General features: G+C 37.1%; 4 protein-coding genes across 6 annotated transcripts; 2 read left to right on the top strand and 2 right to left on the bottom strand.

Annotated features, from left to right (window-relative positions):
- Nucleotides 1-35748: 35748 nt before the first annotated feature.
- Nucleotides 35749-38941, top strand: LOC145803553 (uncharacterized). Its single transcript, XM_082896851.1, has 3 exons — nucleotides 35749-36161; nucleotides 36861-37086; nucleotides 38387-38941. The coding sequence occupies exons 1-3, from the start codon at nucleotides 35749-35751 to the stop codon at nucleotides 38939-38941; spliced, it is 1194 nt and encodes a 397-aa protein (XP_082752977.1).
- A 5656-nt stretch (nucleotides 38942-44597) lies between these two features.
- LOC114288296 (uncharacterized) lies at nucleotides 44598-84143 on the top strand. 2 transcript variants are annotated; one of them, XM_028231785.2, is made up of 8 exons: nucleotides 44658-44818; nucleotides 51718-51919; nucleotides 53725-53909; nucleotides 66303-66408; nucleotides 81507-81689; nucleotides 82373-82849; nucleotides 83193-83279; nucleotides 83799-84143. In XM_028231785.2, exons 3-8 carry the CDS (start codon nucleotides 53862-53864, stop codon nucleotides 83810-83812), a joined length of 915 nt encoding a protein of 304 aa, XP_028087586.2. In that variant the 5' UTR covers nucleotides 44658-44818; nucleotides 51718-51919; nucleotides 53725-53861; the 3' UTR covers nucleotides 83813-84143. The 2 variants fall into 2 exon arrangements, with proteins under 2 accessions (XP_028087585.2, XP_028087586.2); XM_028231784.2 differs by lacking the exon at nucleotides 51718-51919 and having other exon boundaries at nucleotides 44598-44818.
- A 4669-nt stretch (nucleotides 84144-88812) lies between these two features.
- CBL (cystathionine beta-lyase) lies at nucleotides 88813-98397 on the bottom strand. Its single transcript, XM_082898495.1, has 13 exons — nucleotides 98043-98397; nucleotides 97673-97844; nucleotides 97460-97578; nucleotides 96697-96767; nucleotides 96502-96593; nucleotides 96024-96111; nucleotides 95800-95911; nucleotides 94935-95031; nucleotides 94768-94849; nucleotides 93095-93212; nucleotides 91668-91775; nucleotides 91466-91568; nucleotides 88813-89160 (listed from the first exon to the last, which is right to left on the bottom strand). The coding sequence occupies exons 1-13, from the start codon at nucleotides 98103-98105 to the stop codon at nucleotides 88985-88987; spliced, it is 1401 nt and encodes a 466-aa protein (XP_082754621.1). The 5' UTR covers nucleotides 98106-98397; the 3' UTR covers nucleotides 88813-88984.
- A 26915-nt stretch (nucleotides 98398-125312) lies between these two features.
- On the bottom strand, nucleotides 125313-133811 carry LOC114289309 (pyruvate kinase 2, cytosolic). Of its 2 annotated transcripts, none has more exons than XM_082898493.1 (6): nucleotides 133677-133811; nucleotides 132565-132661; nucleotides 132375-132472; nucleotides 126043-126198; nucleotides 125635-125712; nucleotides 125313-125537 (listed from the first exon to the last, which is right to left on the bottom strand). In XM_082898493.1, exons 1-6 carry the CDS (start codon nucleotides 133743-133745, stop codon nucleotides 125328-125330), a joined length of 708 nt encoding a protein of 235 aa, XP_082754619.1. In that variant the 5' UTR covers nucleotides 133746-133811; the 3' UTR covers nucleotides 125313-125327. The 2 variants fall into 2 exon arrangements, with proteins under 2 accessions (XP_082754619.1, XP_082754620.1); XM_082898494.1 differs by having other exon boundaries at nucleotides 132375-132445; nucleotides 133677-133802.
- Nucleotides 133812-144179: the final 10368 nt, after the last annotated feature.

The following is a 144179-nucleotide window of genomic DNA, read 5'->3' as shown; positions in this document are numbered from 1 at the left end:
ATCAGTAGAACAATGTTGTCCCACTTTTGTTAGGTAGTTAAGAGATAAGAAATATTCAAATTAAGAAAATTTTATTATAACAACTCTTGAAAGAGTTATACCATATGCATTTTTAATTATGTCATTTTCTTCTTTATGACATTATTTTAGTTATGATTCATGAAATATTTAATTATACCTCGTGTGATATTAATTGGTAATAACTTTTATTTTATTTTTTTAAGTTATGATTTAAAAAATATAAAATCATATTATTTTTTTCTTTAATTAATATATATATATATATATATATGACACACACCAGTGGCGGAGCCAAAGTGGTCCAGGGGTCACAACCCCCCCTCCCGCTGCGAGGGTTTTGGAATGATAATTTTTTTTTTTAACAAACACAGAGAAAATATTTTAAATAAAAAAAAATATAAAATATTATTTAGAGTGAAATATCAATGACATTTTTACAATTATGAGAATAATAATAAATTTTTTTTATTGAAAATAAAGATATTACCATAAGTCATATTATTATCTATGAAAATTTCGATACAATAGTGATGTCTATTATTATTGACATACAAAAATAATTAACCTCAATGAAGATATGAAATTTATTGAATTATTAATTATATTTGACATGTGGGGTTCATCCTTTTATGTGTTTATTTGCTATTAGTTGGTGATATCATATGTCAATGATGACGTGGTATTACTATTATATTAAATTTTTATTAAAATTTTGTATAAAAAATTACTTTATCGTTATATAATTTATTTTAAAACTTATATACATGAGTCTTTTTTTTTTATATTGTCCATGATATACTAATTACAAATGATATATACATATTTATCTTTCTTGAAGTCAATCGCCAAAATTTACGTGAAATATTTTTGTAAAATTTTTTAATACTATAATTAGGGGGGAATTTACATACAAGTCTCATTTTGTGAACTTATACTCCATTAAATCCTAAATAAAATCATTTGTTCCTTCAAGTCCCATTAATTTTTAATATCCCGATTTATCCTTTTTTCTTCAAAATGGGACTTGTTGAAGACGGCTTCTTCCCTGAAACCCAAAATCACCGCCATCTCCGTCGGCGACGAGGTCCTCACCACCGTCCCCTCCTCCTCCTCCCCCCTCTTCGTAACCGCCATCAAATGCCTCTACACCGCCCTCGTCGCCGCCAATTTACACACTCAGATCAAAATTTAGGTGCGTGAACAAACCGTTTTCCTTTTCGAACACCTAACCATCTTATGAACTTGGTAGTTGAGACTTGGAGAAACTAACGACTTTGGGGAACTTTCAGAGAGAGAAAGAGAGAGAGTTAATTAAAGTGATTATCATATGATTGTCTCTCTCTATACCTTCTTTTCAATTCTTCAACCCCCAACTATGCCTTTTCTATGTCTCTTTTATGTTCATATGTGTTTCTCATTCATTATTTGTCTTCAATAAACCCAAAGGTGTCATGAGAATTCCAAACATTTTCAAAGCAAATAACATCCTCCACCCAGAATCTTCGAACCCAGGTCGTGAAAATCTCATTCACAAACCCAACTCGAAACAAACCCAGTGATGTCTATGAATGTGACGAAGAGAGAGAAGACGAATGGATATTTGTGCTCCTTGATGAGGTTTTGGACTGAGATAGCCATTGTTAGTCTGTAGAAGCTCCAGATTTTGTTTTTCAATCGGAGAGAGAAAGTGAATAGCTGAGATGAGAGAACCAATTAGGAGATCGAAATAGATTGCAAAGAGAGAGAGAGAGAGAGAGAGTTTTTTAAAATTGAGAACCTTCTCAGTTATAATATTCACAATTTTAATCATGAAAAAATTGAAAAAATTTTCAAAATTGATAATTATAAATTTCTTAAAATATTCGCAGAATTATCTTTCTTTTCAATCCCATACTTTTCTCAGAAGCCAAACATAATTTTTTTAATTTTGATAATAATATACTGAAATCATTCTCTGTTTGAAAATTGAGAATATTCTCAGTTTTGAAATTGAGAACATTCTTAGTTTTTGGATTAAAGGGCAAAATGTCTTTTTACCTATAAATGAGACTTATTGGTTCAAAAACTTTTTGGCAAGACCTAAGCTACCACCAAATATGTAGACAGGACTTTTTGGTAATTAACTCTATAATTAATAAGTGTCCCCTCTAATTTAATTTCTTGACTTCGCCGCTGATACACACCCGTGAAAAGTATATTCAAATTCATGTGTTTTGTGATTTTTCATTATCTAAAAACGTCACATAGATAATGTGACTTGGTACTACAATATTAATTCAATATTGTTTTCAAAATAATCGGGGCTCCCTCAGAGAGGCTTTAATGTCTTGCTAATGCATCTAGGACAGAAAGCATGAGCGAGAAAGAGTACGTAAAAATTGTTAAAGGGTGTTAAAGGTAAATTAAGAGGTTTGTTAGTAGCACTTGTCTAAATTTTTTGAATTTTTTACTTTTTTGAGTTCTCGTCTTAAATCTTAAATTTCAATAACATTTCTTTGACTATTCCATTTAATATCAAATTTATCCCTATTCATATTATTATCATATCCAAGGCACATCCACTTAATTTTGCACACTCTATCTTCTTCTCTTTTTGATAACCGTCCATCTCCTATTGAAAAGAACGTCAACTATCATTGCATCAGCAAACACCATTGCCTTAGTGAAAAGTATTGTATCGACAGTCCATCATTGAAATTCCTGTCAACTCTCAACGAAAGAAATAATCGACTCAACGGTGTCCAAAGAATATCGTCAAAACTTGTCAGAAATCCTTGTCCACCATTGAAGAAAACTCGTCAAAAATTCCTCACAAGTAAATATCAACTCCCCATCTTATCAACAGCATTGTCGTTCTTCTTCCTATCACATTTTTGTTTTTCGGTTTATTTCGGCATAAAAGGGGGTTAGAGGGAAAAACCCTCACGAAAATCACAATTTAGTGTTGAAAATACAAAAATTGAATTGTTCGGCACACCAGTATCGAAACTAAAGGTCATGTTCGGTTCAATAGTACTGACTATTTGCATTACTATTCAGAACCCATAAATTGAACTAAATGTTTGTGTTCAGTACTGTGTTACCAACCATAATCTTAACAGTAAGCAAACCAGTACCAAACAGCTCGAACAAAACAATAACGATTGAAAACGACCGAGAATGTTAATGCAAGATAGTTAAACTTACCAATGGAACGCAAACCTCATCAGAATTATTATCATTGTCCTCCATTCCTCTACAAGGTGAAATAACTGATGAAGAGTAATACGTTGGACTTGAAAAGAGCTTTTTGGTTCAGGAGGATTTATGATAGTGATGAAAAGGATACATTCAGGGTTTAAGATGGTTATGAAGAGTAACAGGTTTAGGGTTTTTGTTGGTTGGTTATGAAGAGTAACATGTTTAGAGTTAGAAAGGTGGAATACGTTGTCACGACCCAAACCCGGCCCTATGGGTTTAGCACCGTAACCGGCCAGTAATCCGAGATTACCGAAGGCCTGCAGAACAGTAATACAGTAAAACAGAGTACAGGGCCTGGCGGAAGCCAATACAGTAAATAAATAGTGTCCATTGAGCTGTGACAGTCTGTATGCAAAAAGGCTTTTCATACATTCATACATAAACAGTACAGGACAGTATGTACAATATTCACATCCATTCAACTAGGGACTCAACCCTACAGAACAGTACAGAAAACATTCCGTCTGTACAAACAGTACGGTCTATACAAAACAGTAAAACGGTACAGAAGGGGGAAAAACAGACAAAACACCCCCAAGCCATAGCATGGCAACTCGGAACCTCGCAGTGAGGCACAAAGGCTGGCTTGACAAAACTGGAGTAACCCTGACGCCTCTAGCTGCGGTCTGGTGCCTGAACACCTACATATATATATGAGCAGTGAGCTAAAGCCCAGTGAATAACATAAAGCGTAAAGGGGTTTAGAATGAATGTCCTTACAGTAATGAAAACAGTTCAATTCAATCAGTATTTCAGTCGTTCAGTACAGTAAACAGTCATATGTGGTACATCCATTAGCATAACAGTAACAGTAGGTCTTGAAAGACCGAACAGTAATGATGGCCATCAGTCAGTAAACAGTAGTGGTTCCACAAGGGAACCGACAGAGAATTCTGTCGCAGTAACAGTAACAGTAAACAGTAGGTACTAAGGATGCCACAGTACAGTTCAGAAATAAAGGACATACATTCATTCAGTAAATAATACCAGTTCAGTAAACAGTTCAGTTCAGTATTCAAAAGATAATCAGTTGAACATATCTTTACACAATTGTTACTCACAGAGTTCTGGGCTACGGTATGCTAGAGCGTGTCCCCCCAGTCGCCAACCCTACACAGTTCACAGGTTGAACACACACTAAGCTACACAGTTGGGAAATAGCATAACTTAATCCCTAATTTGCCTTGGTGTATTCTACAACGATATCCTCATCAAGATGTCTTAAACTAGGCCTAAAAATGCCTAGGATGGGATGAGGATGCAAAAATGCGATCAGAAAACAGTTACAGAATTTTCAGTAAAACAGAGTCCCGCTCGAGCTCAGGTTTCCCCGCTCGAGCGGTCATGCAACAAAGGTACACGCTCGAGCGTAAATTTTCCCGCTCGAGCGTACTGTAAAGTACTGGATGGGTGAAATCCCCGCTCGACGCCCGCTCGAGCTTGAGACATGACTCCGCTCGAGCGCCTAATCGTCCGCTCGAGCGGACTGTAAAACAGTGCAAGATGCTGGAAGCTCGATTTTCCCGCTCGAGCGGCACTTCCCCCGCTCGAGCGGACGACTGAAATCTGGAAATCCCAGATTCGAGCTCCAGGTCCAAAACCAAGCTCAAAAGCATCAAAACCAATCCTCTTGGGCCCATTTTCTGGAAAACATTTATAAACGCATAGAATAACATGAATCAAGGCTCAATTTGAGAAATCAAAGCCCAAGGGTGTTTTATTCAAACCCAATTTCAAACCATTTTTCAAGAACAATCCTCAAACATGACATGCATGATCTTAAATCCTTTTCAAAGCTTCAATGCTGTTTCAAAAGAGCTCAAACCTTCAAAGATAGGATGAACTCATGGAGTATGACCAAAAGATGGACATGCATGTGAGGCATTATGAACTACAACCTCAAAACTTCAATATATGTACATGCATGCAAAGATTGAGCTTCAATTCAACAACAATGAACCAAAACATGACTTAGTTCTACAATGAAGCATGAATCATGCAAGAATCCACTCAAAACATGAATAAGAAGACAATGGAGCTACCTTTAGTCTTGTATTTCAAGAAGGGAGCTCAAATATGCAATCACTTCAACAATTTCTTCAATTACCAAGCAATTTACAAGCACAATCAACAAGAACAATTCTCTCTCTCTCTAACCCTCCTCTCTAGGTCGGCAAAAGCAAGAAATGAGCTGAGCAAAATGTTTGATTCAAGCATACCAAGGCTCTAACATGTTATAATAAGGGCCCACTAACAATGGCAAAACGGTAATTAAGTCCAACTCTTCAATTAGCTTACTTTAATCTAATTAATCATACCTAATCAGTTTTCAGAAAATTATACCATAAAATCACATTAATTATGAGGGTCACGGAACATCAATCGGTTTCTAATTCGGCCGCCGATAAGGCCTTCAATTAGCGGTTTAAACATATAAACATGAACAGATAATCAGACAATCAAACAGATAGAATGCAATTAACTAACATATACTCATTTTATTCAGTTTCCAATTTCAATCAGTCAGTTCAGTACTTTAATCAGTTCAATTATCAGTCAGTTATCAGTCATTATCAGTTCCGTTTAACAGTAATCGGTGATTATCGGTAATCAATCCGTCATTAATCAGTAAACAGTATGGGGGTTGCTACAGTCTCCCCTCCTTATAAAGAGTTTAGTCCTCTAAACTCGAGTTACCTTCATTCTGGAAGAAAACCGGATTCAGTGGAAACAGTTCAGGATATCGTTTGGCCATGTCATCTTCCCTTTCCCAAGTGGCATACACGCCACCATGGTTTTGCCAGTCAACTTTCACTAACGGGATCTCTTTGTTCCTCAGTTTCTTGATCCGTCGGTTTACGATCTGTATAGGCCGTTCCTCGTAAGTGTAGTCATCACTCAACACTACGTGGGTAGGCTCTATTACATGGAACGGATCCCGAAGGTAGTCTCTCAACATAGAGATGTGGAAGACGTTATGCATGTGCTCCATTTCGGGAGGAAGCGCAACTTGATACGCCACCGGATTGATTTTCTCAATGATCTCATATGGTCCGACGTATCTCGGTGCTAACTTGCCTTTGACTCCAAAACGAGTCTGGCCTTTCATTGGTGTCACTTTCACAAAAACGTGATCACCCACTTCATACTCTCTGTCCCGTCTCCTGATATCTGCATAACTTTTCTGTCTACTCTGTGCAGTTTTCAGTCTTTGCTGTATCAGTTTCACTTTCTCAGTTGTTTCATACACAATCTCGGGCCCAAGCAAAGGCCCATCTCCAACTTCTGCCCAACAGATTGGAGATCTACATTTTCTGCCATACAATGCCTCGAAAGGCGCCATGCCAATACTCGAATGGTAGCTGTTGTTATACGCAAATTCAGCTAAGGGCAAATGGCTTTCCCAGTCTCCCTGAAAATCAAGGACACACATTCTCAGTAAATCCTCCAGAGTTTGGATGGTCCTTTCTGATTGGCCATCTGTCTGAGGATGATAGGCACTACTCAGTCTCAGTTCAGTACCCAGTGCAGTTTGTAGGCTTTGCCAAAACCTCGATGTAAACTTCGAATCCCTGTCAGAAACAATAGACACAGGCACTCCATGCAGTCTTACAATTTCAGCAATATAGATAACAGCCAATTTGTCCGCATTATAGATTGTCTTGACAGGTAAGAAGTGAGCAGATTTGGTTAGTCTATCAACAATAACCCAAATTGAATCCATACCTTTTCTGGAGCGAGGTAATCCCACAATGAAATCCATCGTGATATGCTCCCATTTCCACTCTGGTATGGGTAGGGGTTGCAATAGTCCGGCAGGTCGTTGATGTTCAGCTTTGACCTGTTGGCAATGAAGACATTTGGATACAAAATCAGCAATTTCTTTCTTCATTCCCGGCCACCAGAAATTCTGTTTCAGATCTTGGTACATTTTCGTATTTCCCGGGTGAATAGAAAATCTTGAGTTGTGGCCCTCTTGCAGAACTCTTCTTTTCAGTTCAGTATCATTCGGTACACACAGTCTTTCATGAGATTTCAGTACATTGTTCTCAAATTTGAATCCCAGTCTCGGTTTAGATTCCTCTTCTTCGATGATCTTTTTCAAGAAGTCATCCAGTTGCTGTTTCTCTTTAATTTCTTCAATCAGAGCCGGTTGAGCAGAAATAGCAGCTAAGATTCCACCTTGTTCTCTCAAAACAATTTCAATTTCAGATTTTTCAAGGTCGCAAAGCAACTCTTTCTGCCCTGTAAGCAAACAGGCTAAGTTTCCAATCGACTTCCGGCTCAATGCATCGGCAACGGTATTGGCTTTTCCCGGATGGTACAATATCTGTAGGTCATAGTCTTTAATCAGTTCCAGCCATCTCCGCTGTCTCATATTCAGTTCTTTCTGTGTGAAGAAATACTTTAAACTCTTGTGGTCGGTGTATACTTCACATGTCACCCCGTACAGATAGTGACGCCAGATTTTCAGTGCAAATACTACTGCAGCAAGTTCCAGGTCATGGGTCGGGTAGTTCTTTTCATGTGGTCTCAACTGTCGGGAAGCATAAGCAATAACTTTCCCATTCTGCATTAAAACACATCCCAAACCCTTATGAGAAGCATCACTAAATACAGTATAACCATCCGTACCTGAAGGTAAGGTAAGAACCGGTGCAGTCACTAATCGAGTTTTCAACTCCTGAAAAGCAGATTCTCTTTGGTCAGTCCAGTCAAATGATGTCCCCTTCTGAGTTAACTGAGTCAATGGTAGGGCAATTTTGGAGAAATCTTTGACGAATCTTCTGTAATATCCAGCCAATCCTAAAAAGCTTCGGACTTCAGTCACATTTGTCGGTCTAGGCCAGTTCACTACAGCTTCAATTTTCTGCGGATCAACAGAAATCCCATTTTTGCTAACAACATGCCCCAGAAACATAACATGGTCAAGCCAAAATTCACATTTAGACAGTTTAGCATACAGTTTCTGTTCTCTTAAGGTTTGTAGGGCAAGTCTCAGATGATGTTCATGCTGTTCTATACTTTTGGAGTAAATCAATATGTCATCGATAAATACAACAATAAAGTCATCAAGGTATGGTTTAAAAATTCTGTTCATGAGGTCCATAAAAGCAGCAGGGGCATTCGTGACTCCGAAAGGCATAACCAAAAATTCGTAGTCTCCATACCTCGTTCTAAAAGCAGTTTTATCAATGTCATCTGGTTTAACCTTCAGTTGATGATACCCCGATCTAAGATCAATCTTGGAAAACACTTGTGCCCCCTGTAACTGATCAAATAAATCATCAATACGCGGTAATGGGTATTTGTTCTTTACAGTTACCTTATTCAGTTCACGGTAGTCAATGCACAGTCTCAGTGAGCCATCTTTCTTCTTGACAAACAAAACTGGAGCACCCCATGGCGAAGTGCTAGGTCTGATGAACTTTTTGTCTAACAGTTCTTGCAATTGCACTTTCAGTTCTTTCAGTTCAGTTGGATCCATTCGGTAAGGAGCTTTAGAAACTGGTTGTGTTCCGGGAATCACATCAACGGTAAATTCAATCTCCCTGTCAATCAAATCTCCTGGAAGATTATCTGGAAATACATCTGGAAATTCTCTGACTATAGGAATACAATTCACATCAGTTTTAACACTATCATCAGTAGACACAGTCAGGACAGAACACAGATACCCTTTACACCCCTTCCTAATTAATTTAACAGCTTTTACTGACGAAATGAAATACGGAGGAGGTACTACTCCACTCCCATTAAACACAAATTCAGGCAAACCAGGTGAACGGAAAACAACTTGCTTGGTCACACAGTCAATAGTGACATGATATTTTTGTAACCAATCCATCCCCAATATTACGTCAAAATGATCAATGTTCAATGGCAGTAAATCAATAAACAGATGCATATCCCCAACAATAATTTCACATGCGGGGTACATATAAGCACATGTCATGGATCCCCCTACGGGTGATGATACGGCTAGCAGATAGTTCATAGGTTCTAAGGGTCTATTCAATTTCCGTGAAAAAGCATGCGATACATAAGAATGCGTAGACCCCGAATCAATCAATACATATGCATTTTGCATACAGATAGAGAGGATACCTGACACAACGGTCTCGGTATTCTGCACATCTCCCGGTACTAGTGCGAACACTCGGCCTTGCCTCACAGGCTCTTTCCCGGTAGCTTTAGGGTTAGGCTTTGGTGGAGCATTTGATGCTGCTGCGCTTGGTGCAGCTTTACCACTGGCTTGTGGAGCAGAGGGGCAGTCTTTAACCATGTGGCCCACCTTGCCACACCTGTAACAGGCTCCAGATATTCTGTAACAGACTCCCTTGTGCTTCTTGCCACACTCAGGACAGGGTGGTATGAATCCACTCCCTTGGCTGGGGCTAGTTGTCAACCCCGTATTCTGTTTCTTGTTGGCTGGGTTGTGCTTGCCTTTCTTGAATTTGAAACCATGCCTTTTACCATGCCATTCAGTTGTTGGTGTTTCAGATTGTTTCACTGCTGCAATGTTCGACTCGGCCATCAATGCCCGGTCGAGAACACCCACAAAAGTCGGTAGTTTCAAAACATTTATTCGGTCAAGGATTGCAACATTAAGGCCGCCTTCAAATTTTCTGGCCTTCTTATACTTAGTATCCACCATATGCGGTGCATAACGGGCAAGCTCAGTAAATTTGGTTTCATACTCTGCAACGGACATTGTGCCTTGCTTCAACTGTTCAAATTCAGTCACTTTTCTATCCCTGACACACTGAGGGAAATACTTTTCAAAGAAGGACTCCTTGAACTGAGCCCAAGTCATAACAGTGCTTGCATCGCGGATCAACATCCACCACCTTCTAGCTTCTTCTTGTAAGGTGAAGGTAGCTAACAGTACTTTATTCGCTTCTGAACACGGAAACACTTCAAATAGTTTCTCTGTTTCCAGAACCCAAGCTTCAGCTTTTAACGGTTCAAGGCCTCCCTGAAAGGATGGCGGTTTCATTTTACTGAACTTCTGGGTAAGAGCAATAATATCCCCATCATTCACATTCACATTAGGTTCCGGCTGAACCGGAGGAGGGGGAGGAGGAGGTGGGGGCTGTTGGTTCTGTTGTTGTTCCAGTCTAGCAGTTATCAGTTCTATCATTCTTTCCATTCTTTCCATTCTTGCCTCAGTAGATGAGGACTCAGGTTCATTTGCATTGTCCATTTCACTATAAGCAGTTATAACAGTTTTAAACATAAGCAGTCATTTGTTTAACAGTTTAACACATTAGCATGTATTCGGTCATAACATAACCACACACTTATCATGCTCATGAGATGCCCTAATAACTTTTCTAGGACACCCTATAGCTCATTTGGACACGTGTGTGCGGTATAACTCGTGGTTAAGTATCGCTCTGATACCACTCTGTCACGACCCAAACCCGGCCCTATGGGTTTAGCACCGTAACCGGCCAGTAATCCGAGATTACCGAAGGCCTGCAGAACAGTAATACAGTAAAACAGAGTACAGGGCCTGGCGGAAGCCAATACAGTAAATAAATAGTGTCCATTGAGCTGTGACAGTCTGTATGCAAAAAGGCTTTTCATACATTCATACATAAACAGTACAGGACAGTATGTACAATATTCACATCCATTCAACTAGGGACTCAACCCTACAGAACAGTACAGAAAACATTCCGTCTGTACAAACAGTACGGTCTATACAAAACAGTAAAACAGTACAGAAGGGGGAAAAACAGACAAAACACCCCCAAGCCATAGCATGGCAACTCGGAACCTCGCAGTGAGGCACAAAGGCTGGCTTGACAAAACTGGAGTAACCCTGACGCCTCTAGCTGCGGTCTGGTGCCTGAACACCTACATATATATATGAGCAGTGAGCTAAAGCCCAGTGAATAACATAAAGCGTAAAGGGGTTTAGAATGAATGTCCTTACAGTAATGAAAACAGTTCAATTCAATCAGTATTTCAGTCGTTCAGTACAGTAAATAGTCATATGTGGTACATCCATTAGCATAACAGTAACAGTAGGTCTTGAAAGACCGAACAGTAATGATGGCCATCAGTCAGTAAACAGTAGTGGTTCCACAAGGGAACCGACAGAGAATTCTGTCGCAGTAACAGTAACAGTAAACAGTAGGTACTAAGGATGCCACAGTACAGTTCAGAAATAAAGGACATACATTCATTCAGTAAATAATACCAGTTCAATAAACAGTTCAGTTCAGTATTCAAAAGATAATCAGTTGAACATATCTTTACACAATTGTTACTCACAGAGTTCTGGGCTACGGTATGCTAGAGCGTGTCCCCCCAGTCGCCAACCCTACACAGTTCACAGGTTGAACACACACTAAGCTACACAGTTGGGAAATAGCATAACTTAATCCCTAATTTGCCTTGGTGTGTTCTACAACGATATCCTCATCAAGATGTCTTAAACTAGGCCTAAAAATGCCTAGGATGGGATGAGGATGCAAAAATGCGATCAGAAAACAGTTACAGAATTTTCAGTAAAACAGAGTCCCGCTCGAGCTCAGGTTTCCCCGCTCGAGCGGTCATGCAACAAAGGTACACGCTCGAGCGTAAATTTTCCCGCTCGAGCGTACTGTAAAGTACTGGATGGGTGAAATCCCCGCTCGACGCCCGCTCGAGCTTGAGACATGACTCCGCTCGAGCGCCTAATCGTCCGCTCGAGCGGACTGTAAAACAGTGCAAGATGCTGGAAGCTCGATTTTCCCGCTCGAGCGGCACTTCCCCCGCTCGAGCGGACGACTGAAATCTGGAAATCCCAGATTCGAGCTCCAGGTCCAAAACCAAGCTCAAAAGCATCAAAACCAATCCTCTTGGGCCCATTTTCTGGAAAACATTTATAAACGCATAGAATAACATGAATCAAGGCTCAATTTGAGAAATCAAAGCCCAAGGGTGTTTTATTCAAACCCAATTTCAAACCATTTTTCAAGAACAATCCTCAAACATGACATGCATGATCTTAAATCCTTTTCAAAGCTTCAATGCTGTTTCAAAAGAGCTCAAACCTTCAAAGATAGGATGAACTCATGGAGTATGACCAAAAGATGGACATGCATGTGAGGCATTATGAACTACAACCTCAAAACTTCAATATATGTACATGCATGCAAAGATTGAGCTTCAATTCAACAACAATGAACCAAAACATGACTTAGTTCTACAATGAAGCATGAATCATGCAAGAATCCACTCAAAACATGAATAAGAAGACAATGGAGCTACCTTTAGTCTTGTATTTCAAGAAGGGAGCTCAAATATGCAATCACTTCAACAATTTCTTCAATTACCAAGCAATTTACAAGCACAATCAACAAGAACAATTCTCTCTCTCTCTAACCCTCCTCTCTAGGTCGGCAAAAGCAAGAAATGAGCTGAGCAAAATGTTTGATTCAAGCATACCAAGGCTCTAACATGTTATAATAAGGGCCCACTAACAATGGCAAAACGGTAATTAAGTCCAACTCTTCAATTAGCTTACTTTAATCTAATTAATCATACCTAATCAGTTTTCAGAAAATTATACCATAAAATCACATTAATTATGAGGGTCACGGAACATCAATCGGTTTCTAATTCGGCCGCCGATAAGGCCTTCAATTAGCGGTTTAAACATATAAACATGAACAGATAATCAGACAATCAAACAGATAGAATGCAATTAACTAACATATACTCAGTTTATTCAGTTTCCAATTTCAATCAGTCAGTTCAGTACTTTAATCAGTTCAATTATCAGTCAGTTATCAGTCATTATCAGTTCCGTTTAACAGTAATCGGTGATTATCGGTAATCAATCCGTCATTAATCAGTAAACAGTATGGGGGTTGCTACATACGTGTAGCTGGGGGTGGGTGTACAATATTGTATAAAATTAGTTCGTATTTGGTAAGTGGGTGCTCCATTAAATAATGTCTTTTAATATAATTTTACTTCAGGGTATAATTGTAATAAAATAAAAATTAGAAATTGGGAGGTCCAAAGAATTTACACAGGTGCTAATAGCAGTACCTTAAATTAAACTTACTTTTCTTAAAATTTGAAAAAATATATATATAATTAATCCTATATTTTTAATATAATTATATTGAACTCCTTTTGGTCATCAAGTCTCTCTTAAATGGAAGGCCTTGGGTTGTAATTTTAGCAGTGGAATGGGAGGGCAAGATTTTCTTACAAGGTGTATAAATGTGAGTTTTAACTCCTCCAAGTGCTACCTAACAACTAACCACTAACTTTTATGGATCAAATAAAATAAAGCTAAATTGACCAAAACTAATGCACATGTAGATAAATTCTGAATTAAACAAAGATAAATATAAGGAAAAATTATATTACTAGTCCTTGTATTTTACATCTTGTGTCATTTTAGTCCGTTCAATTAACTCAATTTTGATCCTTAATTTTAGATTTTGTGTTGATTTGTTCCAATTGATAACGTTGATTATGATTTTTGAAGAAAAATGATCTCTGAGCTGGTTGAGATTAAGGCTAGGTTTGGGAACTCTCTATAATGGTTAAAAAATTAGTAAAAATGTTTAAAAAGCTAAAGAACTATATAAAAAGTTAAATATTTTCATTCCTCTCTATTTTTTGCACGTTTTTTTTCGTAAAATTGTAAAAAAATATCCAAAATATATTAGTTTTTTTATCTCATATTTTAGTCAAAAAATAAAAAGTTACTAAAATAACATATTCCCAAACCAGTCCTAACTCGCAAAATTAAACAAGTTTACAATTTTGTTTATAAAAGTATGACACATGTTGTTCATGTATAATTATTCCAAAAAATGTTGCTCACGTGCACATTTTTTTTTTTAATTAAAAACACTAATAATTGTAATCGATTTGACATAAATTCATGTTTAAAATCGAGCGAGTTAAATTACATTGACCAAAATGAAATAAGGTTAGAAATATAAGAACTACTAATATAATTTGACTTAAATATAAATTTTAGTTAAAAAAATGAAAACATCATTTTTATTTATTTATTTATAGGACTAATAGATTATTGATTAAAATTATTTAACAGTTATGTAAGTTAAAATTTTAAGAGAGATCAGTATAATTATGTTAAAGTATAGAAGTAATTGTATTTTTTTAAACTTAAAGGGTGAACTTGCAAGTGGATATTTGCAGAAATGGAAGAGAGGAAAAGACCGGAAAAATAGGAGAGAGATGATGATATGCAATATGGAGCAAATTGTGCAATGAATATAACAAGTAACCCATTTGTGTTATATATGAAGAAAAACACAAAAGCGTAAAACAACCTAGCGTTAAACCTACATTTGGGTTGGGAATATGTACTTAACTTTTTGAGTGTTATAGTTGTAGAAAAAACACTATAAATAATTTGAGGATACAATCCTACAAAACAAAACCAATATCCTCATTAAGCCCTTATTTTCTTAAAATACAAAAAGAAGCATTGCCTCTTCCTATCCTTCGAAGCTTAGCTTTGCCATCATCCTATTGATTGTTGCCACGGCAACATTCGTAGCCCATGGCAACATCAACATCGTTAGCAGAGACGTAGTCAAGCTCATAGTAGCAGGTCAGGTGGTTTGCACTATCCCTGGAACTAATTGTCCTAGCTGCCAGGGTGTAAATACCCCATTTTGACTGATCCTAAGATTTTGTGTACTTGTAAGCCCCCTGATGATGAAATGGTAATATCTCCACCCTTAAAACGTTGAAGATTGCTTAAGGTTGTTGTTATGCCTTATTTCGGCCAAAAATTAAGGATGTGTTTCGTTTGTGTTTTGGGATAAATTTTCAAAAAATTTTTTGAAGAGAGAGTTTAGAAATTTTTTTGGTTTGTTTGGTTGTGTATTTTAAAAATAGTTTTGGAGTTTGGGAGTTTGGAATGATTTAATATTTTGTTATAGTTGAGTAGATGTGTGAAAGAAAAAGTAATTGAGAAGGAGAGATGAGAGAGAAAAAGTGATTGATTGATGTGTAGGAGAGAGAAAGTGATTTTGAAAATTTTTTTCAAAAAATTTGAACCAAACAAAATTTTGAAAATTTTTCTTAAAAATTGTTTCTTGAGATACAAACCAAACAATCCCTAACTTTTTACAAAAATGATCAAAATACCCCTAAACCCATTTTTCAGCCAAAAACCAAAATTTCAACCCCGAAAGTAAGGGAAGCCCAATTGCACTTAGATTGATGGTATTTTCCAAAATTATTAACCGATTTTATCAAAAATATCGATCTGAGAACAATTTGAGCTCACTTAGGCCACAAGTAGGCAACAACCATGCAAAGTTGTACCTAGCCATGCAAACTCGCACTTAACGTGCAAAATTGACACCTAGACCCCTGGTTGCATGTGCATGCATCCACTCGTGCATGGTACGACTGCGCCTGGACACTGCGGTTGCACCTTCCCCAACAGACAAGAAAGGAAACTTTAGAAGGATGGCAATGCAGAATTGAAGAGAGGTTCTAGAGAGAAAGCGATGATCAACCCTTGCAGCCTCCTTTGGCTTCCTCCCTAACCTAGGAATGACTATAAAAGCCTTTTGAGATCATTAAAGAGATTGGGAGAAAGAAATCTCTCCACACACTAACTCCGAAATTCCTTCATCCTAACAACAACCTAAAGCAATCAAAGCCTTCTAAGGCTTGGAAACTTGGACTAATATCATAAACCTAAACTTGAGGGGGGCCTACAAGCAAGGAAGCAAAGCTTTCTTTGGCTTGTTCTTCATGTGCTCTTCGGTTTTTAAAAATCAAAAGGTAAAACCCTCTTGTTTTGTTAATTTCAGAACTTGTTTTCCATTTATTTTCAGTAGCCAAGCATGTAAGAATTTGTTCTTAATTAGGCTGTCTTTGACTATATTTTGTTTGGTTTATGAAAAACTGGTTGAACGTGATTCAGATAAATTGACTGGTATGAGCCCAAAATTATTATTGTGATCCATAAAGTTTTGGGCCATGATCCATCTTGGTGTATATATTATTTTATATGTAGATATGTGATATGGAGGTGTAAGACCTGTTTAAGTTACTTGGGTTTCTTAATGGAAGGACCCAGTAATTGTTTTATTTAGACCCAGTCCCCTCTCCTATTCTTATTAGGGTTTGCGTATATCTATATATATATATATATATAGATCAAAGGGTTGTCAGCCCCATTGAAAAGATAACATAAAGATTAGGAGAAGGAGGGGAAGAGCTGGTGCTAAGGTTTTCCAATTGTGAATGCCATATTCTTTCAAGGAAGCAAAACTCAAGACAATAACGGAATCAAACGGTATATATCTAAGTTTATATTTTTGTAGTTGATTATATTCATAGTGTTTTGATTTCTAGTATATAGATCCTATATTCTTACATGTGGTATTAGAGCAAGTTTATACTAGAATCAAAATCATGGTAGATTATTTCAGTAAAATTATTTTATATAATGATAAGGAATAAATTAATATTGCTTTTACTGAATGATGCTTTTGCATCTCAAAATCGTGCTTTAGTAATTTCGAGCAAACTTTTTCAATATGACAAATACATACTGTTTGAGTATTTATAGTTTGCTTCTAATTGTGTTTTATAAAATAAAAAATAGTAATTTGGATCTAGTAGTTTTATGACAATTGTAAAATATGGATGTGTGTATATTGATATATATATATATATATATATATATATATTTCAAATATTACCTAATCAAATATTTGCAAAACATATGAAACATATTCATTTTTATGACTTTTACATAAACATTAAGATTGTTTAAGAGTTCTATATCATGCATATCACTTTGGTGTAATTTTTGTAAATTCATATGCGAATTTTGGTTGGCCGTGAGATATTATTTTTGAGTAACTATTTACTGGTGATTCGTAATATGATATTATATATGCTTTGATGGGCACTTGGATATGCGGAAAATTTAATAAAAGTCATGTCATCTAATTGTTGTGTGTCTCCCACTTTACATGTTAAAATTAATTTGTATAATTTATAAATTATGCGTTTGATTTCTTACCCCAAAATAAATAAATAAATAAATAAAAATAATGTTATTGTTTTTATTTTTATAATTAAATTATAGATTGCATGATGGGTTACAAATTGCATTATTATTAATAAATAAATAAAGTTTTAAAAGTGGACAAATATTTATTTTTTGTAGTCCCAGTTGGAAGATTTTTAAATCAATATGGGTGATACTGCCGAAGTGGTTAACCTATTGAGATTTAAAGTGATTTACCAATAAGGATTCTGGAAAGCTCTTCTAATATTATATCACTCAATGACCTATCCAAAGGGGGTTAATTGAATGTATTAATTTTACAGGTAGTGTGAGCCGCTAGTAAGGAAAATTTTATTGATTTTGAAGATATCTACCCAAAGGAGATAATTTCTTGATAAATCATTCTTGCTAGTTGACTTGTTTATAGGTGTTAGAATGTATCTTATATATTTAGCCCAAAGGTATTTATATGATAATACATTCTAAAACATCTGACAATGTTGTTAAAGTTTATTTGCTGCCCATTGTTGTGAGATTATAATTATTGCTCATATATAATTAATTAAGATTATATTGAAGTTTAAAGATGTTGATTGTATTCTATATATTCAACCCAAAGGTGTTTATATAGTGATACATTCTGGCACATCTAAGAATATTGCTAAAGTTTATTTGCAGCATATTCTTGTGAGATTATACTAATTGCCTATGTATAATTGAAAGTTGGAGTTGTGAAAATGCTTTCTATATATTCAGTTTAAGAGTGATACATTTTAAATATTTGAGAATATTAATTGTGATTATGAGATTATTATGGTCCATATATAATTGAATGATATTATATTGAATTGAAAGCAATGAAGGGAGATATTTTTATGAAAATCAAATTTACTCCATTAAAGTTTTGATTGTAAATCCGTAAATGGATATTGACTTAGTTTTAAATCTAACTAATTTAGATGTTGCAAACTTGAGAATGTACCTTCTTAACCATTTATATTAACACCTCAATATAGTGTGAAAGATTGAAATTATATTCAATGTTAACTATTTAAGAAAGTAGAGTTTTAGAATATCTACTAGATGATTCTTATAAGAAAATCTAAAGTATACTCTACAATGATCTATATAATACCTTCGACTTTTGCAAATCGTTATTTCTCTTCAGTGTTTTATGTTTTCCTTTTCAGAATATTCCGTAAATCTGTTTACATATTATTAACTCCAGTAAGAAAAATTCTTCGGAATTTTTTTGTGAGCTATGACGCTCTTCCCACCTTTGGAATCTCCTTATTTGTTTTTTAAACTGCTTAAAAAAATGCTTGCATTAATCAAAATTTTATTTTCTGGTCAAGTTATTTAAGTTAGAGTCTAGTAGTGATCTTATTTTAAAGAATGCTACTTTAATATCATCCATGAGATAAAATTCAATTTTAATGTCAACAAAATACGCATTGTTATTATTTTTAATTTTGGTAATAAATAAAATAAAAATAAAAATAATTGGAATAGATTTTCATTTATCATAAGGTGTGTGGGAGAAATTATTTTATTGATTGCATAAATGAGTATTGGTGTTATGCATTTGTTTAATCTCATTTATGTTGAAAAACACACTGATAAAGTTTTTAAAATTATTAATTGAAGATGGATATTATGGTGAACATGAAAATTTTGGTTAACGTGCAAAACCTCTTATTAATTTTTTATAAAATTGTGGAATCAATTTAAATATATCATGCTTGTAACTTCGGAAGAAAGTTGAGTACTTGAGCGTCGTAATTGGACTCTAATAAAATGATGAGGTGTAGGTTAACATGTTTAAATTTTACAAGTTTTTGTGATAAAATAATTTTAATTGCTATGTATACTTGTGTATACTTTACATATGGTACTAAGTTAAAAATATTTTTAAAACGCTTTTGAATTGTGAACTAGTAGAAAATTTAGTTACAATAACTTTTGAGTTTGGGATTGTACAAAAGTAAAAAGTTTGTTGTGCTTTTGAAATTAAAATATTACTTTGGTAAGTTATCAATGGTTCTATTACCTTGGTTTTGACATAAAAATCTTTTAAGCTTAAAATGTGAAGTTATTAGATTGGTGAACAGTTTAAATATATAAATCTTCTTGTATACTTGTGCCTATTATAATAAATGGGTCTGTTCATTTTCACATAGAGAAAGTGAGAGTGCAAGTAGAATCTAAAGTGTCTACTCAGTCTATTTATAAAAGTTGAACATGTATAACACGTGCAACCTTCTAGACATTCTCATACAATTAAAAGATCCTTGTGATTATATTATTTTTCTAAATGAGCAAGATCAAGAGATTGAAAAGATGATTGTTACGTATGATGAAGATATTGGCGATTTCTAATATGGTAAATGAATTGATACAAATTATTAATTAGATATGAGATCATGTTATACTTTTTAAAAGTTTGAAATTTAATGAGTATTTCTTTTTAAAGATAAATAAATAAATACAAAGCTATTGCAAGGGGATGTGATTTGAAAAGGGTGTTATTCTTACCAATGTTATAAAGATAGGTTTATAATTATTATAGTGGTATTGTGACATTTTTATCTATTACTTCGCCAAACAAAATAAATTTGATTTGTAAGTTAAACAAATTTATCTATGGTCTCAAACGAATTTCTGAGCAATGATATTTAAAAGTTCACCAAATATTATTGCTTGGCTTTATTGATAATACTGTTAATTTATGCATGTATCTCAAGGTCAGTGGGAGCAATTTATTTTTACTTGATCCTTTATACCGATGGAATTTTACTTACTAGTAATAATTTCGAATTAATACTTGATGTGAAGATATTGTTGTTAATAAATTTTTGATATGAAATATCTTGATAAAGTATTTTTTGTGTTTGGCATTAAGATACTTGAAAATAACTTAGAGGATTATGTAACGCCCACAAAAAAATAACATTAAACCCATCAATATAAACATGCATTTATATATATAAGATCCACATTCTTCAATTCATCAGAGTATTTCTTTACAAAAGTATTACATGTTAACAACAAAAACAAATGCCCTACGGGCTTACAGCTTTCCAAGTTAACACTTGGTTACAAAAAGAAGAGTACTAACTCAATACATATTAAGCCCTTGGCTTGAATTTACATGTAATACATCAAAATAAACAAAAAGAGTCTTCAACTCTCATCATCATCCAAGCTATGTCCTTGGAGGTGGCATACTACCTGTACCTGAAAATAATGTCCCATAAAAGGTGAGCCAACGCCCAGTAGAGATATGCTAAACACAGTATGAGCAATAACTAAGACATTAACAATTGATAAATGTTCAGTTTCTATAAACCAATTCATAACTCAGCCTCATTTCATTTCAGTTTCCATTTCTTATCAATTTCACAATTCACATCAACGGCTCAGAACCTGGCCAATCCTTTATATGAGACAATGACTCAGATTAAACATTTCCCATTTTTCAATAGATGAACATATTAGTTGTATCAACATCCCAACAGATAAGCATACAAGCTGTATCCACATTTCAACAGATATGCATATTAGCTATATTAACACTTCCAATGACAAGCATATGAGCTGTATCAACACTTTCAATGACAAGCATATGAGCTGTATCAGTGGAGTCCATCCCCTATCTCCTCCCAAATAACATCCGGTTTAGAGGTCCATCCCCTATCTTCCCCTAAACCATGGAGTACATCCCCTATCTCCTCCCACACACACAATGCATATATACACAAAGGTCATATACACAATCAATCAATACATAACGTTAATGTATTCTGTCAACCGTCATACTCTATGACATATCCAATTGATTAGTTTTAGTTTGCCTAATCATTATGCATTGTCTACAACAATCAAAACTACCCTCCACCGGTAGCCCGAGCAATTAGTTCTAAACAGATAATAAAAGCTCCAACAGATAAAATATCAATGTTTTCAAAAGTGAGCGATTAACAAATCTAACTCCACTATTCAACCATATAATGACGCAATTCCATTATTTCCAACTCAATTCCATATAACCACAATTTCCTCAAATTAATCATACCAATTAATTTATACAACCAATTAGGGTTTTCTACCCCATTTTTCAATATTGACCCAATGGTCTATATTTCAACAACCAACAACAATAACACCATTTTGAAACCCAAATACATATTATGAACCCAAAATCACAAAACCCTCTTTAACACATTTTGAAACCCTAAGTTCCAAAATTTCCCAAATTCAACACTTTATCAAAACAACTAAAAATCTAGGTCAAAGACCATAAGAGTGAGTAGGAACCCCTACCTCAAAAGATGACACCCAACGAAGAAGATGGTGAAAACGAAATTGCTCCAAACCGCGAGTTCCTCGAATCAAAAGATAGCCCTCGACGATCAACAACCTTTTTGTAAAGACCAAAGGTGAGGAAAACACCCTAGCTAGATCAATATCTATAGAGAAGGCAAGGTTTTAGAGAGAGAGGCTCTCAAATGGCTTTTTCGAAAAAGTAAGAGAGAGAAAGGATGAGAAAAAGTGATTTAAAACTGCCTCATAGCCAACTGATATACGACATTCCCGCTCGAGCGGAAAACACAATGCTCGAGCGTCAAGAACAAAAACTAGGTCCGCTCGAGCGCAAAAAGACCCGCTCGAGCGCCAAGACACAGGAATAAAGTAAACCCGCTCGAGCGCGAAAACCAGTTCGCTCGAGCGTAGATTTCTCCCTCCCAGAACTTACACCCAAAGGTACTACCCGCTCGAGCGCCAAAGTACCCGCTCGAGCGCAAAGAAACCCGCTCAAGCATGAAAAACACACCTGCAGAAGTTTTATAGGGTCACGGAATACTGGGGGTGTGCAATCCCCGCTCGAGCGGACCTCTTAAAAACTGGGTAACAAGGAATTGAAACCAAGCGAGTCCGGAATACAACAGAACAGTAAAGGGACAACCGGGATCACTATAACCTCTCCCCCTTAAAGAATTTCGTCCCCGAAATTAAACACAAGTTTTTCAAAAACAAGATTTTCTCAATTCTCAACAATATTACAACAGACTATTAAACAACCCGACCCATTACCGGTCAATCCCATCTCTTTTCAAGGGGCAAAACACATTATTCATAACAACCCGCATTATCAACATGCATTCTTTTGAAATCTACCAATTTCAACATGTTTCTCACAATTTCTTAACACATGCAACATTAATATTATGCTTGCATTTCCCAATACATTAACATACGCAATGTTAAAACAAACTTCCATTAGCCAAAACATTCACAATGCTTTACAACTTAAGACACATATAATGCTCTTAAAGTTCAACAAAATTATAGAATTTCATTACAAAATTACACATCAATAAACATGTCCGGATACTTCTCACAGACTTCCAACTCACGTTCCCAAGTGGCTTCCTCCACTCCGTGATGTTTCCATAAAACCTTTACTAAGGGAATGGTCTTGCCTCGCAAGACTTGATCCCGCTTATCCAAGACCCGAACCGGTCTCTCCTCATACGAGGCATCCTCATCTACCTCCAAGTCAGTCCAATCTAACACATGGGATGGATCCGGCTCATACTTCCGAAGCATACTCACATGAAACACGTCATGCACTCCGGACAACTGCGGCGGTAAGGCTAAACGATAAGCAACCTCGCCAATCCTCTCAAGGATCTCAAAGGGACCAATAAACCGAGGGGATAACTTCCCACTCTTCCCAAACCTCATCAAACCTCGCCTAGGTGATATTTTCAAGAAGACATGATCACCTACCTCGAACGCCAAAGGCCTCCTTCTACGGTCGGCATAACTCTTTTGGCGACTCTGGGCTGTAACAAGCCTCCTACGGATAAGCTCAACTTTCTCCGTCGTCTCCCTAACCAACTCCGGACCCAACAAAGGTGCATCACCTACCTCGGCCCAACACACTGGAGACCTACACGGTCGGCCATACAAGGCCTCAAACGGTGCCATACCGATGCTAGACTGAAAACTGTTGTTGTAGGCAAACTCCACCAAAGGCAAGTGCCTCTCCCACGTCCCACCAAAGTCAAAGACACAACCTCGAAGCATATCCTCAAGGATCTGGATAGTACGCTCGGACTGCCCGTCAGTCTGAGGGTGATAAGCCGTACTAAAGGTCAACCTAGTGCCCAAGGCACTCTGCAAGCTCTGCCACAACCTAGCAGTAAAACGAGGATCTCTATCTGAGACGATCGTCACTGGGACCCCGTGCAATCTCACTATGTCCCGAATATACAAGTCGGCGAGATGATCTACCGAATCTCTCACGCATATAGGAATGAAGTGCGCCGACTTAGTCAACCGGTCTACAACCACCCAAATAGCGTCACTACCCCGCTGAATCCTCGGAAGACCTACAACGAAGTCCATAGTAACATGCTCCCACTTCCACTCGGCAATAGGCAAGGGTTGCAACAAACCCGCTGGCCTCTGATGCTCGGCCTTCACTTGCTGGCAAGTAAGGCACTTCAATACGAAAATAGCCACGTCTCTCTTCATACCCCGCCACCAAAATTGGCGACCCAAATCCCGATACATCTTAGTGCCTCCCGGATGCACCGCAAGGCGTGAATGGTGGAACTCTCGGAGTACTTTCTCTCGGCAAGACTCCGGCACAAACACACGGTCTCGGTATCTCACACTCAAGTCGGGATACACCGTCAAACCCTTCTCAGCCTTCCCATTTGAGATCTTCTCTCGGAGGGACTCTACCTCAAGGTCACCTCTCTGTGCCTCTAACACTCGAGTCACAAGTGTAGGCTGCGTGACCACAGAAAATAAGGCCGTAGCCTCAACAGATTCGTCCAGATGCAAATCAAACTCGCCAAGTGTACCCAACATCTCCCATTCCCGGATGGCTATACAAGCTACATCACTAAAGGATTTCCTACTAAGGGCATCGGCCACAACATTGGCCTTTCCCGGGTGATAGTGCAACTCAAAATCATAGTCCTCAATGAACTCCATCCATCTTCTTTGCCTCAAATTCAAGTCTCTCTGTGTAAACAGATACTTCAAACTCTTGTGGTCCGAGAACACCTCGAACCTCTCACCATAAAGGTAGTGCCTCCAAATCTTCAAGGCAAATATCACTGCTGCTAACTCTAGGTCGTGTGTAGGGTAATTCTTCTCGTGTATTTTCAACTGACGTGAGCCATAAGCTACCACTTTCCCCTCTTGCATCAACACACAACCCAAACCCTCTCGTGAGGCATCACAATAAACCGCGTAACCCAACCCTCTCTCCGGAATAATCAAGACCGGAGCGGTGGTCAATCTAACCTTCAACTCTTAGAACGACTTTTCACAAGTCTCACTCCATACAAACTTGACCCCATTCCGCGTCAATCTAGTCAACGGCGAAGCTAGCCTGGAGAAATCTTTCACAAACCGACGGTAATATCCAACTAATCCCAGAAAACTGCGGATCTCAATCACACTCTTAGGTTGTACCCAATCTTGCACTGCCTCTACCTTGGATGTATCAACAGGCACCCCTTCCCCGGATACCACATGGCCTAAGAATTTCACCTCTTCTAGCCAGAACTCACACTTCCCAAACTTGGCATATAGCCTATGGGCTCTAAGCAACTCAAGCACCACTCTCAAGTGTTCCTCGTGCTCCTCCTCAGAAGGTGAATAGATAAGAATGTCGTCCACGAAAACGACTACAAAACGGTCTAAGAATTCCTGGAAGATCCGGTTCATCAGGTCCATAAAGACTGCCGGTGCATTGGTGAGCCCGAATGGCATCACCAGAAACTCATAATGGCCATACCGCGTACAGAATGCCGTCTTCGGAATATCCTCCTCCTTGACCCTCAACTGGTGGTAACCCGATCTCAAGTCTATCTTAGAGAAACAACGGGAACCCTTCAACTGGTCAAACAGATCATCTATACGGGGCATAGGGTACTTATTCTTGAGCGTAGCCCGATTTAACTTCCGGTAGTCTATACACAATCTCAAGGCACCATCTTTCTTTTTAGCAAAGAGGGCCGGTGCTCCCCACGGTGAAGCACTAGGGCGAACAAAACCCTTATCTAGCAATTCCTGGAGCTGAATCTTCAACTCACTCAACTCGGCTGGGGCAAAACGATAAGGTGCCATAGAAATCGGCGCTGTGCCGGGCACTAAATCAATAGAGAACTCTATCTCTCAGTGAGGTGGCAAACTAACGAGATCCTCGGGAAAGACATCTGAATACTCACAAACCACCCTCGGCAATACAATCTGGGTCTCATCACACTCACCACTCAAAAAGCTAGCAAGTAGACCACTAAGCTCACTCCGCCCTCGCAGATCATACATCGGTGGCAACACGCTACCAACCCGATCCCCCAAGAAATGGAAACACTCCCCGCTCAAGGTACATACGGTGACCCTCTGGCGGTAGCAATCAATAACAGCCCGGTATGACGATAGCCAGTCCATACCCAAAATAACATCAAAACCCTTCATGGGCATGACAACAAAAGGAAAAGGAAGCCTATGGTCGGCGACCTCTATATCACAACCTCTAACACCTTGCTTTAAGATCAACTCACCACCAATAGGCGATACCACACATATAGGAGATGCTAACTGTGCCAACTCCAACTCTAAAACAGATGCAACACATATATAGCATACAGGGCGCAGGATCTAGTACCAGTTCATAATCTCCATATGAGCAGGAGGAAGAGGTTGTGATATAGGCGTTACCTGCTCCTAGAGGTGAGCAGGTGGATCAGGGGCCTACAGGGCGCGTGTATGCTATATGTGTTGTGAGAGGTACCTTCCTCTCAAACTCATAATCTCCATATGAGCAGCAGCATCCACCAAACGTCTATACTCCCGGATAAATGACCCTCCAACCCTCAGCTTGAGCCCACGCCTCAACTTCCTCTCAAACTCAAAGCAACGGCGTTCCTCGGACGCCACCAGTTCAGGTGCAAACCTGGACAGACTAGTAAAAGTAGCCTCAAACTCGGCCACTAACAAGCCCTGCTGTTTAAGCCGGCAAAACTGTTTCCTCAGCTTCTCCCTCGCAGCTGAAGATAAAAACTTTTCCTGGAAAGCATTCACAAATGCCTCCCATGTACCACCAACACTGCCCTTCTCGTACTTCCACCACTGACCCGCATCTCCATTCAGCTGGAAGGATGCCAAGGTCACCTTCAAGGTCCCGTTCTCGATGCCAAGCATCTCGAACGTCTTCTCCATCTGTTCCAACCACTCGTCAGCCTTAAGTGGCTCTTTCGGGTCCCCAACAAACTCGTCCGGGTTAGACCGGAAGAATTCCCTCTTCAAGAAAGAAGGCCCTGCCTCAGCAACTTGATTCTCAGCTCTGAGAATACCCAAAGCTCCCGCTATCTCTCGGGCCAAGGCACCCATAGCCTGCTGACCCGCTGGCTTGGCCACATTGGCCTGACCAACTCCCTCCTGCACTGTCGAAACGTCATCCGGTAAAGGCACCTCCTGCCTACCATGCCTGCCACGCCTACCACGCCCTCGTCCTGACATCCTAATAAAGGTAACCAAGACTATTAGCACATTCACAAATGTACCGAAGCTATAACACTCGCGTCCTAATGCATGGACAACTGTAATTCACTCCACGTAAGCACATAAACACATAAGCACTTACGAATTTCATTTCCGGATAATGATAGTCCCGAGGCGTTACTAGAGTTCCGGTTAGAAACAGCATTGATCAACTGCCTTTCCAACAAGACTCACAGAAACCCAAGGATCCAATCAACATCCTAGAAACTAAATCCCATACCCACATAGTCACATAAGTATGTTATCAATTAAGCGCATAGCATATGACACTACATCTAAGTCTCTATCAAGCGAGACAAACCCATTGTGATCCTAATCACTTCCCACGTACCCAAAGTATTCGAACCCGGTATGCTCTGATACCAAGTTGTAACGCCCTCAAAAAAATAACATTAAACCCATCAATATAAACATGCATTTATATATATAAGATCCACATTCTTCAATTCATCAGAGTATTTCTTTACAAAAGTATTACATGTTACGGGCTTACAGCTTTCCAAGTTAACACTTGGTTACAAAAAGAAGAGTACTAACTCAATACATATTAAGTCATTGGCTTGAATTTACATGTAATACATCAAAATAAACAAAAAGAGTCTTCAACTCTCATCATCATCCAAGCTATGTCCTTGGAGATGGCATACTACCTGTACCTGAAAATAATGTCCCATAAAGGGTGAGCTAACGCCCAGTAGAGATATGCTAAACACAGTATGAGCAATAACTAAGACATTAGCAATTGATAAATGTTCAGTTTCCATAAACCAATTCATAACTCAGTCTCATTTCATTTCAGTTTCCATTTCTTATCAATTTCACAATTCACATCAACGGCTCAGAACCTGGCCAATCCTTTATATGAGACAATGACTCAGATTAAACATTTCACATTTTTCAATAGATGAACATATTAGTTGTATCAACATCTCAACAAATAAGCATACAAGCTGTATCCACATTTCAACAGATATGCATATTAGCTATATCAACACTTCCAATGACAAGCATATGAGCTGTATCAACACTTCCAATGACAAGCATATGAGCTGTATCAACACATTATTTGACAAGCATATGAGCTGTATCAGTGGAGTCCATCCCCTATCTCCTCCCAAACAACATCCGGTTTAGAGGTCCATCCCCTATCTTCCCCTAAACCGTGGAGTACATCCCCTATCTCCTCCCACACACACAATGCATATATACACAAAGGTCATATACATAATCAATCAATACATAACGTTAATGTATTCTATCAACCGTCATACTCTATGACATATCCAATTGATTAGTTTTAGTTTGCCTAATCATCATGCATTGTCTACAACAATCAAAACTACCCTCCACCGGTAGCCCGAGCAATTATTTCTAAACAGATAATAAAAACTCCAACAGATAAAATATTAATGTTTTCAAAAGTGAGCGATTAACAAATCTAACTCCACTATTCAACCATATAATGACGCAATTCCATTATTTCCAACTCAATTCCATATAACCACAATTTCCTCAAATTAATCATACCAATTAATTTATACAACCAATTAGGGTTTTCTACCTCATTTCTCAATATTGACCCAATGGTCTATATTTCAACAACCAACAACAATAACACCATTTTGAAACCCAAATACATATTATGAGCCCAAAATCACAAAACCCTCTTTAACACATTTTGAAACCCTAAGTTCCAAAATTTCCCAAATTCAACACTTTATCAAAACAACTAAAAATCTAGGTCAAAGACCATAAGAGTGAGTAGGAACCCCTACCTCAAAAGATGACACCCAACGAAGGAGATGGTGAAAACAAAATTGCTCCAAACCGCGAGTTCCTCGAATCAAAAGATAGCCCTCGACGATCAAAAACCTTTTTGTAAAGACCAAAGGTGAGGAAAACACCTTAGCTAGATCAATATCTAGAGAGAAGGCAAGGTTTTAGAGAGAGAGACTCTCAAATGGCTTTTTCAGAAAAGTAAGAGAGAGAAAGGATGAGAAAAAGTGATTTAAAACTGCCTCACAGCCAACTAACATACGACATTCCCGCTCGAGTGGAAAACACAATGCTCGAGCGTCAAGAACAAAAACTAGGTCCGCTCGAGCGCAAAAAGACCCGCTCGAGCGCCAAGACACAGGAATAAAGTAAACCCGCTCGAGCGCGAAAACCAGTCCGCTCGAGCGTAGATTTCTCCCTCCCAGAACTTACACCAAAGGTACTACCCGCTCGAGCGCCAAAGTACCCGCTCGAGCGCAAAGAAACCCGCTCGAGCGTGAAAAACACACCTGCAGAAGTTTTGTAGGGACACGGAATACTGGGGGTGTGCAATCCCCGCTCGAGCGCAAGAAGACCCGCTCGAGCGGACCTCCTAAAAATTGGGTAACAAGGAATTGAAACCAAGGCCTAACCAACCTGTAACAACCCTGCCCAAAACATCCTAAAACTCAATTAAGCGGAATTAAAGGACGACAACAAGATAGATACAACTACCATCATCACAGAACCGAGTCCGGAATACAACAGAACAGTAAAGGGACAACCGGGATCGCTATAGATTATTTGTCTCATCTCAAAGAGCATACCTAGATCATAGTTTTACTGAATTTAATATGCATAATAGAAAGCTTCACGTTGCTCTTCTTAGTGATCGAGACTAATTAAGTAACATTCAGTATTCATAAAATGATTTTGAGAAAGAGTTCATGAGGAATGTCTCATATTCTAGCGTTGTGAGAGTTTAATGAATTATGAAGTTTGAATTAAACTTGGTGCATATGTAATTAGTTTGTTAGACAATTATTATTTTAATTTAAGCCTTGACCATTGGGTTGGAACATATAAAGTGTTATGATATTTATAGAGAATTAAAGATTATATGATTGTCTATAAAAGAATTAATCATGTTAATATTATTGGTTGTACTATGTCGACTTTGGTAGTTGCTCAAATGATATAGTATCTATTATTGGTTATAGTTTTATGTTTGCATGAGGTGTTGTTTCATGAAAGAGTTTCATAAAATCTCTTATAATTTTTTCACTATGCAACATGTTTTAGAGCTCGACTTGAGTTATACAATTAAAGAATTTTATTTCAGAGCTTGGAATTGTTAATTTTATTTCCAAACCTATAAAGATGTATTATGATATATAGTTTTAATTTTCTCTATAAAGAATAACAAAAACTCTGATGGTGTTAAATATATAAATTTAAAGTACTTCAAAATTGGAAAATTGTTAAAAATGATATTCTTTATGAGCACATGTTACAGAATACATACTAATTGATCCTCTGAATAAAGGGCTTAGGCCAAATTTTAATTTGCCAAATATATTAGGCATATGGATGCTTTACAGTTTTTTATGTGCTTGGTTAAAGAAATTTTTTACCTATGAATATTTTCTATGGTGTATTTCAGTTAATAAAGTTTAATATGTTTATTCACATTTTGTTTATAGTTATGTGTGTACACATAAATGGTAACTGTTATGTATGTATTCGTCTTATATGAACTCTTACAGTTATATTTAAATTTTGAGATATAAAGATTGACACTTTAATTCAAAAGTGTATAATGCTTCGGTTTAGAAGTGTATATGGATCCATAAAGTCTGATGCTTGGTTTAAAGCATGAATCACCTCGGTTTAGAGGTATAAAGACTCCTTTTTGAAGTATAAAATGGAATAAAATTCCTTATAGGGTCTTGTCAAGACCATACAGAGGACTGAATGTGGAATTAGTATGTTATATAATTTTTGGATTAATTATGCTGAAATTCCACACTACACTTTACCACATTTAGGAATCCATGTTGGTGAGATATTAGTGTTTGTAATTGTGGAAGGTGTTATGTTGTTCAATAGCATAATTACCACTACAGTTCGATATTAATATTTCTCATTGAACGGGATTCTGTGTTGAGATGTTTCTATTCTGAATCATGTTTATGTGGCCACTAAAGTTGTTTAACCCGAAAGTCATTTTTCTTAAATAAAAAATTTTTAAAAAAATTAGTAGTCAATGTTGCCTAAGTGGGAGAATGTAAAAATTTGTTCTTAATTAGACTGTTATTGACTATGACTATATTTTGTTTGGTTTATGAAAAACGGGTTGAACGTGATTCAGATAAATTGACTGGTATGAGCCCAAAATTATTATTGTGATCCATAAAGTTTTGGGCCATGGTCCATCTTAGTGTATATATTATTTTATATGTAGATATGTGATATGGAGGTGTAGGGCCTATTTAAGTTACTTGGGTTTCTTAATGGGAGGGCCCAATAATTGTTTTATTTAGACCCAGTCCCCTCTCCTATCCTTATTAGGGTTTGCATATATCTATCTATATATATATACATATATATACGTAGATCAAAGGGTTGTCATTAGGAGAATAAGGGGAAGAGCTGGTGTTAAGGTTTTCCAATTGTGAATGCCATATTCTTTCAAGGAAGCAAAACTCAAGACAATAACGGAATCAAACGGTATGTATCTAAATTTATATTTTAGTAGTTGATTATATTCATAGTGTTTTGATTTCTAGTATATAGATCCTATATTCTTACAAAGCATGCTTAGGGTTTAGTACATGTCATGTAAGTTCGCATATTTCTCACTTTTTCTCGCCTCTTTCATCATATTTCTTTTATTATCATTAAAATAGCACGTTTAGGACCATATAATCATATCAAAATCATGTTTTAGGCCCGGTTTGAATCATCATGTAGTTGGTTTGTATTTTTTTATTTTATTTGTTATTTGCTCTTTTATATATAAGCATCATGCTAGTAGCCTCAAAACTAGGTTCATGTTTGCATGATTAGTTGTAACAACCTCGATCCCTGATTAACATTAATCCATGATTAATTATGCCTAATTAGTAATTAAGAAGAAATTCTGAATTAAAATGCATATGTGTGTTGCATTATTGCGTCTATATCTGTTTAACGTAGAAAGATCTGCTCATGTTTTTCTTTCGATTTGCGAATTGAAGGCCTTATCGCCATCCGATTCAGAAATTGACTTGATTTGTATGTTAATTAGGATTTATAGGATTTTATGGTAGTTTTAATCAAAATTTGATTCAGAACGATCAAATTAAATTAATTAAAGTCAAAGTGGTCAATCCAAGTCAATTTTGATTAAGCTACTTTAATTAAGCCTACATAAGGCCACTTAACTCCTTTAGTTGTTGAACACACCTCTTTTTCCTTCATTTGATGCTCAAAACGTGGGAGACGGGGAGAGTAGGAGGATTTAGTCCTAAACTTGAGACTTGACCTCAATTAAAGGGAATTGCTAGAATAGAAGAAGGAACCTTGGTGATTGATCATTTAGCTCAAGAATTTGGCATCTAGGACTCAATAGAGCATCTAAGGTAAGAAGCCAAGTCTCTAGTCTTGAAATTGAATTAATTTATCTATGAATTCAAGGGAATTGAGCTATGAGATGTAAGAATTAAGCTTAAGAAGTAGGAATGAAGATTAATTCATGCATGCATGTTCTTTTCTTCACAAATTGGGCATGATTTCAAAGAATTCTTCATGCATGTGTTCATCTCACCTATGTTTTGAGAATTCATCATGTTTTAAATCCTCTCATTTCATTTGATCATGATTTGGAGGCTTGAAACTCAAATCATTTCATGCATGCCATGTTTTTGGAACATCCATAAAATGATAGTTGAAATTGTGAACAATTGGCATGTTTTTGGGCCTTGATTTCCTTGATTTCATGAAACGATCTTTAAAACATGATGTTTTTATGAGTTTCTAAATATTTTCCAGAATTTTGGCCTAAGAGGATGAGTTTTGGAGTGTAGAATTCATGTTTTGAACTTTGGGAGCAAATTTGAAAACCCAGAATTTTACTTCCACGCTCGAACGAAGGATCCCACACTCGAGCGACCACCTTTATTTTTACACTTCCGCTCGAGCGACAAAAGGGTGGCTCGAGCGTAAATTGCATGCTCTCAGAAATTTGCGTGTTTGGAAGCACACTCGAGCGACAGGACTTGTGCTCGAGCGAGGACTTGTGTCTCACGCTCGAGTGAGCGTCGAGCGACCGTCAAGCGGAGATTGCACGCAACCAGAACTTTTTCACATTTTGCAGACCGCTCGAGCGAAGGAATGTGCACTCGAGCGACCACTCATATTCGGTATTCTCTCTCGAGCGAAGAAAGCTATGTTCAAGCGAGACCCCTGTTTTTAGCAAATTTTGAAAAATGCTTTCTAGTGCAATTTTGCATCCTCATTCCATCCTAGGCATTCCTAGGCCATGATTAAGACACCATAATGGGGTTAAAGGCTAGAAACACACTAAGAACAAATAGAATAAGCTATGTTCAATCCAAATGTGTGTATTCAATGTATGTATCTATCATGTCATGTAGGTCACGTGCCTCAAGATAAGTGATTTACCTACTCCACTCGTCCATTTGGAGCCGCCAGTTATCTGTGAGTAATAACTTTGTAAAGTTATGTTCAATGTTATATATATTTTCTGAACGCTATGACATGAAATGATTAGTTTCTGAAATGCTATGTTTTGAATAAATGAACGATTGTCCAAAATTCTGAAAGTTATTCGTGGCATTCTTAGCATCATATGATATGCGTCCCTTTATGGGTCATCAGGTCCCTTTATAGGTCATCAGAATGCCTTTATGGTCGTCCCTTTATGGGTCATTAGAAACGTCTCTGTGCACATGAGTCATCAAAAAGCCTTCACGGCAATCCCTTGTGGGTCATCAGATTGGTTAATGTTAATAGATGTGATGCGTGCTATGATATGATATATGTACAAGTTTGGATGTAAATGTAACTATGCCTATGAATATGCTCTATTATGATACCTGATTATGTACGAGACTCTGTTTTTGTTTGGTCATCATTCAGTCAAATCTTTACTCTGTTATTATTCACTGGGCTTTCGCTCACTATTTATATTATGTATGTAGATGAGCAGGCACGTGACCAGGCCGGGAGTTGACGGCCTACGTTTCAGTTTTTGTCAACCAACTTTTGTGCCTCTCGAGGAGGTTCTGAATGAAGTCAAGTTTTATGGCTGTTTTTGTAATCATATTAGACTTTGTGTGTTGTCAAGTTTTGGATAAGATTTTCGATGTTATACTTCTGTGAGTAATATGTAAATGTTATATCTTTTGACATCACTTGTAAGTTTATAAAAGTTTTAAATTATGCGTCTCATGTATGTCTTCATAGCTCAATGGACTATGTATATTTTATATATTTGCTTCTGTAGCCCCTAATTTTGTGTTAATCTGTCAAGAGGCCTTTGGTAATCCAAGGATTACTGGCCGGTTACGATGCTAAACCCATAGGGACGGGTTTGGGTCGTGATAGAGTGGTATCAGAGCACGTGTTCTACCGCATATACAGGTCCATACGAGCTTAGGATGTCCTAGTAAGAAATAGGGGCATTCCATCTGCATGTGTGAGTGTGTGGTAACCCAATGGATATGAAAACTGAATGTAAATCTGAGCAAATGAATTGAAAGAAATGAATGAGATTATCCCTATGTTTGTTATCATTTGGTGTCTCTATAGCAACATGGAAAATGCAAGCAGTGATGATGCAGTAGGTTCCTCGGAGGCCCGAATGAACAAAATGAAACAAATACTTACAGCTCTAACTGAGGTGGTAATGCAACAACAGAGGCAACAACCTTTACCTCCTTCACCTCCGCCGGCCCAAGTTGAACCAGACAACAACGATATTATAAATCAGACTTAGAAGTTCATGAAAATGAAACTGCCAACTTTTTTTGGAGGAATTGAACTGTTAAAGGCTGAAACATGGTTGTTGGAGATGGAGAAGCTGTTTGAAGTATTTCCCTATTCCAAGGTTCAAAAAGTCTTATTGGCTGCCTACACTTTGAAGGACGAAGTTCGGAGATGGTGGTTGCTAGTTCGGAATGGCAATGAGAACATGACATGGGCTTAATTCAATACAATTTTCTATGACAAGTACTTTCCCCAGTGCATCCAAGACCGGAAGGTTTCAGAATTTCAGCAACTCAAACAAGGCAGAATGTCCGTAGTTGAGTACGAGGCTAAATTTACTGAGTTAGCCAGGTTTGCTCTTCATATGGTGGACACGGACTATAAGAAGGCCCGTAAATTTGAGGGTGGGCTGGATTTAGAATATACTAGATCGGGTGGGAGTTCTTAACCTACACACATATGTGAATGTATTGGACAGGGCATTAGTGACGGAAGCTATTTTGGCAGCAAAGAAACAAACTCTTGTTCCATGAACTGATTGGATGGGAAAAAGGTCTGGAAATAGTTTCAAAAAGGGTCGTTCATTTATCGGGAATAAGAGACAAAATACAGGATCTTACAGTGGCTCGAGCCAAAGTAGTGGAATGACACCGATTTGCCTAGAATGTGGTACGAAACATAAAGGGTTTTGTTATCGAGCGCCAGGTGCTTGTTTCAGGTGTGGAAAAACCAACCATGTAATGAAACATTGTCCCATCAGGCTTGAGAATGCCAACCGTTCAGCGGCAAGTTCAGCCGGATTTGCTTCTGTATCCAAGATAAATACGAAAGCTAACACCGGGAAAGAAATCTTGAGGCAGGGTCGAGTATTCGCACTTGTGCCTGGTGATGTGTAAAACACTAAGTCTGTGGTGTCAGGTTTAATTTCTATCTGTGCTCAGAATGCATATGTGCTGATTGATTCTGGTTCCACACATTCATTCGTATCGCATGCTTTTTCTCAGAAATTAACAAGACCATTAGAACTTATGAACTGTTTGCTATATGTATCTACACCGTCTGGGGGTTCTATGATATGTGCTTATGTTTATCCGACATGTGATCTTATGATTGGCGAAATGACATTGTATGTTGATTTACTACCGTTGGACATCGATTATTTTGGTTGTATTATGGGTATGGATTGGTTGACTAAGTACTGTGCCACCATTGATTATGTGAATAAGTCTGTTCTATTTCGTCCACCCGGTATGCCTGAGTTTACTTTCACTGGGAATGGGGTAATCCCTCCGCCATACTTGATTTCATTTATGAAAGCTAAAAAGTTGTTAAGAAAGGGGTGTCGAGGCTACTTGTGTAGCGTGTTGACTGTGTTTTCGGATAGTGCCAGTGTAGAAACTATTCCTGTAGTTTGTGATTTTCCTGATGTGTTCCCTACTGATCTACCCGGGGATTTAATTAATAGGGAAATTGAATTTACCATTGATGTAATACCTGGAACACAACCCATCTCCAAGACTCCATATAGGATGTTGACTTCTGAATTGAAAGAATTAAAAGTCCAACTTCAAGAACTCTTAGACAAGAAATTCATTCGCCCGAGCACCTCACCTTGGGGTGCTCCAGTATTATTTGTTAAAAAGAAAGATGGATCTTTGAGGCTATGTATTGATTATCGGGAATTGAACAAAGTGACCATTAAGAACAAATATCCATTGCCCCAAATAGATGATTTGTTTGACCAACTCCAAGGAGCCCAAGTGTTCTCTAAAATTGATCTTAGATCCGGATATCATCAGTTAAAGGTCAAGGCAGAAGATGTAGAGAAAACCACATTCAGGACTAGATATGGACACTATGAATTCTTGGTAATGCCATTTGGGGTAACAAATGCACCAGCAACTTTTATGGACTTAATGAACAGGGTTTTCAAACAATATCTTGATGAATTTATTGTTGTGTTTATTGATGACATTTTGATTTATTCTAAAGACAAGGAAGAACATGAGAATCATCGGAGAACTACCTTGCAAATTCTGAGAGAAAAGAAATTGTATGCAAAATTGTCCAAGTGTGAATTCTGGCTTGATAATGTGGCATTTTTGGGGCATGTGATCAATAAGGATGGTATCTCTGTTGACCCTCAGAAAATTGAAACTATTGTGGACTGGCCTAAGCTAACAAATGTGACAGAAGTTAGAAGTTTTCTGGGACTTGTTGGTTATTACAGAAGATTTGTGAAAGACTTCTCAAAACTTACAATGCCATTGACACAATTAACACAGAAGAATGTACAGTTTGATTGGAATGATCAGCGCGAATTAGCCTTTCAAGAGTTAAAAACCAGGTTAGTGACTGTACCAGTCTCAACTTTACCTAATGGTACTGATGGGTTCCAAATTTACAGTGATGCTTCATATAAAGGGTTGGGCTGTGTACTAATACAAAATGAAAAGGTAATTGCCTATGCTTCTCGACAACTTCGACCACATGAAAGGAATGAATTGGTAGCAATCGTGTTTGCTTTAAAAATCTGGCGATATTATCTATATGGAGCTACATGTGAAGTGTATGCTAATCATAAAAGCCTCAAATATTTCTTTACCCAAAAAGAATTGCACAAGAGACAGAGGAGATGGTTAGAACTGATCAAGGACTATGATTTGCAGATTTTGTATCATCCAGGAAAAGCTAATACTGTGGCAGATGCCTTGAGCCGAAAATCAATGGGAAATCTGTCGTGTTTGCTTACCAGCTAGAGAGAATTGTTATACGACTTGGAAAAGAATGAGATTGAGATCGTGATACGTGAACAGGGCGGAATACTAGCTGTCATTTTCCGCTCGACCTACAATCATTGAGGAAATCAAACAGAAGCAACTTGAAGATGAGTACTTGAAAAAGATTGTGGAGGAATTTGACTCAAAGCCGAGACCAGGGTTTGTGTTTGAGAATAATGTGTTGAAATTTCATAATAGACTTTGTGTACTAGATTCCTCTGATTTGAGAAAGCGTGTTATGTCCGAAGCTCACAGCACCAAATTTTCCATGCATCCGAAGAACACAAAAATGTATCATGATTTGAAACAAAATTTTTGGTGACCTGGAATGAAAAAGTGCATTGTAGATTTTGTGGCTAGATGTTTACATTGCCAACAAGTTAAAGCCGAACATCAACAACCTGCTGGTCTATTACAACCACTTCCAATACCGGAATGAAAATGGGAGCACATTACCATGGACTTCATTGTGGGATTGCCTCGCTCTCCTCGAGGTATGGATTCTATTTGGGTCATTGTGGATCGTTTAACTAAGTTTGCCCATTTTCTACCTGTTAAATCTATTTACAATGCTGACAAATTGGCCAATATTTATATAAATGAGACTGTGAGGTTGCATGGGGTGCCAGTATCTATTGTATCTGACAGGGACTCAAAGTTTGCATCAAGATTTTGGCAGAGTTTGCAACAGCCTTTGGGGACAGAACTGAGGTTAAGTAGCGCCTATCACCCATAGATAGATGGTCAAACTGAACGAACCAATCAGACCTTGGAAGATATGCTCAGAATATGTGTGTTAGATTTCCAAGGAAGTTGGGAAACTTATTTGCCATTAGCTGAGTTTATGTATAACAACGGCTACCATTCGAGCATTGAAATGGCTCCTTATGAAGCTTTGTATGAAAGAAAATGCCGATCTCCGATATGTTGGGCTGAAGTAGGTGATAGACCTTTGTTGAGACCGAAACTTGTGCAGGAAACAACAGAGAAAGTGAAACTGATCCAGCAGCACCTGGAAACTGCACAAAGCTGGCAAAAGAGTTATGCTAATATCCGAAGAAGAGACAGAGAATACAAGGTTGGGGATCACGTGTTCATTAAAGTGACTCCAATGAAAGGGCAAACACGATTTGGTGTTAAGGGCAAATTAGCACCAAGATATGTTGGGTCATATGAAGTTTTGGAGAAGATCAACCTAGTAACGTATCGGGTAGCCTTACCACCGGTTATGGAGCATATGCATAATGTCTTTCATATCTCTATGTTTCTAGATTATTTGAGAGATCCATTACATGTGATAGAGCCAACCCATGTGCTTCTAAAGGATGATTATACCGATGAGGAAAGGCCAATACAAGTTGTGAACCGCCGAATCAAAACATTGAGAAACAAGGAAATTCCATTAGTGAGGGTTGATTGGCAGAATCATGGAGGAACTTATGCAACTTGGGAGACGGAGGAAGATATGATAAAAAGATATCCCGAACTATTTCCTTTGAACTCGGTGTTCTTCCAGAACGAAGGTAACTAGAGTTTGGAGGACCAAACTCTTTAAGGGGGAAAGACTGTAACAACCCTGATCCCTGATTAACGTTAATCCATAATTAATTATGCATAATCAGTAATTAAGGAGAAATTCTAAATTAAATTGCATATGTGTGTTGTATTATTGTGTCTATATATGTTTAACATAGAAAGATCTGTTTATGTTTTTCTTTCGATTTGCGAATTGAAGGCCTTATCGGCATCCGATTCAGAAATTGACTTGATTTGCATGTTAATTAGGATTTATAGGATTTTATGGTAGGTTTAATTAAAATTTGATTCGGAACAATCAAACTAGATTAATTAAAGTCAAAGTGGTATGAAACGATGATATTATATATTATTTCAATCCTTGGGTGATTTTTTATAGATTATCACCAAATTTATAGTTTTTTTTTAGTTATATAGAATTTTGTTATTGTTCTGTATGGTTTGATTGTTGTTTCATTAGAATTTAATATTCAATTACATGCAAATAATTTTTTGGTGGGTTCCAAACAAATTACTCAGTTTTCATGTTGGTTCATGTTTATCTTGGAAGACCCAGAACATCTCATTGTATCTCTAAAATTTGATTACCTTATTTTAATTGTTTTATTTTTAATATTTGATTGTTTTATATATAAAAAAAAGGGACAATAATTACAGTGGTATAATTCCTTTTAAGGTGAAGGAACTAATGGGTAAATTCGTATATAATTATATAATATATATGCATTTGTTGGTATTGTGTTGTTAGTGAATCTGTTTAGAGTCAATCAGTTTTTGTGTTTTTATTTTTATTTTTTTTATATTGTTGATTTTGACTCTGTATTTAATTGAAATGGGTCCGATTGTGATTTTTGTTGGATAATGACATTATTTTATCATTTCAATCAGTTTGTTTAATTAGATTAGAAGAGTTCATCTATTTGAATCAGTGCATTTATTTGTAATAGTAGGCACTGGGTTTATCTTCTTTACAAATTTGGTGATGTCATTTTGACAAAAAGGTTTTCATTTGTGCATGATCAATATTTATTTAAACACTGCATTCAAATATAATTTAATAAGTCAGTTATTTTCTCATATAATTATGATCATGGTTTACAATTTTATCATTACAATCTTTTGAAAGATTATATGGAAAAGTATATTTCATGTGTAAGTGACTTTCGGTTTGGTTATGGTAGTAGTATCTTTTCATTGTTAAAGCGATTGTTGGCACCAAAAAAATTTAAACACGATGGTTTAAATAGTGGTGTCGTTCCATTTAATTGGAAGTAATTTTTAAGTTTTATGACATAGTTTGTGAAGTCATAATTATAAATCTTGTATAATAGAATTTGTTTAACCATGAACTATGATCTTAATGTTGGAGTTTATCTTTTGAATGAGAAGGGATAATTTAATTTTCTTTTGTCACAAATATTTTTGAATAAATAATGTATGAATTTATCAAAAATGAATTATTATTTATGACAGTGACACTTGTTCAAAAATGAATCATGTGATTTGTGTTAATTTATGTATTATCACAAAAGTGGGGGGGAACCAGAATTGTCTACTAATCAGAATTTATGACGAGTTATCCTTAGAAACCAGAACAAGTATTCAAATTAAAGAGTTTAAATCTTAATTTGGAGGTACAAATACTTTTTCTTGAATGCATTCTAAAGATTTAACACAATTAAATGAAGTTTTTGAATTGTTTGATTCTTGGACAAAATCTTTATAAAGATATAATTTTGTTTAAGCATTAATTTTGACTTGTGTAGTCATAATTATTTTAAGTTTTCTATTTCATAAATTTGATTTAGAATTTTATTATTCAAGCACACAATAGTTAATAAGTGATGAATGCTATATACTGATTTATATCAGAATTGTGGAGGTGTATTGATATTTTTGTATGGTAATATCTTAATAAAAAAATTTAATTTTTCTTAGAGTACTTAAAATGTGGGGATGCTTGGAAGATTTTATCAAATTAACGGTTCTAATTGTAGGTTCACAAAAAATCTCAATTCTTTCTATAGGACAAAGTTATAGTAGAAGCAAAAATTGTTTCATTAACTCTTAAGGAACACCTCTATGCTTATTATTTAAATTTGAAAATGGGAGTGACATAGAGGACTTAATACCGTAGGACATTTGCTTTCAGTTGTTAATATTGTCTAAGGATAATATAATGAATCCACGAACTACTCCATGATATATAACTGAGAAAGTCAAACGAAAAATAGCGACCGCTAAACAAAAAGTTTGACCAGAGAGTAAATGAGGAAAAGCTCATTGAGGGGAATGTGATTAGAGCCTATTAATTTCGAGTCGTTATAATGGCAACCCAACCTAATTGGTTGGAGATCCCAATATATAGATTCAAAGGGACAATTGAATTATGGATGACTCATCAGAAATCACTAAAGGGGGTCTATCTCCTATCCATTCTTATGATGAGAGTGATATCTGCAACATGTGTTGTATGTAGAGGACTTAGGGCAAGCTATACTTTTAATGATCACTAATATCTTGAAAAACCTAGAGAGGTATCTTTCAAGAGGAGTATTTAAGAGACTCAAAATAAGGATTACCAATATAAGTGTGAACGGACCGTTTCTATGAGAATTGATAAGACTAAATTCTCTAAAACACTTATGAAACACCAAGATATGCCCAAGGCCAAAACGGGCGCAACCGTGAGAACTAAGTTGTGTCTGGAGATATTCTGTGTGCATTCTATTGTCTTGGCTTATATAAAAGGCTGAACAATTCAAGGCATCACGTCCACTAATTAGCTAGTAAGTTTGATAGTCTTTCACAAAGAAAAGTTCAAAACCAAAAGCTACCTATCCCTATTCAGAATATTTCCAATTGAATTCTCTTTGAGTCTGCATTGAGTCTTGCATACTTTTCTGTCATTTCATTCATGAGGCAGATTGTTGAAAAAATGATTTGAAACCATTAATAGACAAATAAGAAATTGACTCTAAAGTGCACCATTTGAGTATGATTTTAAGAGGAAATTTATTTAATTTAAAATTAAATTTATTTATTATTTATTTGGGTCAAAATTGAACCAGATTCGATTCAAAATTCGAATATGTTTGAAAGAACAATTATACTTGTTCTTTGCACCTATTCCATGGAAGAGCTGTGTCTTTTCATTGAAAAGCCATCATGAACTTTCATAGAGTCGCCAATTCATCTATATAAATAAATCCCCATTGCATTCATTAAATATGGAATTCATCTTGTGTCTCTTTTTGCAACACTCTATCTTTTTTGTAAGAAAATTCTGCATAGTAAGGTTCGCTAGACTTGTTGTGGTAGTACTACTTCTGTAAGGTTCGATCGTTGTATCTTGAGAAACGAACGTCCAATTAAAACTCGTGAGCATCGTAGCTTGTGAACACGAGCCTCGATCAAGTTGTTTTTCGTTTCTGAATTTTTACAATTTGTTGTAAGTTTTCTACTTTTCTGTAAGTATTTTTGGTTTTCATTATATGGTTTGGTTTGGTTTAACCATAACAATTTAGGTTATATCCAACTTATAATTTTTTTTAAATATAATTTGGTAATATATGTGGTGCAATTATTGCATATTATAACTGTACACATAAAAATTATCTTAACAGTTACTTGAGTTTGAATGATTTTGATAATTTTTCTTATTATAAACTTTATCATATATTTAAATGAATTTTAATAATTATATATAGAGGTAACCTTTATCAAAAAAAATGTGAATAACCTTTTGGTCACAAATTTTTAATTTTTTTTTTTAAATATATAAAAAGTCTCGTATTAGAAGTTTGAGTCTCAAAAATGTTAAAGCAAGCCAACTCCCACTTTCTTGAGCAATTATTCAATACTCCAAAAAGGCATGGACGTGGCTGAGATTGATTTGTAACATTAATAACTTTTCCACTTCCACGCGTTATTATTATGGATTATTTTGAGAAGATAGTTAAAAATTATCATTTAATTTTTAATCTATTTTAAGTTATATTATTTCTCGTCTATTTTTAGACACCTATATTTTTTAAAAAAATTAAAAGAATTAACTTTTAACTATCTTTTTCAAATAATCGTACATGACCCTACACGACGCTTCTCTCTCAAAGACTCGTCTCATAACTTTTAAAAGTACTCAAAAACGCCAACAGTTAATTAATTCCAATTGGGACAACAACCCCATAAGAATAAATGCTGTTTGGTAGAGAATTCCAAATGCAATTTTACCCCTTAATTTCAGCATGATATTTGGTTAGAATTTTTAAAAGTTAATTTCACACTTATTTTTTAAAATATATCTATCTGGTCATCCTCTTAGAGTCCCTTCAGACGTCTGCATAGTTGATCGGAACAGTGTTTATGTTTTTTTCAGCACCTGTTATTTTTATATTTTAAATAAAAAATATTTTCAATTTTTTTTACGAGTTTTGAATAGAATTTTAGGTTATGTGTTTGGTTATGAGTTGTAAATTTTTTAATCAAATATCATATGTCACATTACTCAATTAAAACTCTTTTCAAAACTCATAATCAAACAAATTTTCTACATTCAAATCATAATATCAAAACTGATAAACTGAAAATACAACTCTATTATCAAATCATAATTCTAAAACTTTATCTAACACAACCAAATATTTTTTTAGAGTGTCATAATATGATTATTATTCAGCAGCAACACTACGCCCATAGATCATCAAATACAAAATTAAACATAAAAATTGTTCTATTAAACGACCAGAAGATATCATAAAGCGGTCGATAAATTCTGACCAAACAACAGAATAATTTTTATGTTGGAATCTATGTTAGATCTAATGTTTGTCTAGACTTTTTGTATCATTCGATAATCTGAAAATATAATAATATGATTGATAAAAAAATATATAATGTTATTTATTTATATTAAATAATTAAAAAATATGAAATAATATAATAAATCATGAACCCCGCAAGGGAATATATACTCCCCACTGAAAAATTATTCAATATTTTTAGAGTATCATAAGTCTGTACTCTCTAACCAATTATTATTAATATGTTTCTTATATTTTTCAATTACTCAATACAATATTTCACCTATTCACATTCTCTACTAATTATAATACTATAAAATACCACGTATCTATATTTAGAGATTACTGAATAATTAGTGGTGTTTTTTTTGTCATAATAACAAAGTTAGAGCATCTGCATCAGTCTTTTTAAATTTTTAGTCAAATTATAACCCAAAATCGACTTTTGCTATTTTAACTAGTCACATTTTTAATATTCACTGCATCAAACTCTCTATTCTAACTCTATTTTATTAAAATATTAATTTTTTTATTGTATTTGCTATTTTATTTTATTTTTTATTGGTGAGGTGCCATCCAAACAATTCTTAAAAAATGCACAAAAAAAAAAAAAAAATTTCCGTTAACTAGTTGACCGGCCGGTTAGACTAATTTTAGACATTTTTATTCTTCTGCTACAGCACGAAACATCCGGTAAAATATTCGGGTGGACGATTGATTTAAAGATTTTAGCCTAGTTTTACTCCAAAAAATATAATAAAAAATTATATAGCTAATAAATAGTACTTCAACAAAGTTATTGAGCTACTGTAACAAATTTAACAAAAAATTAATTTAGAAAAAATTTGAGAGATGAATAATTTTGTAATTTATTAGCTATATATTTTACCTTTTTGTTATTTTGACTATGCAGATGCGGATGCTGTTGGGAGCGCAATACACAATATAAAAACAAAGAGCACTGCCTCGCCCATCTCTGTGTCAATTCTCCCTCTCTCTCTCTCTCTCTCTCTCTCTGTCTGAAAGTTGCGCAATCCAAGCTCCAAGGGAGTCTCCGAATTTAAAATCAGGTAATCGTCGATTCTAACCATACAGCTTTTGAACAATCTCTTAGTTTTTTTTGTTGTTAATTCTTCAATTTGTCATTCATGTTCTATATGCATGTGATCGAGTGTTTTTGCGTGTCTTGTGTTGATCATGGCTTTTGATTTAATATGATGTTTGTAAAGTTATGGATTCTATTCCGTGTCAGCTCCTTTTTATTTTTTTTCTTTTTTTCTTTTTTTATATCAGTAAAATTTTGAGTTTCAGTCTGTTTCACGAATTGGAGAACCCTTGCTCCTTTGCCCCTTTTTGTGTACTTATTCTGTATGGAGAAGCCCTAGAAATCTCTTCTTCTTTTTTTATTGGTTTTATTGGTATGGTTTGTTTACTTGGAAATTAGTTTGTTTGATGATCATTTCTCATTTACTTTTCTATTTAATGGTCACTATGCTTTAATGAATAGTTCATGGCCTGTTGTTTCCATTGAAATTGGCTTGAGATGGTTTATTGAGGAGACCTCCTTCTCTGTTTGTTTTGATGGGAGATACTTCCCCAAGAAATGTCCTTGAGAAATTTATTATGTTTATTATTCACTCTAGTTTTGTGAAATGAAAAATCTATGCCTTTGAATATCTGAAATTAAGTACTGGTTTTTGTTGTGATTTCTTACAAAACAAATAGACCCCGTAGTTTGCAGCTCTTTTGATTGCTATTGTTGTAAAGCTTGGTTATCACGTGTCTTCAAGTAATACGAGAGAACCATATCTTTCTCTCCATTTATTTAACGAGAAAGTGTGTACACCCACATGGGTGTGCGTCAAATCTACAATTACAATTTACAGATATGTAATTACAATCTAGTGTAATTGAAAACAGTTATAGAAGAAAGGGTACTTACAAAAGGAAACCACTCAGCATAAAGAAAAGCAAAGGCTTCAGGACACCAAGTCCATATGATAGAGTCGAATTAAGTTTGCGATGTTTCCGATTGAAACATGACGAATAACTTAGATTTATCGTATGGTAGAGTTGAATTATACTTGCCATATGATAGAGTTAAACTAAGTTTGCAATGTTTTCGATTGAAACATGACGAATAACTTAGACTTATCATATGGTAGAATTGAATTATACTTGCCATATGATAAGAGTTAAATTAAGTCTGCGATATTTTCGATTGAAACATGGTGGGCGACTTAACACTTATCATATAGTGGAGTTGAATTATACTTGCCATATAATAGAGTTGACCTAAGTTTGATTTAGTTAGATTAATAGAGAAACCGAGGTAGTACACTTTGGCTAATCTTTATTTGAATTAGACCTCGGCCAGAATTGGGGTTTGCATGCTTAATGTGAACATAAGTGATATTTAGGTTCATGTTAAAGGGCAGGGGGCAGGAATGATAATAAAGCTTAAAGAGCTTGGCACTTGTTGAAATTTCAAAAACAATTTACAAATTAGCCGAGGTAACCTGGTGAGGGATATCCGAGATATTTGTTTCCCGAGGTAACCAACCAATTTGTCAAACTTGGAAAGGGGGAAGTCTTGATAAAAGACAGCAAGTACAAGTGGAGGAAGAACACTTGTAAATATGTTTGAATCAAATATTTTTACAGTGTGGCCGAGAAAAACAGCCAAGGTTTGTATCCGAGGTAATACTTGTCCAAGGTATTCCAACCCGAAGTGGTTACATAGAATATACTTGGAAGAAGTAGAAAACTATTCTAAGTATGGAAGCATGCAATGCATAGAAGCAAACAGTAAAGCTTAAAACGAGCATACATTCAACACTTAGGAAAGAAAGAAGAAGGCATGCATTCATTTCAAAGAAAATTTGTTCATTTACAAGGGCACACCGGCCAAAAGAAAATTGAAATTGTTCAGACGACAAACTGTTACACTATTCAACAGTAAAAGGAAAAAGTACAAAGCAAGAAAATTTCCTAAAGTAAACTATCATGCTTCAGCTGTTGAAGATGTTTCAGCCTCGGCAGACAGCTGGGAGGACTTCTCAGCAATCTTCTCAGCCTCAATCTCGGCCTCAATCTCGAGTAAGAGTCTGGTCGGCAGATTGGATCTCAGCCTCTTGGGGAGCCTTCTTTGAAGAAGAATGTTTGGAGACCTCATCATCTTCCTTATCCTGAGTCAAGTCTAGGACTTGCTCATTTAGAGTAGGGGACTTGGCTCCAACGGCAGCATCTAACTCTTCATCGGCAACCTCAGCTTTGGCTTCCTCCTCTTCAGCTTCGTTGTCAGAGTCTTTTGGAGAGGGAGAGAATGACACGCTCAGCTGATTAATGTCTCGAAGAGGAGAGTCCACAGGGATGGACAGTTTGTTTAGGGTTGCAATCCAGCCGAGGTAATAACCCTAGTTGCAGGCTTGGTTGACCTGGGCTTTGTAGGCGTCACGGAAGTCGGCTTGACCTTCGGCGTAGGCCTTTTCATCAGCCGCTTTGATCTTAGCCTCTTTGCTCTCCAAGGCCTCCTTGAGCTTTTCCTCGGCTTGGGCAGCCTTAACTTCGGCGGCTTCTGCCACAGCCTTGGCCGCCTCAGCGGCAGCGATAGCTTCTTTGGTTTTGGCCTCGGCCTCTGTTTGTGCAGCCCTTGCCGCCTTGGCCTTATCCATCAGGTGCCGGTTGTTGGCCTCGGCTTGGTTAAGAGAGGAGAGGAGATTGGCTGCTTCTTGAGTCTTTCTCACCAACTCCTTCCTCGTTATCTCAGTCTTGACCGCATACGAATGCGCATGCTGAATGGCCTGCAAGAAATGAAACAGATTAGTAAAAATTTGGCCAAGTGTTGGAAAACTTTCAAAGGTAAAGTAAGAGACATACCAAGACTAAGTGTTACATCATAAGGCCAAAGTTCTCATATTCATGGATTGGGAGGAGTACGACCGTTAACAAAGCGGTGCCGACCTCTACGTTCTCAATCGTGCTATCACCAGCTGTCAAAGGTCGGTCCTGAACCATTACCTCGGGTGCCCAGGTTTTATCGCAGGGGAAGCTGCTGCTACTTTCTGGGCGATTAGACCTCGGCTTCTTTGGTGGTGGGCATCATCTGTTGCGGCCTTGGCTGGCCTCTTCTCGGCGCTAGAAGTAGTTTTTTCGATCTCGGTCAGCTTGGAGATTGGCACAGTGTCCTCAAAATCAATCTGAGTCACTGTTGCCTTGACCTTAGCCTTCTTCACTCCTTTGGCTTTGGTTTAGGTAGGGATTGTGATGGAGAGGACTGAACGGTAACCACTCCTGGCAAGTTGGCCAGGAGGTTTCCACAACGGCTTTGCTACGGCCTATGTCGACGACGGATGCACTGACGGTAACTTTGGTGCTGAAGTGGATTGATGGAAGGGCGATTGGGGGATTGGCTGGATTGTAAGCCGACGCTTTAGATTCTCGGCGTTTGTGGCTCCGAGTTCTACCGGCAGGTGCATTTGGTAGAGCACGATGTCGGCGTCGGCACTGGGACGGTGGAATCAACTGAGGGGTAGACGCAGATGGCTGCTCTACTAGATCTGAAGAGGAAGCTTGGTCAGCCCTTGGTGAAGAGGTGACTGGAGGGGTTGAGATAGATGGTGGAGTTTGACTTCTCCTAGGGACGTCGGGCAGAGCCGACTTGTATGTGGGTATATAGTTCAGCAGAAGGGGGGCTTTGCGTCTCTGGACGGGGAGATCGAGAAGCTTCTTTAAACCTTGGCTTGGGGCATAAGACTGTCGGAATCCCTTTGCTGGCTAGAAAGAACTGCCGAAAGCAAGAAACAAACATTAGTAAAGATAAATGTGTAGACAAGTCTTTAATAAAAATGGAGTTGTGGTAGGTTGACTAAGTCTTACTCTCATCCTCTCTAAACATTGTTCGGCGTAGAGGAAAGAGATGGAGATCGTCATCAGAAGCGAACTCCCAGTTGCCTGAGACGATCAAGGAGTCATCTCCAGCACCCTTGCTGGAGTCAGGGAGGTCGGCTATGAGTTTGAAAGCGGTGGATCTGGGCTTGAGGTAGTATATGTAGCCTTTTTCAGACTTAAGACCACACATGGTGTAACAAAATTAGATGTCGGCCAGTGTAATCCTAGCATTTTCTTAGCGTGCTAGTTCGATTATGCCATTGATAACCCTACAGAAATTGATGGCTAACTGCATAGGGTTAAGCTTATAGTAGTGGAAGATTTCCCTAAAAAGGATGTCTAAGGGAAGTCAAAGTCCACACTCAATAAAAGTAACTACAAGGAAGGGCATGGAGTTCGTATCTGGCATAATGGAGTCCTCCTTACCAGCCAACTTGATCTGAACGTCAGTAGGAATGGAGTACTCTTGCCTAAAATACTTTAATTTGGCCGGGGTGTCTACCCTCCACCTGAACATACCCATGATCTCAGCTTAAAATGTTTTGCGGTGGATTTTAGAGGAAAGACACTAGTAGGGGTTTCAGAACCTGAGCTAAACCTTAGAGAGCACTAGGATGAGGATTCTTGAAGATCTAAGGAGAATTTGTTTCAGTTTTCCTAAGGATATGGGTTCTATGGCAAACCCCAGACCTAGAACTACAGAAACAAGAAACAGAAGCAAGAATCTAGAAAAACAGGCCAAGGAAACAAAAAGGAACGTGAATCAGAATCAAGAAAGCAACATCCAAGAAACATGGAAAGTACAGATTCATGAACACTAAGTGAGTGTGTGAGAGACAGTGTGCAAAAGTCACGACAAGCAAACATAATTGGCATTCTAGTGATGAACTTCAAAGCATAACACAGATTCAAGAAACGAGAAATGATTCGTAGAGACAGGGTATAGCTACAAATATAGATGCAAAATGGCAACAGACAGAATGTATATAGGTGACGGATTCAAATAAAATAAATAAATCAATCAAAAGAATAATGAAAGACTAAACTTAAAGAGGAAAGAAATTGTTAACTTACCGAGTGAAACGGACACCGGAATGAGGCTTGCCGAAGACAGACGACGTGAGTATTCAGAACCAAATTACTGAAAGCTCGCCGGATGAGGTGATTGAAGCAGTTGCAGAGAGCTCGAAGAAACAACAATGGAGGTTAGGGAATTGTTAGAGAGAGAAAATCTTGAGCACAGAGAGAATGCGAGAATACGAAGTGAGAAGACAAAGAGAGAGAAAGAGAGTTGTGTTAAAAATTGAAAAGGCGGCAAAACATGATGAATTAGCCTTGGACAACGTGCTTGTCAAGCGGCGTGCTCAGAGGTGACGCGACCTGATAGCGCGTGTCAAGTATGAATCGATAAGGAAGGGACACGTGGACGAAACGGTTGGAAAGACTGTGTGTGACAGCTCATGCGCAGTTAGAACTCTTCAAATTCTTGAAATAATGAGGCCATAACCTCGGCTACAAGAGCAATCTTCGGCTGAGATGCTTGAAAAGTTGGATCTTGGCTTATGATCCTTAGGAAAGTGGATAGCTAAGTCCTGATTATATGAAGCCGACGAGAGATGATCTCGAACGAAGAAAAAAATGAATTTTTAGCCGACATGAAGTGTGGACAAGAGTGTAGGTTCCTTCACCTCAGGTTGCCGAGTTAATAGAACCTAGGGGGCAGTTGTAGGGAAGTATTTTGTGAATGACAACACGTGGCTAAGATGACACCAAAGTGTCAGCCGAGGTGCCACGTAACCTGGTCAGTTGCCGAGATAATCTCGGCCAAACCGAGGTTATCTGCAGAGATAGCGGGGTCCGAGGCAAATGTATAAGGGACAGGAGTCCTAGAAGTGGGGAGGATCTCATTCTGGATAAAAATAAGGCTCAAGAAGAGTTTATCTTTATCTAGATGAGGATCCAGGATGAGCATTGAATCTGAGTCCACTGAAACTAGACTTCTAAAGGGATTAGGTCAGTACTGGCTATAAAAGCAGGGCACCCTTGTGGGTCTCAGGTATGTGTGATGTACTATGAACAGTGAATTGTGAGTTAAATACTTGAATTGATATCTTTGAGAGATTACTGACTTGATCGTCGGAGTGTCCCTGGGTGGACACACTGCTGCCGGATTCTCATCTTCTTGTGCAAGTTGTTGGGCTTAATCTATTCTGCTGGTACTTTCCAATTAGTTCGCCTTTTGGTTGTGTGGTCGGAAATCAACACCCACAACTACTTAAAAAAAGATATGTACTTGGTTGACTATTTTCTTTAATATCCCATTTTCTTTGAAAGGAATTGGGGAGAGAAAAAATAAATATATTTTGCCATTGTGGTTAGTCTCTCTCTCTCTCTCTCTTTCTCTTCAAAACTTGCACATACATTCATCTGCCATCATGCCCTCGTAGTCTGTAAATTGGCTTTCGGGTACTCTTTGGTCTTTGCAATATAGTGGATGTGTTGTTTTTTTGAGGGTTTAAAAAAAAAAAATTTCCTTCTAACAGCCTAAGGTTGTAGTTTTTGTTTTCTTCCAATTTTATAATTTTTCTTTACCTTTATAGTTGTTTCGCATGTCTCCAAAATTAAATAAAACATTAGTCTCCCCCCCCCTCCTCCCCTCTCTGAAAGGAACAAAAATTGAGTTTAACAAATGCATATTTTCATGCTATACATGATTAAGCAATGGATAATGTAAATTAACTTTCTATGTGCCTAACAAAAATTGGAGATGTGATCTTATATTGGATGGTAGGTCATGAAATTGAGAAGGCTAAGTAGGCAACTTGGAATTTTGCCCACCTTTATAAAAAGATAAATAAAAATTGATGAGTCAACGATTGCCCACCTTATGAGAGACCCTGTTGAGATGGTGGATGCCTCCCATGCCTTTTGATTTGGAGAATTGAGATAACGTAACATACTATGAAGCATGGACACGTCAGATTTCATGCCATGGCGGTGTTTGACACGAGGACACGCCAGGGATACGTACGGGACACACCGGGTGGCGTGTCCCTTTAATTTAATTATTTTTTTGCAGGGGACACGGCGGAGACACGCGTATCCACCGAATCTGGACACGTGTGTCCAAATCTAGACATAGAGAGCAAAAGAGAAAAGTAAAGGAGAAGGGTAAAGATCAAGAGACAAACTTCGACTTCGATCTAGTCGATTTGCCTGACGATCTCCATGACTTCGACCACCGTAAGCCGTCGACCTCGTCCTCCATCCAGTTGACCAGCGTAAGTCTCTCTCTCTCTCGCCTTCCCTCTCGCTCGCGTCTTTCGCTCTCTCGCTCTCGCGTCGCTCGCTCTCTCTCTATCTCTCTTGCTCTCGCGTCTCTCGCTCTGATTCATATCTGATTCATATGTATAATATATATATATGTATTTATTTTATATTAATAAAAAAGACATATTATGTATTTTTTATATACATATATATATGTATTTATTTAATATTAATAAAAAGACATATCTTATATAGATATTAATCACAAAAAAAAAGTAGATAAAATAAAATAAAAAAATTAATATAAACATATTTATTTAAAAATGTAATAATTAAATAAAATAATTAACTTGTATTAAAATAAAAATATTTATAAAAAAAGAAAAAAAAATTGCCATGTCCCTAGCCGTGTCCGTGTCCGTTTCCGTGCTTCATAGGTAACATACATTAAATAAGTAAGAAGATAAACCGATTGAGTTAAGAAGCATAAACAAGAGGCAAAGGTTCTAGGGATTCAATAAGAGTCAAGGAACTCTCTTTTTTGACTTCCAAAGAAAAGTAAGATATGAGATGATCTGCTTTTGCAATATTTGTGGGCAAAAAATGTCTAATGCTGCCCTAATGAACAAAATGGTGCTATTACTTACCCTAATTAGTAGCTCACATGACCATCACATATTAGTACCCTAACAACAACATAACACTAGCACACGACTCCAAAATGAAGCAAAATAAATCAAGCTTGGCTAATGAGCTGGTTTCATCTTTTAAGCACCGCCAAATGTTCATGCATCACCCTTAGTAATAAGAACTAATGCTTAGTATGGGATGCCCCTTGGGACACCCTTAGAAAGGTGACACTAGTGTTTACTCTTGACAGCATCTTAGTTAAGAATGTAGCATAGGATAACACCCAAGACATCCTGAGCCTCACCATAATCTGTTCTCAACCACTCCCTCACCACTCAACAATGGATAAAAGGGTGCGTTACCGATTCTCCACCTTGCTTGCCTGAGTAGCACTGATTAAACATAACCTGTCTCTTTCAAATCAGATTATTAATTTTAAAATCTTTTCATATGTCACAATTCACACAAACAAGGCCACCTTGGATGGTTCCCCCAACAACCCACCGTCCCTTTTCAAGGGAACACCACATCCTCTTTGTGTTTCTGCTAAATTTCTGTGTCTCTAACAAGCCCCTGCTACCTTCCAACTCATCGAAGGCACATATATGGTTTGAAACCTTAGCTTTTGAATCCCCAAACTTTCTAATACTTCCCTGTCCCACTTCTTCAAATCCTCCTCCAACAATTCAATTTTTTTTGGCCAGCACCAAACTCACGCTACCTATCACTGAGTACCTTCTCTGCCACTCCCTTACCTTCTCTTGAAAATATCCAATTAAAGCCACATATTTTCTAATATGAAAGGAATCCTACCCTGCCTTATTCCCCCACAATCCAAAAAAAATTGCAAAGTGATCTGACACTTGTTTTTAGTTCACATAATATAAACACTAAAACTTTATGGGCACTTAATTTTTAGGGTATACCAATGGAGAATGATGCATTTCTCACTCTTAGTTTGTAAACTTCTGAACATTTTGATGAAGAAACTACAACACTGGGGTGTATTAATTGTTTTGTAATCCTTGTTGGCTCTACTATAACCTAGACAATGTTCAAGCATTGATTAAGAAAGTTCATCATATTATCTTATTTGAGTTTTTGTTACCCTCTTCCCCCTCTCAAGCTTCTAACATGTTAAAGTGGCTAATTTGATGGGTCTATGTTTTGTGATATTTGATATCAGGTGATACATCCTACTTGTGTCAATCTCCATCAGCGAAAGCTGGAGGCAAAATTGGTCTGGAACTTGCTATCGCATGAAAAAGTGAATTGCTTTAAATTTCTTTTGCAAGTATCTCATTGGTTTCAAACCTTGGGGAAATGTCTAGTGGAGAAGGTAGAAAGGTTTCACGTGAAGACATCCAACTGGTAAGCTGTTGAGTTGAATTTTGTTTATAATTGTTTCCTTATTGGTTTCATGGCTTTGACCCATGTTGGTGAGTTAGCTGGCTTATGGTTTCATAAAGGAAAAGACAGAAGAAAATCGTTTAGTGCATTTTTTATTTTTTTATTTTTTTATTTATAGAAAAAATATGGGAAGGAAAGAACACCATAATAAACAATTTGGGAATGAATCACAAATATAACCTCCTTTTGGTCTTAGAGAAATGGTTTGAAACATAACTATTGCTTTATAGTAGCTGGAGTTCCTTCAAGACTGTTGAATTTCTCTCTGTAGATTCAAGCAGCACCTTCAATGAGCCTGTTACTCTTGGGGCTAAAGGTAGTAGAGAATTAGCTGCGTAAGGTCACATTACTTTGGACACCAGTCTTCATAGTTGTTCCCACTTATGTTGTTTTAACAAATATTATTAAAGAAGTTTTAACTAATGGGCTGATGAAATTAAAAAAAAAAAAAAAAAAAAAAATTAACTAAGGGACTAATCAAAAATAATAATGATAATAATATAACTAAGTGAACCTCGTACCAGTTTGATGTCTGACATGTGGAAAATTTTCAACATAATAAAAAAGTATTTGTGATAAACTAGATTGAAATTTGACAAGATTTTGTTAAATGAAATTTTCATTGATAAACTAGAATAAAGACTTTGGATATTGTCATTGGCTGCCATCATGTCGGTTTGAACTTATTTTAAATAATAATGCTCTCTTAAACTCAATGGATCGTGGCTGAGAAATGTTGAGCTTGTGTCAACAATAGATTCTGATCTACTGAGCTAAGAACACTGAAAGTATTCCCTTCCTTCTGGCTTAGTAATCCAATATATAAGGTCCTAGAAGGTTCTATAAATCGCGAAACTTTCATTTGTGCTTTTATGATTGGTTTGGTACATTTGGTGACAATTAGAAGTCATTGATTACCACTGTGAAGAGCAAAATGTACTTTCATGAATTCGTTCTCAATTTTATTTATCATGAAGCATGGGATGTAGTTTGTTCTTAAAAATGGGAAGAAGAAAAAAAAAAAAAAAATCCTTTAAAATAATAATTTGTACTTCTCACCAATATATTTCATTAACCATGCCCTTATTATGACCAAAAGAAATCAGTCATTGGACCTTATGCCATATACACCGATGAAACTGGATTTTTCACCAATTAATCCTTTAAGTTGTGAAATACATGGCTTTTAATTTTAGTTAGCGTTGTGTTGTTGTTTTTTATATGTTCTACAATTGTTTTGTATCTTTAAAATGCAATTGTTATGAGAATGATATCTGGATGTTTAAGTTACGGAATACATGATTTTTTTAATTAGTATTATGTTGCTAATTTATTACTTTTGAATTATATTATTCATATATTTGGCATATAATAAATTTTTAACATGTCCCAGGCTTATCTTATCTTGTATTTTTTGAAAATCGTGATGTTTGCATGTCCGTATTGTGTTGAGTGTTGTGTCGTGTATTCTTCATCTGTTCTACTTAGACCACCAATCTTTTTGTAGTGGAGTCTTTTTATAGGTTGAAAGGTAGATTTTTATTGGAGGAAACCTTGAAAAGTGGGTTATTTGATAGACTTTGATTCTATGCATATTGTAGCCTTGACTCCTTGACTAACTCAGCAGATATAAGGTCTACGCTAAACTCTTAACAGTTTTCTTGATCGTTAATGCTCCTAGTAGTAACATTTAAGCATCATATTAGAAGAAATAGAATCAAAGGGTCATATCACATGGTCCACTTCCATACTTCTGAAGACTGCTGCCAAAACTTTCTTCCTTTCCAAGTAGATGTCCATGCAAAACTGTTTTCCACCAAATAGAAAAGGCTGTAGTTGAATGGGAATATTTTGCAAGTTTTGAGGAGGCAAATCTACTTCATTTTACTAAAACTAAAAGACAATGTTGTTTAGCTCATTAATTGGCTTCAGTACCTATCTATCCATGTAGTGAGAATTCAAAAAGTGATTCTCGGAATTATTTTTCTACATTATGTTTCATCGCAAGAACCTCCCTAATCCTTCATAAATAGAATTAATCCATTTGTGGTTGTGACAATGCCGTCGAACATATGTTTGATAACCGGATAAGAGAGGAGGGGTTAGGATAAAAAGATATGTGGGCTCCACATGTTCCGCCTTCTCCCCCTTGCCCATTGTTTTGTGCAAAATGCTTAATCCTGCTATAAGAAGGCTATCCCTTATATTACTTGGTTAGAAACTTAGAATAATTTTTTATTTAACACAACATATCTATATATATATATAAGGAAAATGGATTTTTTAATGAGAAGCCTTGTAGGAGCTCCAAATTCTCATTCCAATTTTCTTGATTTTAAATAATTACTTTCATTTGATAATCCCACATCGGGAACAGAAGGAAAAAAATGAGTTGTTTTACTGATGTAAAGAGAATCTTATACTCCCATTCCATTTAGTGAGGAGCCTTGTGAGAGTTTCAATATTTCATACTAATTTTCTTGATTTTCTTAATTTTAAACAATTAAAAAAATCTCCATTGGCTAACTTTTATTTGATAATCCCACATCGGAAAAAGAATGAAAAAGTGAATTGTTTAGGTTGGGATAGTTTAGGTTGGAAGCTTTTATTATAGTTTAGGTTGATGGTCCACCAAATTGTACGGTGAAAATATGACTCTCTAATAGAAGGCCAACTTATATAATTTAAAGGCTGTTTTTAATAATTAATGTTATTATTATTATAATAAAAGGGTTTCGAAATTTGGAGGCTGTCACCCATCTCCCCCAATCGGGTCCATCTTGCTTGCATGACTATAATTAATTATATTTTAAAAATAATATTTTGCTCCAAATGCAATGATGCAAGTTAATTCCACAATTATGACCACATGGATGACAATGTAACAAGGCCCATGTCGGAGAGGAGAAGATGTTAGTTGATTGACTTTGATTTATTTTCAGTTTTTACTAGCAAGAATTGCCTAAGAGACCATTTTCGTTATTTAGGGTCAATTATCACAACAGCGGGAGAGATTGATGCGTATGTGGCCCATAGGATTAAGGCGTGATGGTGTAAGTGGAGAAGTGTATCTGGGTACTGTGCGATAAACGAATACCCACTAGACTAAAAGGTAAGTTCTATAGAACGGCTATTAGACCAGCGATGTTGTATGGGACGGAGTGTTGGGCAACCAAGAAACAACATGTAGATAAGATGAGTGTGGCTGAGATGAGAATGTTCAGGTGGATGTGTGGCAAGACTAGACAAGACAGAATTAGGAATGAGTGTATTCGAGAATGGGTAGAAGTAGCACCGATAGAAGATAAGTTAAGAGAGAATCGATTAAGGTGGTTTGGTCATATTCAACGAAGACCAACAGAGGCAGTAGTGAAAAGATGCGATGTTGTAACGGTAGATGAAAGTATTAGAGGACGGGATAGGCCTGGATTAATGTTGACTAACGAAATGACCGTTGATAGGGCCGCATGGAGAAGAAAGATTTATGTAGCCAAACCCATTTAATGGGACTTAAGGCTTGGTTTGGTTTGGTTTGGTGATTAGCAACATTCTCAACAAATTAAAGTTCGATTTATTTTGCGCGAGACTATCATTTATAATCACGTAATTTTATTATATTTAATTTTTAAAAATAAATAATATATATAATTTTATAAATAGATCATATATTTTTATTAAAAATAAATACATTGAAATCACATGAACATGATTTTAGAATAAATTTGATTTTTATTTTTATTTTTAACATGCATATGAGTTTACAAAATGATTGAGTATTATAAATTCACCAACCTAAACTATGTCTTTCTAATTTCCGTTGGCTAGCTTCCATTTACCTTTTCTTTTACAATCCCACATCGGAAAAAGAAAGAAAAAGTGAATTGTTTTACTTACATAAATTGAATCTTATGCTCCCATTTATATAAGTAAAATGAGATTTTTAGTGAGAAGCCCTATGATCAATATCTCAATACTCATTTTTTTATTTTCTTAATTTTAAACAATTAAGAAAATCCCCATTAGCTAGCTTCCATTTAACTTTTATTCTACAATCCTACATAGTTTTGGTTTTAAAAATAATTTTGTATGAGATTTTGAAACTCTCATAATATTTAACCTCAATAAAATTACAATCCCACATCGAGAAAAGAAAGAAAAAAATGAGTTGTTCCACTTTTACAATCCCACATCGGGAAAATATAGAAAAAGTGAGTTGTTTCACTTATATAAAATGAATCTTATAAAGGGAGTTTTAAGGGAGAAGCCTTCTAGAAAGTCTTAAACCCTCATTTTAAAATTATTGAATTTTCTTAATTTTAAACAATTAAAAAAATTCTGATTGACTAGCTTCTATTTACTTTTTATTTTACAATCCCAAATCTGGAAAAAAAAAAGAAAAAGAAAAAAGTAAATTGTTTCATTTACATAAAGTGAATCTTATGCTCCAATTTATATAAATTATTGAAATTTCTTAATTTTAAACAATTAAGAAAATCCTTATTGGTTAGCTTCCATTTAACTTTTATTTTACAATCCTACATCGGGAAAAGAAGGAAAAAGTGAATTGTTTCACTTATATAAAGTGAATCTTATGCTCTTATTTATATAAACAAAAGAAGATTTTTAGTGAGAAGTCCTATGATCAATATCAATTTTTTTTTTTGTTTGTGTGTTTAAGAACACATGTACAATACTCCTAGCATATCACCCGTGCTATGTGAAAGTGCAATGTGAATGTGCTTTTGTAAACACAGTTTCAATCTACAATTCAATGTGTATATCCATTTAACTTTTATTTTACAATCCCACATCGGAAAAAGAAGGAAAAAAGTGAATTGTTTCACTTATATAAAATGAATCTTATACTCCCATTTATATAAGCAAAAGAAGATTTTTAGTGAGAAGCTCTAAAATCAATACCATTTTTTTTTTTTGATTTTCTTAATTTTAAACAATTAAGAAAATTCCCATTGGTTAGTTTCCATTTAACTTTTATTGTATAATCCCACATAGACATTTTGATTTTAAAAATAATTTTGTATGTGATTTTGAAACTCTCATAATATTTAACTTTAAAATAATTACAATCCTACATCGAGAAAAGAAATAAAAAGTGAGTTGTTTTGCTTATATAAAGTGAATCTTATACTCTCATTTAATATTATAATATTGTGTATGTTTCAGTTCAAGATGGTTTAAGTTTTAAAATAAAATTTAAAGGTTTTAATTAATTAATTTTGTTGTAAATTGATTGGTCTTTTGACTTGGCCGATTAGGATGAATCGTTTTCAGTTTAACTGATTCACTGGTTTAACCATTATTTTAGCTGTTTTATCAAAATTTATTGCTTAGATTTGTTTGATTTGAAATAAACTAAGATTGACCTTATTAAAAATTGAACGACTGAGATTGCTTAATTAGAAATGAACTTCCCGTCCAAACAACTGTTAACTTTTATTTTCTAATCTCATATCAGAAAAAGGAGTAAAAAATGAGTTGTTTCACTATATAAACCTTATGCTTCCTTTCAATATTGTAGTGTTGTGTATATTTCAGTTTAAGACAGTTTAAATTTTAAAATTAAAATAAAATTTAAAAGTTTTAATTAATTAATTTTTGTATAAGTTGGTTGGTCCTTTGACCTAGCCGATAGAATGACCCGTCTTCGGTTTGACTGATTCACTGGTTTAACTACGATTCTAGCTGTTGTATCAAAATATATTGGTTAAATTTGTTTGTTTCGAAATAAATTAAAGATTGACCTAATTAAAGATTAAAAGGCTAAGATTGCTTGATTCAAAATAAATTTTCTGCCCAAACAATTGTTGAACTTTTAAACAATTAAGAAAATCCCAATTGGCTAGCTTTTATTTAACTTTTGTTTTATAATCCTACATCGAGAAAAGCTATGAAGCATGGACACGGCAGATTTCATGCCGTGGCAGTGTCTGACACGGGGACACGCCGGGGACACGTACGGGACACCCCAAGTGGCATGTCCCTTTAATTTAATTATTTTTTTGTAGGGGACACGGTGGAGACACGGCGGAGACACGCGTGTCCACCAAATCTGGACACGCGTGTCCAAATCTGGACACAGAGAGCAAAAAAGAAGAGTAAAGGAGAAGTGCTGGAAATTTGTGTTAATGCATATAATATGATAGTGGTGTTGGTGGTAGATAGTGGCATGTATAGAATATGATAGTGGTGTTAGTGGTAGATAGTGGCATGTATATAATATGATAGTGGTAGATAGTGGTAATATATAATATGTAAGTGGCATATAATGGGTTATAATGATGTTTGTAATATCTCCTATATAAGGAGTGTCATTTGGTCTTGTAAAATAAGAAGTTTTGAATATAACAGAAATATATTCCTTCTTCCTCATATTTTCGGAGTTCTTCTTCCTCATATTTTCTAAGTTGGTATCAGAGCAACAAAAAACGTAGCAGCCCTAAAACCGTCATAGCCATGTCGGAAGTCACGTCCGAAACCACTTCAACGCCTTCCGCTGCCATTCCGGTGAAAACGTCCAACTCTCACTCTGTCCAAATCACCACCATCCGCCTAAATGGTGATAATTTTCTCCGCTGGTCACAATCTGTCCGGATGTATATCCGTGGGCAAGGAAAGATCGGTTACATCACTGGTGACAAGAAGGCTCCTGCTGTTAATGATCCGCTGTTCGACAGTTGGGACGCTGAAAACTCCATGGTTATGACATGGTTGGTCAATTCTATGGAGGAGGATATAAGCTCTAATTACATGTGCTATCCTACTGCACAAGAATTGTGGGATAATGTTAGTCAGATGTATTCTGACCTAGGAAATCAATCTCAAGTTTTCGAATTAACTTTGAAGTTGGGAGAGATTCGTCAAGGAGATGATTCCGTCACCAAATATTTCAATTCGTTGAAAAGGTTGTGGCAGGATCTTGACATCTTCAACACATACGAATGGAAATCGGTTGACGACTGCAACCACCACAAGAAAACTGTGGAAGACAGCCGTATTTACAAGTTTCTTGCCGGCCTCAACATTGAGTTCGATGAAGTGCGAGGAAGAATTATTGGCAGACCTCCTCTCCCATCCATTGGCGAAGTATTTGCCGAAGTCAGAAGGGAAGAGAGCCGAAGGAGCGTCATGCTTAAGAAAAAAGGTACTGGTGAATCAATTGAAATTTCTACTTTAATTAGCGATGCTGCGGCCAACAAGGCTGCAAATTACCAGCGCAGGTTTGATGATAAGCCACGGGTCTGGTGTGATTTTTGCAACAAGCCTCGCCATACACGCGAAACGTGTTGGAAGATCCATGGCAAACCTGTCAACTGGAAAAGCAGCAAACAAGGAGAGAAGAATCGTGGCTTTCCTACCGCTAATGAAGCCGATTCAGGTCCCTTCAACAAAGAGCAGATTGATCAACTCTTAAAGCTGATAAAATCCAACTCCTCATCCGGTACTCCTAGTGTTTTGTTGGCACAAACAGGTAGAAATCCTAAAGCCTTCTCTTGCCTAAACTTCTCTCCGTGGATCATAGATTCCGGTGCCTCCGATCACATGACTAGTTTTTCCCATTTATTTAGTACCTATTTCCCTTGTTCTGGTCATGACAAAATCAGAATAGCCGATGGTAGTTTTTCACCTATTGCAGGAAAAGGATTTATTAAACTAACTGAGAAAATTAATCTCAATGCTGTTCTTCACGTCCCCAACTTAGCCTGTAACCTTTTGTCTGTCAGTAAACTATCTAAGGATTCTAATTGTCGTGTTACATTTTTTGAATCCCATTGTGAATTTCAGGACCAGAACTCGGGGATGATGATTGGGCGTGCTAGGATGCTTGAAGGTCTTTACTACTTTGATGAAGTACCTGTTAGTAATAAAAAAGCTCAGAGCTTTAATAGTACTAGTTCAATCTCTGTTCGAGAAAAAATAATGCTATGGCACTATAGGCTAGGACATCCTAGTTTTCTTTATCTGAAACATTTATTTCCAGAATTATTTAAAGGGATTGATTGTTCTTCTTTTCATTGTGAAAGTTGCATTTTTGCAAAATTTCATCGCTCTACTTATTTGCCAAAACCTTACCAGACTTCCAAACCTTTTTATTTGATTCATAGTGATGTTTGGGGCCCTTCTAAAATCACTACTCTTTCTGGTAAAAGATGGTTTGTTACATTTATTGATGACCATACCCGCTTATGTTGGATTTATTTGATGAATAAAAAATCTGACGTGAAAAATTTATTCACAAATTTTTACAATATGATTGAAAACCAATTTCAAACCAAAATTGGTATTTTACATTCTGATAATGGAACAGAATATTTCAATGAGCAGTTGGGTGAGTTTTTGGAAAAAAATGGGATTTTTCATCAATCTACATGTCGGGATACCCCTCAACAAAATGGCATTGCAGAACGAAAAAATAAACATCTACTTGAAGTTGCACGTGCTATAATGTTTTACATGCATGTTCCTAAATATTTATGGGGTGAAGCAATTTTAACAGCCTCTTATTTGATAAACAGGATGCCTACAAAGGTGTTAACATACAAAACACCTTTCGATTGTCTCAAAGCTTTTTTTTCCTGACACGAGGTTGTTTTCTGATTTACCCGCCAAAGTTTTTGGATGTACTGCCTATGTTCATGTTCCTAGTCAATTTCGTTCAAAACTTGACCCCCGTGCTATAAAATGTGTTTTTTTTGGGTTATTCCTCAAACAAAAAGGGGTATAAGTGTTTCGATCCTCAAACCAAGAAATTTCATGTGAGTATGGATGTGTCATTTGTGGAAATAAAATCCTATTTCCCCAACACTTCTCTTTAGGGGGAGACAAGTGGAGTAGAAGACCGTTTTTGGGATATTTCTATCCCGCTCCCCAATGTCATTTATCCTACACAAAAATCACATCTGTCTGATAATGATCACTTAGGAGAACCAAATTCTATGGTGCCTAGTCAAGAAGATTCTTATTTAGGGGGAGAAGTACTACAAAATGATCTAAATCCTGAGCTTCAGGTTTATACTAGGAAGCGATTTCATCTGAGGAATAATGACCTGAATGTCCATCCTAATGACCCGAATGTCCACCCGAGTTCTGGCATCGAAATTTTAGGTAATCCTATTCCTTCTATTTCCGACCTTGATGTTCCTATAGCAATTAGGAAAGGTGTCCGAAATTGCATTAAACATCCTATTGCAAATTACCTCTCCTATCAAAGACTGTCTAAAAACCATAGAGCTTTCACATCTAGGATTTCACACTTGTTTGTTCCAAGAAATATACAGGAAGCATTGGATGATCCGAATTGGAAATTAGCAGTCATGGAGGAGATGAATGCTTTAAGGAGAAGTGGTACTTGGGAGATAGTTGATCTACCCAAAGACAAGAAAACAGTTGGGTGTAAATGGGTGTTTACGATAAAATGTAACGCAGATGGAAGCGTTGAGAGATACAAGGCGAGACTGGTGGCTAAAGGCTTCACTCAAACTTATGGGATCGACTATCAGGAGACGTTTGCTCCTGTTGCTAAAATAAATTCCATCAGAGTACTGTTATCTCTTGCAGTAAATTCAGATTGGCCTCTACATCAACTTGACATTAAGAATGCATTTCTCAATGGTGATCTTGAAGAGGAGGTGTTCATGAGCCTACCGCCGGGATTTGAGCAGAGACTTGGAAGCGACAGAGTATGCAGATTGAACAAGTCATTATACGGACTCAAACAATCACCAAGAGCGTGGTTTGAACGCTTTGGGAAGGCAGTTATCAGTTGTGGCTTCTCGCAGAGTCAAGCAGATCACACAATATTTTATAAACATTCAAAAAACAGTAAAATTGCAATTTTGATTGTTTATGTTGATGACATCATTTTAACTGGTAATGATGAAGCAGAGTTAGCAGCCCTCAAAGAGAAACTCGCAAAAGAATTTCACATTAAGGATCTGGGAGCTCTCAAGTATTTCCTCGGAATGGAATTTGCAAGATCCAAGGAAGGTATATTCGTTAATCAGAGAAAATATGTTCTTGATCTCCTTGGCGAAACAGGTATGCTTGGTTGTAAGATGGTGGAGACTCCGATCGAGTCTAACTTGAAGTTACAAGCTGCTAAGGCTGAAGAAGTCAAAGAGAGGGAACAATATCAGCGACTTGTCGGGAAATTGATTTACTTGTCTCATACGCGGCCTGATATTGCCTTTGCAGTCAGCATGGTAAGTCAGTTCATGCACTCACCAGGGGCAGAGCACTTTGAGGCCGTTTATAAGATCTTAAGATATTTGAAAGGAACTCCAGGGAGAGGCTTACTGTTCAAGAAACATGGACATCTTCAAGTTGAAGTATACACAGATGCAGACTGGCCAGGAAGTGTTACAGACAGGAGATCAACATCCGGATACTGCTCCTTTGTAGGTGGGAACCTAGTTACATGGCGGAGTAAAAAACAGAATGTGGTAGCTAGAAGTAGTGCAGAAGCAGAGTTCAGAGCTGTTGCCCATGGAATCTGTGAAGTAATGTGGATTAAAAGAATTCTTGAAGAATTAAAGCTTTCTCACCCGACACCTATGAAGGTCTATTGTGACAACAAAGCAGCTATATCTATAGCTCATAATCCAGTTCTACATGATCGCACAAAACATATAGAAGTGCATAAACATTTCATCAAGGAGAAAATCAATGCTGGCATAATCTGTATGACCTACCTTCCAACAGGTGAACAATTAGCTGATGTGCTAACGAAGGGACTACATAAGAAGCAATTTGATAAGCTGACTAGCAAGCTGGCTATGGAAGATATCTTCAAACCAGCTTGAGGGGGAGTGCTGGAAATTTGTGTTAATGCATATAATATGATAGTGGTGTTGGTGGTAGATAGTGGCATGTATAGAATATGATAGTGGTGTTGGTGGTAGATAGTGGCATGTATATAATATGATAGTGGTAGATAGTGGTAATATATAATATGTAAGTGGCATATAATGGGTTATAATGATGTTTGTAATATCTCCTATATAAGGAGTGTCATTTGGTCTTGTAAAATAAGAAGTTTTGAATATAACAGAAATATATTCCTTCTTCCTCATATTTTCTAAGTAGAAGAGTAAAGGTCTTGAAACAAACCTGGACTTCGATCCAGTCCAGTCGACTCGCCGGCGACCTCCATCCCCTTCGACTTCGACGATCCAGTCGCCCTTCGACTGCGACGAGCTCTCTCTCTCACCTTCTCTCCCTCGCGATCGCGATCGCGATCGATCGCTTCCTCTTCTCTCTTTCTCAGTCGCGTCTTTATCTTCTTTAATCTGTTGGATTCATATATGTATATAATATATAACTATTATTATAATCTGCTGGATTCATATATATATATATAATATAACTATTATTATTATATTATAATAATAACTGAAAGTATTATTATTATAATAGTTATAAAGGATGCCACCAGTTATCATTATATAACTATTATATTATATATACTTATACATATTAATAAAAATAAATAAACATGTATATAAAATAAAATAAAAAAATTAATTAGAACGTATTACTTAAAAAATATAAGAAATAAATAAAATAATTAATATGTATTAAAATAAAAATATTTATAAAAAAATTAAAAAATCTGCCGTGTCCCCTACCGTGTCTGTGTCCCCATTTTTTAAAAATTGGCGTGTCCTGTGTCCGTGTCCGTCTCCGTCTCCGTGCTTCATAGGAGAAAAGAAAGAAAAAGTGAATTATTTTACTTACATAAAGTGAATCTTATACTCTCATTTATATAAGCAAAATGAGATTTTTAGTGAGAAGCCTTATGATCAATATTTCATACTAATTTTTTTGATTTTCTTAATTTTAAACAATTAAGAAAATCTCGATTGACTAGCTTCCATTTAATTTTTATTTTACATAATATAAAAAAATTTAATATAGTTATCATATTTTTATTAAATAATATATTATTTTATCCCGTGCATAGCACGGGTGATATGCTAGTTATTAGTATAAGTATTTATAATATTTTATGTAATAAGGGGTCCTAGAATCTAGAACCATGAATGATCAGTCAACTTAATCATTTATCCTCATTCATCCTGAATACAAGCATGTGTATTGAAGTTTCATATTATTTTATTTGAGTGTTAAAAATGGCCATTTTAAATTCAAGTTTTAGTTTTATTTTTATTGTTTTGTGTCAAATAGGAAGGTTTAGTTCCTTATTTTTTATAAGTAAATTATATTAAAAAACACCAGAAGGGGTGTGTTGTAAATAGGCACTTATTTACCTAATTTGTATAATATCTGTCTGCCGTCATAAGTAATCATTTGTGATATGTCTTTATCTAATTACAGGTACAAACTCTTATTGAGCAATGTCTCCAACTTCACATGAGCCAAAAAGAAGTTATCGATACTCTCTCGCATCGGGCAAAAATAGAGCCTAGTTTTACTGAGCTTGGTAATTTTTGTGTATTAGTTTATCTTCTCATATATCATTTCGTTGTGATTTAAGCTCCAAGACTGGCATAAATAACAATTTTAAATGAATTATTTGCTTTTTATTGTTCAATGATAGTTAATATTCTTTATAAAAAAAATATTAAAAAAAAAATGAGAGTTAAGTAATTCATGATTTGTTTTGGTCTCTTTCCCTTTCTAACTTCGGGGATTACCCTATGTCATTGGTGGCTTGTTACTTTCACCCAGCTGTAAGTCTAACATGTTTAATTAGGTATAGATTGCATTTGATGTGGTGAGAGATGACGTGGCTTATCTTCTAGTGGATGCATAGGCATTTGATGTTGAAAGTATGAAATGGATGGCAACCTCATGCCATATGCTAACCATTTAGGAGTTGGTGATTGTGTCTTAGTAGCAAGAAACTCCTATAGGGGCCTTGCTCCTCGCTTTCGCCACCCCTGCCCCCCGCTCCCGCTCCCGATTTCAACCTTAAACTCTTTTGAAGGGCCCTTGCTCCTCCGTTCCTACTCCCGCTTCCGCTTCGTGTAACTATGGATTATTTAGCTATAGGTTTTAACTGTACTTACAGATATAATTTGTTTGTTTAATAAAAAAAAAAATTCTCTTTGATGATTTATGATAAAATTGTGCTTACCAGGAAAAAATAAAAATAAAAAAAGAAGTAGAAGAAGAAGAATAGATTTGATTAGTGAGAATCATTATAGACGTCTGGGTAGGTATTTCTATGTCTCCCAGGTTTCTTTATCAAGTTGGACCTCGGAAGTTTAAGTAAATGATTGTCATGACAATGAGTTGAATTGGAACTTCATTTCAATTTATGTTGATCAAATTTTCTGCGTGCATCAGTTTTTTCCTTAACAACTTCGCAGAAGTGATGGGATTTTCGCACTTAAACAGCAATAATCTTACGCAGTCACTTTTGACAAGCTTTATCACAGACTAAGAAGTTGCATGGAAGCTATGAGGAAGGTTACAATAAAACAAGTACAATTTTGAATCTTACTAGGAATTTATATTTTGTTTGGTGGCTTAGAATCTTTGGGATTTATATTTTGCTTTATATTTCGTAGCACCTACTAAAATCTGCAATAGTGATGATGCTTAGTGATTTAAGGCAGGGGAAAGAATAGAAATATTATTTTGGTGACCACAGGTTAATTGTTTGCTTTTTGTTGTGTGCAAAGAGAGGAATGAACTTTGCAAACCTAGAGATTTTCAAAGATCCTGCAAAATTTTCAGTTGCAAATACCAAATCAAACTTAGCCTTGTGTCTCTCAATCAATTGGAGTTAGTTACATGAATCCTTTTCCACCATTGCACTCTGCCAAGGGTCTTATTTTATTTAAACTAAATAAATTTATATCACTCTTTCTTACCATTGCATTTATCGGTCTTTATTATTCATGACCAAACAATTGTAGTTTGTTCTCTCAAATTATTTTCAACTGAACTACTCTTACCATTTCACAAATGTATTTATTGTTGGAGATAAGATTATATTGTCAAAGATATCAGAAGATATGAAATATATTAGAATATATGGAGATCCCATGATTTGTGTTTATTATGATATAAATCTTTGATTTATTTCAATTCCTTAACTGAAGGGATTTGATTGTATCTCCCATTATATATATATGGTGTATGATGTAAACAAGAGTATAAAGTTGTGTGAATGAAAGATGTAGCATCCTAGGGCTTTTTGTGTGTGGATGTGGGCCAATATTGGCCGAACCACGTTATTTTAATTCTATCTTTCTTAGATACTCAACATTTTGTCTTGTACAACATAGATGCCATTATAGTTGTTCAAGGTCATTTTTTAAATTTTATTGTTATTCGTCAATCATATAATATGTGAGAAATATATTTCCACTTGAGCTAACCTCCTTTCATTTTATGGGTCGCATCATCTCAAACTTTTCAATTCTTATGAATAGTGGAACTTGGATAATAAAATTGTTCACTCTTTAGTTTCTCCTGGTTTGCAATCTTTACTTGTCCACTATTTCTGCTTCTATTGTTATTAAAGTTATATTCTATATACTCCCTCCGTCCCATAATATTAGTCCCTTATTCCATTTTTCATTGTCCCAAAATATTAGTCCCTCTTCAAAAATCAAGTACAAAAATAATATAAATTTCCCATTTTGCCCTTCTTTTAAATTCATAAATAATATAAAAAGTACAATTATGTCATTGATATTCTCAAAAAAGTGTACTATTAAAGGGTAATTTTGGAAAACCAACTTTTTAAAAGTACAATAATTGTACTACCAAAAAAAGTTGGATTCCCCAAAAGGGACCATTATTTTGGGACGGAGGGAGTATCTAGCTTCAGTCTCACTTATTTTAAACCCTTTTAACTGAAGTGCTTCTCTCCAAATTTCTAATTTAGTATTAATATCTCTTTTAGCTTCTTGCACCATAACAATATCATCTGTGAATAGCACACCCCATGGGACATTATCTTGAATGTGTCTAATTAATTTATCCATAACTAAAGTAAATAGATAAAGTCTCAAAGCTGACCCTTGGTGTAATCGATGATCAGAAACTCACTTTTGTATTTTGCAAGTGATCTAATTGTAGTCACATGCCCATCACATGTGTTCTTTATTGCATAAATATACCCATTTGTTTCTCCAATTTTTTCTTACATCCACCATATTGTCATAAGCCTTTTCTAAATCTATAAAAATCTTATGAACATCTCTCCTCTTTTCTTTGTATTTTCCTATTAATCTCCTTAATAAATATATCACTTCTGTATTGGATTGATGGGGCATAAATCCGAACTAATTCTTTGACAATGTTGTTGTCACTCTTAAGCGATGCTCAATCACTCACTCCCACAATTTCTTTTCATGAATCATCAATGAATACCTCTAGATGTCTTTTATTTTTATAAATAGGTACTAAATACTTTTTCTCCACTGGTCAAATATTTTTCTCGTTATTAGAATCTTATTGAATAATTTTGTTAACCAAGACACTTTTGGATTAAGAAGAGTGCCTTTGAACCTGCAGATCAATCATAATAAACAATACAAGAAAAGGAATGGATTTTCCTGCCTTCTCCCCGCCTAAGACTTTAAAAATGTAAATGTCTTGTATAAGTTCTCCTGTCTATGCTAAGGTTGAACATGAAGAGAGAAATGTAAGGAGAACTATTTGGAAGGTTCAGGTTTCCCGCAGTCCGAACCTAAGTCACCGATTTGTTGTGTGGGAGCGAAGCTGGAGTCGGAGCGGGAGCACGAGAGCGAGAGCGTTTTCTACAAAAATACCTTCAAAGCGGGAGCAGCTGCAGAGTGTATATATGTACTTCTTTGTAGTGCATGTGTATATATGTTTCAAATAATTCTTAGACAATCCCACATCATGTGACTTATTCAGTTCCAATTTCCACATCGAATGAAGGAGGAAAACATCAAGTCTTCTGTTTGGATGTAATGCCTCACACGATTGTGTGTATTACCAAGGCATTTACATGGCAGTGGTTAAGTCACGTAAGACCTTGTTTCATGTGCCTCTGTTTTATGTGGCATGCATCAACAGTAAATTTTGTTTTTTTGGCACAGCATGGTTAGCTCCATTCGGATTTGGCCCAAACTTGTGCAAAATTAGTGGGTCTGCGTTTTAATGCGCAGTCTGCCTGGCTGGTCACTCAAGTTAGGTGATTCAGGTTCGAACCGGGGCCTGCATTAGGTTAGGGAGTTGGGCGATAATAGCTCCTCTGCATCCCATATCATGCTGCTCTCCCACAAAACGCTAAGGATCCACAACACAAAACACTAACAGTGGATAATCATATTTCTTAGAGGTACTTAATACAACTCTTTGAATGAGCAAAATGAATTCTGCAGTTATAATAAAGATCTCTGCATGTCTGAAAAGGTATTTTTTATTTTTATTTTGTAGTGACAACTATATCCGAGGCTCACCCAAAAGGTGGGTCCAAATTACATACACTATCATATTCTTCTACGACACGTCTATTATATATATATATTCTCTATAGTTATATTCTTTTCATATATTGAAGAGTAAGACGATTGAATGCTTGGGAAAATATGATGTTAAACTTTTTATTATTTTATTTTTCTAATGGTTCACGAATGGATGTGTTCATCCTATAAGCAATGCTTCTTTTATATGTTGGTTCACATCTAAAAATTGTCTTCTATGTGTCTAAACTTATGAATATAGTTATTGGCATGCCCCTGAAGTTTTAGCATTAAGTGCAAGCATAGCTTCTCTATTAAGGTATCTGTGCTGCTCTGGTTACAAATTTTTGGTGATTCATATTATCAGATTTTGGATATAGCTTCTCTATGAAAGGGTTCTGGTACTTGGGTCAGATTTTGGAGATAGCTTAATGGGCAAGAGGAAGTTGCATTGTAAAAAGAAAAGAATGAAAAGAATTATTTGGCTTACACATGAATAAGGTAGGGGCCATGTATATAATAGATTCATGATACAATTTAGGAAACGATATAAATTAGGAAACAATATTAAATCAGTAATTGACACAATCACAGATTATATACATAATACCACAAATAAAAGGATTCAATGTACTCTAATTTTTATATTCAACACTTCCCCTCAAGCTAGTGTGAAGATATTCAACAATCGCAACTTGTCAATAGATAACTTGAAGAAGCCGAAAAACACTCAACGGCTAGTTCAAATAAATGCTATCAAACAAATCTAGTGCTCCACTAAATAAAAAAGGCCAAAAAGTGCTTAATACATCAGCACCACACCCTAGAAAGGGGAAAAAAAAAAAAAAAAAAAAAACAAGGACTAAACTACCATAGAAAAAACTGATCGGAATCAATGTCGGGACAGTTTACGGGGTTATGTCAGACCGTTGTAGGAACTAACCGGAATCAATGTCAGGACAGTTTAAGGGGTCATGTCGGACCGTTGTAAAGACTAACTGGAATCAATGTCGAGACAATTTAAAGGGGTCATGTCAGATCGATGTAGAGAATTGGATGTTGAACCAGCAAGTGTGACACACATAACTTATGACGTCGTGCTGAACGATGATGGCAACAGATGACCGAGTGCTCCAAGAGGCGGCTTATTAAAAAGTGTGCCAGGGGGCGGCTTTGGTGGTGCACTAGAGGGGGCGGCTTTATCGGTATTGTTAAAATTGATGTATTATTGATTGATTGTTTGTTATAAATTACAAATGGTGAGGGGCTCCTTATATAGGAGATGTAGTGGAGTAGGTAGTAGTAGGTGGTAGTAGGTGGTAGTGGTAGGTGTAGTAGGTGGAGTAGGTGATGGTAGGTTTTAACAGCCCCCCGCAAACTCAAGGGGGATAGGAACTAACCAACTTGAGTTTGGAGAGAGTAACAAAACAAGAAAATAATCTGAAAAAAAATAAATAAAAAATGGATAGGAGACACTGTATGGTCGTGTCAGACCGTTGTAGAAGACTGTATATTTATGGCAGACTGATGTAGAAGACACTGGCTCGTGTTGGACCGATGTAGAAGACAGTTTATGGGGTCATGTCGGACCGTTGTAGCAGACAATGTTGTGACAGTTGTTGTGACAGTTTACGGAGTCTTGCTGGACCCTTATAGAAACTAACCGGAATCAACGTCGGGACAGTTTATAGAGTCTTGTCGGACCCATGAAGGAGCTAACCGGAATCAATGTCGGGACAGTTTATAGAGTCTTGTCGGACCCATGAAGGAGCTAACCGGAATCAATGTCGGGACAGTTTACAGAGTCTTGTCGGACCCTTAAAAAGTCGCACCCTCAAAAGGTGTGCCCAATCTTTCAAAAGGCGTGCCATCAAAAGGCGTGCCCAATCCATAAAAAGATGTGCCGGACATGATGGCGAGGCGCGTCACCACATTGGCTTGCGCGCCCGTTTTGTCGTCTGGCGTCAAATGGCGCGCGATGCGCGTGTCTGCCTTGGCTATTTAACCAAGACGGATGCTGAAGCTGAGGCAGAGGCTAAGACAAAAAAACTGGCTAAAAACCTCTGAGAAACTCTTCGTTGTCTTGAGAGAGATACTCTGTAACACTCTGTAACCAACCCTTCGCTGAAATACTCAGCAACCCATAACATGGCCTCTTCGTCCCGTAGTCTGCTCACTCTCTTTCCCGACCTCAACGAGTCAACAAGAGAGATAACTGGTGTGGTGGCCCATGAACCGCAACCAAACACCTCTGGTTTTGCTCCGTTGAACTTTCCGATGCGGTCGGTGGAGCAAAAAATGGCGGTGCAAACTGATATTGAGGCCAATCAGTATACTTTGAAGTCATGTGTGGAGACCATGACGGCGGTCACAAACTTGTCGCACCGGCTTCAGAGTAGGACAAATGAGGTGCAACAGTTAAACGCCCAACTGGCTCTGCTCCAACGCATGTATAAGGATGCGCGAGCAGAGATAAGTGTGCTAAAGGCGGAAAATAAGGAGCTGAAGCGGAAGGCCACCGTGATGTTCCGATTTGGAGGTCCACCGTATGCTGTAGTGGAGGAGCAGGGAGGAGGCAACGTGCTTGGTGGTCTAGGAAGCACGGAGGCAACACCGTCAAGGGCCGCGCAGGACGGAGGCAAGAAGAAGAGACCGGCGGCAGAGTAGATAAGAAAAAAATCCCGCCTGGGGATGTGTTTTTTTTTTTTTTTTTTTTTTGTGTTTGTGTAAAATTGGGATCGGGGTTGATCCCTGAGATGAATAAAATATGGTTTGTTGTGCAAATTGGTAAATTGTGTTGGGGTTTTTTTTTTTTTTTAAAGGAAAAAGAAAGATAGAAAATAAAGAAAACGGAGATGTGGTGGGTATGGGAAATAAGTTGTTTTGGTGGGAGAGATGATGATTTTTTTTTTTTTTTTTTTTTTAATATAATAAAAAATATATATATACATATATATATAAAATAAAGAAAGTGGGGAACAACAGCATGTCTTCGGGGATCATGTTGAATGATGGTGTGCATTGGGTGACCTGTCACAGTGGGTGGGTCACATGGGAGAGAGAAAAACAACACACATATGCATGTGCTCTCTCTTGCCAGGATGGGTTGGTATTATAATAAACAAAAGATGTATGTATATATAAAAAAAAAAAGAAAAGAAAGTTGAAGAGAGTGTGAACATGCTGATGAGGAAAAGTAAAAAACATAACATAAATTAAAAATGAAAAGGGGTAGTGGGGAACCGAATGATTCAGCATGATGCTGCTCAAAATTTGGAATCAGCTTTGTCTGCTGTGAAGGTCAATAGAGGTGAAAAATCTGATGTGCCAACTATGCTGGTTGATATAGAAGAAGCAAGGGGGCAGAGTATAGCTGAAGAGGGACCAGAGCCATCCTTTGGGAGTGCGAATGACTCCTTCAATTTTCAAAACCTTGCATCCAGTAGTGTCATTAGAGAGGTGGATCTTGGCAATGCTCCATCCATTGACAACCAGAGCAACATGGACAGTAAGGCCCAAGAATTTCCAGAAGATTCCCAGCAATCAGAGCTGAGGAGTGGTCGGCGCAAACCTGGGAGAAAACCGAATTCATAGAACACGCTCCGTGAAGGCAGTGGTTGAAGATGCTAAGGTCTTTCTAGGGGAAGCTTCAAGGAAGAAAATTGGTGGTGATAGATTGACTGGGTGAGTCGAGGACAGCAACTCGAAGGAGTTGGGCGTGAAGGTGGTGGACTAGAAGAAATTTCAAGGTATGTGTAGAAAATTTTAGCGGACTAGGTTGAGGTCCGGCGGGCGGCTAAGGTGAGGTTGCCGCCTGCCGGGGAAGCGAAAATACTAGGTTCTAAACCTGCTCTGATACCATGTTAAAATTGATGTATTATTGATTGATTGTTTGTTATAAATTACAAATGGTGAGGGGTTCCTTATATAGGAGATGTAGTGGAGTAGGTAGTAGTAGGTGGTAGTAGGTGGTAGTGGTAGGTGTGTAGTAGGTGGTAGTAGGTGGTGGTAGGTGTAGTAGGTGGAGTAGGTGATGGTAGGTTTTAACAGGTATAATACCTCCCCTCAAACTCAAATAGGTTTGAAGATAGAAATCTATTTGAGGTTGAAATAGAGGGAAAAACAAAGTGGAATAGAAACACAAAAAAAAAAAAATTGGATTGCAAGTAAAAAAAAATATTATAGAGATATTTGGGATAGAAATAAACTAGTGGATAGAGGAAGAGATCACCACGAAGTGATACTGAAAGAAAATATAGCAGTGGAATGGGTTGAGGTTGGGCAGGCAGCCAAGGTAAGGCTGCCGCCCGCTGATGAAGCAAAATTACTAGGTACTTAACCTAACTATGATACCAAAAAGAATGAAAAGACTTATTTGGCTTACATTTGAATAAGGTAGAGGTCATGTATATATAATAGATTCATGATACAATTTAGGAAACAATATAAATAAGAAAATGATATAAATAAGAAAACAATACTAAACTAGTGATTGACACAATCACAGATTATATACATAATACTAAAAATAAAAAGATTTTATATACTCTAATTTTTATATTCAACAAAAAGTTGGTGCAAGGGACTGGATATGTCAGATTCAAATTTATATCCAAAAGTTGTTGAACTTGGGTCCGTAGGATGGGCTCTATGTTATGTGGGACATGGTGTAAGTTTTCTGAATGGTTTTCTGTATATTCAATTGTGTATCTTTACAAGGAGATCACCAATTTATATAACCCTGAACCTATGATGGAAAAAGGAAAATACGAAGAAGGAAATACAGTTAAATAGTTAGACCACCACAATCTTTCCTAATTCTATATACAATACAATCTTCCCTAATTCTATACACAATATATTTCTCACACCTCCGCTCAAACTCAAGGTGTTTTAGCAGAAAACACTAAAAATTTGCTAAGAACAAACTGAAACTGAGCAGTAGTGTGAGTCTTGGTGAAGAAGTCCGCAAATTGTAAAGCCGAAGAGACAAAAGGAAGCGAGATAGAGCCAGACTGCAGATGTTGTTGGATAAAGTAACAATCAATCTCAATGTGTTTCGTCTGTTCATGAAAGACAGTATTGTGGGCAATCTGAATAGCACTGCGGTGGTCACAATAAAGGGAGGTCGGAGAAGACTGAGGGACACACAAATCAGATAATAGACAATGAAGCCAAATAATCTCAGCAGTAGCATGACTTACAGCACGGTACTTAGCTTCGACAGTAGAGCGAGCAACAACAGTTTATTTCTTGCTTTTCCAAGAGATTAAGGAATCGCCAAGAAACATACAGAAACCAAACGTGGACTTGCGATCAGTAACATCACCAGCCTAATCAGAATCAGCATAGGCCACCAAATCTAGAGAGGAAGTAGAGGACAATAATAAACCCTGAAAGATAATACCTCGGAGAAAGCGAAGAATCTGAACCAATGCAACCCAATGTGGAGAGTGAGGAGCAAAAACAAACTGGCTAACTATATGCACAGCATAGGCAAGATCAGGATGAGTAACCGTTAGATAAACTAAGCAACCCACAAGCTCGCGATATAAAGTGGGATCATCTAGTAGGACACCATCAGTGGAGTTGAGCTTCACATTAAGCTCAGTAAGGGTATCAGAAATCTTGGTATCAGTAAGACCAGCACGGTGAATGACCTCATTAGCATACTTAGCCTGAGACAGAAAATAGCCTTTTTTAGAAGAGGCAACTTCAATACCAAGAAAATACCGCAAAGGACCAAGATTCTTCATCTCAAAGGTGCGGAAGAGATGCTGCTTGATCTCAGAGATAGCAGAAGAGTCAGAGCCAGTGATGATCATATCATCCACATATAGTAATAAGGCAACAAGTCCAACTGAGGTGTGGAGAAGAAATAAAGCAGAGTCCTGGGCACAAGGAGGAAATCCAAGCTCAGTAGCAGTCTGAAAGTGATCATACCAAGCACGAGGAGACTGTTTCAGACCATACAGAACATGCCAAAGGCGACAAACCTGTCTTGAGGAATGGTGAAAGCCTGGAGGAGGACGCATGTAAACTTCCTCAGTGAGATAGCCATTAAGAAAAGCATTCTTAACATCCATCTGATAAAGAGGCCAAGAACGAACAGCAGCGACAGAGATCAAAGTACGAACAGTAGTCATCTTGGCAACAGGAGCGAAGGTCTCCTCATAATCAATATCATACTCCTGTGAGAAACCTTTAGCAACCAGACGAGCTTTGTAGCGCTCAAGAGAATCATCAGAATAAGTCTGGACTTTATAGACCCATTTGCAACCAACCAAATTCTTACCAACAGGCAAAGGAACCAACTCCCAAGTACTAGTTTTCTGTAAAGTAGACAACTCATTCTCCATAGCTTGAACCCAATGAGGATCCTGACAGGCCTCCTTGTAAGATTGAGGTTCTGAAAAAGAGTGAATAGCAGAACAAAAAGGAAGATAGGTAGCAGAAAAACATGCATTAGACCAACCCAACCTGTTTGGAGGATGAAGCTCACGAGGAGGATAGTAGTGTGCAGCAGGATCAGAGTTGTTAGAAGCAAAAGGAGCAGCAATAGGAGTAGAGACAACTGGTGGTGGGGGAGCCTTGCGACGAGAATAGACCAACAACGGAGAGGAAAAAGCAGCCGAAGGCGAAGAAGGGGCCATAGGTGACGGAGACGGAGAAATAGGAATGGCCTCAGGAGAAACAGTGGCAATATACTCATCTGATAGGACCTCAGAAGGAAATGGGTCAATGTGAACCAAATCCTCTTTAGAAACGGGAGCAGTGAGAGAGGGAAGCTAAAAGGAAGACAGACGTTTAAGAAAGGCAACATGACGGGAGACATAGAGGTGACGAGAGATAGGGTCGTGACAGCGGTAGTCTTTCTGAGTAAGACTGTAGCCCAAAAAGACACATAAGACAGATTGGGCACTGAGTTCCGTCCGATCTTTACGGGAAAGGAAGACAAAACAAGCAAACCCAAAGACGCACAGAAGGGAATAATTGGGAGGTTGGGAATACAGAGCCTTGTAAGGGGATTGACCGGAGAGTAGAGGAGTTGGCATGCAATTAAGGAGAAAAGCAGCGGTAAGAACTGCCTCACCCCAGAAGGGTGCTGGAACAAAGGCAGAGAGAATGAGAGATCGAGCTGTCTCAAGGAGATGACGGTGTTTACGCTCAGCACGACCATTTTGGGTAGGGGTATCAGTACATGAGGTTTGGTGAATGGTGCCCAATTTGGCCAAATACTCACAAAATTCAGTTTTAAAGTATTCCTCACCCTAGTCCGACCGGAGTATTTTAATTGTGGCCCCAAACTGTGTAGTGATCATAGACTGAAAGGTACGATATATCTGGTAGAAGTCAGATTTATGAGCCATAAGATAAACCCAGGTATAGCAGGTACAATCATTAACAAATGACACATAGTACGCAGAACCCTTTTTAGTGAGAACAAGAGAAGGTCCCCAGACATCAGTATGGACAAGAAAAAAGAGGAAGCAGAAATAGAAGAACTGTTATTAAAAGGTAAAGCTGTCATTTTAGCAAGTTTACATCCTCGACACTCATTAATTTGACTAGGAGAAACTTTACCTAGCAATTCTGACTGAGCAAAAGACAGCAAGCGGTCAACAGACAAATGACCTAAGCGAGAATGCCATAAATAAAACTGACTCGACTGAGAATCTAACTGAAAAGATGAAAGTGCAATAGGGGAGGTAGACAGAGGAAGATGCAGACTTTCCACCACATAGAGATCTCTAACTCTACGGCCAGTCCCAATCTGCTTCTTGGACACCCGATCCTGCACACAACAGACAGAAGAAAAAAGATAACATTAAAACCAAAAGCATCAAGCTGACTGATAGAAAGCAAGAAAGCAAGCAAACAGACAGTTGAGGAACATAAAGAATAGAGGGAATAGTAGCAACGGACATGGCAGAGAGTAAAACAGACCCAACAGATAGGTCAGACATACTAGACCCATTAGCTGTATTAATAGTAATAGGAAAGGAAGGGGGGATATTGTTTTGGAGTAAGGAAAGGTGAGGAGTCATATTATGAGAGGCACCAGAATCAAAAAGCCAGACAGAGGAAGGAATACCGGAAGAGGACCCAAGCAAACCTGAATGAAGAGAGGTGAGAGCGGAGGCAGATGAAGATGACTGAGAGGTAGACAAGATCTGCTGAAGCTGAGCAAGCTGAGAACTCAAGGAAGCCAAATTAGGACCTGGAGCCAGAGTGGATACATTATAAGCGGCGGGAGGCCGGAAAGAACTCTGAGTTGGTGCTCGGGATTGAGACTGCTGAGAAGACGAACGTCCCTTCTTGGGACAATTGTACTTCCAATGACCCTTCTGATGGCAAAAAGCACACTCATCTGATGGTAGGGGCCCCTTCTTGGTCTTTACAGTGGCCTGAAGCTGATGAGGTGGGGGGTTTGACAGCAGAAGAGGCTGAGTAGGAGCTAAGAAGATAGATGGAGATAGAGTCTGACTAGCCGTTTTAAGATGGGTTTCTTCGGAGAGAAGCTCACAAACAATAGTATCCACAGAAGGGAGAGAAGACCAATGAAGGATGCCACCACGAATAGCCTCATATTGAGGGGAGAGAGTCGTTAAAAACTGCACTAAACGACCTTGCTCCCGAAACTCAACATAAACGTCTAGTGCCTTGAGGCTAGATGGTTCCATGAGAGCCAACTGATCCCAGAGGCCTGTCATCTCTATGTAGAAATCCTAAATAGATTGATCCCGCTGACGAGCACTCTGAATAGCTGTTTCCAACTCATACCGCTTGGCAAAGTTGGACTGATGATACACACCCAATAAATAGTCCCACACCTCCTTGGCAATACTATATTTGGAAAACAGCATTCCAATACGGTCATCCACAGAATTATGAAACCAAGTCAGAACTTGGACATTATCACAATCCCAAGTGTCACAGGAAATCAGATATCCTTCTTGTTTCGAGTCCAATGGACTTGGAGCAAAACCAGAAACATAGCCCCATTTTTTCTGACCAAGAAGGAAATTCTTCATGACACTAGCCCAATAAGCATAATTGGCACCAGTGAGTTTACATCTGATTGCTTGGATTTTAGTGTTCGTCATTACAATAAATCAAAGATTCACAGGTGGAAATATAATATTGACTAACAATTGGGCCAGACTGTAAATAAGAGTTTTGACCCAAATAACAATAGTGAGAGTCAAGGCCACGAACTCAGAGAAACAGAGACAGAAATGCAAACAGAGCAAGACAGAGCAGAGATCGTCCGAGTGAGGCAAATCAGCACCACGTCGATCGCATCGCATGAACCAAGGTTCAAACGAGAGAGTTCAGGCGAACACGATTGTGTTGTCGGAGAGAGAAGCTTCTAATGATCAGGAACCAAAGTCAATCGACCAGGAAGATCAGATGACTCGACTCCAATCAACGAAGACGAGGCACAACATCGACTGAGGGATTGAAGCAACAACTAAACTGATGTCGCGATGGAAACCAAAGAGAGATCAGTCAAGAACCTGTCTCAATATCGCGATTGGGGGAGAAGATCACCCATAACTCACAACTGAGAGAGAGCAACAGTTTCTAGGATTTTGGCTCTGATACTATGTAAGTTTTCTGTATATTCAATTGTGTATCTTTACAAGAAGGTCACTAGTTTATATAATCCTAAACCTATGATCGAAAAAGGAAAATACGAAGAAGGAAATACAGCCAAATAGTTACACCACCACAATCTTTTCTAATTCTATATACAATACAATCTTCCCTAATTCTATACACAATATATTTCTCACACATGGATCATCCCGATACGTGGAATTGAAACGGGAATGTGAATGGGAATATGGAACGCTACATGCTCTAAAATATAGTATTGTAGGAGTAGACTTGAATAGATTATACTAAGAATTTAAGATAGTTTTAGAGTAATTTTCTTTTGACTTTTCTCTAAATTAACCGTGCAACATCACAGTTCTATGAAGTATTATGAACCATTTTTGGCATTTTGTCCTGTCAAAACTTCACTCACCTTAGATTTTGGTTTATTATATTTGATTTTTCTTTTCTCTCCAAGGAAAACTTTAGGAAATATATTGAGAAAAAAAAAAAAAAAAAAAAACCTTTTGGGATCACGGTAGATTGCTAAATTTACTGTTTTGAAATGAAAGTGTATCATATTTTGGAACGTATGTTCCAAAACATAATTTGCTAGGGCATTAGCGTTTTCTGGTAACACCAGATGGGCTAGCACTACCTTTCAAGGATAATACCTAAAGCTCATCTCGGAAATTATATAACCAACGCGAATGAAACAATTTTTTTAAGGGTGAAAGTACTAGAAAGGAAAGTGAATGAAAGGAAAATAGAAAGAGAATTATTTTTTAACATGTATTTTGTTGGGTTGAAAGTTTGTCCAGTATGTTGCAACAAAATTAGATATTGTTATTTGAATAGCATGAAAGTTAAAGGAGGTTTTTTTTTTTTTTTTTTTTTTTTTTTTTTGGTAATTTATCTAAATTAACCTTATCCATATGGTCACAAGAAAAAATGTTAAATTTAGGTGGAATGGATGAAGTGGGACTCTAAATAGTAGAGATCAACTTTCCTGGGGAAATTAATTTTCTGTTTTTCTTTTTGCATGAAACAATAGATCATGTTTTCTGGAAATAATTGGTTCATGGTTCCTATTTTTCCAGAAAAATTTTCTTTCTTTCTATTCAAATTCCTCAAAAATTGCATATATTTTCCTTCCTTCCTTTCTATGATTCTTTGCTTAACCAAACAGGGCCTAAGATTATTCCACAATCAGAAGATTAATGTCTGAGATTTTCATGTGTAATAGGAAAACAGCTTGCCTAATTTTCATTGCCTGCTTCTCGTAGTTTGATGACTTAATGTTATTGCTCCACGTGTCATCCGCCAACCCATTCGACATGGTCATTATGATATTGACAAAGCTATTTCATAATCTTTATTAATATAGATACAGATGAATTTCTAGTACATGTACTTCTGATCCAGAAAGCACATTTACAAAGATTTTGACATTTCTTCCAGCATGTATCAACAAGTTGTGTCATGCTTATTCTGTTCAAGAATATAACTTCTTGCTTGTCTCCAGTTTGGCAAAAGCTTGAAGAAGAAAATCAGGAATTTTTCAAGGCATATCATCTAAGGTTGATAGTGAAGGATCAGATAATGCAATTTAACAGTTTGCTTGAGAGACAAGTTGAGCTGATGCGTCAAATATGCCCAACTGGAGTTGCTTCCTTACCTCTGTCTAATGGGTCTCATATCCCACCATGTAAGAAGGCTTTTTTACTCTCTACTTTGTTGTCCCTGACCTACCCGGCTGTTCTTTTCATTAGCTGGAAATATTTTTGAGTTTGTTTTTATCTTGTATCTGGGCTTGGTGTATAATCAAATTTGTATATCTGAATAAATTGGTAGTGTAACATAGTCGACAAACTTCTGCGTTGCAGGAATTAATTTACAGCTAATTTTTCATACTGGACAAACTTTTTTCTATTTTGCATTATGCTACACTACCAATTAATTTAAAAGTTTGTCCAGTTTGTTACAGGAATTAATTTAAAATTTCTGTGTAATCAGTCTCCTAACAGAAACATTTTTGCATTTATCAGTTTCACAGGCACTATCTGTAAGCATTTCAACGCATGTCTTGAATTAGAAAGTGAGTTTGTTGATTTATGATGCATGATCAGAATTTAATTTTTTTAATATTTTGAGCTTAAATTGGTATTTTATTAAGTATACACACACATTTTTGTATTGTATGCAATTTTGCATTATTCAGATCTTGCCAGACCACTAAACAATGCAACTCTGAAGTTTTTCTTGAAATACAGGAGTGGAGTGGTTTTGTTAGTGTACTTACTGTATTTCGTTAAAAATCTGCTTTAAATTTCTAAATTTGCAATTTCAAGTTCTACTCTAAGTGTATTATTTGGCGTCAACCTCTGGCAGTGCACCAGAATTCAGGATGTTATGCTCCAGAACATAATGGATCTGTCTTGAAGGCGGAGAACGTGCACCAGCCTATTATTTCCAGTTTACCTAACACATCATTTCCTAATGGTGGGTCATCGCTACACCCATGCATGCAAAATGCTGTTGATATGTCTGCTCATCCCAGGGTTGATGTTTCACCTAACATGATGTTGGCTCATAGCTCAAATGTGGGAATGATGCAAGGAATGAATGGAGGAATGATCAAATCAGAAGCTGGTTATACAGGAAATTCCCCATACATGTTTGGTACTGATGGAAACGTCCTAGAAGCACGGCCTGCAATTGCAGATGCATCAATGTCTTCTTTCAGCAGTGTAGAGTCTAATTCACATCCGCTGAATGAAACACTCTTGGATGCCGACACTCCGTCATTTGGATTTTTAGGGCAAATACCGCGAAACTTCAGTCTTTCAGATTTGACAGCTGACGCTGGTTTGCTCTCTCTCTCTCTCTCTCTCTCATGATTTAATGAGAGATTGTTCAGGCCAAGTTCTGTATAATAGATTGAGTAGATGTAGGAGTTGATTCATTACACTGCACTTTTATACACATTTGCCCTATTCTTCTTCTTCGGGGAAGAATCTCTAATCCTTTGAATCCTTTTCCACTACTTGAACTCGTCGTTTTATGAACTTAATTATCTTTAGGCCAACTTGATACCATTCTGCCGACAGGTTATTGGTTTTATTGCAACTGACTTGAGTCAATGAATTAATGAACCTCAGAAATGTTCTTGGTATTATTTTTTTCATGCTTTTTTTCACCTTCCATGCAGATATATTGGAGAGCTATTCCAGGTCACCCTTCCTAGCAGCAGATACAGACCACTTCTTGGATCCTCATGGCAGGGAAGAACACCAAGGTGAGGGTTTTGGCATTGTTAATTGTCTATCAAATCACAAAGAGGGTGACTGATATTTGTGGTTTTGGCATTGTTATTTGTCTATCAAATCACAAAGAGGGCACTTATTTTCAAGAACTACCATTTGTGGTTATTGCATTGCCAACATTTGCCTCAACTCAAATTTTATGATATCTGGGAGAAAATATCTTTTTGAAAGTATGGTCATTTCATTGGATTAACTTTCAAGGTTGTACATACCTAGTTTAGAAGATTCATGCTTACACAGGCATAAATATATATATATATATATATAAATAAAAATTAAAAAAAGAAAAAAGATAGATAATGGGAAATATAGTTTATTGGGAATAATTTTGGGGGGAAACAATTTCTGACCTGATTCTGTCCAGGGTTTGAACTGTGATGATCATTGGAAAACATTGGTCCATATTAAAGTGATCATGTGATTCCCTTATTTATGTTGTTTTAATTCAATAACTGGCTGACATCCTTTATTTTGTGCTTTCCTTGCTGCAGGTCACCATGGATAGAAGTTTTGTAAATAGCTTCCTAGAAATGGAGAATTTTGAACTTCTTTGAAGGTATTGATTGGTGTGTGCTTAGGTGTAATTTGATAATGGTGGGTGACATTGCGTGTGCTTCTAGGAAAAGGAGTTGGGGAAAAAAAAACATTTGTTTGCAACCATATGGTTCTGATCTTACTCCTTAGGCTTGTCATAGAATTATGACAATGGTACTCCGTTATTATGGTGGTGAATATGATCTTGATAGATGTGGTGGAGTATTGTAATTGTGTTTTCCTTATTAAACTAGTTGTAATTTTCAATAATTTAAAAAAAAAAAATCAGATCTTGTATTCAAGAAGTGTATTCCATTGCCATCTGATCATTGATATTATTTTTTCAAGTCCATTGTGCACACAATTGTTGCCCACTGGCAGTATGAGAGGAGTTCGTGATCTGTTAATAGATCACAAGTACTGATTTGAGTTGCTTACTAATACCTTGTGGTGCGCTTGATTTTCATTTTTTATGCCCATGTTATGTGATGTTGTTACCACTCATGAAAAAATTTCAGTATACTGGCGCTACACTTTCCACCTTTGGCATTCGCATCGATGATCTACATGAGTTGGTTTGGGTATGTCTACTTTCGGCTCTAGTGCCAATAGTGCTCTTTGTGTTTTGGAATTTATGCTGAATAAAGGGTGTACTAAACTTTTACCCCATATATTTTGTGGGAGTGAGGTCGATGAAAAGCTTGGGGTTTTACTTTCTTAAGGAATTTGTTTGAGGCCCATTGTTAAAGCAAGTACTTTGTATTTGGGCAACTTGGCCTTCATTATTATTTTTAGTTAATTGTGACCTTTTTTTCCTGAGGACTAGTGATTGTCAGTGAAAGTTGATCTGAGTTTGAAAACCATATATTTCTTCCAAACTTTTAGGCTATGTTTGCATGTTTGATTTGTGAACGGAAAGGAACCTTGGACAGGGAAATAAAATGAAGTAAAAGGAGTTAGATTGATTTCCCTTTTTATTGGGCATGAAAAACAAAGTATTTCTCAATATATATATATATATATATTTTTTAGTTAACCGAAAAAATGAATGTGTAATTTCATTTCTACTTAATTTTTCTTTCTTTTCACAGATTCAAAGATGTTGCACTTCATATCTTTGTGGTCAGTATGGTTCTCTATTTGGGTGACACATTGGGAAAGTAGGATCCTCCACAGTGGACGTCCATGAATTACAGCATAGCATTTTGGGCCATGACTTTTTTATCCCTGAATGATAATTGAAGTTTTATCCACCAACTGGCCTATACTTTGTTTCAACCAGCCTTAGAGATTGAAATTTGAGCGGCCAATGAAAAACAACGGTAGTATGGCACAACCAAAAAACCCTCTCAAGTACCTAGGTAGCGGCGATTGATTCTGCAATTTCTGAAAATCCTCTGATGATTCTCTGGTGAAACAAAGCACAACGATTCAATGTAGGAAGGACTTCAGAAAATCCATCCATCTTTTAGAGTAACTATTTGATTTGCCAGGTGGGTCTTTCTGGTGAATCTGCAAGGGCTGGCTATATTATTGATTTGCTAAGTGGTCTAGTGATACACTCGGCATTGGTGTCTTTTGTTTTTTCGACAAACAAGTTATGTTTGGTTGTTCAAGAATGATGAAAGAAAGGTTTTCTCCATATCTCTAATTCGAAAACCAATGTTTAACCAAGCAAGAAAAAGGTAAAGATCTATACAGAACTCTAGTTTGACAGAGAAAGGCGAAGTGCATGTCCCTGTTTGATATGTTTTCTTACATAGATCCTCTTAAAGTGACACTCATCAAGGATACTGTTTCTGTTGCTTTTGAATTTGATTAGGAAGCTACAGTGAGCTCTCTTAAAGTCATATTCAAATATAGTAATTGAAGATGATCTATTCTAGACGCAAGAACCAGAATTACTAGTCATGTTACCTTTGTCAGGGAAGATATATGTGCTGAAAAAGGTGTTATGGAAGAAGAAAAAAAGACCATCAGGGGCGCTAGAGAGAGCCTCTCTCTCTAGGTGATTTTCGGTGCCCTTTAACGACTTTCCAACATCCTTCTGGCGAGCTCTAAAAACACTTCTAAAGTGTAGATTTGGGTCTTTTAGAGCAACTATTTGTTTTACTATGTGGATCTTTCTGGTAAATCTGCAAAGGTTAGCTATATTATTGATTTGCCACTCGCCATTAGTGTCTTTGTTATTCCCAACAAAATAGCTCTGTTTAAGAATGATGAAAAAGGGTTTCTTCCATATCTCTATGAGCAATGCTCTAGACCCCCAGCACCCCCACACACATTTGTGAGAGGGTGGGAGGAGAGAGAGAGGGGGAAAAAAAAGAAAAAGCAAATATAATGTGTAGTTACAAATCAATTGGGGGTTGTAGGGATCAAAAATTGTGAGGGTCTCAAGTATTTTCCTATCTCTAATTCGGAAAACCAATGTTTAACTAAGCAAGAAAATGGTAAAGGTAGGGGTGGGCGCGGGTCGGTTGCGGCCACGAAACCTCCAATCCGCCATCCGTCCGCCAGATTGGCGGATTGAAGAAAATCAATCCGCATCCGTCCGCCAATCCGGCGGATGTGGATTGAGCGGATTGGCGGTTTGGTAGATGGATGCGAATCGGTTTGGCGGTTTAAAATTTTATAAATTTTCAACATAATTCAACTTGTGCACTTCCTTAAAAAAAAAAAGAAAAAAAAAAGTATTACAGTCAATGACTTAAAAAAGTATTACAATCATTGTATGTCTTATCCAAAGAAAGAAAGTTTGAAACTTTAGAATATCACGATCACTGTATGCTTCATCCACATGTTACAATCACAGCATGATTCATCCCTATAAAGTATTACAATCTGTGATTCTTAAAATATAATAACAATTCAAACCACCAAAACCATAAACAGAGCAGTAGTAGAGATTGAATGCCTCTATATTGTTACATCTACATATGTTTTTAAAAACAAAAACCAACCAGCATATATCATATTTTTTATTTATTATTTTTAGAGTTAGATTTAAAAACTAAAAAATATAGATGAATAATACGTTTATTTTTTTCAATTCAAAAATATATTCAAGTTGAAAACTTTTTTTCAACAGAATATTTAAACTCTTTTTCAATTGAAAACACAAACATAATATTTAAACAAATTGAAAATACAAAGTCTTATAAATTACTACAGGTGCTCGCGATTTGGCAGTTTGGCGGTTTGGCGGTTCGGTTGCGGCCAAAAAATCTTAAATCCGCCATCCGTCCGCCAAATTGGCGTATTGGAGAAAATCAATCCGCAACCGTCCGCTCATCATCACGCATCCGTCCAAAATGTGGCGGATCGGTTCGGTTCGGTCGGTTTTGGCGGATCGGTATATCCGCTGCTCACCCCTAGGTAAAGGTTTAACCAAGCAAGAAAAGGGTAAAGGCCTATATAGGACTCTAGTTTAACCAATTGGGATTTGCTAAAGTTGAATATCTCAACTTCACGGGTGAAGTTAGCACATTTTGGGATTAATTTATACTTGTCAATAATCTGAACTGTTCATCTTATATAACAAGCTAAGAAGAACATATATCTAAAAAATTAGTTTGATCAGACATAAGTAATCACATGATCAAATCACATATATATTATAACACATTGATGGTCTATTTTAAAAACATGTAAGTTGTATAGATAAAACAAATGGTATAATTAATAGCATAACAATTTATGTCAAATTAACTTAATTTTTTATATAGATAATTTTTTTAGTTAGTTGTATAAGATGAGCGATTTAAATTTAAATTACCGAAGTGAATTCAAGTTAATGTGATAATGGATTAATTTCACTGTGAAGTTGAGATTTTCAACTTTTAACAAATCCGAACTCTTTTGATAACTCCTGAATTTGATTGGGAAGCTATAGTGAGCTCTCTTAAAGTCAAATTCAGATATAGTGATTGAAGATGATCTATTCTCAACGCAAGAACCAAGATGTCTAGTCATGTTACCTCTATTGTGGCTCCTAACGACCTTTCTGAAAGGGAAGATATATGTGCCACAAACAGTGATATAGAAAGAAAATAAAAATAAAAATAAAAATCCAGCAAGGGCGCTGGAGAGAGCCTCTCTCTAGGCAATTTCCGGCCCCCCCTCCAATGACTTTTCCGATGTCCTTCCAGCGAGCTCCAAAAGCATTTCCGGTGAGCTCCTCTTCCCTCACTGTTGTCTCACTCCTCTTTCCTCACTATGGTGGGTGTATTTCCTCTTTTAACTCTGGCTTTCAGCGTTAACCAAGTTCAAAAAAGCAGTGGTGGCATCGGTGGAGTGGGGCAACGGCAGCAGGGACAAGGGCGATGGTATAAGCCGTTTTGGCGTTTATTTTGATTTAGATCTTGTTTTTCCAAATCACATCTGTGAGAAAGTTGATGATTTTTTCAGAACCGCAACTGATTTTTTTTGCAATTTTTGTAGTTTATTGTTTGTAGTTTGTGTAGGTTTCTTGTTTGGCCTTTTGAGGCCTTGTTTTTCTTTTTCTTGTTTTGTATGATATTTACTTTTGTTTTAATACATTTACATTATAACTGTTCTCAACAAACCAAAAAAAAAAATGATATAAGAAACTACGGCTCATCAATTCAAATGGTGAGTGGTTATAATTTGCTAACAGTGAAAGCTAAAAACAAACTGAATCTCAAAAAACCTTGAAAGAGGAGGAATCAAGTGAGCACAGAGAGAAATTTTTTTCTCATTGATTCTGGTTTGCATGAAACACTTAAAGCCAGTAAAGATAAGTGACTTGATCAAGTCTCCCTAACGCAGCATTCTTCATCAGTGACTTGATTTTCAAAAAGACGGGAAAAAAAAATTTTTTTGAAAAGGGTACGTAGCTTTGCCATCTTGAGCCATCATACAATTAAGAAATGCATTCATGAAATTTTGTTTAGCACCTCCATTATCTTTGCTGTGTAAAAGAACATAACTATATACAGACACCAAAATTCATTTCCTGAAACAATACTAAGCATTCATAAGCCTTCGGCCTAAAAGGAATTCAAATTGTTAAAATACATACATTTAACCTTATTTTGGACACACCAGACCAAAAATCATTAGCATAAATAATTCAAGTTTGCAACATATTGAATAGTTCTTTGATTGAATATCCTCAAAGCACCTACATAGGTCCAGTTCTAAGTGCATCATCCAAATCAGAAATCAAATCGTTAACATCTTCAATTCCTACGGAGATACGAACAAGATCCTCAGTCAAACCTCTGGCCTCCCGCACTGCAGCAGGTATGCTTGCATGGGACATAAAGCACGGCATGCTGATGAGGGACTTCACACTTCCTGTCATTACAAGACAAATCACTGTGAGTAAAAATAAACTATAAAATAAAAGGAGCAATATGTTCCATAAGGACTAATCCATTTTAAGTATTCTCCCATTGCATAAATATGAATACCCTTTTCCTTCTTATTCAAAAGAATAAAAAGAAATAAAACGTGTTTCGCATTCATCCCACATGTCGTGTGACCTCTTTGTCAGACCAGTCCATGTTGGGGTGAGCCGGGTTTGAACCTGTGAAACCCCTATTGAGTTATTCTCATTTGTGTCAATACAAATATGCATTCTTTTTTGTTCAAAATATGCTCTTATAGCCTTAAGGCAGAAGCACAAATTCTCTACACTCCAAACTTGGCTACCTGGCTTTTGTTTGATGCAACATTATTACACCACAAGATTAAAGGTCATTGAACCCATAGGTAAAATCCTCATGTCTAGTAGTTGTCTATATTTTCACTTTGCATTCCTTCTGTATTTTTCAGAAACTTTTCTGTTTTACCTGAGTGAAATGAAATTTTAGACTTATTATATTTGATAAATGATTTTGTTAGGAATTCCACCAAAGAGAATCACTTTGGGGATTTTTTTCTTTTTCTTTTTCTTTTTGATAAGACAGAAGTGTAGCCTTCTTTGAGTTCCGTGTTTCCAGAGAATTATGACGCTCGCAAGTATGGAATGACTCCACACCACTTTGGTTTGGGCTTTTACTCGTGTATCAATTAATTTTATAGTTTTGGATCATTTATATAACTCAGAATACTAGTCTCATGTCATAAAAGAGTAGAGAGGGAGAGAAATATTGGTCTCAGATTTCAATCTTCCTCTAGGGATTTGGTTCAAACACTTCTTCGGCAAATGCTAAACAGTGCTCCGAGGGCACTGGTATACATCAAGGTTGGGGTGATAAGTGTCTGGGAAATATGTGAAAAGGTCAAAATGTGTTGTGAAATCGGTGAAAAGTTACTTGATATTGGTACCTCGCGTTCTTCTCCTATTTTGTCTTTTTCTTATCCCCTAGGGCATTTGTTAGCAAAGAGTTACTTTTTGGTTAGTTTATTTGACTTCCTGCAATCTCCAGGAATCCAATGGAACTTAAATTGTCATCACCCACAATCCTTATGTTCTTCTATAAACTAAGACTGACATATATTACCAATACTTTCAAATTAAACAGTTTACATCCCAATGATCATCAAAGGTTGACTACAAGATACTCTACATTCCATACGTGTACACTAAATTGTACTTGTCAATAAACAAAACATGAAACATGATGCAGTTTATTATATCCCCAATACAGAAGTTTCTATAAACCTGCAATTCATCAATTATAAATTGAATCCTAAAAGTAGTAGTAACACAACATAAATCCATAATTAGTAACAATTGTGAATTCATTGTAAAATTCTATTAGCATGTGACTTCAGGTTTTATCAAAACTAATATATATATATATATATATTATCTAAGCTCCAAACTACCGAACCTAAACTTGAAGAAGTGCATATCCCGGTGTTTAATTTGTCAAGGAACGTACATATTTATGCATTTCATATTTCATTATTGGATTTACTTAAAAACAAAAATTATTCTATTCCCAGATTATTATTTTTTTGGAAATTAATGTCATTACATTTTAAATCAGTTCTCGACAGAGTATGCATTTTGGAAAAGTACGAAAAAGACAATCTGATTCAAAAACATTTCTCAGCAATGTATGTTCATTCCTATTTCTATTATAGCACAGTAATGTTGTATTATACAGAAAGAAGTGATCATCATTGTCCCCAAATATACCTTGAAAATCCTTATCAGATAGTTAAAAAGTATGGACACGGACATGTGACACGACACGGACATGCCGACACGCTAATTTTCAAAAAATGCAGGACACGACACGCGGGGACACGCATGAAATATATAATTTTATATATTTATTATATGTTATATATATAAATATATCATTTAAAAAATGTAATGTGACACTAATTCCTATAAATTTATATGATTTTTGTTTTATTATTGTGTCTTAAGTTGTTTTGTTCAAACTTATAATTAGTTTCACGTGTGTCTAATCGATAGACACGTATATTTAAGCAATAGACACGTGTGTCCTCCAAGTGTCCAAAGAGTGTCCGAGTCTTTAAAAACAGGACACATTTTGAAGAGTGTTGGACACGTGTCCTATGAATGTCCAAAGAGTGTCGGTATCCGACACGGATACGTCACATTTTTAGAAATGTCCGTGCTTCTTAGTCAGATATATTTTAGTAAGCATGTCCAGATTTAAGTGGTAAGAATCATTACCAAAACTGACAGTTATGCTGAAATACTTGGTAGTCTCGACGACGTGCTTAGAGAGTGCAAGTGATCCTGTCAAAAAACTGAGCACAGATCCTGCACCCTTTGCCTGTAAAAATGAACTACAAGAGTAAGTGAAAAGAAAAGAACAAGAGAGGAGGCACTTGGCCGGAAATTTTAATTTTAGGGTTCCATCAAATATCAGTACCTGTGAATAGTGTAAAGCACGTCCAGGATGGTCAGGAAGACCAGCATAATTAACTTTCGTCACTTTGGGATGGGAGGAGAGAAACTCAGCAATCTTTTGTGCATTCTCCTGCCAAAGATGCCAAAGTATTCATTTTAAAAAGGACAGGCATGATAATAAAATAATAGCAGTCACATGTACAATATATCTAAAAACTAATGAACAACTTCAAGCAAATCTTTGAACCGAATTCAGCCCATGAACAAGAGCCACTTCCACAAATTTATTTGTGTTTTGCGGCTCCCAATACCAACAAAAATTAGAGAAGATGACTTCCAAACACCGTTAAAAAAATAATAGCAGATGGACGTAGAAATAAAGAAAGCATTACAAATTTCACAACACAACAAACACTCAGGCCAAATATTTGGCCCAAGTGTAATCATTTATTAGCACAAGTACTTCTGCTAACTATAGAAATTTTATTAGAAGTATAGAAAATTTTCGATCTTTTATTTCGAAATAAGTGATCTAATAAGAACTATATTTCATCCCTAATATGAGGAATCGTATTTTCAGTCATATTGTCTTCTGGTTTTATTGTATAGTGATCATCTAAACAATTAATATAAAAATTTCAAACCTTTATTTTGATATATATGATCTAATAAGAACTATATTACATCCCTAATGTGAAGAATCATTTTTTCAGTCTTATTGCTTCTGGTTTTATTGCATAGTGATCGTCTAAACAACATATATTAATTGTTATTTCACACATCACAGAATTTTGCACTAGAATTGATGAGTTAATGTTACTGCTTACCACAATTTCATAGTGTCACCACTTGTTTTTCCTGATTAAAAAGGATGACAAAAAGATAAAAGAATATTCATTTTGTTTCAAGTTTTCTCGTGTTGAAAGGGAACCTCTAATCCAGCAAGATTGATGTCAGTCTCAACATTTCCATCAATATCAAATTTGAACACTGCTAATTTCTATAGCCACATAAACATGCATACCAGATAGACACAATTAGTTTTGACAGGCTAACATAGAATTGTCAAAACCACTTTGCTCTTAGTTAACATAAAAAGATGATTTTTTTTTTTTTTAAGGCACAGCAATGCACCTGAGAAGACATGCATAATAACAGTTTAGAGCTTCTCCTGAAATTATCAGCAATGCTTGCTCATTTAACTATGAAATTGAAACCCAAAGAATTCAAGTTCCATTTTATACCAGCTGAACACAAATAGCATCAATTACCACTAGATTCTAACCAGTCGCCAAATTTGCCTTGTTAATTAATATATCGATATCATCACTATAATCAATAAAGTGCAAGAGTTCCAAAAGATGCTTGGAGGTAGCAAAGTGATAAATTGATTACATTCCAAAAACAATTATGTTTATATTGTGTGCTAGGACAGGTTTGAAGTAGCACCTGTTGCTTCTCAACACGTAGGGGCATGGTCTTTATACCTCGCAAGCAAATCCAACAATCAAACGGAGCTAGCCCAGAGCCTTCTGCATTTTGTAGGAAATACAAGTCTTTCGCCAATCTGATACACATGAAAAGGGATATGCAATACAAACTCTTCAGTAATAGGTGACATGATCCCATTTAGAAACAAAAAGAAGGTATTACGCGGAGAATGTTAAGTGCTATAGAATTATTGAATTAATAAATGGCATAACCTATCAAGATATTACCAACACATATATATATATATGGGAGAGTGCACTTGTATATGCATGTATCTCTAACAAATGAATTCTTTTGAAAATTGAATTAAAAGTATGAAGGCAAACAGATGGACCATCTAGATATCATTACAGTATAGGACGATCTTGTCAGAGTAATATAGCATCAAAATCAAGGAAAAAGAAGATTAAGGATGAGCAATAATTCACTAGACAGATCAAGACAAATGCAGAAACTTTCTTCTACTCCAATGATTGGCCATATCATTAGAACAAAATAATAATAATGAAAACTCCATTTGGAAACTAGCATTGGACGGCAACGCCATACTCTTTTCAGCGCTGGTTGGTGATCAGACAATGGTAACCATACAATAATTGGATAAACAAAGATGCGACAACTCCAACCATAGAAGTGCCAAATGAAAAAACATATAAAATACAAGCTGATACATTTAATTCCTGTACCCAAATATGGAAACATATCCGCATAAAACTTTTCACATGAGAATCATAAACAATAAAATCATTCCACACTCAAGATGAAAATGTCAAAATCACATGATTTTTCTTCTGTTTATTTCTTCCTCTTCATTTTTCCTTTGTTATGCTTAAAGATTATATATATTGTGATGCCTTACAATCCCATCATGATCACACACATAAAGAGTTAGTTTGAACCATCTATCTATTCTTAAATGGTTGTACTTCATTTAACAAACGAAAGCATGCTGTTACACCCCAGCTAACAAAGTTTGGCACTCATAACCGTCCCACGCTTTTTACCAGCAAGAAAAATAACCTACACAAAACTAACAAACAAAAATAAAAAAGACCATGAGAAGCCTCCTTCTGGGTAGTTATATAAAGAGCAAGGTTTCGAAAAGCAATTGCGGTCACACAATTTGCAAGAAAAAAAATACACTTACTGTTATTTCATAATCACATTTATTGGGGGTTTAAAATAGATTTTGATCAATTTTTGTTAGTTTTTAAGTATGACCCAATATATGTCATAATTTTAAATCACTATAAATCGTTACATTTTATTTCAATAGTTAATGACTTTATACGTCATAAATCCATATTGCACCTCTTATTTTTATTTATTTTGTTATTAACCGTTATATAACATATAGTTCATGACTTATAATACCGTGTAAACTTTTGATTGTTGTAGCTTTTTATTTTTATTTTTTTTAAGAAAAGAATCTGTGCAGAATGTGTAATGGTGTGTAACGGCATGTTACGAGCATTACAGTACCATTACGGCCGTTACATAATACCGCAACGACCATTACATGTGTGAATTTCCGTCACACCGCAAAAGCGGATGTAACAAGTAGTGCCTACCACCGCAACCGTTACGTAACACCGCTTTTTAAAACCTTGGTAAGGAGTAAGAGGTACAACCTTTCCCCTTTTACAGCAAGCACCCCTGCCATGACATCACTATGTCCAGCTATAAATTTAGTAGCTGAGTGCATCACAATATCTGCAAAAACAGATTAAATAATCAGTATTAACAACACTTTGAGGAGTGATTTGTAGCTTACATCCTTAGCATATAATTTTGGTACCTGCACCAAGCTCCAAGGGTTGAGACAATACAGGGGACATGATGCTGTTATCCACCAACACAATTGCACCATGAGCATGAGCCATCTCAGCTATTTTCTGAATTGAAGTCAACATGGAAAAGTATACTGAAATTATAATGTAGCACGTTCTTATCACGGCCATAGTGTGCCCACAAGACAAAAGTACTAACTCGTATATGAAATCATCAAAAATTGCATGCTTGTACTCGCGTGCACGCGAGAGAGAGAGAGAGAGAGAGAGAGAACTAAACCAAACAAAGCCTTATGTCCCAATCAAGTGGGGTTGGCTACATGGTGGATCCTTTTATACCATTCAGCTCTATTAAGGGCTAAGCCTTGTGTCCTAATCAAGTAGGGTCAACAGCATGGATCCTTCTAGATTAAATTCATCATGCTCAGTTAGATTAAATAAATTCATATCTTTTTTCACTATGGCATCAAATGTCAGCTTAAGTCCCCTCCTCTTAGCATCTCCATTTATGGTGATTCTATTGCTCTTCCTTACCATTGCATCTGTAAGTCTTTGTTGTACATGACCAAACCATCTTAACTTATTCTACCACTTCTGTGAATTTTAAAACATAATATTCATTAAGCTCAAATAAAAAGACCTACTTTTAATCTCAAAATTTTGCTATGTCAACTGTCACACATGCATGTAGATACCTATCAATACAACTACGTTATGAAGGTACTGAGGGTTTTCTAGATCCCTACCCCGCAAACCTCCTGTACGAAACATATTTCATAGTCAACATGCTACTTCCATTTATTCGGGCAGCAACCAAACAAAAGACAGTTGCACATGATCATGATTCTGTAACTTTAAATCAACATTCCTTACACGTATATCAGAAATTTGTTGCCGTGGGTTGGTTGGACTCTCCAGCCATACAAGCTTTGTCCAAGAACCAATTGCAGATGCTACTTCATCTAAATCAGTTGTATTCACACGTCTGCAAGCAATCAACATAATTATACAAGATCCTACTCGCGGTTAATTATAATAAAAGAAGACACTCTACTTGCACTATCTCTCTGGGTAAAAAAGAAGACAACAATACTAACTTGACCACAATTCCTGTCTTCGGAATTACTTGTGACAGTAATCGATCAGAGCCACCATATATGTCATCTCCAGCAACAATTTCCTCTCCTGTTATTATGCAGCTACCGATTAATGTAAACACACACAAAAAGTTTCTTACATTTAAGGAAAATAAAAATCTCCCTCTTATGTATGACATGATGCAAGATGAAGAACAAGAATAAATATGAGACAATTATTTTTGAAAAGTTCTAAACAAGAATGAAACATTCAATTAGCAAGGACTCTTAACCTCTTTTACAGCTTATAAGATTGAAATTAATACACCAATAGACATACCCAGCCCAGGATTGCTACAAAATACCCCTATGGGGAATTGGTGTATGCACCCATCTGTTCATTCTTGAAACCCTAATAGCTGAATTCCAAATAATATGAAACAATTTATGGTCTGCATGTATGTGCGAATAATAAAGAGGAAAAGGAGTGAAAAAGCACCAGTTCCAACAAGATGAGCGACAGCAGCCAAAGCAGCCATTCCACTGGTGAAGCAAAATGCTCGGTCTGCTTTATCAAGCTTTGCCAAGAGGCTGAGAACAGAAAAGAGAATAATACTTACAGATGAAAGTATATAACAATATCACTTATAAAGCTACACCATTTGTGTAATCCATAGAAACAGGAAAATCAGACCTTTCCAACGCATCTCGCGTAGGATTTCCACTTCTAGTATAATCATAAGGGCCATTTTCTATTGCTGAAGGCTGTAAAGCAGGGTAAAATAAACCAAAGGTAAGCAGAACTATAAAATTGGGATGTTATGTGAACAAGGTGCCTAGCTAAATATCTACGTGCATTTCTGTGATGGCCAACAAAAGTACCATGCAAAATTAAAGTAATAATCATGGTTATAACAATACTAATAATATTAAAGGGTAAGTCCTCAAAGCCTTTTTAGCTGCATCCACATCCTCGCACATGGAATAGAGGCGGTCAAATGCCGTGAACAAGGCTGTGTATAGTCATTCCCCAATCGTGCCAATAATAGCAATAACAATAATGGTAGAAAGGACAACAATGAAAACAACAACAATTGTAATAGTAGTGACAGAAAAACTAAAAAGCCTACGAAATTTCATTATATGCATAGAAGCTAGCACATGCACAATCTTTCCAATACATGGAGAGAGCAAGAGAAATAAAAGAAAGGAGACGTTTGCATATCATGCCCACAAAGTGAAAATCAACCTCTCTCATCAATCCAGCAAGCTAAAAAAGTAAACTTTTCTCCTTGTTAGGTTTAAATTCCATATATACACTAACTCTACATTCTAAAAACTAGCTTCTTTTCAAATTTTTTGTATCCGATCCGAGTATAGTTAAAAAATGTATATATCTCAAATTCGCAGTTATCATAATGTAGAGCACGAGCATGTGAAATTGGCTATGAAATTACCTGCTTAAACGTCGCTGTTTGATATAAAGGTGTACTCAATGCATCATAAGGATCAAACTTATTCTCATGATTCAACAAAATTGTCGAAATACTTGGCTCTTTCTCCTTAACCTCCATTTCTGTTATAATCATTTAACCAATCAACACACTTCAAATTATATAAATACAATCCAAGTTACAACATTATCTCATTCAAAAATTAACAACACAAACCATCGAAGCATTCAGCAACAACATCGACCAAAGCCGATGCGCTTACATCCATCTCTTTGTCCCTCAAACACTTCAACTCAAATTCACACCTTTTTACATTCAACAAAGGACTTCCCTTAACAATCACCACGCTTTTGCACGCCAAACTCGGAAAACTAGAGCCGATAAATCCCTAAAAAGGGACACAATTCAGAATCAGATGCAAACCTCAACTGAGAGTGCAAATTTAACTTAATTTCTTTGTTTTAACAATCAAGTTTAAAAAAGAAAACTCAAAACTACTTTCTTTCTTTTTCTCTGTTTTTTTCTCAGAAACCAAACAGCAGATGAGTGTTGGGAAAATAGATGTGAGAGAGAGAGAGGGGCTTACATGATCTTTGAGATCAGGTGAGAGAGAAGAAGAGAACGTTGAGATAGAGAGAGAAGAAGCCATTTCTGAAACAAACAAAACCAAGGACTAGGGTTTTGGATTTGTAGTCGAGTCCAACATGAGCAGCTTGGATCCTCTGTCAAGAATTTCGGTCTGGAAATCGTATGGAGGTTTGAGCAGAGAGCGACACGTCATAAATCAAGTAATCAAACGGCTGAATATACACCACCACACCACGCACCAAGATTTGGACTGTTATATGTGAACGAACATAACGGTGTTTCTCAAACCGCTTGCTCATTTACCGCCGATCAAGCCGTTGCCGGTACCAAGTCATCGACGACTGTTATCAAATAAGCTTTTTTCACCTCATTTATAAGGAAAAAAAGGAAAAATTATGAGGATTCAGTAATAAAAAATTAAAAAAATAATAATTATCTTGTTTTGTTTTAATTTTAGAAATTGAATTTTAAATATTTTTTATTTTTTTAATTTTGGTAAATATTTTTAAAATTTTAAATAAATTTTTTTATTTTTTTAGATGGATATTACTTAGATGTATTTTTTTAAAAAAATTCAAAATCAATTAATAGAATATAAAAATACAGTTTTTTTTTTTTGTATTTTTGTTATTTAGTGAATTTTTTTAATTTTTAAATGTATTTATGTTATGTGTATTTAAAAATTAAAAAAATTATTGAAAATATTAAAAAAAATTAGTGAAAATAAAAATATATGAAAAATAAAAAATTTCAATTTTCTAAAAAGTAAATCCAGAAAATTGAAAACAAGATGAATATTTTTTGAATTTGTTTACCATGAAAATAGTGGAAGTAATAAGAAAATTGATTTTCTTATAGAACTCATAATAACATAGTTACTAAGCTTATAATTTCTTACAAAAAAACATTAAAAAAAATACAAAAAAAATTAAAATATGTTATAAAAATAGTTAATTATAATTAAAATTCCTATTTTCTTGTAAAAATTTTATCCTAATTGAATTTATACAAGAAAATATATTTCATTTTCCTTTCCTTTTCTTTTACCTCACTCCCTATCATTTTCATTTTGGAGATTTTTTTTTTAAAGTCCCTGGTATTAAGATTTTATAGCATAAAGGATATCAAATATTTTCATAATGTCTAAGGTCCTTCACACATCGATCTAGAGAAATTTCAATCTCTAGAGAAATTCTCTCTAAATTTCTCTAGACTTCCCCATTGTCTAGAGAAATTCTCTCCAAATTTCTCTGGACTTAAATTTCTCTGGACTTAAATTTCTCTGAACTTAAATTTTTCTGAATTTCCCTCCAAATTTCTCTGGACTTCCCATTGTCCAGAGAAATTCTCTCCAAATTTCTCTGGATTTTTCTCCAAATTTCTCTAGACTTCACACTGTCCAGAAAAATTCTCTCCAAATTTCTCTAAACTTCCCACTCTCTAGAGAAATTCTCTCCAAATTTCTTTGCGCAAAGTAAGTTTAAGTCTCAGCTTGACCTAAACTCTCTCTCTCTCTCTCTAATATTTTTTTCTTTGGAAGTATGGTTGCAGAAAAAGCTTCTGATTCTTCAAATTTCTCACAACCATTATTGGTCATTCAAAATCTCAAAATCAAAGAATTTCTCTAGTTACCTACCATAAAAGATTTCTTGGTTATCTAAACTCTTTTATTATTAGTCATTCAAAATCAAACCAAAGAAAATTGAACGACACAGAGAAAATTAAACCCAAAAATCGAAAACCAATAATACAAAACCAGAAATCTAGAGAAAATTCACACAATTTCCACATTCAAAGAAAGTTCTGATCCAGAGAATTTCTCGGATGTTTTGGAACTAGGTTCAATGTTGTTTATTAATGTGGTCAAGAGAATCTTCTTTGGATCGGAATTTCCTCTGTATTTTTGACCAAACCGAAGAAAATCCCTTTAAAACCCACATTAAATCCATTTCAATACAACCATTGCAATTCAATTCAAGCTCCTTCAATAACAACAATGGCACACAACAAAACTATAATACAAAACTAAAAATCCAGAGAAAATTCACACAAATTCCACATCCAGAGAAAATTCTGATCCAGAGAAATTTTGAAAAGACTAGAGAATTTCTCTGATGTTTTGCTACTGGGTTCAATGTTGTTTATTAATATGGTTGAGAGGATTTTCTTTGGATCAAAATTTTCTTTGTATTTTTGGCCGAACTAGAGAAAATCCCTTTAAAACCCACATTAAATCCATTTTCAATACAACCACAGCAATTCAATTCAAGCTCCTTCAATAACAACAATAGCACACAACAAAACTGTAATACAAAACCAGAAATCTAGAAAAAATTCACACAAATTCAACATCCAGAGAAAATTCTGATCCAAAGAAATTAAATGTTGTTTTGGTACTGGGTTCAATGTTGTTTGTTAATGTGGTTGAGAGAATTTTCTCTAGATTAGAATTTTCTCTGTATGGTTGCCACTGAAAGCACCCGACTCCCTCAACTGCATTTCATCTTCCCGTAACTTGTCTACATTATGCTTCTCCCTATAATGCTTATAAAACTCTTGTAAGCGAGCAATGTCTTGGTTTCTGTCTATGGTTTCACCCTCTCTCTTTGCAAACTTTTGCTAGAAGATTTGTTGTGAATACATCCAAAATATGTTATATACAAACAGATATTTCGAAGAAAAGTAGAATTACAATTCACACTAGTAAAGCCAAAGGAGTAGTTTACATTAATTATAAAAGTAAATATTAACATAACAAAATTCAAGTGCACTAGATATCTGAAATGATTGAAGTTCAAACTGCAATATTCAAAAAAATAGTGCCATATTACAAAACTCTCATACCACATGCTAAATGTCAATGCATACCAAAAATGAGAAAAATCTGAAGTCTCCAAACTGAAATTCACATATTTGCACCAGCACCTTTGTAAACAAATGACTCAGGCACCAATTGTTGATGTTTATAAGAGTGTTATAGATCACATATCTTCTAAGACATACACAGAAATGCACATGCCAGTATGTTGCTCTCATTTTTTGTCATGTGATGCAAATATTAAGAACACAAGACATATTCAATCATCTCAGCAAGTTAAGAGTTACCTTTATAACAAACATCAAACCAGTCTTGAACTGTAAAACACCTCTTCCTCACTATTAGGATCCAAATTTTGAGACAAGGAATAAGCATGCCCACATACTGCAGTGAAGCAACAAAAGGGTAACAAATTCAGATAAGCTGAAAGGCTTTCATCAAATATAACAAAGATATTGAAGAATAAATGCCCCAACAAGTAGCATAGACATAATGCGATTCATATGGCCACTCAATGTTTCAGCCTTGGATTTTAAAATATGTCTTCTTTGACAGTTACTGTTTGCGTCAACTAGATCACTATATCAGGTACCAATTGACGCAATCACAATAACAACAAATTGTGCTCGACTAAATCCAGTACCTTTGACACAACGGAGGAGGCGGCGTGTGCTTACGATTGCGCAGCTCAAGTGATGTATGGAGTCAAGGCGAGAACCAACTTTGTTTACCTATCTTCACCTCCTCACTTAGTCACTGACAATCTCATCCCTCCGTTTCACTACAAGAAATTATCTCAGTCCTCCATGAGAGACATACCCAATCGAAGCTTTATTCCTCCTTCTCCTCCTCATGTCGGTGACTTCTCTAGTTCTTCTTTCAACATGCTTCTCTTGCCTCAGACTATGTCTATTTACGATCAAATTTCATATATTGATCACTCTAGTTCTTAATCACTCACTGGGTTTATCTCTATTTTGTTCTTCTAATGTCTCTGAGAGCTTTGCAAGTTCGTTTCTCACTCAATCCAAAATCGAAGATCATCAAGAGAGAGAGAGAGTGCTTAGAGTGTCTGTGTGTGAGGGAGAAATGAGATTTGACTTAAGAGACTCAAATTTCTCTGTCATATATGAGTATGGGGTTGAGGGACCTTAGACATCATAAAATAATATTGTGGATCTCTCTCATTACTAAAAATAGGAGAGGGACTGTAGGCACCCCATTTTTTACCGCCCTTAAGACTTGAGGGCCTCAGGTTGATTGCTCAAGGATGAAAGCTATGTTGTGCAAAGGTTCGATTTCTTCGGCAAAAGGAGCTTCAAATCCTAACCTTACACCCCATTTTGCACCAAAACTATTTTGACCAAAATTATTTTAGACCTTAAAACCCTCTCTTTCAAAATATTTTTGAAAAGTTTCTATGATGTTCCGAAGCTCGCATTTCGTTAAATGTTGCACTTTTCGGTAAACCGAGCAAAAACAAAGTGGAAATAAATGAAAGAGAGGTGAACTCTTTGAAAAAAATTTCAAAACACCTTATTTAAAGGTTTGGAGTTGAACAAAATAAGAGTGGAGGGAAGAAAACTAGTTGGGGAATAAGTTGGGCTTGAAACTGTTGAGAGAGAAATGGGCAACCTCACTAAATCAGACCTATCCTTTTGTATACTTGGACTTTAGTTATGAGGCCACCACCATTGGAAAGTGGGCTTCCGGGGCTTCATTTTACACTCAATAATCTCCTAAAGCCTAGTTCGGATGAGGGAGATGTGACTGTTTGAAGTTAGGCATCCATCTGTTTAAGCCAAAATTGAGCAATCTTCACTAAAATAGGCACATATTTTTGTACACTTATAATTTTGATGTACGGCTTCCACCATTGGAAAGAAGACTTCCGGGGATTCAATTTAGACTCAAGAATGACCTGCAAAGGAGTTTGGATGAAGGAGATATGTCTATTTGAAGTCGGGCCCAAAAAATAGATTTTTTGTCCAGCCACTGAATGAGGCTTGCCGGCCATGTGCCAGCCATGGATGGGATTTTCCGGCCATGTGCCAGCCATTGGTGATTTTTTCCGGCCACAAATGAAGTTTTCCGGGCATCAATGATGGCTTGCCGGCTATTGGTGTCAAAATCAGATTTTTATACAGATATTTTACCTCCAGTTGTCTCCACACTGCTCCAGCTGTTTTTAAATGGATATTTTCGACCAAAGCTCATGTTTTCTATATATACATGACCTATCTCTCATATTTCAAGGTTGAAAAAATTTTAGGAGTCTCTCTCTCTACAATTTTCTCTCTCTCTTGAACTTTTGTGCAGACAAATGTAGATACACTTCAAGTTTGCCTATCAACCCTTAACCAAAGTTGCTTATCTTTGAGCTGAGGTTACTTAGGACCCTCTTTGGGCTCTAGGAGGTGGTCTTGGCTCGATTTATTACCTCAATTGTGTCTTGGCTTCAAGAGGTATAACACTTTCCCTTTTAAGCTTGTTTTACACAATTGTTTTCCTATCTCTTTCCACTATTTTTGGGCTGTTTTTAGCCTGTCTTTGAACTGTAAAAAACTCTTTTTTTGTGGCCTAAAAGTGTTGGTTTTAGGCCATTTTCAATTAAGGGGTGATTCACCATTCTTGCTTCTTTACTTGTATAGCTTTTGTACCTTTGTTCAACACTTTCAAATCAACTTTTTTGGACCTTTTTACCACTGATTTTCAGAGGTTTTCAAAAGCTAAAAATGTTATTTTAAGGTCCCAAAAATAGAGGGGTTAGCCACCCCTCTTTATGCTTGTTTACTAGCTCAAAAGCTCCATGTTTTAGAATATTGTTTTAGCTACTTTAGTCTTCATTCCAGCATGTTTTCCAACTGATTTTGGGCTATAAAAATTCTGTGTTTTTGGGCTGAAGCTTGGGTCCTAAGGCCATTAAAGGTTGAGGGTTAATAGTCCTTCTTTGTACCTTGTTTTGGAGGCCTTTGCCCTTGTGTTTCACACCCTTTTACCATCTTTTTCAGAGCCTTTAAACACTGAATTTCAGAGGTTTTTCAGTGGCAAAAATCTCATTTTGAAGTCCAAAATTAGAGGGGTTAGCCTCCTCTCCTAGTGTCTTGTTTGTATGCTTAGTTAGCTTCACATGTTAGCATGTTTTTTTCTAGCTTAACTTAGCTTAAGTCTAGCATGTTTTATCCTCTGAAATAGCCTGCTTTAGCTCTGTTTTGGGCTATTTGGTTCATTTGAACTTTCCTTGCACTAGCTTGTTGTTTTAAGGCTTTAAACATCATTGGTGTGAGATGGTTGCATGTTTTTAGTGCTTTTATCACTTAATTTCAGCACTTTAATCTCTGCAATCTCCCTCAATTCTTCACTTTTTGATTTGCTTTGAAATTGGTTTTAAATCACTTGGTTGCCTAAGTGTGAAATAGAGGTGTTACGCCTAATGGTTTAATCCCTTAGGGGGTTCATTACCAACAGTGTAATGCCTCTTTCATGCTCAAAGTAACTTGTGGTTTGAACCCTTCTTCCATTAGAGGATACTCACCAATGGACTAAGTGATTAAGGAATGATTTGGTAATTAAAATAAGTAAAAAAAAATGGCAAGTAAAAGTGTGCAAGATAAGCATTCTTTGTGTTACATTGCATGTGTTCAAATCAGACGTTAGTTTGAACACAAGGAAAATGGGACATTTCATGCTCAATAGTGATTAAATGTACCACTTTCCATAGTCTCCATTGCCCTTGATCATGCATGATAGGGTGGTGGTCATTCGAGTCTTATTTGGGCATTTATCAAAATTGTACAACTTGGATCTTTGGCTATCATGCAATGAAATTTCTTGATTGGTGGTTTTGGATCCAAGTGTGTCACTTCTTTGAGGTTTTGAGATGATAAGGAGGGGTGCAATACAAACAAACCCTTAGAAAAACCTTTCTTTTGCTTTGTTTGTGCTCTATTAAAGAATGGTGACTCAGACCATCAGTGGCCGGCAGTGCCTCATCAATGGCCGGCAAGGCTTCATTTCTGGCCGGCAGTACACCCCTCTGTACACCGCTCGAACTCCGCTCTGCGCGCGAGGGCGCGTATTGTTGTTCTACCTACTACAGTTCGGACTCCTGTCACAGTTCTGAATCTAATCTCACAAAGTGCAATGTAAGACTGATAAATCACCAAAGAGTCCAAATCTGGCAAATCGTTTTGGAAAATCAATTTTGATCAAAAAACGCCAAACATGGACTGCTTTTCCAGATTTCAGAGTCGCCACCTAAATATTTTATTTCGAAAAATTTAGGAAACCCTGACTCGTGCCTAAGGCCACGTGTCCGTCATCACCAAAGTTGTCTCGACTCGAGAACTTGGGTACGAAGGGGGAAGGTCATGAAATGAGCACCGCCCGCTCGCCTGATCGAAGGATCGGCCTCTACTAAACATGATACGTTATTTTGAAAACACATGTGTTCTTTTTCCAATTTATTAGCTAACCTTACTAGGTGATATGCACAGCAGACAAGTATAGACTAAATCACTCAATTTGGAACAAAACATCTCATGTTTGTTTTTCGAAAATGGTTTGAAGTTGCCACTCGCAAGTAGGCTAACACGCGGATTTGCCACCCTCAAGTGGGCTTAAAAACATGATTTTGCCACTTCGTAAAGTGGGCTTAAAATGCACAGTTTGATGAATTGTTCTAATTCAAGCAATAAAGCATTCATTCACAGGCATTCAAACAGTTATAGCGGTTAAGCACATAGCCTCATGGAAAGCATGTTAAGCATGACAACATTTACACGCATGTAAGGATGCTAAAGCATAAACACTTACAGTGTACTCCGAGCCAAAAAGAAGCTAGTTAGTAATCAATGCATGATCCTAGCTATGTTAAATGCCTAATGCAACACATGCAAAAATGTAACTAAATAGGCTCGGCTATTCTAAGATGGCATATGATTTATAACACTCGATACATGCATTCAAATAGGTATTCAAGAAAGGGTATTAAAGTACAATGCAGTTTGTATGATGCGCCGAGCCCAGTGCATGCAAGATGAATGAATAATGTACGCATGCAAAGCATAAGTATACTGATTGAAACATGCCCTAAACTAACCATCGAAAGCTGATAAGTAAAAGGGAGAAAAAAATAGGATTGGAAGACATGCATCACACACACACACACTTATTACAATATTTGCCCTCTCGACGGAGGGTCCCAATAATAAGCTAACTAGCTACGCTAATTAAACTAATTATTACAAACCAAAACTAATTAACTATTCCTAGTTAACTAATTATTACAAAACAAATTGATTAATTAAGCACATTAACTAATTAAGTACAAAACCGACGAATTAGCTAACTAAGTAAAGCAGCTGAAGCAGTTAAAAGAGGTCCTCGGGGCGGGGGGTGCATGCATGCTCGATTGCCTCGCTTGGAAATCCATTGCTATGCCCAGAATTGCATCTGTTTGCATTTGATTTGATCTTTGAAAAGTGCACTAACTTCCAGATTGCTTCTGTTCCAATATGGGGACCTCCTGGTGGGTTGCCGACCAGAAAAAGGGGCTGTAGACCAAAAAAACTGGTTGTAGACCAGAAAAAGTGGTCGATCGACCACCCTTACTGGTCGGCCAACCAGTTAATTTGCCAAGCTCCAATTTTGCTGCAACAGAGAACAACAAGTGGCATAGCAGTGTATTTGTAAGATATGTGTGCACAACTACCTTCCCTATCATTTCTTAAGCTCAAGGGAGTGCGGTACTTGACTCTCGAGCCATCAGCCGAGCATCACAATGCACAATGGCCGAGAAGCCAAGTTTGCACAAGTCAATGTCAATGAATGCACAAATAACACATAAGGGCCTCCACCTCTATCATGCTTGATCAAGAGGGTCGGCGACCAAGAAATGCTACACGTTTCATCACTTTAAGTATGAAATGTGTGACATTCCTCGTGTTTGGATTAACGTCCAATCCAAACACATGCAACACAAACAAGATAATCAACCTTCAATTCTAAAGTGACATGCGCAAGACTCCATCATGTAAGCAATGCATGCGTGGCATGTTTAAAAGCTAAGGCATCAAAGCTAATGAAACATATTACACATGAGGCATGCACTATCAATCTCAAATGGTCAAACCAACCCCAGACAAAGGTCAAACATGCCAAAACAGTGGCTGAAATATGTTAAGATCAAGGCATACAACACAAGGAGAGCAATGCTTATTTGATGGCTCATTAACAATGCACAAAGACAAAACTCTCAAAAACTCTCAAGGAGTGAAAGAAGTGAGAACATGACACATGTATATGCTCTGAAATAACACGTTAAACGATGCCAATACATGCAACCATCACAAGTACAGCATGCTATGGTGCTCAAAACTCAAGACTAGCTAAGGCATTTGCATCATAGCCATATCAAGCAAGCCCCAAAGGGCCAAGATGACTCAAAACAGTCTCAAGGCAGGTCAAAACAATGCCAAAACATGCATGGAGTAGAGCTAACACATGTTAGAATGTGAGGCATAAAGCATGGCGCATGCAAGGCCAATGAGTGGGATTATATTACACATACCAAAACCAAGCATGAGGTGAATTCACCAACAAAAATCAGAGTTGTAACATGGTAAAATAACACCAAAAACATGCTGAGCTGGTAACCCCAAAAGCTTAGGCAAGCATGCATACATATTGGCTCATAAGTGAAGCATAAGGCTCAATCCTCAAACACAACAAAGAGATGATAAATGCAAGAATATGGCAGAGGTATATGGTCTGAAATAACATGCCAACTGATGCCATGCCATGCAAAAAGCTCAAATATGACATGTTAGAGGCCCCAAAGTGCATGGCTAGCAAAGCCAAATACACTATAGCTATGCAAAGCCAAGCATACATGACCAAAACCACTCAAATCAGACCTAGAGCATGCTAAAACATAGCCAAAAATGTGCTGGAGTAGAGCATACACATGTTAGATCAATGGGCTAAAAACACCAAATACACTAGGCTAGTGAACCAAATTGCACTACAAGTGCAAGGAGCATGCAAGAGGCAACCAAATCAACCAAAAACAGAGTTATGACAGGTCTGAAAAGTCACAAAAATGAGCCTAAACAAAGCCACTAAGAAGTGGAAACCCATGCTCTTTTGATGGGCCAACAACACATGCAAACAAGAGAAGATGAGGGGGGACTACCCCCTCCTATTTGGGGCCTCAAAACCACCTTTTCACCACTGAAATTCCTCTGGAATTCAGTAGTTTAAAGGCCAAAAAAGTTGGTTTGAAAGGTGGTGAAAGATGGCTCAAAAGGCTTTACAAGCCAAGGAGCAAAAGGGAGGAAACACCCCTTACCCAAACAAGGCTTAAACCACCACTTTTAAACCATAAAAATAGAAGAAAAACAGAGGTTTTTTTAGTTCAACACCACCCCAAAAATAGCCCCAAAATAGTTGAAAAAGATGGCAAAACAATAGTGCACAAAGAGCTTGAAAGGTTAGACTTTTACCTCTTGAAGCATAGCAGCAAGAACAACCCCAATTCTGAGCTAAAATCACCTTTTGGAGCTCAAACAAAGTCCCAAAGAATCTCAGCCCAATGGTGGTCAAGTTTGGTTAAGGAAGTGTATGCAAATATGTAAGGAATTCTCACTTTCAAGTCTAAAACAAGAGGAGAGAGAGAATTCTAGAAAAAGAGAAGAATTTGCTCACAAATCTTCTAGAGAGAGAGGATTTTTAGAGAGAGAGGCTCCCAAAATTCCTAAGCCTTCAAAAAAATGTTCTAACCCTTTCAAAATGGGAGAAATGCCTTATATATAGCAATATACAAGAGTTTGGTTGAAATATCTGATTATGGAACATGTGGCACAACCTGGAAACAGCTAGAGGGGAAAGATCTTCAAAATATTTGAGTTTGGGACCTTAGTGGTCAGTTAGCCACATTTTTTGGTCGACCGACCATCTTTTTGGGTCGACCGAGCACTTTTATGGTCGACAGCCCATTTTTCTGGTCAACAGGCAAAATTCTGCTTTCCAGGTCCAACTTCAAATGGGCATAACGCTTTTGTCTGGACTCATTTTCAAGTCATTCTTGTGTCCAAATTGTAGCCCCGGAAATAAGCTTTCCAATGTGGTAGCCTTGCATCAAAATTCCAACTGTGCAAAAAGTTATGCCTATTTTGGTAAAGCCACTTAGTTTTGGTCCTACCCAGATTCATGCCAAACTTCTCCCAAACTAGTTTTCTTCTCTCATTTCCTCTTTTCTTCAAATCTAAACCCCTAAAAAAGGAGTTTTGAAAGATTTTTCAAAGATTTCATCTCTCTTTAATTCATTTCTACTTTGTCCTTGCTCGGTTTACCGAAAAGTATAACATTTAACGAAATGCGAGCGTCAGAACATCGTAGGAACTTTATTTCAAAAACATTTTGAAAGAGAGGGCCTTAAAGTCTAAAAATCATTCAAAATAGTTTTGGTCCAAAAAAAAGGGGTATGAGGTTTAAATTTGATGCTCTCCTTGCCAAAGAAATCAACCATTTGTATAGCATAGCTTGCATCACGCAATCAGTAGTGCCCAAGTCTTAAGGGCGGTCAAAAATAGGGTGTCTACACTCTCTGGCCGGCATATGGCCGGCAGGCCACTGGTGTAACCCTCAGCAAAGATTTGGTAAATTGAAGTAAAAAGGTTCTAAAGCATGCTCAACCCTACAAACAAAGCCTCTCAAGAGCAAAACCAAGGACTTTTCGGAGCAAAACCAAGCGCATGCATCTTCCACTTCCCGAGGCGGAGCAGTGGCAATATAGTTTAATACCTTGCATGATTAGTTAGTGTGCATTTGTTTTAATTAATTACTTTGCTAGTTGATTAAAGTGTTGTAATAAGTAGTAATTAGTTTGCTAGTTATTCATTTGATTTATAATAATTAGTCTAATTAGTTTAATTAGCTTAGCTAGTTGCTTAGCTCTTATTCATTCGGACCCTCCTTTATGAGGGCACAATGTTGTAATAAATGTGCGTGCGTGTGTGTATGTCTTCCAACCCCACATCTTTCTCCCTTTTACTTAATCGCTTTTGATGGTTAGATTAGGGACATTTTCAATTAGCATACCTTATGCTCGCATGTTTGCATCCATTCATTTGTCTTGCATGCACCAAGGCTCGGCGCATCATTCAAACTATATTATCATTTCAATACTTCTTTAAATACGTGTTTCAAAGCATGCCATCAAAGTGTTGCAAATACCATAATTAAATAGCCGAGCCTATTTAGTTGCATTATTGCATGTGTTGTATTAGTCACTTAACATAGTTAGGATCATGCATCTTTCTAACTAGTTTCTGTTTTGGCTTGGCGTACTCGGTAAGTCTTTGCGCTTTAGCATACTTGCATGAGTGTGATTGCCATGTTGCCATGATTAGCATGTTTGTCATAAGGCTATGTGCTTAAATGCTAAACTGCATGAATGCCTGTGGATGAAGGCTTGTTGTTTGAATTGGAACGATTCAACGAATGTACGTTTTAAGCCCACTTTGTTAAGTGGAAAATCAGTGTTTTAAGCCCACTATATTTGGTGGCAAATCCGCATCTTTAAGCCCACTTGAGGGTGGCAAATTCAAACCATTTTCGTAAAACAAACATGACTTGAAATGTTCCAATTCTTACGACGTAGTCTATACTTGCTTGTGTGCATCACATAGTAAAGCTAGTTTAAATAACCGGAATAAGAAGATATGATGTTTATAAAATAGCATATCATGATTAGTAGAAATCGATTTTTGATCGGGCAAGCGGAGGTGCTCATTTCAGAACCTTCCCCTCTCGTACTCAAGTTCCCAAGCCGAGGCAACTTTGGTGATGACGGACACGTGGCCTTTAGCACGAGTCAGGATTTCCTAAATTTTCCCAAAATAAAAATATTTAGGTGGAGACTTTGTATCTGGGAAAGTAGTCCAATTTTGGCATTATTTGATTTAAAATCGATTTTTCAAAAAGATTTGTCGGATTTAGACTCTTTGGTGTTTATCAGTTTCACATTGCACTTGTGAGACTAGATTTAGAACCATAAGAGTCCGAACTGTAAAGCCTTTCTTTCAAACCTTCCCGAAAGGCGGGGTGCGAAAAAAGGCGAGCCACAGTTTCTACCTTAGGCTAATTTTCCCTTTCATTTTCTATCATTTATTTCTGTCTAATCAGGCCTAATGATTGGTTGGTCTCGTTTTTTTTTTTTTTTTTTCCCTCCTTAATTCTAGTTCTCTCTTCTTCTCCATGTTTATATCTACCATTAGGTTTTCAAATTTACTAAATGAGGACGTTGTTTAATTTATTAAAACTAAAACTAATATATATATATATATATATATGAAAAAAATTTAGGAGTTCTAAATTAAGAGCTCTAATAACTCTAATTGGTATGCAAGTCTCATGTGATGTGATGTTTTGGCCTTGATTTTTTTTTTCTTCTTTTTGTTTTTGATTTTCACATTATTAGTGCTCTTTTAAAGCTCCCAAATTAAAGAGATGTATCATTTTTGTATATATATAAACTAGTGAAGCAAGGTCCGAACGAGCTACTTGCACAATTTTTTTTTTTTTTAAATTTTGTTTTGACCTTTTCATTTTAATATAGTGTTGGTTTTAATGTGAAAAAATATAATAAACTGGTTATTTTCTAGAGGTTAAAAAGTAATAATTTAGTTCTATTTCACTAAATTTAATGATATGTGGCTTTTATTTCAATTAATTAAGTATTATTTGAAATTCTTATCTAGAAATAAGATTTTTTTTAATCAGAATTGAATGAAGTAGAAGATTAAACAAATCAAACATTCATATTGTAAGGTTTGTCGAGCATATCATTTATAAAAAAAAATCAAATTAATTAGACATGTTTTGAATTATTCAAAAGAACTTCATGCTATTTTTAAAAAATAAGAAGCCTTTTTATCCAACAGCAATTTGAGGAAAAAAGAAAAAAATATGAAAATTTTTATTTACACATCATAAAAACTCTCAATACACACCACAATATGTATATTTGAACATATTTTTTTATTCATAACTTTAGATCCGAACATTTGACATTTATTTGAAAGTTTATATCTGAACACCATTTGTGGTATATACTGAAAGTTTGTACAGTGAAATATAATTATCCAAAAATGATATCTCTATGAAAGCCAATATTTCCAAAATAACCCTCAAAACTCCAACCAAAAAACACGAACAAGAAAACAAAAAATGGCAAAATGAAAAATTAAAAAATAAGCCAACGACAAAATAAGAAATAGAAAACCCTTACATAATTGATCCAAAAATATTACATAATTTCCAAAAACCCTTTCACTCAAGGTTATTCCACCAACTAAACTAAAAGACAAAATAAAAAATACAAACACAAGTCAAAAGCAAAATAGGAAAACAAAGTACAAGCCACCAAAATGAAAGGAAAGCTTCTATTTGCATCTCAAAAAATTAGATTGGGCACCTCAATTTAATTATATAGTGCAGCTATTAGAATTTATTTTTATTCTTTGTACTCCTCATTTTTTTGATATTTTTTTAATTCTAATTTTGTTCAAACATGAAGTTGTATTTATACCCTCATCTTTAACCTAATTTTCCAAACCTTAACCCTAGCCATTCCATCGCGGCCAACCGCCGCCATCACGGCCCGCCCTCCCTGTCACTGTCTGGTACCTATCTCCTCCAACTCTCTCTGTCTGTCTGTCTCTCTAAATTCGTAAATTTTGCAATGGTGGACAAATGAAAGGCATTGTTGAACAGGAAGAACAAATACTCGTGAAACATTTCGCGCGCTCAAAATGAATTTCACGGCTTTAGATCATGGCTCCAATGGATATGCGTGGACGACGTGTGGTTCGTGTTTGTTTTAATGGCAATCGTCATCCTCGTCTCTCTCACTTTGTTCTTGCCTGTTCCAACTGCGATAACAAATACGCCAGGCCTTACAATAGCGTCAGTCAATTGGGAAATGTACTAAGGAATAGAGGTCAGAGATGGAAGCACTAGTCATTAGGGTATAGAGGTTGAAGGTAGCGGCAGTGGTCGCCAGAGATGCGCCAGTGGCTGGTGGAAAAAAGGTAGAGATAGGGTTTGGAAGGTTGGGTGTAAGAGCTGTAATGGGCAAAGGTAGTGGGGTCTCCAGTAAGGGTGGAGATCGCTGGCAGTGGAAGGGGTTGTCAAAAGAAGAAAAGTTTGGGGTCCAAGCACAAGGGTATAGTAGATATTAAGGTGGGTGTTCAAAGAGAAGATGAGAGAGTTTCAATTATGTGAGTAGGGGTTCAAAGAACTGAGGGTCGGTGTTAATAGCAACACTTTAATTATATATATTTTTTATTGCTATTAAGTCCTTATTTAAAATGATCAAAAAAGATTTGACATTGGAAAAAGTGTAAATAAAAGTATTTTGGACACCCATTAATTATCAGCCTCAATATTTCTTTTTTCTTTTCCTTCCTACTTTCATCACTTTGCATCTTCATACCCAACTCTATTTGTTTTAATTCATCATTCTTGTATTTTAATTCATATTAAAATCAACAAAGAAGATGTTTCCAAACAATTTTCTATAGAGAAAGTAGTTTTTAATTGTTGTTCATCATTTTCTATAGTTTGGTTTTTCGAATTCATTCAGAACTGAATATCTGAACAAAGTCTATATGTTTGGAATTAAGTATATGGACAAATATATTTTGTTTGGCACTAAATATCCATATTAAACAACTAGAACCAATTTTCTTATGTTCACTGAGTATCTGAACAAGTTTCACATGTTTAGAATTAAGTATCCGGACAAATATATTTTGTTTGGCACTAAATATTTTTATGAAACAACTGGAATCGATTTTATTGTGTTCGACACTGAGTATTCGAACAAACTTCATATGTTTGGAATTAAGTATCCAGACAAATATATTTTATTTGACACTGAGTATCCATATCAAACAACTAGAACTGATTTTCTTTATTCGACACTGAGTATCCAAAAATTGGTAGCCACCGATGGATGTAGAGTGAAAGGAGATCTTCATCTGATATAGAGTGAGAGGAGACCATTGATGGATGTAGAGTAGGAGGAGACCTTTGTCGCTTTGAATCCCTCTTCGTCTTGGATGAACCCTCTTCGTTGCTTAAAATTCTCTTCTAATTTTGTTTCTCTGTTTTTGGGTAATGGGGTGTACAAAGTAGATTTGTACAAGGTTTAAGGGGTTTTAGGATTAGGATAGGTATTAGTTGGGTATCCAAACAAATAAATAAAATTTCAAATTTATTATTAGTGTGCCTAAAGTAATAGGGTATCCAACCTAATTCTTGGGGTGCATTTAAAGCCTTCCAAACAAAAGAGCTTCTTATATATAAATAGATATATAATGATTTTTGGTTAAAAATAACATGAATTCATGGGTTTTTATAGAAATAGAATTTTACTCTTTTGAAAATGTATATCAATTTGTAGGAATTTGTTAATGTCAAAGGATTTACATATAACAAATTGTATTCTTGTTGAATCAATTTTATAAAGATTGATGAGATCATAGGCTCAAAATGGTAGAATAGTGATGGCTAGTTATCAATGGACAGTGGAACAAAGCGATTAATCATTAGTGATGGTCTATGGAGCGAAATTGATTGCCAATGATTAGGGGTGTTCGCGGTTCGGATTTAAACAGTTTGTGAATCGTATTGGACTTGTCCCTATCTATATGGTTTGGAGAAAAGACAACTCGCAACCGCTCGCAGTGCGGTTTGCAGTTTCTGCGGATAGGGTTCGCAAATGTGTAAGCGGTTGCGGGTGGTTTGCGAATTGGACTTTTTTTCTTCAAAAATTTATTTTTGAGTCTTATTTTTTTCCCATTTTGTAAATATTTATTTTGGGCCATTTTCTCCCCATTTTCTAAAATGCTCCAATGTTAATAATTAATGAATTAAAACTTATAAAATTGAAAACACAACAAAATCAATTCGTAACACAAACAAATCATTCCAAATCTTAAATCAAATCATAAACTAACACAAGCACATATTTCAAAATCCTAAACTAGAACTTCATATTCATTAAGGAATTTAAAATTTCAAATCACACTTCATCCGGGACAAGTTTAGTTATGTAACAATAATAATGATGATGCTATCCGTCCCGGGTGGATGGGTCGGACTTGTCCAGGCTCTTCAAGTTCCGGTCTAGGGTGATGATTCCGTCAAATGACCTGCATGCAAGTCCAAAGGGGAATGGGGCAGTCCCCCAGTGAACCCTCCGGCGTGAGAATTAGTAGAGGAAGAAGGAAATGTAGAAAGAGAGATGGAGAGATCAAAAGCTTAACCTTTCTCTTGTCTTTCTATTCTTACTTATATCTTTGGTAATCATTTCATTGTCCTTTGTGACGTGCCCCCTCCCGCCGAAAGCCTGTGCCGTAGCTTACCTTGTTCAGGGTGAGGGGGCTCTGTTCCGACGGGGAGGTGTTGTCGTAATAAATGCTGTGATGAGATGCATTAATGGTGATGTGTTGTGGTAATAACTCTGCAGATCTTTGTCTGCTGATATGGCCCGTGTTCCACCTGCCATGTGCCCGAATGCCATTGGCCCCCCATGCCTAGATGGCCTCTAACTGTCCTGGGCTTTGCCAACCGGGTTATGCTATTGGTCCTAAGCGATGGGTTCGGGGTGGTTTGCTGTGGGTCGTATGCCTCGTGGGTCTATCCATGTCAGTAGTCCCCCATTTCCGAGTGCAGCTTTAGTCCAACGAAGGGAATAGTAATAAGGAAGGGAAGTTCGAACTGAGTGGAGAGGTCTACTGGAAGCCGTACCGATCGCAAGGGTGACTGAATGGGAGAAGCTGACCGTGAGGGTGGCCGAGCGGGAGGGGTCGACCGAGAGGCATGCCGACCGCGAGGGTGGCCGAGCGAGAGGGGTTGACCGAGAGGCGTGCTGACCGCGAGGGTGGCCGAACGGGAGGGGTCGACCGAGAGGGTGGCCGAGCGGGAGGGGTCGACTGAGAGGCATGCCGACCGCGAGGGTGGCCGAGCGAGAGGGGTCGACCGAGAGGCGTGCCGACCGCGAGGGTGACCGAGCGGGAGGGGTCGACCGAGAGGCGTGCCGACCGCGAGGGTGGTCGAGCGAGAGGGGTCGACCGAGAGGCGTGCCGACCAGGACGGCGCGGGGCTCAAAAAGAGAGGGGGTAGGGTGGGGCCATGTGATGATTTGAAATGGAAGGGACAGGGGAAGGGGAAGGGACAGTACATCGTGGCCATAGACGTGGTAATATCGTGGGAAAGTGAAGCGCTGGAGCAAAAATGAAACGATAGGTCACGAAGGGGGTTTTGAAAAGGCGATTTTTGGCGGTTGATTTGAAAGGTTTTGAAACGGGCGAAAATTAATGTGGATCCATGGAATACGGGTAAACTATGGGTGTTTGGTATAATGCGTTTCACCTACCGTTTTACAAAAACTCAAAATATCCAAGTGTTAATTCCTTCATTGCGTATGACACACCTGTGTAGCATTCTCTCAACTTCCTTGCTCCTGCGTTAGAAGTGATTTGTAAGCAAACCCTAGAAATGGCACAAGAAGAAGTAGTTAATGTGAGGGTGGACCCGCTGGGGGATGATGATGCGGAGGAGTTAGCGGCGCGATACAGGACGGAGACGCGGGTGGTGGGGGCGGGGGTGGGGGAATCGCAGGCGTCGGCCCTGATATTGGCTCCAAAACCACTAAGCTAGGTAGAGCCAGATTAGTGGCACACTAAGGCGGACAAATCCACACTCACGGCGGCGGATTTGGAGGTTATCAGGGAACGATACCAGATTCCGGCGGAGGTAGAGTTACTGCTGCCAACATCAAGGGAAAGGCCGTCTACTGCGAGGCCAGTGGAGTTTTCCCTATACGAGGAGGCATTAAAAGGTGGGCTGAGGTTGCCACTGCCTCAAGTGGTGGTTGACGTGCTGAATCGCCTGGAGGTAGCGCCGGGGCAATTGATGCCCAATGCATGGAAAATTCTGCTGGCCTGTGCGAGTGCGTGGCCTAAGGCGAATGGGGGGGAGGCCATGACGGTAGACGAGTTCTTTTCGTGTTACAAGGCGTTGGGGCAACAAGAAACTTGGGTTACCCTACAGGCGGTGATGGGGAGGGGATTGGTGGCGGGGCTGCCTACGTCGATCAAGGGGTGGCGGCCACGGTGGTTTTACGTGTCTGCTAATGGGGGAGTGGGGGTGCGCACCATCTGGAAGGTGCCAACCAGGTCGATGGAGTCGAGACTGGGGGCGATGGCGGAAGAGAGGGTGAAGAGAGTGAAGGAGTGAAAAGAGAGAGAGAAGGCCAAATGGGACGAGCTTGTCCAACCGTCTGCATTGTTTGAGGCGGGGCTGGGACCGCAGCCGAAGGGTGGAGACCTCGGCCGGGTAGAATTGGAGGCGAGGAGAATAGCTCAGGAGGTAGAGGATCGGGCCGTTCTGACCAAGGCCACGAAGTTGAAGGAAGCGCAAAGGGACCGACCACCTCAACCGATCGCGCAGGAGAGGATCCGACCGCGCCCAAGGCCGTTGGGGGAAAAAGACTTAAGCAGTTTTGAACCGCGGCCGCCTCCTGTAGACCCTGTAAAAGAACAGGCCAGAAAAGAGGAAGAGGCTCTGAAAAAGAAGAAGAAGAAGAGGAGTGCCCCAGAAGAGGCCGCAGATGAGTCTGGGGCCAAGAGGGCTAAGGTGGCCCCGACTGAGGTGGAGGTCCCTATGGCCAAGGACACCCCAGAGGTGGTGGAGATCATCCCAACGGTGGAGGTTGTGGAGATTGCTCCAACAGTGCAAGTGGAGGCTGGGCTGACTGAAGCAGTGCCGAGCGGAAGGGAACAGGTCCAGAAGGGGCCTGACCCCCAGGAAGGAGGGGTTCGTCTGGCTAAGGGGATTTATCATGCGCGCGCGGTAGCTGGAAGGTTGGAGGGAGAAGAAAGCCCAGCCAGGGGCGGGGCAGACCGCCTGGTGAAGATTGTGGAGGAGACAGCTCTGCGCGCGGCGTCAGGATATAATGAGGCTGACCTGCTGAGGGGGTTATGCTCTGCCCAAATGGAGGTAACTACCTTGGCAGGGGCCCTCCTTAGGAAGGCAGGGGCTGCCAAGTTAAAGGCTGAGGAGGCCAAGGCCCAGTTGGCCAAATTGAAGAGGGACAATGCCGACTGGAAGACTGTCCATGCCGATCTGCCAGCAGTCAAGTTGGAGCTGGAGGACACACGCCGTAAGGTCGTGTCGCTCGAGTTGCAACTGGCTGGTGAACAGAAAAAGTTGGAAGAGTCTGAAAGGGCCTGCGCTATGGCGGTCGAGCGCCATGAAGAGGCCATGATTAGCAATGAAGAGCTGGTCAGGCAAAAGGATGAAGCAGATTCCAGAATTGGAGATCTGTTGAAGGAGTTGGGGGAGGAGTGCGCCAGAGCAGAGGAGGAGAAGGGGAGGCTCCTGAGGGAGTGGGAAATAGAGAAGGCGAAGGCGGTGGCGGAGCTGGAGAGTCTGAAGAAGGGGGTGGAAGAGGAGAGGGCGACGGCGGCTGCTGAAAGGAGGGCCCTGCAAAGAGAGCTGGACGAGGAGAGGGCGAAGGCGGCGTCTGAGAGGGCGGCCTACCCTGATCTGTGCGTCGCAGCAGTGGAGCAATATAAAGGGTCCCCCGAATTTCAGATGGTGGTAGACGCCGCTGTCGCCAGGAGTCTGGCTGGGCAAGAGTCTGGGGGTGGGCCCATCAAGGAAGACTGCTGGAGGTAGGACAGAGGTAGAGGTGATTGAAAGCTTCCAGCAGTCAGACTTCTACAAGCACGAAATGGCCGAGTTCTGGGACAGCGGTTGGAAGATGTTCAAGCGCAGAGCTGAAGAGCTGTTCCCACACTTGGACCTTAGTAGTGTGACGATAGGTGAAGATGATGTGGCCCAGACCCCCCTGGACGAAGGCATTGAAGAAGAAAATCTGGCGTCTAGCGAGGAGGAGTAGCCAAGGAGAAGAACTCGGCGTGCTCTGTGTTTGTGTGTTTTGTTTTTTTTTTTTTTTTTTTTTTTTTTGTAATGAACTTGTGAACACATTGTAAAGGAATGAGTGAATGAATGAATGTATGAAGAATTTAATTGTAATGAATTTGTGTACAAAGGTTATTTTGTTTGTGTTGCCAGTTGAATTTTGTTTATTTTGTTTATGTTGCCAAAATGAATGAAGTGTTGTTATAAAAACTGGTCATAAAGATTGGGTTAATAAAAATATCGTGTAAAGTTAAAGTTAAAAGTTCCTCCCTGCGGAGTGTGATTGGAGTTGTATGAAAATTGAAAGGATAATAGTGTTTGATTGAAAAATTGGAGTAGGAAATTGTAGAACATAATATTAAGCACGAATGAAGAATCCACGGATGAGGAATCCACGGATGAGGAACATAATTGTAACTAAACAGTTAATTGTAAACTGGGTGAGGTGGCAAATAATCTGATTAGTAAATGAAATACGTGAGAGCATATTTGGAATTTAACTAGGTAAAAACGTGGTCCTGGAATTGTGAAGAAGCTTCAAAATGTGACTAAGTGTTAAAAATGTGGTTCTGCTTGTCTTTGAAGTGCTCGGTCTGGCTGAGGCTTTTGAAGTGCTCGGTCTGGCCGAGGCCTTGAAGTGCTCAGTCTGGCTGAAGCTTTTGAAGTGCTCAGTCTGGCCGAGGCTTTGAAGTGCTCAGTCTGGCTGAGGCTTTGAAGTGCTCGGTCTGGTCGAGGCTTTGAAGTGCTCAGTCTGGCTGAGGCTTTTGAAGTGCTCGGTCTGGCCGAGGCTTTTGAAGTGTTCAGTCTGGCTGAGGTTTTGAAGTGCTCGGTCTGGCCGAGGCCTTCAAGTGCTCAGTCTGGCTAAGGCTTTTGAAGTGCTCGGTCTGGCCGAGGCTTTGAAGTGCTCAGTCTGGCTGAGGCTTTTGAAGTGCTCGGTCTGGCCGAGGCTTTTGAAGTGCTCAGTCTAGCTGAGGCTTTTGAAGTGCTCGGTCTGGCCGAGGCTTTGAAGTGCTCAGTCTGGCTGAGGCTTTTGAAGTGCTCGGTCTGGCCGAGGCTTTTGAAGTGCTCAGTCTGGCTGAGGTTTTGAAGTGCTCGGTCTGGCCGAGGCCTTGAAGTGCTCAGTCTGGCTGAGGTTTTGAAGTGCTCGGTCTGGCCGAGGCCTTGAAGTGCTCAGTCTGGCTGAGGCTTTTGAAGTGCTCAGTTTGGCTGAGGTTTTGAAGTGCTCAATCTGGCTGAGGTTTTGAATACTACATAGGCACTCATTCACCCCACTCCATTATCATATATTATAATATATTATACTCCATACTCTCCACTCACAGATTCACACACCCACTATCTCTTACAATAAGTTTTCATTTGTTTTTCCACCTACTATATTTTAATATGTAACCATATACATATATATATTTTGACTTCAATTTCTTTTCTTTTTTCTCTTTTCTATCTATCATATATATTATTCCTATTATTATTATTATTAAACAACAAAAAAAAAAAAAAAAAAAAAAAAACCAAAGCCGAACAACCCATTGCAGGTTTTCACAACATCGTGGGCCACGCAACCTTTTTTTTCATTATTATTTCTTTGCAAAAAAAAAAAAAAAAAAAAAAAAAAAAAAAAAAAACCAAACTCATTTTATTCATGTCGGGGCTCACCCCGATCACCATTTTACACCAAAAAAAAAAAAAAAAAAAAAAACCACATCCACAGGCGGGATTTTTTCTTCTCTACTCTGCCGCAGGTCTTTTCTTCTTGCCTCCGTCCTGGACGGCCCTTGACGGTGCTGTCTCCGTGTTTTCCACGCCGCCAAGCACGTTCACTCCCCCATACTCCTCCACTGCAGCATATGGAGGACCTCCAAATCGGAACATCACAGTGGCCTTCCGCTTCAGCTCCTTGTTTTCTGCCCTTAGCACGCTTATCTCTGCTCGCGCATCCTTATACATGCGTTGGAGCAGAGCCAGCTGGGAGTTTACATGTTGCACCTCATTTGTCCTACTCTGCAGCCGGTTCGACAAATTTGTGACCGCCGTCATGCTTTCCACACATGCCTTCAGAGTATACTGATTGGCCTCCACATCTGACAGCACCGCCATTTTTTGCTCCACCGACCGCATCGGAAAGTTCAACGGAGTAAACTCCGGGGCGCTTGGTTGAGTTTCCAGTGCCACCGCACCAGTTCTCTCTCTCGTTGACTCGTTGAGGTCAGGAAAGAGGGTGAGCAGCCCGCGGGAAGACGATGAAGCCATTTTCTCGGCACCAGAGTGTTACACAGTGTCTCTCTCAGAAATCTCTCTCAGAAAACAGAGTGTTACAGATTCTCTCTCAGAAACCTCTCTCAGAATATCTCTCGCCGTTTTTCTCTGCCTCAGCCTCAGCCTCTGTCTTATAGCCGAGGCAGCCACGCGCATCGCGCGCTTTTTGACGCCGACAAACGGGCACGCCAACCCAGGCACTCACGTGCCTCGCCATGATGACTCCGGCACGCCTTTTGATAAAGTGGGCACGCCTTTTGATGGCACGCCTTTTGATAAAGTGGGCACGCCTTTTGATGCACGCCTTTTGATGACTTGGGCACGCCTTTTGATGGCACGCCTTTTGACAAAATTGGGCACGCCTTTTGAGGGTGCGACTCTTCAAGGGTCCGACAAGACTCAGTAAACTGTCCCGACATTTGATACCGATTAGCTTTTTCAAGGGTCCGACAAGACTCTGTAAACTGTCCCGACCTTGATTCCGGTTAGTTTCTACAAGGGTCCGACAAGACTCTGTAAACTGTTACAAGGGTCCAGCAAGACTCCGTAAACTGTCACAACAACTGTCACAACATTGTCTTCTACAACGGTCCGACATGACCCCATAAACTGTCTTCTACAACGGTCCGACATGACCCCATAAACTGTCTTCTACATCGGTTTGACACCCCCATACAGTGTCCTCTACAACGTTATGACACCACCATACAGTGTCCTCTACAACGTTATGACACCACCATCCAGTGTCTTCACCAACGGTCTGACACGACCATACAGTGTCTCCTATTCTTTTTTATTTTTATGTATTTTATTATTTTGTTCCTCTCTTCAAACTCAAGTTGGTTAGTTTCTATCCTCCTTGAGTTTGCGGGGGGCTGTTAGAATTTACCATTCACACTCACCTACTACACTCCACTACTCACACTCACCTACTACACTCCACTACTCCTCACCTACTACCCAAACCCTCTCCTATATAATGCCACTCTGATTTGTAATACTATATATCAATAAAGAACAATCAATAATAATACATCAGTTATTTTTTACACTATAAAACAGCACCAGATTGTCCTGTACGAAAAAAAAAGAAGAAGAATGATAGAGGTACAACATGCAAAGTCCTGGATGGCCAAGCTAAATAAGAGGATGCTACCACAAAGATATAAAGTCTTGTGATATAACATTGCGTCAGATTGTGTACAGCATGCAAACTCCTTGTGGTTTGACAAGTAGGCCATTTAAAATATATATATATATATATATAATAGAATTTGCCAAATAGCATAGCAACAAACAAATTGATGCTATAAGATAAAAAAAGAAGAAGAAGATCTTATGGAAGCTAAAGCACAGAAAAAAGAAGTTGTTTGGTCTTAAAGAAAGAAAAAAAATTTGGTCTCAAAGCAAACCTGATATGAGGGGAATAGAGGGTAATCTTTTGTATCCTCAAAGAGCAATTGCTGCTGGAAAGTGGCTGGAAAGTTGCTGTGTTTGGTCTTAAAGAAAGAAAAAAAAAAAAAAAAAATTGGTCTCAAAGCAAACCTGATATGAGGGGAATAGAGGGTAGTCTTTTGTATCCTCAAAGAGCAATCGCTGCTGGAAAGTGGCTGGAATGTTGCTGGAAATTTTCTGGAAAACAAAAAAAAATCTGTTGGGAGAAACAAAATCTGCAGGAAAAAAAAAGGGGCTGCAGAAAAAATATATGAATAGGTGTTATATAAGCAAATATTTTTGCTTAAGAAGGGAGGTAGTGGTCTCCTAAAATACTTCAAAGAACCAAGAGTTTAGGTAGGATTTGAAATACTAAGTAAGAGTTTGTGTTGGATTAGAAATCCTACCAATGCCAATCCATCCTATTCCATTTAGACAAACTCCTAAAATATATATATATATATATATATATATATATATATCTGCTGTAAAAAAATCCTAAAAATAATAAGTGGCAAATTGGAGGCCCACAAAAGAAAAGGGCCCATTAAAAAATGGTGGCCTAGAAAAGGAAAAGTCCATGATGGTCTAGAAAATCCATGATGGCCTAGAAAAAAATCTGCTGTAAAAAATGGTGGCAAGTTGGAGATCCACAAAAGAAAAGGCCCAATTTAAAGACAAACTCCTAAAATATATATAGATATATATATATCTGCTGTAAAAAAATCCTAAAAATAATAAGTGGCAAGTTGGAGGCCCACAAAAGAAAAGAGCCCATTAAAAAATGGTGGCCTAGAAAAGGAAAAGTCCATGATGGTCTAGAAAAATCCATGATGGCCTAGAAAAAAATCTGCTGTAAAAAATGGTGGCAAGTTGGAGGTCCACAAAAGAAAAGGCCCAATTTAAAAAAAAAAAAAATGGTGGCCTAGAAAAGAAAAGGTCCATGATGGTTTAGAAAAATCCATGATGGCCTAAAAAACAATCTACTGCAAAAAAAAAAAAAAAAAAAAAAAAAAAAATTGTGGCAAGCTGGAGGCCCACAAAAGGGAATGCCCGATTAAATCTTGGACCCTACTCATGACCCTTCAAAAAAAATAATAAAAAAAATGGTGGCAAATTGGAGGCCCACAAAAGGAAATATCCAATTAAATCTTGGACCTTACTCATGACCCTTTAGGAAAAAAAATAAAATAATAAAAAAAATAATAAAAAAATAAAAAAATCAAGTCCACAAAAAGGACCCGTGCAACAAAAGTAAAAGGGCTCATGAAAAAGCCGTCAACCCAAAAAAAAAAAAAAAAAAAAAAAAAAAAAAGCTAAAGACCAAAGCAAAGAAATAATCTCGTCCAAGACCTAAAGATCATCCAGATAAAAGTGCCAAATTGTCGTGACTCGCACAGTTAAGAAAATTCACTTGTGCAAGTCACAAGGGGCATTTGTTGGCACATAAATTTTAAACCAAATTTATGTTTAAATTTCAAATACAGTCAATGACACACATAGAGCCTACAATAAGATTGTTGTAGGCAATCACTTCCCAAAATGATTAACTTGCTCCGTTGAAGTGTATAAATAAAACAACGTCGTCTCTTAACGACGTTATTCAAGATGCTCAAATGACACGTGGAGCCTACGAAAGATGACACCTGTAGAGCCTACAGCAAGGACACCACACAGGATGAAACCCCAAAGATCAATCCGGTTAATCAGATATATGATTAATCAGATAGCGCTATTATTCAAAATTCAAATAGGCACTATCATTCAGTTTGAAATTCAAAATGAAGATGAAGCGTTCCTATCACCTGATGGCCCTCCATAAATATGAGGACCATCACACAAGACGCGAGGATCAAAAAAATCAGAAGGGAAAAGATCAGAGAGAGAGAAAGAAATTGAGAGCTAAAGAAGTCGTTACAAAAAAAAGAAGAAGAGAAGCCTAGAGAAATGAAGAGCCTACGTTAATGGCGATGAATAGGTAAAGGGTTCTAAACCCAAGAATTGTATTTTTGTATTCGAGCGTTCAAAACCCATAATAATTTCAATAAAATATTTCTTTTTTTTTTTTAAAATTGTCTTTTGTTGTTTATTTTGTTCTTCATTAATCGGAGGTTTCATTTGTATAAAATGTGTAATTAACGATCTGAAATACAGATCGGAAATAAGAACCTGCTATTCAAATAATCAACACTGTTTAGTCAAAAAACTAAACAGTGGACATTTGTAACATAAAATTTTGAAATGTGTTAGAAACACTTCATGTTTTAAAATTTGTGTCTACAGTGTACATTGATGGACAATATGAAAAAGTGTTCCTCTGCAAACTTATCTTACTTTTTTTTTTTTTTATTAACAGGAAATCTATGTTCCTATGAAGAATCAAACCCCAAGTATCAAAACTGTTCTCCTTTTGTGGTATTATTTGTATCAGAAACTGAACAATGAAACTTTTTCTTTGCAGATTGATTTCCCTCATTATTTAGAACATCATTGGGGAGACAAGTTTTGTCACTCAAATACTAATATAAAGTCTGAATTAGTTGTTAATAGCTATATAATTTCCTATGAAGAATCAAAGCCCAAGTATCAAAACTGTTCTCCTTTTGTGGTATTATTGGTGTTCAATCTTTTATCAGATACTGAAGAATGAAACTTTTCTTTGCAGATAGATTTCCCTTACTATTTAGAACATCATTGGGGAGACAAGTTTAGTCACTCAAATACTAATATAAAGCCTGAATTAGTTGTTAATAGCTATATAATTTTCTATAGTTAACAATTGCCGAGAAACCATCTCATGAGCAGAGGACCTAGAATCAAACAAGGTGATTCTAGTAAAACCAGCATTACCTGTCTATCAACGTCTGTTAAAGTAGGCAAATCGATATGGACTTGGGAAACATGCATGGTAAAAACAGATCCTACAAGGGATGCGCTGTTTTTGACTAGACATATGATATCTGGACCCCTTATCTCCAAAACCTGCATGATAGTCAAACAGAACTATCAGATCAAACTGAGTGCCCAAATCCATACTTTCAATAAGTAAGCATGAAGAAGCATCAACTGTAGTTCTCACCTCCAGCCATACAGAGGTGGTTTCAATTCCCGTGAAGAGATACTGCCCCACAAAAATAGTGTCCCCCTTCTTTACTGTCTGGAATCCAAAGGGAGAAAAGGTTACAAATTAAATGGCATATAAATTGAAGAGATATTATAAACTTTTTTCATGTCAGAGTGGTGTAGATATTCAATTGAAGAATAAATGTCAGATGCAAGATATAAATTCAAAGAAGAGAAGGGTATTATATAACATTTCATCCAAACCATGCATTTTTTTAAGAATGAGTGATGCAACACCTATTGCATGGCTAAAAACTTTTATTGCCATGTCCCCGTATCCGCATCCGTATCCGCATCCCCATTTTTTTTTTTTGAAATTACCATGTCCTGTTTCTGTGTTGTAAAGCTGAATTTTAAAACATACCTTGGCAAGCCCAGTATAATTTACAGGTAAGACCTCTGCTGATGGTTCTATAGTAGTATCTGGAGTAATTGTCACACGATTGTCAGCCTTCATCTCAATTCGATTCCCAGTCTTATTGCACACCTGAAGTGCTGGACCCATAGTATCCAGCATAACCTGGAAATGATCAATTAGAATCAAAATATTTACAAATAATTAAATTAAAAAATAAAGAAAACATAAAAATTGAATTTGAAGTCAAAAGGGCACAATGTGTTGAGCATTCCACACCATGTGAAGTTGGCTATGGAAGTCAAAATGTAGCTGCTGCAGATTTGGGCTACAGATTTGCTGAAGTTTTTTTCAAACCTAGGGTGGCTGTGTTAATGGCTTGCCATTTATTTTGGTAGTTGGTTGTTGGTTGTTGGCAAGTAGATGTTGATCTTTGATTCTCCCATTTGTGTATAAATGGGAAGAGCTGTGAGCTGAGATTGTAATGAGAGAGATCAAGAGTGAAGAAAAGATAGAGTTGTGAGAAGTGTATGAGAGTTGAGTTGAGAGAGTGAGACTCCTCCTCCTTTGTTTTGTATTTGTTTTGTTCATAGTGAAGTTTTCTCTCTTTCTCTCGTGGATGTAGGCATTGGGCCGAACCATGTAAATATTTGTGTCTCATTTGTGTGTATGATTGTTTGTTGATCATTTTCTGGGTGTGTTTAATCCTAACAAAGTGATATCAGAGCCTGATTGTGTGTTTTTTGGAAAAACTTAGTGCGTTTTTCAGAATTGCCCAGATTTCAAAGTGGTCGAAATCCACTTTTGATCACACCAGGTTGAAACTCTCAACGAGACGAGCACACAGGAAAAAACTGCATCAAAAAAGGACGACGGAGAAGCCCCCACGCGCCCCACGTGCCCCATGCGCCACTGACGCCGTTCCCACGCGCCGGAGACTAGCAGCACGTGCATCACGCACGAAACCAGGGAAGAAGACGACCTGACGTCATCAGATTATGTCATCTTGCTGACATCATTGGGTTGACCCACTCCGACCCGCTGACCAAGTTGCTGGCTGGAGCCGATGACCAGAACCGAGCCATGTTGACCAAGCTGTTGACTGAACCGCTGACTAAGCCACGCCGCTAGTCAAGCCACTCCGCCGCCGCTGACATCAGCCTGATGCCAGCCGAACTGGAGGAATTATCCAGTGCTTCTCAGCTGCTCCAGATTATGCCGACCTGAACCATTAAATTGTTTTGGCTAGATCTGAGCTATTTGAAGTCTGTTTTTAACGATCCAATAGTGTGTTCCAACTATTTGGAATATTCCAAACACATTCGTATGGTCAAATTTTACAAATCAGATTTCAAAAATTTGCAATTTTTATTTTGGCATTCCAAAGAGCTTTTGTGGCTAATTTGACCAGTTTGGACTCAATGGCGAAGTCTGATTTTTCAGACAGAAATCATTTTCTGTAGAGACAATTATTGATGGAGGAATCAACATTGACTTCGAGGATCCATGATCAAGCTGAATGCTTCCAACTATGCAATTTAGAAGCCTAGAATGGAGGATGTCCTATACTGCCCAGATTTGTTTGACCCCATTGAGCTAAATGGAGTTAAACCAGCTGCAAAGAAGGATGAAGATTGGAAGCGGAAGAATCGAAAGACCATTGGTCAGATCAGACAATGGATCGATCCTAGTGTCTTCCACCACGTCGCCCAAGAGACTAATGCCTATACTCTTTGGACAAAATTAGAAGGCATATAACAGTCGAAGACTGCGCGGAATAAAGCCCTCCTAATGAGAAGGCTTGTAAATTTGAAGCTGAAAGGTGGCGTTTCTGTTGCAAAACACACCAGTGAGTTCCAAAATCTGGTGAACCAACTAGCAACTGTTAAAATGGAATTGGATGATGAGATACAAACCCTATTGCTGCTCAGTTCCTTGCCAAACAGTTGGGAGACGTTGGTGGTGTCCCTCAGCAACTCTGCACCTGAAGGAAGACTGACCACAAACATGGTCATGGATGCTTTATTTAGTGAAGAGGCAAGAAAGAAAGACATGGGTGGAGATCAATCCCATGCCCTCGTCACAGAAAATAAAGGCAGAGGTAGAGGCAGGGGAAGAAGCAAAAGCAGAGAACGCAGCAAAGAAAGATCTCAAGACAAGGGGAAGTCCAAAGAAGGTATGAGCCAGCCAAGGTTCAAGTGTTACCATTGTGGCTAGAAGGGTCACATAAAGATATATTGCTATGCCTTGAAGGGAGAACAAAAACAAGGCAATAGACAGCCAAAAACCGAAGATAGGAACACTGTAGTTACTGTCTATGAGGATATTGCATTATTCTCTATTGAAGAAGAAGAATGCCTCCATATGTCAGATAACGACACTGAGTGGGTGGTAGATATAGCAGCTTTCTACCACGCTACATCCCGAAAAGAGTTCTTCAGTACGTACCAAGCTGGAGATTTTGGTACAATGAAGATGGGTAAATTCAGTTTTGCGAAGATTGTGGGAATCAGTGATGTTCGCATCCAAACCAAAGTTGGGTGCACGATGGTGTTGAAAGATGTCAGGCATGTTCCCGATTTACACCTAAATCTTATTTCAGGGATAGTCTTAGATCAACAAGGCTATGAGAACTACTTCGTCAAAGCCATGCGGAAATTGAAGAATGGATCTCTGGTGGTAGCTAGAGGACAAGCAACTCGTCCGTTGTACAAGACTCATGTGAATGTGATTTTAGATAGCCTCAACCCAGCAGAAGATGGGGCATCACCAAATTTGTGGCATAAAAAGCTGGGTCACATGAGTGAGAAAGGGTTATAGATTCTAGCAAAGAAGTCTCTTATTTCCTTTGCCAAAGATGCGAAATTGAATCCTTGTGACAACTGCTTATTTGGGAAGCATGATAGAGTCGCTTTCCACTCATCATCCATAAGACAATCAGCTTTGGTCTTTAGGACATAAACCCATACCTTTCGTGATGCATCATCAATAAACGTTAAGAAGTATTTTCTGCCACCCAAATATTCCACTTCTATGGGACCCGCATACATCATAATATACTCTGCTCAATAACTCTGATTGTCTAGCTGAGGTGTTCCAACATTTTTAGACATTCCATGCTATGGTGGAAAGGGAGATCGGAAAAAAATTGAAGTGCCTCCGAACAGATAATGGAGGCGAGTACACGTCAAATGAGTTTGAAGCCTACCGTGCTACTCGTAGCATTTGACATGAGAAGACTGTTCCTGAAACCCCGCAACAAAATGGTGTAGCCAAGAGAATGAATCGGACCATTGTGGAGAAGATCAGATGTATGCTCAAAATGGCAAAGCTGCCAACGCCATTTTGGGGAGAAGCTGTTCATGTTGCTTGCTATTTGATCAACTGATCGCCATCAGTTCCACTGAATTTTGAGATTCTATAAAAGATGTGGTCTGGGAGGGAGATTTCTTACTCTTACTTAAGAGTGTTCGGGTGCAAAACATTTGTACATGTATCCAAGGAACATAGGCAGAAGCTGGATGATAAAGTTACTCCATGCATTTTTATTGGCTATGGAGATGAAGAATTTGGATACAGATTGTGGGATCCTAAAAATAAAAAGGTTATTCGAAGCAGAGATGTGGTGTTTTAAGGAGGCCAAACTTTAGAAGACTTTGGGCAACCAGCCAAACCCAAAGTAGATAATGTTTCAGAAATTGTTTCGAATCCTGTACCATCACAGCATGCCACTGATGAAAAACTACCGCAGCATGCAACCAATGATGTAGAGGTGCATGATGGATTTCCAGAAGAAGAAGATCCAGAAGAAGAGGGTGTTGAGCAGGGGGAGCCACAACCCCCTCCGCTAGGGACTATTGGTCCACAGTTACGAAGATCAATAAGAGAGCCTAAGCCATCGTCAAAATACCCTGCTCCTGAGTATATTTTGCTTACTAATGAGGGAGAGCCAACAAGTTTTCAAGAAGCTCAGAATCATAAGGAGAAGAGTAAGAGATGCAGTCCTTGCAGAAAAATCAGACTTATGATTTGATAAAACTTCCCCAAGGTCGAAAAGCACTGAAGAACAAATGGGTGTTTAAGTTGAAGAAAGATGGCGCAGCGGAAAGCTAGTCAAGTATAAGGCTGGATTGGTTGTCACGGGTTTCGGGCAGAAGAAGGGTGTTGATTTTGATGAAACCCTCTCACTAGTTGTGAAAATGACACCCATTCGAGTAGTTTTGGGACTAGTGGCCAGTTTGAATTTGGAACTTGAACAAATGGATGTGAAGACGGCATTTCTCCATGGTAATTTGGAGGAAGAAATTTAAATGGAGCAACCAGAAGGTTTTGAAGTAAAAGGGAAAGAAAACTTAGTCTGCAGATTAAAGAAAAGTCTCTACGACCTCAAACAAGCACCGAGACAGTGGTACAAGAAGTTTGACTCATTTATGGTGGGTCATGAGTACAAGAGAACTGCTGCAGACCAGTGTGTATATGTCAGGAAATTTCCTAGTGGAAACTTCATCATACTCCTGCTCTATGTTGATGACATGCTGATTGTTGGACAAGATGCCACAACAATCAGATCACTGAAGAAGGAGTTATCACAATCCTTTGACATAAAGGACCTAGGCCTTGCACAACAAATTTTGGGCATGTAAATTATACGTGACAGGAAAGCCAAGAAATTGTAGTTGTCATAGGAGAACATAGGAGAAGTATGTTGAACGAGTGCTTGAAAAGTTAAACATGAAAGATATCAAGCCAGTCAATACTCCACTGGCTAACCATTTCAAGCTGAGCAAGAAGACTTGTCCCTCCTCTACAAATGAAAGAGAAGAGATGGAGACAATTCCCTACTTATCTGCAGTAGAGAGTTTGATGTATGCAATGGTGTCCACCCGACCAGATTTGCTCATGCTGTTGGAGCAGTGAGCAGATTTCTTTCCAATCCAGGGAAAGAGCATTGGGAAGCAGTCAAGTCGATTATGAGATACCTTAAGGATACATCTAAAATGTGTTTGTGCTTTGGAGGAGCAAAACCAGTCTTGGAAGGCTATGCTGATTCAAATATGGCAGACGATCTTAATGGTAGAAAATTTACATTAGGATTTATGTTCACTTTCGCAGGGGGAGCTATGTCTTGGCAGTCCAAGCTGTAGAAGTGTGTTGCTTTATCGACGACCGAGGCAGAATATATTGCCATAGCAGAAGCTGGGAAAGAGATGTTGTGGTTGAAGCGGTTTCTCCAAGAACTGGGACTAAAGCAAGAAAAGTTCACGGTACATTGTGATAGCCAGAGTGCCATAGACCTGAGCAAGAATTCTATATACCATTCTCGTACAAAGCACATTGATGTTCGGTATCATTGGATACGCGAAGTGATGGAGAAGCAGTTATTGAAACAGGTCAAGATCCACACAGATAAGAATCCAGCCAACATGCTTACAAAAGTGGTCTTGAGAGACAAACTCGAAGTATGCAGGTACATTGCTGGGATGGACTTCCAAAAGGATCGTACTCCTCGTAGGTGTGGAGGGGGAGAATTGTTAAGCATTCCACACCATGTGAAGTTGGCCATGGAAGTCAAAATGTAGCTGCTGCAGATTTGGGCTACAGATTTGCTGAAGTTTTTTTCAAACCTAGGGTGGCTGTGTTAATGGCTTGTCATTTATTTTGGTAGTTGGTTGTTGGCAAGTAGATGTTGATCTTTGGCTCTCCCGTTTGTGTATAAATGGGAAGAGCTGTGAGTTGAGATTGTAATGAGAGGGATCAAGAGTAAAGAAAAGACAGTTTGAGAAGTGTATGAGAGTTGAGTTGAGAGAGTAAGACTCCTCCTCCTCTGTTTTGTATTTGTTTTGTTCACAGTGAAGCTTTTTCTCTTTCTCCCATGGATGTAGGCATTGGGCCGAACCACGTAAATATCTGTGTCTCATTTGTGTGTATGATTGCTTGTTGATCGTTTTCTGGGTGTGTTTAGTCCTAACATAATGTGAATGTATTCATATGGCCTGATCAACCATAAGAATGCAAGCTCAAGTTTTAAGCTAGTCACTTGCATAAAACTAAACATAGGATTAGTCCATACCCAGTCCACATTTCCCAGCTTTCTCAACATAAAAATGAGTTTGAAAATATGTGGAGCTATTTAAAATTTAAGCATTTTTGCAAAACGAAAAAAAGGTTGTTAAATAAATGAAATTTTCAATCATGAGAAGGATACATTCCGTATATCACCTATTAAACTTACACTTAGTTAAAAAAGTGAGAACTATATTATACTAAAAAGAGGTGTAGACTTGTAGTACAACGTTATATCACTCTAAAAAATGCAAAAATGTCCACAAGTTGATACTTACAGCACATAGCCTCTTCACATTTTTCATGGCAATCCTCAAATTTTCCAAAGTTTCCTGGTGGTAGTTGTCATCTAACCAAGAAAAATCAAAACGTGCAACTGGAAAAACAGAAAAAGGAAAAATTGAATATAGCAGATCATAACACTCCTGATGATGTAAAATAGAATACTGAGAACCAATGATGAATTACCTGACATTCCTGCCTCAAGACATGCCTCAATCACCACAACTGACCGTGAATTTGGTCCAAGGGTTCCAACTATTTTGGTGAGTGACGGTAAAAAACTCTGAAAATTTCCAAGAATATTAACAAAAAAAGTCTAGTAGAAGGGATACATATTTCTGAACATGTCAAAACCAAGCAGGATTACTAAAAGAATTAAAGCAAGAAATGAATGTTGGAAGAAGGCTGATATAGCTCTTGTAGAAGGCTGATATAGCTCTTGTATTATTAATGTTTATTAATGTCGGTTAAAACCTGGGTTGTGTTCTTGACAGTCATCTGAGAACAATAAAGTTTACATTGACCTGTTCTCTTTGAGATTTTTAGAAATAATACTGAATTTATTAAGTCAGGAGCACCAGGTTTCTCATTATCTAATTCTGTTGAAACCCAATTGGCTCAAAAGGTACTCTCTTCATATCTTGACACAGATCATCCAACTTCATACCTTAAGCAAGCACAACTAAAAAACTAGCTCAACCTCACTCCCACAAATGACTGGGTTTGTGGTTTCCCAAGCAAACCCCTAAAGGGTTTTGCAAATCAGGTCATTAGCCCTATATCATAATCCTTCCTTCATATGAGATAATCCGAAATTAGAAGAAATTTTTTCTACACAATTATTTAGGGTGTACTTGGGTGATCCCAAGAGTGTGGATTAACTTCTTCATCCATGAACTTGCCTTTTTTCATTTAGAGTTGATTTTAGATCATAGCTCTTATTATACCATCTTAAAGCATAGAACTCAAAACCAATTTGCACTTCATTAACCAAGCTTGGGTGGCTTAGATTGGCGACATGGGATTAAGTCCAACAGAAATCATCAAGTCAAGAACTTCCAGTACAATTTTAGCTCAAGTCAGTTACATTGCTTCTTTTGGAAACTAAAACACCATGAAACAGGGGTTTTGAAATCTTATATTTCTTCTCTTCTACTCAATTTTTCTCGGAAACTAAACACAGTGGTAAGTAAATTCTACATGAAACTAAAAGTTTGAGATTGTTCTGAAAGAATGTAGCAATAATAATCTTGCAAAATGTTAGGATTTGGTACAGAGAGAGAGAGAGAGAAGCTTACAGGTTTGGAGGGAGTAAGAACAGAGGCTAATCGGACTGGCCCTTCAACCACCATTTGACCTCCTTGCATTGCTGTGAGAGAGAGAGAGAGAGAGAGAGAGAGTGGTAGAGGTTTTGTTTGGTAGAGAGCATTATGGCGGGTAAATAAGCAAGAGAAAGAAGCCTAGAGGCCACGCGGTAGGTGAGGAGGACGAAACTGAAATTACCAAAGAGCCCTTCTTTATTTTTTATTTTTGTTTTCTTTACATATCTTTAGTTTCATTCACTACAAAGATAAAAAAAATTGTTAAAAAATGAAAATAACTTAACTAGTGTGAAAATTAAAAAATAATAAATGTGAAGTATCAATAAATCCCAAAATATAATTTTGTGAACGGTTTAATCTTCCTTTTTTCTTATGAACTCAAAAGTCTCATTAAAGTGAAATTACACAAAAGAGTAGTCACTTACATGTTTGGATTTAGAGATAAAAGTAGATTTATTTAAATGTAAAGTTCCACATTTGGACAATCTATACTATACAAGATTTAAATTTTCCCTCATTACGAACAAAAATGTGACACTATAATAACGTAACACTCTAATGTAGCACTCTAATATAATACATTAAAAAACTTCTTTGTGCACTTTTCTCAAACGTAATAACGCAACACTTCAAAAAAATTCATTAGTGTACTTTTTCCAAACGTAATACTACAATGTAACACACAAATTTTTTTTTTCTTATTATATTTTTCCCGAACATAACATTTCAATCAATGTAATTCCAAACGTAACACTCCAATGTAATATACACAAAAATACTAAAAAATTCCTTAATATAATTTTTTCAAATATAACACTCATAATTTGAAAATATACATTTGCTCAAAACTTTTTAAGAAATTTTTGTACTCTTTTTGGAATGGTTTGAAGAATCCCACATCCTTTTGGAATGGTTTGAAGAATCTTATTTTCTTTTTTTGGAGTGTTACATTTGGAAAAAGTACACCAATAAGTTTTTTTTTTTTTTTTTTGTGTGTGTGTGGGGGGGTACATTGGAGTATTACACTAAGAATTTTTTTGAAATGTTATGTTTGGAAAAAGTACACTAATTTTTTATTTTTTATTTTTTTTAAGTATTAAATTGGAGTGTTAAGGTTTGAAGTTATACATTTGCCTAAAGTTTACTAAGAGGTTTTTGTACTCCTTTTGAAATGTTTGAAGAATTCTACTTCCATTTGGAATATTTGAGGAATTTCATATTTCAAGTCATTTTTGTACTCTTTTTGAAATGTTTTCCAAATAAAAAGATTCCAATATAAAAATTCATTATAAATTTAATTCTCATAGATTGAGTACATTATCTTTCTAGCACAAAAGAAGAAAAAGAGTAGGAAATATAACAGAAATAAGGGTATAACAGTAAATTTAATTTTTAAATAATATATTAAATCCACCGTTCCAAAATCAATGAGACTAATTGGTCTTTAAAAAAATCCTTGAGACTAAATAGATTATCATTTTTCAAAATAAGATTTATAAATAAATTTTCAAATAATTACTGTAAAATAAAAATTTTAAAATAATTTTAAAATGGGTAAAAAAAGTTTCTTACACTTGCCTTCTGACATTCTCTTTTTCTTCTCTTACCTTTCCTAACCAACATTTCTCTTTTTCTCTCTTACCTTTCCTAACCACCACCAACTCCACTGTCACCCTACTCAGCCCCTCAATCCTTTCCGACCCTCCCAGCACCATCACCGCAACGAACCCAACGACACTCCAGTCATTGACATTTTTGTAATTATTTTAGCTTCTTTCTCGTTTTAGATGAAACATATCCATATTTTCAATTTACAAAAAAAAATTATAGTTTGGTTTACACTGTTTTTTAAAAATTAAGTTTTTTATTTTTCCTATTTTTTTATTTTTTGTCAATTTTTTTAATATTTTATATAATTTTTTGGTTTAGATGCACCTAATAAAGATACATTTAAAAAGTTTAATATTTATGAAAAAATTTAAAAATTCACAAAATATATAAAATATAAAAAAATATGAAAATTCAGTATATTTTCATATTTTGTTGTATTCAATGATTTTTTAAAAATATTTTTATACAAATTTTATACTTTTGAAGTATACTAAGATTAAGTGGATCAAAAAAATTAAATAAAATGTTTTAAAAAATCAAAAAAATTATAAAAATACAAATAAAAAACTTAGAAAACTATTTTTGAAAACTCAAAATCAAACAGAGTTATGTTTAGTGAGTTTGTCATTCATTTGGTTTATTTATAAATTATATAATGGAATTGCATATGTTAATGTAGGAGTCGAAATAGGTTTGTCCCACATCGGTCTGAGAGACATCTACAACTTACTTAATAAGTTTACTAACTGTTCCTAACTAGCATGAGGCCTTTTCTAAAGAAGAACAAAACCGTGAGGCTCTGGTCAAAGCGGACAATATTGTGCTAGTGGGGTTGGGTTGGCAGCTTCATTTGGCACCATCTGTGGGAACTCCCTTCGATGTGAGTCCCCTAGTGTTTAGAGCTAGTCAACGGGGGACTTATGTAGGAGCCCGAAATGGTTTTGTCCCACATTAGTCTAAGGGGTGTCCACAATTCACTTAATAAGTTGACTAATTCCTCCTAACTAGCATGAAGCCTTTCTAAAGAAGAACATTGTTGTGAGGCTCTGACCAAAGCGGACAATATTGTGCTAGTTGGATTAGGTTGGCAACTTCATTTGCACTACTACAAAAATAGTTAAAGATCACACTTTTCCAAAAAAAAAATATCTCACTTTTATTGGAAGTGTGATAAAGAAAATTAGATTGATATTTTAATCACACTTAATTTGATTAAGTGTGATAATATTCATTTTTTATGTCACTTTTCAATTAAGCGTGATTATATATATATATATATATATATATATTTTTAACACACATTCTAATTAAAGTGTGATTATATATACACTACTATTTTTTAATCACACTTTTTAAATAAGTGTGATTAGATATATATATTTTAATCACATTTTAATTAAAGTGTGATTATTTATATATTTTTTAATCACGCCTTCTAATTAAAGTGTGATTATATATACACTACTATTTTTAATCACACTTTTTAAATAAGTGTGATTATATATACATTACTACTTTTTAATCACACTTTCTAAATAAGTGTAATTATATATATATATATATATGTAATCACACTCCACTATAAGAAAAAACATCTTTGGCGACTAAAAAAGCACATTTGATCGCTGAAAGTATAGGTTTTGGCGACTAAAACAGCATTAGTAGCCAAAAGTACAGGTTTTGGCGACTAAAAATCTATTTGGTTGCCATATATGGCTTTTACTGACTAAAAAAATTTTAGTAGCCAAAAGTAAGAATTTTTGGCAACTAAAAAAAAATTAGTAGCCAAAAGTGAGGCATTGAGTGACTAAAAAGATGTTTGGTCACCAAAAGTGAGGCTTTTACCGACTAAAAAAATTTTAGTAGCCAAAAGTGAGATTTTTTGGCGACTAAAAAAAATTTAGTAACCAAAACTAAGGCATTGGGAGACTAAAAAGATATTTAGTAGCCAAAAGTGAGACTTTTTTGGCGACTAAAAAGAAGTTTAGTTGCCCAAAGTAGTAATTTTAGCCCGGGAATTAAATTTTTTAACGACTAAAAAATAATTAGTAGCCAAAAGTATAGAATTGGCAACTAAAATTATGTGTAGTCGCCAAAAGTGGTCTCTTTTTTTTCTAGTAAATAATTTATTTTTACATAAATTATGTTCAATAAAAAATAATTATCTTTATATATATACTTTTATATTAATACGGGTCTATGTACTATATAAATAATATATGTTGCATATATAATCATATGGTGTTATAGAGGTGTAGTGGAAAGAGTGTGTTGTATAAGGTTTATGGTGTGAGAGGGTTGATGGTTCAAATCTCCACAAGAGCAAATGAGAAGCTAGTGAGTGTAATATTTTTTTTTTCACATCTAAATGTTATTAATCACACTTAAAAAGTGTGATCTAAATATTTTTAATTATACTTAAAATGTGTGATTAAAAATGACCCATTTTAATCACACTCCTAAAGATCACATTTTAATAAAACTTAAAAGGTGTAATTAAATAACATACATCACACAAAAAAAGTGTGATCTTTATCTCTTTTTGTAGTAGTGTTGGAACCGTCTGTGGGAACTCCCTTTGATGTGAGTCTGTAGACACCCCATTTTTGATCGTCCTCAAGACTTGGACGTCATCGTTTGAGCACTCGATGATCATCCATGTTCATGTTTGTTTTGAGTCCCCAAAGGTCTCGGCTGAGTGCCTTGCTTTGGAGCCTCTCAACTTGTCTGTTTTTGTGCTTGGCTGTGGACCAAGAGCTTGTTTCTTTGCCTCTGGGGGAGGAGGGTGACCTATCGGCCAGCCCTATAACCCATCGGCCATCAATGGTGGCCGGTCGGCTACACTGATGGCCGGTCGGCCACGTTAATGGCCGGTCAGCCACTAATGGTGGCCGACAGCCATTTTTCTGCTTTTTCAAATGTTTTGTGTGCCAGTTGTGCCAGCTGTTGCACACTGAGTGTATCCTCCATATACGTGTATGGATGGATTCAAACAAGTTTTTAACTTGTCAATGAAGCTTTGGAACATATTTTTCTATACAAGGGGAGGTCCCTCCCCTTTGTTTGGGGTTACAAATTTTCAGAGCTCAAAATTTCCTCTATTTCTAGAATTCTTTCTCTCTCTCTCTCTCTCTATATATTGTGCTTGAAAGTGATTTTTCTTCACATATTTGCCAATAACTGTGAGGCCTCTGAAAAATGTATTCTCTTTAAAAACCCTAATGTTTAATTATTTTCTTAAAGCTCCTCGGTTACTTGAATTAATTCGAATCTTGTCGATTAGCATTACTATTTTATTTTTTATCGAAACAGGAATTACCCTAGCCGGATTAGGTTCCCTAACCTAATTTAATTCTACCTAAGTTACATGTATTTAACTCCAAGTCCTCACTTTTCTTTAAAATTCAAAACTTACCCAAAACTAGTACTTGTACCTTGTACCTTGAAGTATCATCAATCTTGTAAGATATATGTATATACACCTTGAAGAGTATGCCCTAAGACCAAAACTAATAAAATAATAACTCCATCACACTCCCCAAGGCTAGCCACCCTAGGAAGAAGAGAGGAGCCAAATTTCAAGATTTTTTTATCATGATATTCTAGGAAAGCCAAAACCTAGTACCCTAGGCCTAGGATGATGTTCCCTATACTAGTTACCTTTCAACTAAAAATCAACTAAATAGTGCCTAATCCTATGATTTAGCACCTTAGTTACTCCTATCCCATTAGACTCCAAGAAAAATCCTAACCTTTCCATCCATTTCCAACTAATGGGCTTTTAGGACATTTTACATCAAAATTTGCCTATATATACCAACCTCCCCTAGCTTGGCAAAGCACAAACACCACACCCACACACACACATTCGGCTAGAGAGAGGGAGGAGAGCAAGAGAAAGAAGTCTAGAAGAAGAAGAGGAAGAAAGAAGAGAGCTTTCTTGTGCAAAGCTTAGTAGGTAAGCCACAAACACAACCTTCTCTTTTATTTTTCTTTTTTCAATACATGTTTCTAAGGGTTCTAAATAATGTTTTCAGATCTGTTATTAATGAGTTCTTATGTTAAAAATGTTAAGGGTTGAGTATTGATTCCATCTCTCTTGTATTTTCTCCATTTTGGCACAAAACCATCTTTTTTTTATACCAATCTCTCAACTTTTCAAGGGCACTCTTTCAAGAAAACTTTCTGAGTAAATATATATGTTAGTTAGCATGTTTTATTCACAAAAGAAACGAAAACTTTCCCTTGGTGAAACTCCTTTTTCATAAATCTTCTTGTTTTGGGCATAGTACCTTAAAATCTGTTTTTGCAGCCCACTTCCAGAAATTTTAGAAAAATGTAGAAAATTATTCTGGACCTCTATTTCATGTCAAAATCTTCCTTGAGGAGTTAGATTTCAACTAAAATTGGTTTCATCGAAAAACATTAAGCGGTTTGCAAGAAAATCAAATTTTCGTAACGGTCGACGGATCTGGACAGAATCTGGACAGCGCTGGAATATTTTCTAAATAACTTAGAATCTGGAAAAGCAATCCCATTTCCGAAAAATGTTCTAGAAACTAGATCAAATTCCCTACGAACCATAGGAAGACCAATTCCGGTGAAGGATCTAAAATAGACCTTTCATTTTAATCTTTATGCGATACTAAATCTGAAAATTTTATTATGTGTGGATGTTTTATACCCTTGAGTTCATGAGATTGCTTATTAGCTTATGATCATATCTTGGCATGATATTATATGTGTTTTGGTTATGTTATTTACCTTTCTCATCTTAAGAATGCATGCTTATATGGATATTATTGTCTTATAAGTTGGACTAACCTTGATTTAAAACATTTAATTCAACGGGAAACCTAATTGGGAGGGTATTGGGTTTCGAGCACCCGAGTAATGAAAAGATGAGAATATGTGATATATGGATTGGTGGGATGCGTTCCCTATTTGGAAGTTAAGTCTTGCGCAAGTGGTTTTCGGAACCCTTGAACGAAGCGGTCGTATTCGGACCCTAGGTGGTTTGGTGTGAGGAGGGATTTGGGCAAGGCCCTATTTTACCGTCTCTTTTGAGGCCCTGCGGTTGGCGCTACACGGTATATAACCGTTGGTAGGCATCTGAGGTTAGTTCTGCAACAAAGCAGTAAAAGAGGGGGCATACCGAATAATCCGCGTCCGATTCTTGTGGTTGGGAGGACGAAATCTCTTTGGGGGATTTCTAGTTTGCTAACACCTAACTTTACCATTTATTTATTTATTTGAGTATCATGCTTTACTACTTGATGTTATAATTGTGATTGTGTATTGGACTGGGAAAAATGGGTGGGGTGTGTGTGTGTTTACTGGGCATTCAAAGCTCACGGCATATCATGCTAGGTGACGAAGCGGAACTTATAGCGGGAGACGACGAGCCGAAAACCTTCGAAGACTTTTGGCTATCTTAGGAAGGCTAGAAATTTCCTTTTGTTATTTTGTAAGAATCGTGTGAAGATTTAAGTTTCTTTTGGGATGTAATGTAATAGAACAAGCTTTTGAAATTAAGGATATTCGTGGTTGTTATGTACTTATACTTTAATATTTACATGTATGAACCTTATCGTTACTTATGAAACCTTGTGTCAATACCTTTTAAGATCTGTCGAAAGGGTAGTGCGCTGCCTAAGAAAGCTGGACTTAGAATGGAGGCTAATTTGACTCCTCCGGCGATCTAGGATCTTATTGGTTATTGACGATAGGACTCATTAGTGACTCTCCCTTGACTGCAACCAATGGTGTAGAATCGGGGCGTCACAATAACCCCTTAACCAAACACCCCTATCTTGGAGCTGAGGTTTCTTAAGGCTTGTTTGGGGCTCCTAAAACTGTTTTTGGCTCAGAAGAATGCCGGTTTTGCTGCTGTGCTTCAAGGGTGAGAATTTGCTCATTTTAAACCTTGTTTTAATTAAGTGTTTGGCCATCTTTTTACACTACTTTGAGGTTGGTTTTTAGCTTCTAAAAACTCTGATTTTAAGGTTTTAAAATGGTGGTTTGAGCCTTGTGTGGTTAGGGGGTGGTTTCCTCTATTTGCTCTTTGGCTTGTAAGCCTTTAGAGCCTTCTTTTAAAAGATTTTGTGTCCATCTTTTTCGGCCTTAAAACCACTAAATTCCAGAAAAATTTTAGTAGTAGAAAGTTTGTTTTGAAGGTCAAAATAGGAGGGGGTGACCTCCCCTCCTTGTCTCTCTATACCATGCCTTGTTAGCACTACAAAGTAGCATATTTTTGTGGTTTGTGTTAGCTTATCTTGAGCATGTTTTTGTGACTTTTCAGGCCTACTCTAACTCTGTTTTTGGCTGGTTTGGTCACTTGTTGCTTGCATCTTACACTTGTAGTGTAATTTCGCTTACTAGCCTAACATGTTTGATGATTTAAGCTATCATTCTAGCATGTGTTAGCTTACCTCCTGCACATTTTTGCTACTGATTTAGCATGATTAAGCTCTGTTTTGAATGGTCTTGGACATATATGCTTTGCTTTGTATAGCCATAGTATAGTTGGCCTTCACTAGCTTTGTGTTTTGAGACTTCTAGCATGCTTTGCTTGTGGTGTTTGCATGGTTTGGCATCACTTAGCATGTAATTTCAGAGCATATATCATTGTCACACTCTCATATATTTCACTCATTTGTTGCTCTTGAGAGTCTTGCTTTATGCCTTGTTTGTGAGCTAATGCATAGACATGTTTTTCTCGCTTTCCATGCCTTAATCTCAGCATATTTTGGCCACTGTTTTGGCATATTTGAGGTCTGTCCAGAGTTGGTTTAGTCCTTTGAGCTTGATATTGCATGCCTCTTGTGTAATGCTCTTTACTAGCTTCAATGCTTTGGCCCCTTAACATGTTGTGCATGTGTTGCTTGCATGTTGTAGCATTGTTTGCCATGTCATTTCAGCACTAAAAACATCTGCAACCTTCCCCATTTCTTCATTTTTCAATTTTCTTTGAGGGTTGTTTGGCCTTAAGTTTGTGTTTAAGCATAAGGTAGGGTTTGTGCTTAAATGGCTTTAACCCTCTTTTAAAGGTTCCTCATAGTCAAAGGCATAATCCCTCTCATGTCCTAAATCACCCTTTTGGTTGACCACTCTCATTAGAGGACTTTCACATTGGACTAACCGGTTAAGAAATGGCTTGGTAATGTAAAATGTGTAAACAAGAATTGAGCAAAGTAAAACTTGTACAAGATAAGCATATTGTTTGCACTGCATGTGTTTGGATCGGACGTTAATCCAAACACAAGAAATGTGGGACGTTTCATACTCTAAGTGATGAAACGTGTCACATTTCTTGGTTGTCGTCCCCCTTGATCATGCATGATAGGGTGGAGGTTCTTCGAGTCTATTTGTGCATTCATTAAGCATTGTACAAGCTTGGTTCCTTGGTCACCATGCATTGAAAATGCTTGGTTGGTGGCTTGAGAGCTAGGTGCTACACTCCTTTGAGCTTGAGACATGATAAAGAGTGCAGCAGTACACACATTTCCTTGCAAATACACTGCCATGCCTCTGTTTGCTCTCTGTTGCAGCAAAAGAAGAAAATTCAGGGAAGCAGTGGTCGATAGCCAGCAAGCATGGCCGATTGGCCATCAGTGTATTCTTGAGGTCAAACAGAAGCAATCTGGAGGTTGGCACAATTTCCAGAGGCCCAGAGATGTGCAAACAGAGGCATCTAGAGGCAAGGCGGTGGATTTCTGAGAGGACGCGACCGAGCATGCATGTCTTCCTCGTTTCCCGAAGCCTTTCATTTGAATTGCCTAGCTAACTAGTTAATTAAGCTTAGTTGTTTTGTAATTAATTAGTTAAGTGTAATTAATTAATTGATTTGGTTTGTAATATTTTAATTAGCTTAGTGTTAACTAGTTATTCAATCCGATTTGTAATTAATTAGCTTAGCGTAGTTAATTAGTTAATTTGTAGTAATTAGCTTAATTAGCGTAGCTAGTTAGCTTATTTATTCGAACCCTCCTTCGCGAGGGCAATGTTGTAATAAGTGTGCGTGCGTGTGTGAATGTCTTCCAACCCCATGTTTTTCTCCCTTTTATTTACCCGCTTTCAATGGTTAGATTAGGGATCATTTTCAATTAGCATACCTTATGCTCGCATGTTTGCATCATTCATTTGTATTGCATGCACTGGGCTCGGCGCATCATTCAAACTACATTGTATTTCAATACAGTTACTTGAATACGTGTTTCAAAACATGTTATCAAGTGTTGCATTCATATGCCATTTCAGATAGCTGAGCCTATTTAGCTGCATTATTGCATGTGTTGCATTAGACATCTTGAAGCATAGTTAGGATCATACATTGATTTCTAACTAGTTCTCTGTTTTGGCTCGGAGTACACTGTGAGTGTTTACGCTTTAGCATACATGCATGAGTGTGAGTGTTGCCATGATAGCATGCTTATCATGAAACTATTTGCTTAAGTGATTTAACTACATGAATGCCTGTGGATGAAGGCTTTATTACTTGAATTGGGACAATTCATCAAATGTGAGTTTTAAGCCCACTTTGCGAAGTGGCAAAATCATTATGTTTTAAGCCCACTTGAGGGTGGTAAATCTGCGCTTTAGCCTACTTGCGAGTAGCACTTTCAAACCATTTTTGAAAACAACACATGAGTTGATTTGTTTCAATTTTTGTGATTTAGTCTATACTTGTATGTTGTGCGCACCACATAGTAAGATAGATAATAACCGGAATAAGAACACATGAGGTTTATAAAACAACACATCATGCTTAGTAGAGACCGATCCTTTGATCGGGCGAGCGGGGGTGCTCATTTCATGACCTTCCCCCCTCGTACCCAAGTTCCCGAGCTGAGACAATTTTTTGTGATG

This window comes from Camellia sinensis, chromosome 12, assembly GCF_055761805.1.
Source record: "Camellia sinensis isolate YWXY chromosome 12, ASM5576180v1, whole genome shotgun sequence".
Taxonomy (NCBI): Eukaryota; Viridiplantae; Streptophyta; class Magnoliopsida; order Ericales; family Theaceae; genus Camellia; species Camellia sinensis.
This window is presented reverse-complemented; position numbering and strand designations above follow the sequence as displayed.

Bases quoted from the DNA above. Each gene is read 5' to 3' on its own strand.
- LOC145803553 (XM_082896851.1), top strand. From the start codon at position 35,749: ATGACATTGTATGTTGATTTACTACCGTTGGACATCGATTATTTTGGT. The intron at 36,162-36,860 runs GTTGACTTCTGA...TGGTTATTACAG, and splicing joins TCCAAGACTCCATATAGGAT to AAGATTTGTGAAAGACTTCT. The intron at 37,087-38,386 runs GTAATTGCCTAT...AAACTTGTGCAG, and splicing joins TACTAATACAAAATGAAAAG to GAAACAACAGAGAAAGTGAA.
- LOC114288296 (XM_028231784.2), top strand. From the start codon at position 53,862: ATGTCTAGTGGAGAAGGTAGAAAGGTTTCACGTGAAGACATCCAACTG. The intron at 53,910-66,302 runs GTAAGCTGTTGA...ATCTAATTACAG, and splicing joins CACGTGAAGACATCCAACTG to GTACAAACTCTTATTGAGCA. The intron at 81,690-82,372 runs GTAAGAAGGCTT...AACCTCTGGCAG, and splicing joins TGGGTCTCATATCCCACCAT to TGCACCAGAATTCAGGATGT.
- LOC114289309 (XM_082898493.1), bottom strand. From the start codon at position 133,745: ATGCAAGGAGGTCAAATGGTGGTTGAAGGGCCAGTCCGATTAGCCTCT. The intron at 126,199-132,374 runs GTAAGTATCAAC...GATCATTTCCAG, and splicing joins ATGTGAAGAGGCTATGTGCT to GTTATGCTGGATACTATGGG. The intron at 125,713-126,042 runs GTATGTTTTAAA...TTTGGATTCCAG, and splicing joins ATTATACTGGGCTTGCCAAG to ACAGTAAAGAAGGGGGACAC.
- CBL (XM_082898495.1), bottom strand. From the start codon at position 98,105: ATGGCTTCTTCTCTCTCTATCTCAACGTTCTCTTCTTCTCTCTCACCT. The intron at 96,768-97,459 runs GTAATTTCATAG...CCTGCTTTACAG, and splicing joins AAACAGCGACGTTTAAGCAG to CCTTCAGCAATAGAAAATGG. The intron at 96,112-96,501 runs GTGCTTTTTCAC...GCATAATAACAG, and splicing joins CGCTCATCTTGTTGGAACTG to GAGAGGAAATTGTTGCTGGA.